The 144,179-nt window shown below is 43.6% G+C and overlaps 1 protein-coding gene and 1 long non-coding RNA gene across 2 annotated transcripts; one reads left to right on the top strand and one right to left on the bottom strand.

Annotated features, from left to right (window-relative positions):
* Nucleotides 1–27,901: 27,901 nt before the first annotated feature.
* Nucleotides 27,902–121,579, bottom strand: PLPPR5 (phospholipid phosphatase related 5). The gene is made up of 6 exons (XM_083511229.1): nucleotides 120,314–121,579; nucleotides 79,455–79,587; nucleotides 75,951–76,201; nucleotides 47,671–47,847; nucleotides 46,230–46,349; nucleotides 27,902–31,902 (listed from the first exon to the last, which is right to left on the bottom strand). Exons 1-6 carry the CDS (start codon nucleotides 120,581–120,583, stop codon nucleotides 31,870–31,872), a joined length of 984 nt encoding a protein of 327 aa, XP_083367355.1. The 5' UTR covers nucleotides 120,584–121,579; the 3' UTR covers nucleotides 27,902–31,869.
* Nucleotides 52,669–81,102, top strand: LOC310710392. Its single transcript, XR_014528029.1, has 3 exons — nucleotides 52,669–53,111; nucleotides 64,546–64,604; nucleotides 80,573–81,102. It is a non-coding gene; the product is annotated as an uncharacterized lncRNA (long non-coding RNA).
* Nucleotides 121,580–144,179: the final 22,600 nt, after the last annotated feature.

The following is a 144,179-nucleotide window of genomic DNA, read 5'->3' as shown; positions in this document are numbered from 1 at the left end:
TCAATAAAACCAGCGCATTATTGTGTGCACATCTGAACTAGATCTCTTGTAGCTTGATTTTAGCACACTGCAGGGATGGAAATTTTTAGTTTTGTATTATAGGTAGAATACAAAACTAATAGCAGCCTAGCATTTCCTATAACGTGGGTTAGGCTAAAAGCAGTGCCCCCCCAACTGTGCTGTTACCTCTGGATGGATTTGCATCTGACTGATTGTTCCATTAAGCTCCCAATCTGGTGGAAAGTAACACCAGCAATTTGCACCCGCATAAAAGAATTAGAAGTAATTTGGCTCTCATTTGTCCATGTGCAGTGGTGCCCAAGAAACCTGGCAGGACTGCTAGGAAGTCATGGGGGTGCGTGGCAAATGAGAGGTCATTGTTTGTAGCCAGTTGTTTTGCTTTTCTCCCCATCCTTCTTCCATGCAAAGAAACTGAAGACACCAAAGCGTTGCAGTTTCACAAATACTTATCCCCCAACCGAAAAGCATATCCCTATGGTTCAGAAGGGCTCCCTGCCCTCACACTGGCTTCTCTGCTAGGAGAAAAATTGTGTGGCCTTCATTTGTTCAGAGTTCACTCAGGGGTTTCATGTAGATGCTGAACAGCATGGGGGATAAATCTGAACCCTGAGGAACCCCACATTGAAGGCTCCAGGGCCGAAGAGCACTCTACAAGCATCATCTTCTGGAAGCGAACACCCAAGTAGGACTGGAAGCACCGCAAAGCAGTTCCACTCACCTCTAAGTCGGACAGCTGCTCCAGGAGGTTATAATGGTTGATGGTATCAAAAGCCGCTGGGAGGTCAAGTAGAGTTAACAAAGAAACATTCCTCCTGTCTCTCCCCCAACAGAGGTCATCATACAGGGCAACCAATGCTACTGACCCTTACTTTTGGCTCTTAACTGGATGAAGCCTAAATGCTGACTGAAATGGATCTAGAAAATCAGCTCCCCCCAAGAGCGCCTGCTCAAGAACCTTCTCCAAGAATCCAGTGGCTCCAACTGGCTTGAACGTTGGCCCAATGACAAAATTCCTAATGCTTAGTAGCTTGGGCATGAGAGGTTCTCACACACCTCCTTTGGATGAGGGAGCCTTTATTGGGGAATGATATAATTTTCTGTCCAGATCCCTACCCCCACCCCGCTTCTCTGCTTTTTGCAGTAGCTGTTCATCAAGCAGTATTGAAATCCCAAACTTTAGGCGGTGTCTCTGCATTCAGCCCACTCAAGCTCTAGGGATCAGCAACATCTCAGCCTTTTCAGCTTCATTTCACTACTGGCACTCTTCTCTTGAGCTTCTCTTGGTTCCACCAAGTCTCTCGTATCTCTCGCATTCACCTTCACCTTCACATTCATCTCCCCATCCTGTAGTTTCACCTGATCAGCCCAGATACATGCAGAAGAGGCAGAAATGCTGGTGCCTGTTTTTAGTGCAGAACACCTGCATAGACTACTCTCTTTCTGTGGTTTAGCATCAATAATTGCAGGTAGCGCTGGCTAATCAGTTTTGGTTTCTCTCCATTTCTCATTTTTCCAATTTTAAGTTATTCACATTTCCATGTTAGTTTGAAAATTTTGTTTGAACATGCATTTTAGTCTGCATTTCAGCTGATACACCCACTTGTGTGCAGTTTTGCTTGATATGGATGTTATAGCAAACAAGTTCCTCTAATATTTATTGGTTTGTGGATTTATAAATTGCCTTTTGCACATATGTCTCCAGGCAATTTAGTCATGCATTTTTTGTATGTAGTTTTCTACTAATATATGAATTATTTGCACACTTCCCCCTAACTAACAGATGCATTTTCCCCTACATTCACGGGTGGGTGGTTTTTTTTACCATATCACAAAATTCAGAGGAGGGCAGATTTGAAAGGATAGCATCTTTAATTCCATCCAACATGCAAACAGGCAGACCTAGAAGAAAAAGAGTCTGGTGGGGGTATACAATGACAATAGTACCTTGGGTTATTTACTTGGCTTACTGAGGCTATTCAAGGGTCATGAATCCTACTTGCTCCTTTCCAAGAGCACACCTTACAATTTCATGATATTTACGAAACTTTTCCAGCATTCATGAGACATGAAATCTCCCACAAGCCTCAAGTACAGCGCTTGTACTCCCTTGCCAAATGTTAGCTTATTTAACCCAACACATCACTGAGAATTTGACGGGTTCTGGGTTGTTGGCGTAAACTTATAAATCATTGTGTTTAAAATGCTGTCATGTATAATCCTTTTCAAGTTACAGTGACCTTTGGAAGAAGTCAATGGCTAAAGTCCCATCAACATCATCTTGCAACAGCATTACATCCTTTATGCTTTCAACAGTGACACCACAAATCAACAACTTTAGTCAATTCCTTGTCTTATCTGCCTTACAATGGATTAAATAAATTGGCATCTTACAGAACTCTCAATGCCAGTGTTTTTCTGAAACATTGAGGGAAATTGGAGTTTGTTTACTTATTTACTTATGAATTTATAATTTGCACTTTCATAAAAATATAGCAAGGCTGAATGGAACATGTACAAATAAATTCAACAAAGATAACCATTAAAAATGTCTGGAAAGCATCAATAAATACTGACTGGATTAAATTTCTGTTGTAAAGGCCTGTCACCCTTCATCAGGTCGGTCCAAGTACATTGCTATATGATATATGACATGCTGCTAATGACTCATATAATACAATCCTATATGCAAAATGCCACCTAATATAATCCAAAATATTACACTTACATATACAGGCAACTTAATGCTCAACTATTAGGTCAGTTCCTGCCTTGTGAGGGCACTCAGCTCCTGATGAAATGCTGACAACCATATGTCATGAGTGCTCTGATGGTGTTTCCTGCTTGGCAGGGGGTTGGACTCGATGGCCCTTGTGGTCTCTTCCAACTCTATGATTCTATGATTCTATGATTCTATGACCTGGTGAAGGGTGATGAAACAGAGATTTTACCTGGATGTCTCATTGTCAGAGTCCTCCTTGTACACCGTTTTTCAACTACAAGATTTAATACAGAGAATCTGTACTCTGGACTTCAGTACAATATAGTTGAACTTTTGGACGTGGAGGCATTGAAAGTCATTTGTAGAATTGTATATATCACTTCAAGACTGACCAGAGACAATATATACGGTATTGTTTAAGCTCATGCCGATCAGAGTATTAGTATGTGATATTTCGTGTACAATTACACGAAGGCAGAAGGCCTTTTCAATAGTGGTGCCCACCCTGTGGAACGCCCTCCCATCAGATGTCAAGGAGATAAAGGACTACATAACTTTTAGAAGACATCTGAAGGCAGCCCTGTATCAGGAAGTTTTTTTATGTTTGATATTTTACTATGTTTTGTATATGCTGTAAGCCACCCAGAGTGGCTGGGGAAACCCAGCCAGATGGGTAGAGTATTATCATCATTATCATCATCATCATCACCTCCTCCTCCTCCTCTTTCCTCCTCCTCCTCCTCTTCTTCTTCTTCTTCTTCTTCTTCTTCTTCTTCTTCTTCTTCTTCTTCTTCTTCTTCTTCTTCTTCTACAAACCCAGACTGTTAAAAGGGCAGGAGTGGGGAATCTCTGGTTCAGGAATCAAATGTAGCCCTCTAGCTGGCCCTTGAGACTCTTTCCACCCTCTTTCTAGGCCAGTGGTTCCCAACCCTTTTTTGGGGCCATGCCCCACCTAAGTATCTCTAAAATCCTGATGCCCGCCACCTGCGACATATAATTCTTATTATTCAAAAGGTTAACTCCTATTCACGTAGAAGAAGCCTAAAAGGCCATTCACTGTTAATAAGTCATTTTCGAATTGCCCCCCTTCAAAATCAAATTGTCCCCCTGTGGGGCATGTGCCCCAAGTTGGGAACCACGGCTCTAGGCCATGCCCCACAGCAGCTTAGTAGAAGAGATACAGGAAGTTAGCTTCAGACATGTTTCTGAGTCTGGGAGCTATTGAGAGGTACATCTTACCCCCATGGCCACATCATAAAGAAAGAGAGGAAAGGAAGATAAGAAAAAATCACTTCCTCCCCCACTGGGGTGGGGGTGGAGCTTAACCAACTGAACCAACTCTAGCAACTAGAACTCTGTGATCCTTAACTCCTTCATATACTAACTAACAAAATATGCATCTAAAGCTCTCCCACAGGATTGTGGCCATCAACCTGAAAAAAGGTTCCACATGCCTATGTTAGGTTCAAATGGCGGGTGCATTTTTAAGAGCATCATTTATTAAATCACACAGTACTTTTGCATGACCCGTTCACTGTTTCCTGCTATTAAATCTTATTTTGATCATTAGTCATGGATAGCCCCAAACAGCATGTGATTCCTGAAAAAGCACCACGAATGAACTGCAATGTTTGTCAGTAAGCAGGTGGGTGTCTTTTGATATAGCATTTCTTGTTACTGCTACAAATTAATCAAAGTTTATGTTCAGAAACCTCTGTAATTGGAAGTCAGTAAAATCCGGGGGGGGGGGATATCAATGATTCTGCAGCATAAATGAAGACATAAGAAAAAGCAGACAAGATTAAACCTTAGAAAAAGCTATGTATATAACTTTAGCAATTTACCTGACATTGAGGAAAAAATAGCTGTCACAGTTCGTGTCGTAAAGGCAGCTGGAATGGAAGTCGGGCATAAGCCTGCGTTTTGAGATGCACGCGATAATTAGGAAAATGAGTTGTACAGCAATCAAATATGCTTCTAAACATTTCAGGCAGGAGGAGATTTCACAACCAAAATTCATTCTCCAGCACTAATCATGGATTGTTTAGGCTGTAATTAACATAATAGGAAACATTATCTTCCAAAATCTGTCAGCTTGGCCATAAAGTGCAGTCTGACATGCTATACAATTAAGTCTCCTATGATGCTATTATGGTTAAGAATTTTTAAGCTGAAAGCCGATCTGTTTAATCAGATGATTCCCTGCCCATGCAGGCACCTTCAAAGCAATTTCTCACATGGCAACATGCCAATAAACATGATGCAAACTGTGGCCGGGGCTTGGGTGTATTGTCGTTGCGCAATCCTGCCAGCACAAGTTAAGACTTTGTTAATGGGTGGGATAGTTGGGTTTCTGAGAAACAATGGGCTTAACTCTCTGGCTGGAATGGGATGTCGCAAGAGCATGTATGGCTTCCACCAAGAACAGAAGCATCACTGCATCCTGAGCTGGATAACAGCCATTGCATAGAGCAAATTCTCTTTTCGGGGGACATCATGGCACTTAAAAGCCACCCAGCTCTGCTGCTGCTGGCTGGAGCCAGACTCAAAATTGCCAAACATTGGGAGTCTGCATCTGATCCCTATAGGGATGGATGATTTGAGAGCATGTGCCTTGTCTGAACCAAACACAGAAGGGATCAAGGAGCAGTTATGAAGTGAGACCATTGTGATGATGTATGGACACCGTTTACATGCTTTACAAATAAAAATAACACACTGCAGAGCGCCCTGCCCCCAGTGCCGGATTTACGTATAAGCTAAAGAAGCTATAGTTTAGGGCCCCACTCTCTTGTGGCCCCCTCAAAAAAATTTAAAGGCAAAAAAACCCCCTTGATGTACATTTCCAAAATACATAGGCGCCGACTCCATGGGGCTTGAGGGAGCTCGAGCCCCCTCAAAAATTTTTTGGGGGGGCTCAGCCCCCCCAATAATCTCGGGCGCCCTTCCAACAGAGCGCCGCCGCCGTCCCCCGCCTCCTCCCCACCTGCTCCTTCGCCAGCCAGCCAGCCAGCCGCGCGCCCTAATGGCGGGGGCTCCTGCCTCGCTGCACCACCGCCACTGCCAAGGCACTGCCGGAAATCCCGCGAGAACAGGGGAATCCCGACTGGCCACACCTCCCAGCCAGCCAATCGGCTGGCTGGGGGGGCGTGGCTTGCTCTATTTAGGGCCGGAGCCACTTTATTTGCATATTCATGAGCTTATTTATTATTCATGAGCTTTCCCGGGCCCCCCCAATATTTTTTACAAGTCCGCGTCCCTGCCAAAATATAAGATAAAAAACAAATAAAATAAAACCTACATACAGCAACAGTGTTTTGTTATGTGCAAATATTTTGTTAACATATTTTGTTATGTGCAAATGGCTTTAGGTACCTATTAGGTCCATAAATTACCATATAGCATATATTCAACACAAAAAACAGTGACAATTTGTTGTTGACAAAGGACAGCTGGACATATAAAGGCCCCCATTACCTTCAGTAGCTGAGGGCCTCATCAAAACTAAACCCGGCCCTGCCTGCCCCTCAATGCCACATGCTTGTACAGTGGTACCTTGGGTTACAGACGCTTCAGGTTACAGACTCTGCTCACCCAGAAATGGTACCTTGGGCCAAGAACTTTGCTTCAGGATGAGAACAGAAATCTCACAGCAGCAGGATGCCCCATTAGCTAAAGTGGTACCTCAGGTTAAGAACAGTTTCAGGTTAAGAACGGGCCTCCAGAACGAATTAAGTTCTTAACCCGAGGTACCGCTGGTTATAGCAAGGCTACCTTATCAATACCTCATTGATGATGCTTGGATAGCTCACCTGGAAAAGCACGAGACAATTAATTTCAGGGTCCTCCATTCGAGCCCCACATTGGGCACCAAAATTCCTTCATTGCAGGGGGTTGGACTAGATGACCCTTGCGGTCCCTTCGAACTTGACATGTTCTATGAAAATGTCCATTTTTGGAATCAATTTTATTAGGATGTCTGCAAAAGTGTACTGAACCTTCTGTTTATTTTCTTCCAACTGCAGTCATGTGCGCCACACAGTCATTGCTCCCTTTATTATTATTACAGATAGGTAGCCGTGTTGGTCTGCCATAGTCAAAATAAAAAAATTCCTTCCAGTAGCACCTTAAAGACCAACTAAGTTAGTTCTTGGTATGAGCTTTCGTGTGCATGCACACTTCTTCAGATACATTGAAACAGAAGTTGCCAGATCCTTCTATATAGTGAGAAGGTGGGGAGGGGTATTACTCAGAAGGGTGGTGGGAATGGGAGATTGGCAGATAGCTGAGATGAGCCTGTTGACGACTCTTAACGACTGCAATAGGTCTTACAGGAAAAGGCAAGGGGTGAGAAGGTGAGAAATGGATTAGTCATGTATAATGAGATAAGAATCCAATGTCTCTGTTCAGACCAGGTCTCTCCATGGTTTTAAGTTTGGTAATGAGTTGCAATTCAGCAGCTTCTCTTTCCAGTCTATTTCTGAAATTCCTTTGTAGTCTATTTCTGAAATTGCCAATCTGCCAATCTCCCATTCCCACCACCCTTCTGAGTAATACCCCTCCCCACCTTCTCTCTATATAGAAGGATCTGGCAACTTCTGTTTCAGTGTATCTGAAGAAGTGTGCATGCGCACGAAAGCTCATACCAAGAACTAACTTAGTTGGTCTTTAAGGTGCTACTGGAAGGAATTTTTTTTATTTTTATTATTATTGCTCGTCTTGTTTGTATATTGTAGTTTTTGAAAGCTCAGTAGAGGATATCCTTTTTTTTTCCATGCGCACACACGAAAAGGATACCATGGCACTCTTTCTAATATACACAGGAACTCATAATTGCATGGGTTTATTTGGCAGCTAATTAATTTATTTAATAACCATTCCACGCTTTCTCCAAACCTCAGGGCTCTGCAGTTCATCCTTCCTCCCTTTTACCCTCAAAACTACCTTGCAACAAGAAGTCATATTGTCATACTCAGGTGAAGACTAAGCTAGATCCCACTTCCATGGCATCCATTTCAGTTCTGAAATTTCTCCCACCTAGATTCAGAAATGGAGCCCAGACACCGGCCTACTACCTGAATTGTTGTATATGTGAAAAAGGCTAAGGTGTTCGACTATAAGACAATCATACCTTGTCTGTTCTGCTGTCCGGTGAAATATAGAGGTGGGAGATTTTCATTTCTTTCTTTTTTTAAAAAAAAAGCTTGTTATTGAAAACACCTTCTTCCAAACAACTCAATTTGTCAAGCCTGTTGCGACAGTCAAGGTAAGCACATAAGTGATTGATTCCAGCAAGGCTCAAGGGTGGCTTTGAAAAGAAGATGAAATGTTTGAAATTAAGAATTTCAAGAAGCAGAGAGTCACTTTACACCAAAATGCAGACTGAACCTTGGAGGAGGGATGCCTATGCAAATGAGCCCTGTGCTCATTTGTTTTATTTTTTTATGAAATGCCTTTGCCATGTATCTCAAGGCAATTTACAAACATGCCATAAATACAGCTAAGAACAGACTAAAACAAGGACAAAAAAACCCCAACAACTAAAGATGGACTTAAAGTGATACAAATGTTTTCTCTTCTCTGTCCCCAGTGCCTTCACACACTTCTCATTCAGCAGCAAACCATAGTTTTCTGTTCCATCCGAACTGCATTTTAAGACAATCATATCTTGATTGGCAAACCACAGCTTGAATTGGGCTTACATTCCTGGCCGGCTGGAAAACTGGTTTGCATCAACCACAGTTTGCTTGGTTCAGGGCCGTCTTTAGCATATGTGCCACTGGGGTGTAAAGATCCGCCCAGCGCCCCCAAATTTAGTTTGTTGTTGTTGTTGTTTAGTCGTTTAGTTGTGTCCGACTCTTCGTGACCCCGTGGACCAGAGCATGCCAGGCACCCCTGTCTTCCACTCCCTCCCGCAGTTTGGTCAAACTCATGCCGGTAGCTTCGAGAACACTATCCAACCATCTCGTCCTCTGTCGTCCCCTTCTCCTTGTGCCCTCCATCTTTCCCAACATCAGGTTCTTTTCCAGGGAGTCTTCTCTAGCCACCCACAAATTAACTTTTATTGAGCTTTTTTTGGAGAAAGGGGAAGCCAAAGTTGCTGACCTTTTTTAGGGGGGAAATCACTCACCTGTACAGTAGTACCCCAGGTTACATACACTTCAGGTTACAGACTCCGCTAACCCAGAAATAGTACCTTGGGTTAAGAACTTTGCTTCAGGATGAGAACAGAAATCATGCTCCGGTGGCGCGGCAGCAGCAGGAGGCCCCATTAGCTAAAGTGGTGCTTCAGGTTAAGAACAGTTTCAGGTTAAGAAAAGACCTCCTGAACAAATTAAGTACTTAACCAGAGGTACCACTGTTGTTAGGGTGTGAAACCTAAGACGCTGGCAAGTTTGCAATGTCATGTAACTTTAAGTAGTCAAGCTCGTTAAGTTGTTAAGTTGCTCAGTATATAAAGAGTGTTTGTTTTCTCTGTGTGTGGGGGGCGTGAAGCAAAAATGTCCGAAAGCTCCGGAGGTGTTTCTGTTATCTTTCTGCAATAAACCTGTCTTTGGAAAGACAGGCTTCCCTGTGTCGTTATTTCTTTGCTGCTGAGACTTTGAAGCTTGTACTGCAACAAGAATCTCTGCACTGGACTTAATTAATACTCTGCAAAGAGAGCTGTTGCTGGTGGCGCAGCGGAAGCGTTTACTGGACCAGTACACAAACTCTCTTAACTGTAACTGCTTTTGTTTCCTGACTCGACAGGAATATTTGATGCTATGGAGTAACAGAGCAACCGGGGGGGGGGGGGGAGGACTTTTACTCCGCTGCTTTTCACTGCTGCCAATCGAGTGGGACCAGTATACAGCAGGTATACGTTTGCTGCTGCCCCAGAATTCGGCGCTTGGATGCCCCGCACCCCTTGCACCCCCGGGTAAAGATGGCCCTGGCTTGATTCATATGTAAGACATAACTATGTATTGCTCCCAAATCAAAATCAAGTGTTAATCAGAGTGTGCGAGGGAAACAGGAGGGGCTACATGAGGACAAGACTTATTCACCTAGTATATGTCTATATGATTTGCTTTTCGCTGTTGCAATTTGTCTCACACCTTACAATGTAATATAATTCACTGTGTTGTCTTATCATAATCTTGTCCTTCTTCATCATCTTGCCCTGTCTTAAGCCAAGCTATTCCCAGAGTCCCTTGTACACATCTCCGCAAGCTTCTAATTTACAATGCAATTATGAGAGTAAAGGATGAACTCAAGAAAAACCTACAAATAAATAAAAACGCGTAAACTCACTCAATAAATTATTCATTTCAAATTAGATGCACTCAACTCTATTAAAATGCTACTCGATTGCATTATTGCTGATACAGAACTTCATTTCATCTCCTCAAAACAAAAGAGTTTATTTGTACTATTAATAAAGAATACTGCCATAGGGATTTCTGCGGCAGTCGTATATCTCTGTTTCTCTCAATTATTTCCTCCCCCCTTGCTGTATAAAGGTATACTTATTTTTTCAAGTAGAAACGTTCTTATCGCCAATCACTCGAAGTCACAGGTAGGCATCTTAATGAAAGCAATCTTTTTTAAAAATGGACTGGTTTGTTAAGGAACACTCATTTGTCAGTAGACAAGATGAGCCTCCAAAATGGAATCTCCCTGGCAGTGAGCGTGAGAGGAACCTCCAGCACAGACATAAAGTAAACCTGTAGAAGCAGAACTCATGATGATGATGATGATGATGATGATGATGATGATGATGATTTATATACTGCCCTTAATCACAAGATCTCAGGGCAGTTCACAAGATAAAAATACAAGGTGAAAACACAAGGAAATAGTTAAAAGAAAAACAACAAAGCAATTATACCCCCCTTCCACAAATGAAAGTGGAAAGGAGATTGTGAGCCACTTTGAGACTCCTTAGGGTAGTGATAAAGCGGAATATCAAATCCAAACTCCTCCTCCTCTTCTTCTTCTTCTTCTTCTTCTTCTTCTTCTTCTTCTTCTTCTTCATGGACCTGCTCCTGAAAATCACATCTCTATCTGAAATAGGCATCTGTTAGGAAGGGACTGTAAATTATTGGCGAGAAATGTACCACATGATATAAAAGGAAGCCTAATTGGTAATTCATAACATCCTCTGTCACTCCTGACCCACAAATGCAGAATATTTCAATTGACCACAATAATGACCCCTGTTGAGGGGTTCAATTCTCTTATGTGATTAGAACTGTTTGAGGGAGAGCAGGGACATGCTGGCTGGCCCTGGACCCTTCATCATGTCCCTCCTGTGGGATACCTCTTATAACCAAAATGCTTAACTCTAATTAATACAAGAAGGGGTTAAGATCATAGAGTAAGCTCTCCTGCCAGGCTTGGCTAGCTCACACCCCCTCACCTTGCGAGGGAAGGTTACCAAACACTTTGTTCTCTCACTTCCACTATGCAAACCTTACCAGTAAGGAGGTCTAAGCTGGATGCTCCAAGTTTAGACCGCATAGCTTAAGCAAGCCATATTTGTGTTTCAAGACAAATAGAAACATGTACTACTTTGGAAGTTTCGCTGCCTGCTTTTTCTTGCTGCTGTATGGAAAAGCACATGAATCGTGGCTCATACTCTTCCCTCTTGCAACATGGGAAGTAGCTGTAATTCAAGTAGCAAGAAAGGCACTTACTACAGACTTCATTATATAGTCTATGATGGCAGGAACACTCATTTTCCTGGGATTCACATATGAGCCGTATAAGCTCGCATTCTGCGGCGCAAACCTTCACATAGCTTACCAACATAATGCTTAATGCAGCCATATTCCTCCTAGCAATTAAGAAATTCAGAAGATGGGCTCTTTATGAGAGAGAAAAAAAGTCAGATCCAACCGTTATTTAATATCTCTGTGGAAAATGAAATGGTGAAATATATCCCCTGTGGTATAATAAACATGGCACTAAAACTCTTGGGAACTGGAACAATATTTTCAACTCCCAAGCTAGCAGCAATATAATAATGAGCGCTGAAATGCAAATCATGGGAGGAATGGTTTTAAAAATCAAAAGGCCTTAGCTGGGAATATGCCGTACAGCAAACGACAACCATGGGCTAAGTTCTGAACTCTGCAATTCCATCAAGGATTCAACTGAATCCTCCCCTTTATAATAAAATTCAACAGCATCAATCATTAGGAAGTTTAATAAGCTCGGCAGAGGCTGGGAGTTCATGCCATCCAAGTGCTATTGGCAACAACGATCGTCACTCCAAGTTCACAGAACTTGTCACTTTTGGATCCCGTCTCCTCTGACACCTCTCTACGGGATCATTCTTAGAAACAATTGAAACAGTGAAAATTCAAGAATGGCGACAGGCAGTGGCGTAGCGGGGGGGGGTGCGGGGGGGGGCCCGGCCGCACCGGGCGCAACATCTGGGGGTTAGGGTTAGGGGGCGCAAATCCACGGGTTAGGGGGCACAAATCCACGGGTTAGGGGGCTCAAATTACTTGCCTTGTCCCGGGTGCTGACAACCCACGCTATGCCACTGGCGACAGGGATCCTTTCCAAATAGTGGGAGCTTCCAGGCCAGAAATCGGGCTGTCATGGTAGCAAGCTGCCTTATGCTGAGTCAAACTAGGGGACTATCTAGCTCACTTTTGTCTATGGTGAGTAACAGTGCTACTTTAGGGTTCCAAGCAGGAATCTTTCGCAAGCCCTACCTGAACATGCCAGGGCAGAGGTGCCAAGTTCCACACGACATTGGCAGTGCTCGTTGCATGCTCGTGACATCACACGTGACACACATGATATCACACAGGTCAGAAGGAGGCTGCAAGGCTCAACAAGGCCCAACATCACAGTGGGGAGGCCCAGCGGGACCTTCCACCACTGAGGGGAGACCTCAAGGGGACATCACCACTGTGGGGAGCCCCAGCGAGGCTCTCTACCACCATGGGGAGGCCCGGTAGGACCCAGCCCCTCAAGATGGGGGGGGGAGAGAATCAGCCCTGTCCCCACATAGCGGGGGGGGGGCTGAGCTGTCCTCAGCCCAACAGAGTTGGTGCCTAGGTGCCAAGGCATGAACCTGGGACCTTCAGCATGAAAAGCAGTTGCCTTGCCATCGAGCTAACAGCCAGGCAGTGTCTGTTAAAATCTGTGAATTGATTTGAACACAAACTGGGAAATAAAATGAACACACTAGGAATAAATAACAGAGCTGTCGGGCAATTTTAAAAGAATTTCTAGGTGATTAATAGTCTGGCTTTAACTTAAAGGAATTGTTTTGCATCTTACAAAATCCCAGGATAGATGCTTGTTTTGACCTAATGAAGGGAATAAGAGGAAACTTTCAGTTGAAAAAAAAAAGCACATGCTCCAAAACAGCTGGGAGGAGGGGAACACACACACACACAAGCAGGTTTTCGGACTCCGCTACTAAGCTGGATGACGAACCACAGAGAGCCCAGTGCCATGTGCATAATTACTGTTGCCGATCAAACTTCTGAAGCCTTCTAGTTTACCTTGGTTTATAAATCTGCAATTGCACCTGTTAGCTGTTTGGGGATGCATCGGGTGGATTTAGTGCCCAGGAGTTGTATGCAAAGTAGAGCTAAGTAATGCACCCCCTTCAGTGCAAGGATTTCAACTTGTGCAACAGGGTTTTCCTCTCCTCCTCCTCCTCCTCCTCCTCCTCCTCCTCCTTCTGTGTGGCCCCTAAATCTGTTCTAGGGTTTCTCCCAACACTCTGGAGAAGATTTGAGGGCACAGGGTGTGAGGTAGGGTAGGAGACAGGGCTAAGTCTGATTGCACAAGCAGAAATCCTTGCTTTGATATATATTACTGCCCCAGGGGATTCAGGGATGCGGGTGGCGCTGTGGTCTAAACCACTGAGCCTAGGGCTTGCCGATCGGAACATCGGTGGTTTGAATCCCTGTGATGGTCCCAGCTCCTGCCGAACTTGCAGTTCGAAAGCACGTCAAAGTGCAAGTAGATAAATAGGTACCGCTCTGGCAGGAAGGTAAATAGTGTTTCTGTGCGCTGCTCTGGTTTTGCCAGAAGCGGTTTAGTCATGCTGGCCACAGGACCCAGAAAAACTGTCTGCAGACAAACGCTGGCTCCCTTGACCAGTAAAGCGAGATGAGCGCCGCAACCCCAGAGTCATTCATGACTGGACTTAAGTGTCAGGGGTCCTTTACCTTTACCTTACTTCCCCAGGGGATTCAGATTTAGCATCCACCAGGAATTGTAACCATGGGATAATCTTCCTTATTTGTGCTTTCCCTCACCATTCTTCAACATTGTTTCTAATACAGTGTTGTTGAATTGTTAGAAACAACATTGTTTCTAATACAGTGGTACCTCGGGTTACATACACTTCAGTTACAGACTCTGCTAATCCAGAAATAGTGCTTCAGGTTAAGAACTTTGCTTCAGGATGAGAACAGAAATTGTGCTCCGGCGGCGTGGCGGCAGCAGGAGGCCCCATTAACTAAAGTGGTGCCTTAGGTTAAGAACAGTTTCAGGTTAAGAACGGACCTCTGGAACGAACTAAGTACTTAACCCGAGGTACCACTGTATAAATCTGGAAAGTGAATGTTTAACTCCAAGAATCCTGTAACTACTGCACAATTAGAAACCTTATCCCTGTCATGGGGAAAATAAATTTTCTTTTTCAGCTGGTTTCTGAAACATATTTTTATTTTAAAACCTCATGTGCTTGTGTGACTTGCTAATAAGAAACTAAAAAAAAAAACAACCCAACCCGTTTTACTCCATTACTTGGCCTATGGATTTAAAGCTTCCAGTCTTTCAGCATACTTTACTAAATCATTCTGTTGCACTACCTCCTATTGACAAATACACACTTGGAGGGTTTATCGGAGAACTGAGGCAGCTCCAAATGCATAAAGGGCACTCATTTAAAAAAAAAATCAAAGCTAAAATCAATTAAAAACGATCAATAAATGCCCTCTTGGAAAGTTTGGTGCTGGTTAGTACTGTTTTGGGGGTTTATTTGCTTCTTCATGGTGAGCCAGTTTTGAAAATGTTATTTTAGTTTTAGTTTACTTATTTTCTAAGATTCTTATGCTGCTCAACAACAAAGGGTCGATGGGCACTTTATCTTGGATACAAAGTCATTACCATGAACTCTAAAACAGAATGAAACCAGGAAGAGAATAAAAACAGATCAAAAGCCAGCAATAGATTATAAACAGCAACAATTTTTTAAAACTCCCTGGTGTGTGTTTACTACTTTTTGAAAGAGGTTGTGGTGCATATAAAATTGAATGAGGGAGAAGGGAAGCCACAGCTCCCTGTTAGAAGGAAAGGTCATATTGAATATTTTCAGATGTGGAAAAGAATGGGCAGCTATATCTGTATGCTTGCGCTTTCACATTTATATAAATAGTGATGAAATTGGAGGGGGAAATTATTCGGGAATCCTATATCTTTGCATGCATATGGCTCTTGAAGTTAACACAACAGCTGCATGAAAGTGGAGGCTGTTCTGTGACCATCTCTCCAACTGAAAATGTCAAGCAGTGTGTTTTTTTTATTAAAAAAATCTCAAAATCTCAAAGCCACACATGCCTTCTGGTCCCGTTCCCCCCATATTGTATATTTTCTTGAACTTTTACTGTTACTGTCAATCTGCTGTTCTCTGGCCTCCTGTAAAGTTTCCAGTAATAACTGGAATTTTCTGGAAGACAGCCATTTCTGTGATTGCCTTAATAAAACCATTGGTTTAAATAAGTCATGCATTATTTGTTCATATATAATCAGCCATTTATTTATTTAATTTCCATACCGCTCTTCATCTGAGGATCACAAGGTGGTTTACAATACAGTGGTACGTTGGTTTTCAAATGCCTTGGTTCTCAAACACCGAAAACCCAGAAGTAAGTGTTCCAGTTTTCGAACGTTTTTTGGAAGTCAAACGTCCTATGTGGCTGTGGGCTATTGTTTCTGGGGTGCCTGCACCAATCAAAAGCTTTGCCTTGGTTTTTGAACATTTCGTAAGTCAAACGGACTTCCGGAACGGATTGTGTTTGATGCTTTTGTTTTTACTATTTATTTTGCATTTTTGTTTTTTCGGTTAATTTGTTTTTGTGACTGTGTGGAACCCAGTTCAGCTACTGATTGATTGATTGATTGATGGATTGTGTGACTGTGAAAATGGATAAAAGCCCCCCATCCAAACAATGACTATCATCAGTGCAGGTAAGAAAAGAATAATAATTTTAATTTTTTTCGTCTACAATACTGTCTTATTTATTTTATAGTACAGTACATTGATTATTGTTTTCATTTTATTGATCAATGGTCTTGTTAGATAGTAAAATTCATGTTAAATTGCTGTTTTAGGGGTTGTTTTTAAAAGTCTGGAATGGATTAATCCGTTTTGCATTACTTTCTATGGGAAAGCACGCCTTGGATTTGGAATGTTTTGGTTTTGGAACGGACTTCCGGAACGGATTAAGTCTGAGAACCAAGGTACCACTGTATAGCTCTTCCCCTCCTTTGGGGTGTACCTGGTTGTCCACTGCCAGGATCCAGGATCCAAATCATCACCCTCTGTGCTTTCCCTGGGGGGTTCTTGGTCAGGCAGTTTCCACCACTCCTCCTCATCCAGCCTGACAAGGTGTTAAACAACAAGGGGGATAAAACTGAAGCCTGAGGAACCCCACATTGAAGGCTCCATGGGGCTGGCCAAGCACCCCCCTCTAAAAATGACCATTCAAGTAGGACTGGGACCACCACAAAGGGGTTGCACGCACCCCTAACTCAGACATCTGTTCCAGAAGGATATTATTGTTGATAGCATCTAAAGCTGCTGAGAGGTCAAGGGGGATTCACAAGAACACATTACCCACCCCCCTCTCAACAGAGGGGCAACCAAAGCAACTGACTCTTACTTTCAGCTCTTGACTGGATGAAACACAACTCCAGTCCTGCAGGGGAAGAGCTGTAGGTCAGTGGCAAGGCACATGGGAGTAGCCAGGGGGCAGGGAGGGGCAGATCTGCCCCTAAATCAAGCAAATAAACAAAAATACTTAACTAACTGACCAACTGCATCACAGATAACTTGGTTCTGCCCACCCTAACATAAAGCTTGCCCTCCCTAAAATAAATCCTGGCTACGCCCATGGCAGGGCACATCCCAGAAGACAGAATGTCACTGGTTCAATTCCTGGTATTTGCATGTAGACCTGGGAAGACTCTTGCTTCATACCCCAGGGAGCTGCTTCCAGTCAGTTTAGACCAGTGGTCTTCAACTGGTGGTTCACAACAGGAATACTTGTTGTTTAGTCATGTCCAACTCTTCGTGACCCCATGGACCAGAGCACGCCAGGCACTCCTGTCTTCCACACAGGAATACTTGTTGTTGTTGTTGTTTAGTCGTTTAGTCGTGTCCGACTCTTCGTGACCCCATGGACCAGAGCACGCCAGGCACTTCTGTCCTCCACTGCCTCCCGCAGTTTGATCAAACTCATGCTGGTAGCTTCAAGAACACCATCCAACCATCTCATCCTCTGTCGTCCCCTTCTCTTTCCCAACATCAGGGTCTTTTCCAGGGAGTCTTCTCTTCTCATGAGGTGGCCAAAGTATTGGAGCCTCAGCTTCACGATCTGTCCTTCCAGTGAGCACTCAGGGCTGATTTCCTTAAGAGTGGATACGTTTGATCTTCTTGCAGTCCATGGGACTCTCAAGAGTCTCCTCCAGCACCATAATTCAAAAGCATCAATTCTTTGGCGATCAGCCTTCTTTATGGTCCAGCTCTCACTTCCATACATCACTACTGGGAAAACCATAGCTTTTACTATACGGACCTTTGTTGGCAAGGTGATGCCTCTACTCACAGGAATACTACCACCATGCAAATATATGGTGAACGGTTAAGAAATACAGTCACTCAACCATAGGCATGTTTGGGTCAAAAGTAGGTTCTGGGTCTGAATAGCCTGAAGATACCTGGTGTAGGCAATACTGGCCATTGGTCTGACTTGGTATAAGGCAGATCCTTCTGCTTCTAATGGCAAGATACCTAGAAACCTAGTGGCAAGATACCAAGATACCAGGTAGGACCAACTTTGGATTTCTCAGGAGTCATTCTCTTCTCTTGTTAGTGGTCCACAAGCCATCTCTCCATCTATCAGGGGTGGGGAATTAGTGGTCCTCCAGATGTTGTTGGACTCCAACTCCCATCAGCCCCAGTGAACACTGCTAGTGGTCAGCGGTGATGAGAGCTGTCATCTGGCAACATCCTGAGGGCCAACCCAGCGCTGCTTGTGGATTCTCCTTTTTCTCTTCACTCGGTGTAACCTTGTCCTTTCCACATCTCCCGTAGTTTGTCTTTTCCAGTCCCCAGACCCCCATGCATTTTTAATTTCTTCTTCTTCTTTTCTCCCGATAATTCAATTTTTTCCTCTCTACTTTATTAAAATCATCAAATATATTGGCAGAATGAAAAGCAGCATCGCTTTCAACAGAGTCTTAGAAGGTGGGATTTGGCAGCCTTCAGATATGCAAGTAATGCGCTGAATTATTAATGGTATTTGCAATGAGAGGTCCTTTCACTGGGGGCTGCTTTGTGCTTTTTGACGATGCCAAGGAATAATCGAGTCTATTCCTTCCCTCATGCTGATCTCAATTATTAACATTTCCCTTCATTAATTTCAGACATATAATATCAGCTGCTGTATGGAGTGACATTTTTTTTCTCTCTCTCTCTCTCCCTCCCCCCCCCCCCCGCACGCTTTCCCTCTTATCACTTTCTAGGTTTTGTTTATTTTGCTTTTCAGGGTCATATATTCTAATAGCAATCTCAGTTCTTCAAATGTTGGTTCCTGTGTGGCCAAGATGAAACCATCCGTGCATAGCAGAGAGTTTGCAGCAGGCTCAGAGAAGCCAGAAGTTTTTCAGAAGTACAAAAAATAATAATCTTTAGGGAGCAGGGAATACCCAAAACAATGAAGAACTGAGCATGCTCAGTCACTGTGGAATACTGAATGACTGTTGGTGGTGGGGGCACATAAGGATATAATGCAAGAGATGGGGTAAATTGATTTATTTAATACATTTGTAAAGCACTTTTCAGGAAAATATTCTCCCAAAAGTGATTTACAAGTCAGATACCGAACATACAGCTCAAAAATGTGACACACCAAGGGGAAAAAATTCTCAAAACAGTATTTCAAACTGTTGCTAAAAGCCAAGAGGACCAATGCTATGCTCCCACCTCTAGTGTAAGTCAGGCTTCATAGTGACCAATGCTGTTTCCAGGAAGTCAGACTACAATGGATCCAAATAGTCAGAATCGCCCAATACTGCCTAGAGTCGAGGCCAGTCCAAGTTGTTTTGCAGCCCAAGGCAAAGGACAAAATGGCATATACACACAAATAGTATTATATATCTAGTAGTGAATCCTACTTCAATACTAGCAATGGAGCACTGCCCTGCCTCTGAGGGAGATCAGCAAGTTAGTTATAAAGGTGGAGGGGAAGGCATGAGACACACGGCTTTCTTCTCCAACAGAAGGGTATGGTCAGGGAGCTCAGGAGAGAACCTTGAGGGGTACCAACACCTCCCAGGAATGAATTGCCTCACTCTCGAGTTGTCCAAACATTAGCTGCTCTACTACCTTTCTAAAGCACTCAATATTGGAGACCAGGTGACAGTTCCCTCATGCCAAATGAACTCAGGAGCTCCAAGTGTCCCTAGTTTCCAGGCACAGTCTTGGATTTACAGAAGCCATCCTGGTTTCTGATTTGATCCCAGAATGTCCTTAGGATGTCCCTATTTTCAAGGGGAAAATGTTGGAGGGTATGGTAGGACGTCCCTATTTTCATGGGAGAAATGTTGGAGGGTATGGAATAGGATGTCCCTCTTTTCATCAGAGGAACATTGGAGGGTATGTGAACTTAACTGGATTGTGTAACAGGGATCTGACCACTGCCTTCTTTAGGATAGCAGGGACTACCCTGCCCCTCAATACGGCATTCACCACTTCCAGGGTCCACAAGCCCAGCTCCCTCTGACAGATTTCAATAGCCAGGAAGAGAGATGCTGGGGATCTAACCTGGGACTTGCTGCACACAAAACAGATGTTCTACCACTGAGTTACAGCCATTCAGAAAGGACTTCCTTGCTAGATCAGACCATCAGTCATCTAGTCCAGCTTCCTGCTTGCAACAGAAACCTGCCATATTCTTCTGGGAGCTCACAAGCTTTGCTTGGGTTTATTTCATATGAGTTATATTTATTTATGTTTCCTGTTTATGACCCCACAACAACAGAAGAGCCCTCAGGGCACAACCATGAAAGACAAAATTAAGTTCTTAAAATAAAATTTAAAAGCCATCACTGGATACGAGGAATAGGCCAAGACTTGGGGTGGGGGATTGAGACCCAAAAAAAGATGATATGGGATGTCTGGCTGAACTCATATGGGTAGAATCTAGCAGAAATTTAGCCACTTCTCTACAATAACCGTGCAGAGATTGCCAAGGGATTTTTAAAATGATGACAAAAGGTCAGCTCCCTGACTTTATGTCCCACAGCAAACTAGGTTCAGTCATGAATGAGCACAGACAAGGTTACCATCTTAATAAACCTCTCGTTTCCTGGGAAGGCAGCCTTCTTCAATCATTTCCGCAAAGAATTGGAGAGGAGACTATGGAATAAATATCCCCGAAGCTTACTTGCTTTAGAGTGAAAGTAATACTTTTCTTTTATTGAATAGTAGGAGATAGATGAAGTCCAGTAATCCTGTTAGCCTGTAGGAACACAAATACATCCTGACACTTTAGAGGTTAAATGAAGATTAGGATTAATATAAATTCCCTTTGTAACTAATTGGTTTTGTTAACGGCTGCACTCTATGGAAGGGATTTTTAAACGGTGTTGTGGGGAACTCTGGGGATTACTGGAAGTCGGTTGTGAAGTTAAGAAAGAAAATAATAATGGAGAACCAACTTTCCAGAAGGGTCTTTTGCCCACCACTACTGTACTTCACAAGTAAGCCGAAGAGTCTTGGATATGTCCTGGAGTTTATTTAATTTTTATTACCGGTACATTTATGGGCCACATCTTTCTTCCAAGGAGTTCAAGGTGTATATGTGTTTCTCCTCCTCCCTGTTTCATCCACACAACCACCCTGTGAGGTAAATTGAGCTGAGAAATGGTGACTGGCCCAAAGTCACCCAGTGAGCTTTATGGCTCACCTTAAGGACCGCTTCTTTCCATATGAACCTACCCAGACCCTGAGATCATCTTCTGAGGCCCTCAAGATGTCCAGAGGATGGCAACACAAGAATGGGCCTCCTCTCCAGTGGCCCCCCGTCTGTGGAATTCTCTCTCCAGGGAAGTTCGCCTGACGCCTTCATTATACACCTTTAGGCACCAGGCAAAAACATTCTTTTTTAACCTTTGATTGATTTGATTTACATCCTATGCCTTTCTAAAATGTGTTTCAACGGTGGCTCCCTCGGCCTATAGAGCAAGATGAGCGCCGCAACCCCAGAGTCATCCGCGACTGGAGCTAATGGCCAGGGGTACCTTTACCTTTTTTATTGGGTTGTTGCTTTTATTTTTATGAGGTACTTGGTGGTTTTATATCTTGATTTTATTCTGTGAACCACCCTGAGGCCCCCGGGTGTAGGGCAGTATATAAATTCAATACAGTGGTACTTCGGGTTAAGAACTTAATTCATTCTGGAGGTCCGTTCTTAACCTGAAACTGTTCTTAACCGGAAGCACCACTTTAGCTAATGGGGCCTCCTGCTGCTGCCGCACCACCGGAGCACGATTTCTGTTCACATCCTGAAGCAAAGTTCTTAACCCGAGGTACTATTTCTGGGTTAGCGGAGTCTGTAACCTGAAGCGTATGTAACCTGAAGTGTCTGTAACCCAGGGTACCACTGTAAATAATAATGGCTGAGTGGCGGTTTGGACCCTTGTCTCCCAGGTCATAGTCCAACACTCTAACCATTACAACCACACAGCTGGGCTGCCACCACACTCCTCTGACCTGACATGATGTCAGGAAGCTGTTTGCAATGTTGGCACCCCCAATCTCCCCCCACAAGTTGACACGTATGCATGGAAGTAAAGCTCCATTTAACTCAGTGGGATTCACATCTCGGTAAATACTTGCCAATTCGCTACCCTTTAACAGCCCCCCTAAGTCATCTCTGCATGGAAATGCTTTCTGCATTCCATTGCAGTAGCAGTTTCAAGAGAAATGTGTTGTGTACACTGCTGTGATACTGAACAGTGATAAGAGGAAAGGGATCCCCAAATGTATTACGTTGAAAGATGAAATCTCATCACAGAAGAATAGCAGTAATAGAACTGGTAGATATTCTTTTATTGCCAGCACAGCTAATAAAAAAACCTCACTTGTAATCAGCATTTATAGTACTCAGTTTAATCAAATTCTTGCTGGTCTAGTTGTTTTTAGCCCAGAGGTGAAAGCTTTTTATATCTTGTCCATAATAAAAGAAGGCACTTATTTTCTGTCCAGGAATGAAAAAGCAGGAAAGAATTAATAAATGAGTGGTAGCTACACATGCCAATTTATTCTTCTTTATAATTTGATAAACTAGAAAATGTTACATCATTACATTTTGCCCTATTTTCAGCCCCCCCCCATATAGATACTCACACCTCATTATATATACACACACACACACATTCTCTTTGTGTGTACATATGTGTGATGTACCGTATTTTTTGCTCCATAAGACGCACAAGACCACAAGACGCACCTAATTTTTGGAGGAGGAAAACAAGAAAAAAATATATTCTGAATCTCAGAAGCCAGAACAGCAAGCAGGATCGCTGCGCAGTGAAAGCAGCAATCCCTCTTGCTGTTCTGGCTTCTGTGATAGCTGCACAGCCTGCATTCACTCCATAAGACACACACACATTTCCCCTTACTTTTTAGGAGGGGAAAAGTGAGTTTTATAGAGCAAAAAAATACGGTATATTGTTATGAGTATGGGACAGGGCAGATTCCCCTAAATTCATGGGTCTAATAAAAGTTAGAATGAAGCTATTGCTTGGCGGGTTAAACTGAAAGTTAGACTTTAAATAGCTGGATTCAGATTTGCTTGCCCAGGAAACTGCCTGGCAAAGGTGCCATCAAGAGGAATGCTCAAGAGGTAATCATCAGAATGGCCGAGTCATTGACCTAAGAAAAGACAGAAAAAGAAGCCATCAGCAAGTCTAAGACTATGTGACCCACCCCATGCTCTGGGCAATTAACAGAAGGTGATGCCAGGATGGAGTGAGGGGGGAGATCCAGGTTTGCAGTGGGTGCTGGTGTAAGAGAACATGGGAAAATGTGTCAGTTTTGCAAGCCTGAGGCGGGGCTGTCTGTTTTGTGCTGCACAGAGGGCCAGACACAACGTCTGGGGTCTCTTGGAATCTGAGGCTGCAGCAATGGAAGGAACAGGACCCTCTTGGCATGTGAATGCTCTGCACTCTCTCCATCCAGGCTCAGGTTGTATATATGTGCAAATAAACCATATATCATAAAGACACCACAGTCTCTGCTGTGCCTCACTGTCCGAAAGGAAGCACAGACTCCGGTAAGTGTGCCTGATACCTCTGCTTGGAGATTGGGGTGGTATGTAACAAGGTGGGGGGAGTTAAGAAAAACTTTAGATAAAGGAAAATGTGTGAAATTATTTCAGATGGCTGAGGTCAATATAATTTTTTTTGGAAGGGACCTATAGATTTTTAAATTGTAGCTACAGTCAATATTGCCTTAGACTTGCTTGGTGGCCTTTCTGTTTAAAATCCTGCGTTCTCCTCAGAGTATTTTGTCTGTTATCCCCTGTGAGCGAAATTATCGTGAAAACAGGAACAATCCGACTTTCAGATCATGCATTGCCTCTCTTTACTGACTGGTGTCTTTACTGCTTACAGGCACACCAACTGTGTCTCGGTGCTAGCTGAATATTGAGTTCTGATCCAAATGGTTATGATTATGATGTTTATAATACAATTTTAGAGCACCATTTCAGTTTCCAGGAGGGAGGGACACAAAGAGAGATTCACAGCAAGGCTCAAAAGGCTATTCTTCCCTGTTTTCTGCGTTCTATTGAAAACAATAATGACAAAGCATTTTATAAAAAATTACATTTGTTGCATTTACAATTACATACAATTACATTTGTTATTGCTTGCCATTTAACTGTAGCTGGGAGCTGTAAGGTCAGAAAAGCAGGCTTCAGTGTATGCTTCATTGTATGAACGGGGAATCACATGAACCAATGGGGGTTGTGCAAACAATTTTTCAGCCTGCTCAGGAGCTCAGCCTGTTGAAGGAAAAGGTGAAATCCAACCAATCAGCTGTTAACAGAGCAAGAGGAAAGGCTGAATTTGGACTCCAGTTCCCCTCAGCTGATTGGTAGGGTGGCCATTTATGTATCGTTCCCCACTCCCAAAATGTCAGGTTTTCATAAAAATTGCATATGTCAATGAATATGTATAAATACAAAATTAGAAATTATTATGTTATTAATATTTAAATGGAAATGCAATACAGTCGTACCTTGGCTCCCGGGCACCTCGGGAGTCGAACGTTTTGGCTCCCAAACGTTCGAAAACCGGAAGTGAGTGTTTTGGTTTTTGAATGTTCTTTCCGAAGCTGAACGTTGGACGGAGCTTCCGGGGCTTCTGATTGGCTGCAGGAGCTTCCTGCAGCCAATCAGAAGCCGTGTTCTGGAAGTTGAATGGACTTCTGGAACAGATTCTGTCTGACTTCTGAGATACGACTGTACATTTCATCATAGTAAATTTATATGTATATTTTTATAGTTTTTTATTTTGACAAAGTAATCATAATTAATAAGAATAAAAATGTGCACCCCACCCGCAAGACCATTCCATTGTAACTATCCAACTTTCAAAATTGCAACACCTCTTGCAATGGTGTGACCCTTTTCCATTTTAAGAGTACAAATTCTACAAACACCTTCCATATCGCCTCAAAATCATTTCTCCTGCATATTCCCCGTCTTATCTTAATAGCACATGTTAATTTATCATTAATGGCTATATCCCACACCTCTTTATACCATTCTTCCATTTTATATTCACCTTTCCCCTTCCACTTCCTAGCTATAGCAACTCGCACAGCTGTCAATAAATTTGTGAGCAAGACCTTCGTAGCCTGCGAAACTTCCACCCCATCATAAATTGAAAATAATGCTATCAATGTATATGTACAGATGAAAATTTAGAAATAATTACTATAATTTAAATAGAAACACATTTCATCTTGTGGGTGGGGAGACTGAAATCATGAGATCTGTGTGCCAGCACAGTCTGTTATGTAGATGCTAATTGTTGGTGGGCAACTCCCTTCTTACAGTTCTTTATTTTGAAACTAGACAGCCCTTTATATATGTTATATACGTTAAGTATAGTTTGAAGTGGACACCTACCTCACTAAAGGCAGCCCCTCCAGGTATGGAAGAGAGGTAAAGAAAATTGGATGCCAGGTTTCTCCCCATTCATATTACTGTTATTTCAAAATACTTTGCAGCCCAAGCAATCTGTAGTGTGCAATAAGATGAAATACAGATTCTAAAAATAATAAAACCATTTCTAAAATTAGACCACCAATACAGTGGTACCTCAGGTTAAGTACTTAATTTGTTCCGGAGGTCCGTACTTAACCTGAAACTGTTCTTAACCTGAAGCACCACTTTAGCTAATGGGGCCTCCCGCTGCTGGAGCACGATTTCTGTTCTCATCCTGAAGCAAAGTTATTAATCTGAAGCACTATTTCTGGGTTAGCGGAGTCTGTAACCTGAAGCGTATGTAACCCAAGGTACCACTGTATTCTTTATATGATGGAGGTCACACTTCAGGGAGAAGCTTCTTAAACAAAAAATGTCTTCAACAGTCCTGCCTCGCAACATGATGATGCTAAGCAACTTTCTAATTTCAGCTGTAAATTGATTTCAAAGGGCTGCAGCTGCAACACTAAAAGCCCGGCTTCTAGAATGAGATTAGTGTATCTCCAAGGCCTGCAGGACAAAATGAGAAGAAGCCAATCCTCAAGACAACAGTTACTTTCAAAGTGTGTGCCTATAACCTGTGTGTGTGCCTACGTAGTTTCCAGAATTGTTGTCACTGGTCCCTGAAAGGATTAGAACACCAAGTACATTATGACAACAGTGCACCAATATCTGTTATGGCTGCCAGTGTGGCTCTGGCTAGGAGCCTGGAAATCTCCTCAAATATTAATGCATGGCAAGGTCTCAGCAAGCTCACATGCCTCAGTTTTTTGAGGGAAAAGAACTAGTCATTCAAATAAGGTAACAACTCCCAGTTGGCACCACCATCCACAGACCAGTGTCAAGAGCTGACACATCCTGCCATTTTGCAGTCGAACAGGACTAGATGCCTGGCTGTGGGCCTCCTGAGAGTATCTTAAACACTTGATATCTTCTCTAATTCGTCTTCTGAACTTGCTGCAAACTGCTCTGCACAGTATTACAAGAAAGAGATGGCAGCCATATTTGCTAGGGTTCCCATATTTCAGGAGGTAAGAATCCAGACACAATTGCTGAGCCTTTTTTCGGAGATCAGCAGCTGCTGGCAGCAGGGTGGTGAGCAGCCTTCCGAAATTGCCATCTGGGAGGCAACAAGGAAACAACCTCTCCACAGCGCTTGTGCTTCCACCGGGGAACAGACAAAATCCCAGACATTTCATCTTAAATTTAAAATCCCCTTCAGGCAGCCATGTTAGCCTCTGGCCCCTGGACACTACCAGAATTTTCCAGTATATGTGGCAACTGTAGATACACCAATCTGCAAAGCAACACTGTTGTGACTTTGTGCCACTTGGAGAAATTAATGTAAATTTCCGCATCTCTACTCTGCAGCTTTGGATTTTTATCTCCCTTTTCTTTCTCGCTTTGCCTTTTCCTTCACGCCAGATGCCCAATCATCTTTCGCCCCTTTTCCCCCTGAATATATTACGCTAACACAGGAGAGCACTTATAGTCACACCTGCATTCAGCACAGTATATAGGAGGATTTGGTGGTGAAGGAGGAGGGAATATACAGACACATATGCATAATACTGTTAAGTAATTTGCAAAGCTCCCTGTCGTTACAAATGCAGGAAATGATTTGAAAATGGCCATGAACTGATTCTCTGTAAAGCACATTAGAGTGAGAATGAAACTGCAAATAGCCATGAAATTTGCAGTCAGGGGTGGGGGTGGGGAGTGACATTATCCCCACCTTTTTTAATATATATTTCTAGAAGGAACTTTTGTAAAAGCTGGAGAGAGTTGCAAGCCCAGCTGCTGCCTCCATATGCCTTCTGCATTTCATAATTGCAGAAATGCCAGAAAATACATCTACGGACATCAGTATGGATGTGCACCCAGCTGGTATCCCCATATGCCTTGTCACAAATTCACATTTCAAATGCTGTGCATGGAAGAACTCAAAAAATTGCCCAGTAGCACCTTAGAGATCAACTAAGATGTATCTGAAGAAGTGTGCATGCACACGAAAGCTTACACCCAGAATGTTTGGCTCCTGAACAAACTTAGTTGGTCTCTAAGGTGCTACTGGGCAATTTTAAAATTAATCTATTTATTTATTTGTTTGTTTGTTTTGCATCAGACCAAGACGGCTACCTACCTGAATCTAGAATAATGGAAGAACTCATCAGAGGTGACTTCTGAGAGACTTATACATTTACTTATTCATACCACAGTTTCTCCATGGTTCCTCCAGAAAAATATGGCGACTTCTTTCTTACCACTGAAGCTCGTCCCCCCCCCCATTGTTTTTTCCCATTTTAAATGCCAGTACAGCGGTACCTCAGGTTAAGTACTTAATTTGTTCCAGAGGTCCATTCTTAACCTAAAACTGTTCTTAACCTGAAGCACCACTTAGCTAATGGGGCCTCCCGTGCCGCCGTGCTGCCAGAGCACAACTTCTGTTCTCATCCTGAAGCAAAGTTCTTAACCCGAGGTACTATTTCTGGGTTAGCAGAGTCTGTAATCTGAAGCATATGTAACCTGAGGTACCACTGCACCTCACTTATTCACCACATCTTACAAACACTCAGCCTGACAACTTTTCAAGTCCCTCAAGGGGACTTTCTCTAAGAAAGAAACTTGCAACGTATGCTTGAAAAAAATTACTTTATTTAAAAATACAGTACACAGCAGTGTGTCTCTTCCCCACCCTGTTACTGCTGATTCACAAAGATAACATGATCAATTTAACCCAAATACTAGGCTCTTATAAATCCTGAGAGACAGACTCAGTTACATGCTGATTTACATAAGACAATATGCTGAAAAAGAATAGTCTTTCTTTTAACATAAAAGAGTCTCTTCCTGAACTTAAGAATCAGATATAAAATCTGCAGAATTGCTGTACTGCACTGACCAGCCGAGGATTTCCCTGAAATCCTCGTTGTGAACAATTGTACATAAGGAGGGTCCTAAACAGCTAGACCAAGAAATGAAACAAGCAAGGGGAGCATATGGGATATGCTATGATTTATCAAACGTAAATTGATCCTTTAAGAAATGATGCTCATAACACACATTAGACTTATAGTTAAGGGCTCGATTCTTTGCTTCTAGTGACCACTTTACCCCCTTCTTTTTTAAAAGATCCACACAGTATCACATAACCTTTGGGAGACACTTGTATGCCAGCTGGCTCTGATCCAAAATCACACAACTGTATCCATCCCTAGAGAAGACATGTCCCCTCCTTAAGAATGCTTCTAGACCAAGAGCTGGAAATTGGCTATTGAAGTTACATGGTCATCACCATCCATCGTGCAGGCTGGATACAAGAGGGCATTTGATCTATCTCTGAAAGAAATATCGTGCACTTTGAGTCAAGCTACACAATTAGCAGAATCACATGGTACAAGCTCTTTCAGACTGCATCACTTCAGACTGCAAGGGGGAGATCACATAAGGAAACATTGACAACAATTAGCTTTCCTGCACACAGGAAGGTAACATGTTGAAGATTATGTTGCAACCTTTACGGCATGCTAGTCTGAGAAAGCTTCAGAGGGTTTTAACAAGAGGGTGTATTGACCCCCCTCCCCATAACCCTCAGTCTGAAGTAGCAAACTCTAGAAAAGGCCAAAGTCATGTAATTCTGATGATCGTAGAATTTGGATCTTCTGTTGATGAGAACAGAGTTTAATTTGCCATGCTGAATGAAGATAATAAAATGCCCATGAGAATAATTGTGGATGGCACGGAGCACCACATCATTTGATTAAAAATTTGGCAAGTGTACACGAGCCACATAGAATTTCATCTCCTGCTGCCAGACAGAGCAAAACATGAAGTATATGGGTGAAGCATGGCTCAAGGGACAATTTTCCTTGGACATTTGCCCTGTACAAATTTCACTTTAGCAGGAACAAAGAGCTGGGTTACCTTTTTACTAGGGAAGTCACAGCATGTTTGCTCAAAGCAATTAATGGAAAGGGAAGGGAGCTAATCAGGGCAAGGGGTAGCATTTTTTCCCTCCCTCTGATTTCAAATGGAGGAAATTAAGTGCATGCCTAACTTTCTCAGTGAAATCAAGGGAATATAAAGGTGCATAACTTGGATTGTGTGCCAAGTCTGTTGTAGAAAGGCCTAGCTCACTTTGACACACCGGGGAGGAAATGTGAAAATATGTGTGTAGGTTGCCAGGGTAAACTAGATCTCAAAATACAGATGTTTTGGATTTTATGTTCCTTTGTGATTTTGAAAAATAGGAACATGTGCAAAATTGTTCACTAGGCCTTCTCTTGTGTATTCTCACATACTTTCCTGGTGTAACTGAAAAAATTCCTGAGATATACAATAAATAATTGGAAGGATGATAGTACTTTGGTTAAACTTCTTACCATTTTCAAGACCATTTTTCACAAGTCCTTTCAAAGGAAAAAAAAGCAGCCATCCCCTACTGCCTCCCAGACTAAAGAAACTAAAACATGAAGCCTCCTGGCATAGCAAGGCTGTGATATAGCCCCATTTTACTTTGGTTGTTATGGTGTTTGAAAGGCAATGTGAAAAGACCCTTTATTTGGAAGCCTGAATCCCATTTTCAAGAGTGCCTTAAGCAGTAGGGAGCGGTACACTTCACACTGTGGGTTGTAGTCAACAAATCAACAAGGGGGTTGGCATTGGTGACTTAGAGATGGGACCCGAAGTGACCAAATCCAGATTTTATCCTTCAGTAAAAATGGGAGTTAGTGCTCCAGACCACCTACAACATGACTTAAGGTGAACCATAGCAGCAGTGCTTCCACTTTTGGGGGAAGAGAGGAGTCGGGAGAAAGTCGTAAGAGATGGTGAATCCAGGTCCAGGAGAAATAGCAGAGCACTGCGATAGAACATGGTTACATTAGGTATTGAAATGACTACAGAATCCTTACAAACCATTCACATTGATCTGGTACTGTTAGGGTGAACAGGGCTATATCATTAAGTTGTCAGTGATTTATTCTTGATCATACACCTAGCCATAGCTGCTGCAGAACAGAGGCATGTGCTGAAACTGATATCAGTGAAGCAGAGCTGGGCATCTTAAGTCCACGTACTTGTAAAAGGAATAGGGAAACCCATTGCTACAGCAATAATGTGCCAGTGGGAGGAACTCTGGCCCACTCTGTCGGCTACTCCATGTTGGCCAACCTTCTCCTTGTCCTATAAAGCTTCACTCTCTAGCATTGGAGGATCCATCATTCACCACTGCTTCACACAAAGGATGGGGACAGATCTCAGATCAGCAGAAGGCAACCTCTTGATGGTTCCACCACCCTCTAAGGTTTGGGGGCATGTCAGCCCAGGATAGGGTATTCTCTATGGCAGTGGATTCCCTCCCACAGAGGTGTGTCCAACACCTTCATTGTGTAGTTTCCACGAAACAATGAAGAAGCAACTCTTAACCCTAGCTTTTCACAGCTACAACATATATTTTAGGACCCATACTATTATTGTGACTGTAATTTGTTTTTAAAGTATTTTGTAATATAATATTTTAAATTGTTGCAACCCACCTTGGAACCTTGTGGTGAAGGGTAGGTGATAAATTAAAATAATAATAACAAAGATCATCGTCATCATCAGAACAAGGGAGAAAGATGTGAGGACCCCTCAGGCTGGGAGCCAAGCACATCTTATATATTGCTCCTTCTTCATGCCAGAATCAAAGGTTTTGAGATCACTTTTGGAAACAGGTTGCTAGCTATGTCACATTAACCTTCAAGTACTATCAACGAAAGCAATCATTTTACTTTTATGTTACAAATGGGGGTGGGGAGAATATGCTGGACCTCAGAACAGAGCCATTAACCTTCAGTATGAGATTGTTAATCGCTAAAATAATAGGATATCCCAATGCCTAAGTGTTCTCACTTCTAATCCTAACTACAGGGTACATTGTAGACATTCAAGAACTACAAAATCAACTATTCAACCACATGAAGTCAGGAAAATATCCAAATAAATAATTTGTTTTAAAATTATGATACAATATACTTATTACAGTAAAAATTGGCGGGTTGTTGTTGTTGTTTCTTCAAAAGCAGAAGCACCAGTCTTAACATATAAATGTGTATGTGAAACACGGCATAATACGAAGTGCAAACGGCATTTGAGTATGGGATTTTTAGAAAAGAAAAAAGAAAAGAAAAAGAAGTGTATGCACTGAAATCTGTTTGGATGGGAACAAGTGTCATGCTAAAATGTAAAAATAAGTAACAATGAAAAATCAGACATAATAATGTTCCATTGGATACTTACATAGCTAGGTGGGGGGGGGGGGAGCCAGAGATGGGAAATGATATATTTATGTGATGTGAACAGATTCATGCTTTCCCAATACCTCCCCTCCCCAAAACCCTCATCCCCTAAATGGTGCAATGCTTTTTGTTGGAAAATATTCCTAACTTTTGACATTTCTGGCATGTTCTTCATAGGCTGATGTAAATCTTAATGCTGCTAATCAGGTCATAAAACCAGACAAAAGTTTTATTTTTCTCCTCTGCTGGAAAACATGTCAGTTATTATGAGTGAACTGTGAAAAGGGATGACGTCCAGTGCAGCGAATAGACATCCGTCTCAACATCATGTGACTTCTGCAAAGGCCGTGATGTGGTTCTACAAAAATGTAAAAAAAGGAGTGGGGTTGGGGGAGATAGAGGGAGAGAAGAAAACAATTAAAAGTCTATACAGTAACTGACAAAGCAACAATGTGCATTTCCTACCCTACCAACTTTGGGAATGGTCGAGTGCTTTTGGAGTTTTGTTGCGCTGTGGTGGTGCAAATACACATTCCTGCAAGAAGTCCAAAATGTTTCACAAGACTCCACCCATTTTAGGGCATTGTCAACGCAATGTGAATGTGGGGAGGTGAAGGGGACATTTGAAGGAAGAATGAATATTCCAAAGGAGTGTGCGGTACTTAACCTGCTGCCGCCACAACATATATAACACACTTGCCAATTCTCTCTTGAAACTCCCAACCCTCCCCAGCTGATTTTCCTCTGTTCTGACTGACTGCCAGTTTTGCAGGACACTTGAGGTAAAAAACATGAAAAACAGCCTTTGCAGGGTGAATCAGCAGGTAGGAGAAGGGTTAAGCCAGGCATAGGCAAACTCGGCCCTCCACATGTTTTGGGACTACAACTCCCATCATCCCTAGCTAACTGGACCAGTGGTCAGGGATGATGGGAGTTGTAGTCCCAAAACATCTGGGGGGCCGAGTTTATCTATGCCTGGGTTAAATACTACTTTCCTACCCGACAGTTCTTGCTTGGAAATTGTCAGGGGCCCAGAGTCAGGCTTCTTTCTCTTCATTAGGTGATGGAGGCAAGGACTCAGAACCCGAGGGGCACATAGGGCCAGCCCCAGAAGTACTGCTATCAGATGAACCTGGGGGGCAGCAGAGCCCCCTCCCCCTGGCCCAAGGATGTGGCACTGCCAGGGCCGGCTGAAGACATTTTGGCGAACAACAAAATGGCTCCCCCACTTTCTGTCTGGGAAGAAGTGGAGAGTTAAATTCTACATCAGGAACAAGTAGGGGGGGGATAAAGAACTACATCAGGATCTGCTGCCCTGTGGATCCTGCCACCCAAGGCCATCACCTCACCTTGCCTCAGGGGTGGGCTGGCTCTGGGCACTGGCATCTTCTGACTCAGAGGACTCCACTGGAAGGCTCCCAGAGGGTCCTCTTCTCCAGAAAAGTAGGAGATTACAGGAGAAGGCTGAGGCCCTTTGGATCAAATAGCATCTTGTAGAGCAGGTGCTCCTTCCAGGCTGCACCGGCTATTACTACAATTATATAAGACTCAGTTTCAGCTTGTTCCTTGCTGGAACAACATCAGAGATCTTTGTTTTCCAATGTATTGTATCCACCTTGCACCCCAATTAGGTTTTGTCTTGCTGGACCACAGAGTAGGACAGACGTCCTCCACCTGTATTTTCATTACAAGGAAAATATGGGACTGAGGACCTAATGTTTCTCTTTTATAATAACATTTAGTTTCACCTTGTTTCTACATTTACTTTATTTGCCATTGCTTAGCAATGTGAGTATTGGGTAACTTAGGTGTAATTCTATAAGGATCTTATAATAATTAGGATTTAAATTCCAGGCAACAAATTAGACAGCGTCTGATTGCGGATCATATTGTGTTTCATTGTTAATACAATTTTAATGCTGCATTTCTTCCTTCCTTCATTTTCACTTTAAAAAAAGTATTAATTACTCCCAGAGAGACATATGGCACAGAATGAAGCAGCAAAATGTTAGAATGAAAATGACATTTGCTCATTGACAGTACACATTAACAGCACTTCTTCTTTTTCAATCAGTGAGATGCCCCCTTTATTTGATCTGCTCTACACTCTGCTTCTTTCAACAGGATGATTCTATTTCTCCATTGTTTGTGCACATTAGCAAACATTTAAAAATACACGTTTTTATATAAAACACAAACTGTGGTCTTCTGTAAACAGAAACTTAAGTCCAACTATACTGACAAATTATCTGAGGCCCACAGTCACAGATTTGCATGGCATTTTGCTTTTACAACCAAGTACTCAGTAGCAAATTGTGGCATTCAAAATAAGCCTGTCATTTAGTTTTTAACCAGAAAAGGTTGATGGCAAAAAAAAAGGATGTTCTAGATGGAAGATACAGGGCATACATTTGTCAAGGTGCTTAAGTCCCCTTGAAGTCAATATGGTAAGTTAATTGTGACCAATTGATGTCCCATTAATTTCAACAGGACTTTTGTATGACTTTCTCTGATTTTGGCTGGGTCTCCAGCACTTGAATTAAGTGTTAAGACCTACTTATTTATTTATTTCCTGCTCATCACCTGAACGTCCCAGGGCAGATTACAACATTTGGATGGGATGGCAGTGAGGTTGAGTGACAGGAGCAGCCCAACAGTTAATCACACCGAGCAAGCTGGAGTTAACTCTCTATTAGTAAAACAGGATCTGGACAGAAGTGTCAGGCCTAATGAGCACAGCAACTCAAGTCTTGACCCCATGAAGCAGTTGCCAAGACTAAAGGTCCATGCCTCCTGACAGCCGGCTATGATTCCTCCTCTCCAGGGTGTTTCCCAAGCAATCAGAGATTGTGCCTGTAGGCCATTCTATGCTCCTCCTACTTCATGCGTCTCCAAGTTCTGGGAGACCAGAGGGGAAGGGAGCTTCTTGCAAAAGAAAGAGGAGACACCCATGCCTCTTCACCAGCCAGACTCATCTCTGCCTCTTGGCCTCCCTCCTCTCCTCTCCTGCTTCAGCTTCTGATTCTGATTCTGGACTTCTCTCTGCCACAGACTCTCCCTGCTCACTAAACCCTGTTAACTTTTCAGCTTCCAACACCTCCTCCCTCCAGTCTTCTCCCTCTTTGTTGTCCCACCACTCATCCCCTCATCCCTCTGCGTCCAACAAGTCCATGACATTGAGGGAGCTTTGGGCTGGGCGAAGGTGTCCTGCAATTGTGTGCACTCCCTTCCTCTCTTGGCACACTTTGTCACCGGAAGGCTACTGCTGCCATCCTGCCACAACCCTTCACACACCGTTGCCGGTTGTTCAAATAATCATTCATACGATTATTCTTCAGGAACGCCTTTAGTCACCTGCAATAATGAGCTACGAGCCTTGCTCTTTAAAATGCGACTTTGTGAAATCTAAGCTTGAGGAGATGTATATTCTAATGCAGATATTTGATCATGTAAGGGGTCTTGTAATATGTCCGACCCCTAATTGGTGAACTCTGGAGTTTTCTAACCATGCAATCTTTAGCAAGTCCTTGAGGTGCAACTCCCACAGCACACACACACAGCAGACAAATTGAAATGTCGTGCGAGCAAGCAGCACACACACACAGGCTCCCAAACGAATGTTTGTTTCTACCCGTCAGTGCTCACAATTAGTTCGCATCAGCCTCCTCTTTGGCTTCCTACCAGAGCACTACACGAGTTTGTTTTGTTCTAATCGTCAGAGGCAGTAACTGGCAGCAGCAACAGAAAAGATTAGAAGCGCAGCATGCATTGTAATGATTATTTCCCACCAATGTATCACAGGAGGAAAACCAGAGAAAATGGCATAACACGAAAACCCAAAGGGATCAAACCAGTAAAATCACCCTCCCACTAGGAAAGCAGGATGCGAAGGCTGAACCTCAAGTGCAGGTTTTCGATCAAACATTTCAGCATATTTAGCACTATGCTAAATGTTTATTCTATCATTTTTATTTTTTAAAAAAGATATGAAAGAGTACAGTGGTGCCCCGCAAGACGAATGCCTCGCAAGACGGAAAACCCACTAGACTAAAGGTTTCGGAGGTGCTTCGCAAAACGAATTTCCTATGGGCTTGCTTCGCAAGACGAAAATGTCTTGTGAGTTCCTGCGGGTCCCCCCCCCCTTTTTCCCAAGCCGCTAAGCCGCTTAACAGCTGATCCGCTAAGCCGCTTATCAGCTGATCCGCTAAGCCGCTTATCAGCTGATCCGCTAAGCTGCTAAGCCGCTTATCAGCTGATCCGATAAGCCCGCTAAGCCGCTAATAGCGTTATCCGCTAAGCCGCTAATGGGCTTGCTTCGCAAGACGAAAAAACCGCAAGACGAAGAGACTCGCGGAACGGATTCTTTTCGTCTTGCGAGGCACCACTGTATCATAGTCATATAAAATATGTTTTGTGAAAAATAAGAAAGGGGCTGTATATAAAAGGGGAGATCTGTATATAAATTTTGACTACAGACTCCTTATTTATACTTTGTATTCTAGATCTGATTTCAGAGCATTAAAATGATCTTATGAAAGATGTCGGTGCTGAAGCACAAATTTTGCAAATGCACATCTCCTCAGCAAATGAATTCTTTTTGCCTCCCCGTTACAGCAAAGGCAAACCAAGTATAGAATACAAAAGAATACTTCACAAAAATTCTGTTTCTCAAAATGCCCTTCACCTGCACTGAAGGCTAACATGTCCGCCTTCGTGAGAACACACGTCAAGCACACCAGTGCGCTTCTATGCGCACATACGTTTATTGCCTTATATGAAGATGCTCAAACTGGTCCATTCCTACTATCCAGGAGAAAACCCTAAAGAGGCGTGCTTTAAAAGAGCTCTGCTGGAATGGCTCCTCTTGACCATTACCAATGCCTCGACTCTGCAAAATGTACAATAATTACACAGACAGAATCGAGTTAGACATATTTTCCACATTATGTACTGTCATCTAACCAGCACTTCAAGTGAAGCAAAAAAAATTAAATAAAATATGAAAGGCGAAGCACAAAGCATGAACAGAAATAACAGCAGTTTATAGGCAGCTCCTTGAAGGAAAATGCTGAGGAATGGGGAAAAATATGCGATGGGAAAAGAAATGTGGGTGTTCTTTGCAAATAATATCGTATATTGTGGAGTTCGTTGTAATACATTCCAGTTGTTCTAGATATACTGATATAGCTGCAACCAAGCAGACAAAAATAACCTCCTGCCTAATTCTGGGCCTGTGGAGCATTTTTTTAAACCTTTCAGTTGTGCCTGGATCCAAGCCCAGTTGAGAACGAACCCTCACACCATCCCAATCAGAATTCTGAACTGATTTAACAGGTACAGTCAAACCTCAGTTATCGAACATAATCAGTTCTGGATGACCATTCAACTTCTGAAATGTTCAACAACCGAGGTTGCAGTTGGTTGCAAGAGCTCATTACAGTCAAGCCATATCAGACATTCGGGTTCCAAAAAATGTTCGAAAACCAGAGCATTTACTTCCGGGTTTTCAGCGTTCGGGAGCCAAAACGTTTGAAAACGGAGCCATTCAGGAACCGAGGTTTGACTGTATGGTATTGGATTTTGGATTTGATATCCTGCTTTATCATTACCCTAAGGAGCCTCAAAGCAGCTAACAATCTCCTTTTCCCTTCCTCCCTCACAACAAACACTCTGTGAGGTGAGTGAGGCTGAGAGACTTCAGAGAAGTGTGACTAGCCCAAGGTCACCCAGCAGCTGCATGTGGAGGAGTGGGGACACGAACCCGGTTCCCCAGATTACGAGGCTACCGCTCTGAACTACTACACCACACTGGCTCTTGCTTGCTATGAGCTGCTTTCAGAATCAAGTTTAAGTGGAGTGGGAAGGATTATGAACTGTGGAAATGTATATGGTATATTTATAACACACCTACCCCTACACACACACACACACACACACACACATCATATGCCTATTGTCTGATTTTATTTCAGCCTTAAGGCAAGTGAACGTATATATATATTTAGGAGGAAAAGAAAGATGCATTGCATGTAAAGGCAACCAGTGCCACCTTGAGATTGTATAGATTTTTTAAAAAAATGTTTTAAAGATGCTTTTGTTGTTTTGCCACTTATTGCTTGCCACCCTCAACTGCTTTGGAAGGAAGGGCAGTATATAAATATAAATGTAATAAATAAATAAGGCAATATGAGAACAATTCCATGTGATCTTATCATGATGCAACAGCTATTTTGAAGTAAGGTCTTTTGCACCCCATCTGCAGCTTGAGACTTCAAATAACATCTTTTCCAGTTCTTTTGAGAATAACAGTTGCAACTCTAGACATGTTTACTCAGAAGTACATCCCACTGTATTCAATGGGACTTACCAACAGGTAAGTGGACATGGGATTGTGGCCTTGGTTTATGTGCATTATGTGCAAATGTTAATGTGCATTAACATCTAGTGACATCTGAAGAACAGTCAGCACTTCCCACGTGAAAATATATTTATTCATATTCTTGTGGGAAGTATATACATATATGACAGACAGGCAGACTATAAATAAACAAAGCAAAACAAAACAAAAGGCGATAACGGAAGTAAGTCTAACACCCAAGTTTGTGTGTCATCTCTTTCATTCAAATCCCTTTTCATGTCATGTCTTTAAGATTATAAACCGGAGGACAAGGATTGTCTCATAACTGATCTTTGTATGCTGCTCTGGAAGATTTTCTTGACTGAAGAACAGGAAAAATATGCTTTAAATCTCTCTCTCTCTCTCTCTCTCTCTCTCTCTCTCTCTCTCTCTCTCTAACAAAATGTATGAATGTCATTGTGTAGCCCCTATCAGAGGATTTGTAGTGCCTCATCAGAATCCTGGATTTATGTGAAATCAAGATGAGATAGGGGAGCAAATGTGAAGGCAGGTTGCACAACACCAGTGGCTATGGCATGGGAGTGAGAAGGGAGGGATACTGGGGGGACGGACGACGACGACACATGATGGTTTAAAATAATGGCAGAAGTTTAGGTAAAGAAGGGAATGGAAAAGGGAGACGTTTGAGTACAGTGAGAAGGAGAAGACACCAAAAGGGGGGGGGGGAATGTCTGCTTTAAAATATTTTGAGTGTGTGGGTGTCAGGAATGAGCCAGCTCCTAGTGAAGGTTTACAGCCAACTGCAGAAAGCAGCCAAGAACAGAGAGGCTTAGATGTTAGTCAGGCAGGGGAGAGCCGGCAGCTGCAGACTTTGGTTATTCCTGACCTTGAAGTGTAGGCTGATAAAGCAGTAGCGGAGAGCAGGCTAGAACACAGTCAAAGCTCGCAGGAAGCTCAAACAGGCACGAATAAACACAGAGATAGCATGTCAGAGCAGGAAGTGGTTGGAGCTAATCCAAGAAGTTGGCGAATGGGAGGGCTACTAGACAGGAAGGAAAACTATCTGTTTTTGCAATAAATACTCCTTTTTAATTACCTACGCTTACTGTGTTATCAAGCTGGGAACCTGGACTCCTAAAAGTGTGTGTGTGTGTGTGTGTGTGTGTGTGTGTGTGTGTGAGAGAGAGAGAGAGAGAGAGAGAGAGAACTCATTGGCCCTGCTCCTGCGTTGCTCCTGTTAGAGGGCAGTTGCCTATGTCCCCAGCCCAATTTCTTTGTTGAGGTCAGGATGCCCAACCAACTTACACCGGATATAATACCAGTGGCGCTTTCTACTTCCATGTAGCTTCAGGCACAGAGGCATATCTGTTCCATTCTATCATAGAATTGTAAAGTTGAAAGAGACCATGAGGGTCACCTAGTTCAACTCCCTGCAATTCAGGAATCTTTTTGTCCAATGGGGGCTCAAACCCACAACCCTGAGACCCACAACTGAATCTGTGCAAGGTCCTCCTTGGAAGATATTTCTCATTGCCTTTTCCATCTACTCCGGTTCTTTTTCCGTAGGATGTAGTGGATTCTCAATCTTTGGCCTGCAAACAAGACCCGGGTGCAGTGATCATAAGGAGGTAGAGAAGCTAGTGTTTTTCGTTTTGGAAGTATTTTCTTTCTTTCTTTGCAAAATGCAGAGCCTGGTTTGGGCAGCAATTAGAGAAAGAGAACATATTTGAGCTGAAGAGAAACCTGGAAGTGGCAAGAAAGAGTTTTGCACAGGGAGAATTGAACACGGGAAATATTTATTGCCTCCCATCCCTCATCTTACAATCCTAAGGATAAATATACTCATAGCTAGGGTTAAAAGCATGTTAATTAGCAATCCTTGGAGGTGAGGCATAGTTCCCCCAGCTTTTATGCTAAACACATAAAGCTTTTCTCTAGCTCCGTTAAACTTGATCACTTGACTGTCAATTACATAGAATGCGCATATAATTAATTGCTGGTCATTACCATTAGTCTGCATTCTCTGTGCTAGGTAACACTCTGAATTAAGTTCATTTTTTAAAGTTACAGTGGGAAAATGATTATCTTTTGTGCACAAAGTACAATCACAGCCTTTGGGCAACAGTTGAAAGTGTTGCATTTCTTAAAAATGGCACAACCCTAGGCATGTTTACATCCTCTCTGCTCAATGAGTAAGAATGACATTGTGGATCATTAGTCAAGCAGAGCATTGCTTTAAATCATTCTTGGTATTTTCTGTCTGTTTGGAATGCAAGTTCTCTCTTGAACAATGGGAAATCACAGATGAGCCTGGCCTAGTAAAAATTTCAGAAGCTTGACCTTTTGCCTTTGTCTGGGCAACAGAGCAGTAGCTTCTGCTTGCTTGCTTTTAAAAAAAAACCTCCTGATTTAGTTTGAGATTGCATCCAAGCACATCTTAAGGAGGGAGGGCACAAGGTGGCACAGATGGCAGTGTACAGGGGATAAAGAGAAAGGGGGGGCAAGGAATTTCTATTCTTTCAGTTTCTTGGGTTGCCAGTGGGAATGGGTGAATCTCTCAATTTTGGTTTCTCTCAGTTTCTCATTCTTCCAGTCTTAAATTCAGTTCTCGACATCAGATTGCAACTTAAAAAAAAAAAATAATTCCCATGCAAATTCATCAGCATTTTACCAAGATTTTCTTCTAATACAGAAGGCTTGTATGCAATTTCCCCTAATATACACATTTTTCTTTCCCCAGATATGACAAACTTTGCTTGTTATTTTTGCTAATATATGCATTTTTATGCATGATTTACTTAAACATGTGCATTTGTGTACACATATGGCTTAAGAAATACACTGCAAAATTCAGTAAAGGGCTAATTTGAATTGATAGCCGTTTCAGGTTGCATATTGTTTCAGGTAGTCTGAAATGGGTAAGTTCACCTTTAAATGAGACCTTTTCCCATTTCTGCCCAGTCCCTAGCTGCTGGTAATAGTTATCTTATGTTTGTGTGTGTGTTTGCTTTAGAAAATGCAAAGCAGGTAAATGTGTGCCTCTCAAGATAGAGGAATGGATCAGTTTTCCCTTATTGCTAACTTCTACTAGCCTGGGATCTAAAGATCCATACAAAGTTGTTCTACATGCTAAGTGTGGGAGTCAATTTTCTCTTCCACAAGCAGTCCCAGTGCACCATGGAATGCAACTTAGGAAGATATCCTAAGCCACAGTGACAGTACATGTGATAGTAAAAGGTATGGGTCATTATGGCAAATGAAAGAAATATAGTTTAGATTGCATGGATGGCTGGTTATATAGGATAGACAGAGAAAGGTACAGCAAGCATAGCTCTTGGTTTGCATCACACTCCAAACACCATGAATATTCATTTCAGCGTCAGAATATTTTAGAAGAGCAGCAAAACCATCTCGACAATTGTTTCCATTGTTTGTAGCATCATCACTATTGTCGTTATTATTCATTAAATTCCTATACCACCCTTCATCCGAGGACCACAGGTGTACAGATGCTTGGTGAATCAGAGAAGAAAGCTGGGCATAACAAGAATTTCCTGACCTTCCAACGCTTTGAATAGATCCAAGTATATATTTAAGCAGAGACAATGCAAATGTCACATTGAATTTTCAAGTTGAACATAAGGGATAAGGCAGGCCTGTGGGCAGCTGTGCCAAATCTAGACCTTCTAGCTCTGGTTTCCTGAGGTCAGTGGCTGGGCTGGGAGAGAGAAAAGATGAAGCCTGAAATGCAGTAAACAGAGGTTGTTGCTCTCTTGGCAAGCAAAGGCAAGAGGAGGCTTCCTAATATTCATACCAGGCTTTGATTCCCCACTGTAAAGAAACACATTGCATTTCAGCCAGACAGATGGGAAACGCCAAGCTGCCATTTCTTTCACTAATGATTCACAGTGCCATTCCTTATCCAGTTCCGTGTTTTCCTACTGTCTCAAAACATCTCTCCCTGTTTGTGTTCTATCAGGTTCACTGTGGGCCCCCACTGTCCTGGCCATCACCTGGAGAAGGAGGAGGAGCAAGCTGACACCTTGTGCAGTGTCCAAGAGCACAACACTAGTCTTCTAGCCAAAGCCAGGAAAGTGCCCTGAGTTCCCTCTGCTCTGCAATTGCCACAGCTAGGAAGGATAAGCTCCAGCCAGACAGCCAGTCATCCAGCCAGCCAGCCAGACAAGCAAGAGGAATCATCGCGGTTCAGGGACACTTTCTGATCAGGCTAATGCACCCAAGGAAGGCATGCAGCAGGGGAAATAATGGGTGGAGTCTGGGGGAAGAAGTGTGGCCTGCCTGGGGAGACTCTTGAGGACTGGATGGAGAGGCCTGGGAGGCCGCCTTTGTGCTCCAGGTCTGAGCTTTCATACACTTGCCCTGAAAGGAAAGATTTTCCTTCCCAACATATTCCCCTATTCTTTGGTTATTTAACAAGTTGATAGGGGAGAACACACACACACACACACAACCCTCACATGCTCCCCCCATCAGCTCCACCTCCGATAGGCTCACAGAGGTTTTATTTTTGCTTCAGACACTCTTCTGGAGTTCTTCCACATAAGAGGGAATCCCAGGCCAATCAGGATTCCCCCTCACAAGATGGCACTCTCCATTGAAACACACAGGTAGAGTCCTTTCACATGCTAGATTTGGAATAATCCATATGATTCCTCAAGGTGGTGTGATTTATGATGTGCCCAGATTCCCAGCCATGAATATTCTCCTCTATATCTGAGAAGGAACAGTCTGTACAAGAAATACAATATTCACTGAGTGGTGGTGGTGGGAGTGGGTCATTTAATTTCCCCATTCATTAACAAAGCAACAGGTGGGGACTGACTTTTTTAACATCAGAAAAAGTCCATGGGTGAGAGAATCTGAACTCTCCCCCACCTCATCTTCCCATGGAACTCCTTCCCTCCTCCTCCTTGATACTTTTCTCTCAGTCCAGCTCTGAGAGTGGAAGTGAGCTGGGCTCTCAGAAAATTGCCTAAAGTGATGGGGCACAAGATGACCCACTGAAGGACTTCTCTTCAACCCACACAACTCTTCCGATGGGAACTTTGGCTGCCCCTTCCACAGTTCCATAGCCTTTCCCAAGTATCTTGCTTCATTCTGACATCTAGCAAAGGCCTAACAGAATGGCTTGTGTAGAAGATGCACATTCATCAAGCAAATGCTGGCTCGAGCAAAGGAGATGGTGACCTCCTTATGACAAAGCGTCTCAGGCATCTTTGCGTTGAGTGGTGTGTCAAAGAATTCCAAGAAGAAATCTGTTTATTCTCCGATGGCATTGAAACACACAAAGGCTCTTACACTTGTGCCTGATCATCTGTAACTCCCACAAACTTCAGGGAAATTACAGGGTTATACCCCAAAGACAAGGATGCTGAGTGCCGTGGCAAAATAAACAAGCGAAACAATAGCAAGGAGCAACAACTCTTATCTCTTTCTTTAAGCCACTTCATGTATTGCCACTGCAACCCAGCAGCTTCCCTGGTGGTAAGCTGCTTCTCAGGCACACTGGCAATGCTGAAATACACCTCACCTACACTGTATTGATCTTCTGAACTGTCTCGTGCTGGCTGGGTGCCTCTTTTGATGGAAACCGGGAGTGTGTATCCACATTTGGGGCAAAAAAGTTGTTTTGTTTGACTAGTTGCCTGTGGGTCTATGAAAAGTGATTAGTATTCAATGAATCTGTACTCAGAGCAGAGCTGCTGAAATTAATGGACCTAATTTAGCCATCTTCGTTCATTCCAATAGAGACACTCTGAGTCAAACTTAGCTGAATGCCACTCACTGCCCACAACTCCCTGGTGAGTGTGCCTGGCAGAAACTCCAGGTGCACATTTAAATGTAGAATTTTACAGTATAATGAACAGTAATAAAACGACCTCTCGTGTTGACATGTAAAGGTAAAGGGACCCCTGACCGTTAGGTCCAGTCGTGACCGACTCTGGGGTTGCGGCACTCATCTCGCTTTATTGGCCAAGGGAGCCGGCATACAGCTTCCAGGTCATGTGGCCAGGACTAAGCTGCTTCTGGCAAACCAGAGCAGCACACAGAAATGCCGTTTACCTTCCCACCGGAGTGGTACCTATTTATCTACTTGCATTTTGACGTGCTTTTGAACTGCTAGGTTGGTAGGAGCAGGGACCGAGCAACAGCTGACCTTTTGATCAGCAAGTCCTAGGCTCTGTGGTTTAACCCACAGCGCCACCCATGTCCCTTGTGTTGACATGTAAGATGCTCTAAATGTTCTCTAGTTCTCTAGACTGTGTATAAGGTTAAAAAGTAAATAAATGATAGGAGCACTGACCACCACTAATGGGCTGGATATTACATGCTAGGTTAATGGATAATGACAGATTTGTGCAAATAAGGGGTAATCTAACTTTTAATAATATTAATATTTCTAAAATATTTTGTCCTGCCTCATTATCCATTTCAGTGGTTGCTTTTGTCACAAAAAGCCGTTCTGACACAATCTGACTTTCTATTATGTAACCATGTGGCATCTTTTCAGAACTAAAAATGTTCCTTACTGCCTAATATACCCATGTATTATTTATTCTGACTGACATCTCCTAGAATCACCTGTGATTGCTGCAGGCTTTCCAGCCCTTGCTTTGGCAAGGTAATAATAACTCCTCCTAACCATTCGCAGTTCTGCTGTCCTGATCAAAGGAAGTGCAGTGTGATGCCTGATTGCCTAATCCTACCAGAGACCAAAATTCTGCTCACTTCATTAGCAGTTCTGTGCCTAGGAAGTGGGGGCGGGGGAGACTGCTGGAAGACTTGTCTATCAACCTGAACCTTCTACTCTTATATGCAGATGTCTCTTGGCTGACTCACTTCCTGAGTTTCTTCCACTAGATGTTTCTTCTCAATCAACATATAAAGAATATGTTGGGGGGAGAGGAGCAATGAAGATGTTCTTTGGTACCCTCTACTGGATTTTGGTTTGAAGCTACCATGCCTGTGCTGCACATAATGGGAAACCACAAGTTCCACCTTGGCATGGTGAGAGGATTTTGAAAGCATCTATATGGGTTTTAAGGGACGCGGGTGGCGCTGTAGGTTAAACCACAGAGCCTAGGACTTGCCGATCAGAAGGTGGCGGTTCGAATCCCCATGATGGGGTGAGCTCCTGTTGCTCAGTCCCTGCTCCTGCCAACCTAGCAGTTCGAAAGCACATCAAAGTACAAGTAGATAAATAGGTACCACTCCGGCGGGAAGGTAAACGGCATTTCCATGTGCTGTTCTGGTTCACCAGAAGTGGCTTAGTCATGCTGGCCACATGACCCAGAAGCTGTACGCCAGTTCCCTCAGCCAGTAAAGCGAGATGAGCGCCGCAACCCCAGAGTCAGCCACGACTGGACCTAATGGTCAAGGGTCCCTTTACCTTTTTATATGTGTTTTAAAGCACCTATAATTCATGGTTGCATCTGAACTCAGGGGAATTCTAGATTGTTTTAGCAAGCCTTCCATGACCTGGTATCCTCCAGACCCCCATCAGCCCCAGCCACCATGGCCAATCATCTGGGATGGTGGAAATTGGAGTCGAAAACATCTGGAAGAGACCAGGTTGGAGGGAAGCTGGATCATACACAGTGGTGTGAAGTTGTCTTGTGTGAACAAACCTTTGTTTAAAATACTTGCAGCTCCCCTGAGTTCCAAAGACTTCTAGGCAATTTTAAATCACAACATGGTGCTTCTGGTTCCCCCCCTCAGGGTTTGCCAAAGGAGGAGAGAAAAGTGTGGAAACCCAAGACTTGATGCCACTCATGCACAAGTACGAAACCTGGGGAGATGGGTAACATTTTTCAATCCAAGGTCCACATTTCCTCAAGGGCAACCAGCTAGTGGGCAGGAACTGGAGACAAAAGTGGGAAAGCCAATGGATGTGACTCTTACTTTGTACACTAGGTTATTTTCCAACCATGCAGAAGTCTGAGGTTTCTACACACACACACTTCTCCATCTCCCATTAAGACGAGCAACAGGCATTATCAAAGTGAGGGTGTGGCCTGAAGAGAGTGGGTGTGGCCTGGGAAGGGGGTGTGGCCAGGGAAGACTCCCAAGGGCTAGACAGAAAGGGCTGGAGGGCCACATTCAGCCCATGTTCCCTAGGTTTTCCACCCCTGCACTAAATACCGGCTTGGCATTATATACAAAATTTGCCTTGCTATCCCAAGTCTGCAGTTGTCCTAGCATTCGGTGAATGGTAGCTTGTGGCTATGAATCAGAAAGTTCTCCTTTTGTGTAGCCAGAATTTAGAAAGGAAGTGACATTTCAAATTCAAGAAGAGCATCCATTACCTTTTCTAAAGGACTCTCTACTCGAGGGAGGCTGATCATAGGCATTTGAGCCAGATTGTCCATGTGAGAATGTTCATGTTCTGGTTGTCTACCTCTAAAATTATTTACCACACACACAACCTAGAAAGAGAAGGAAGAAATCAGATATTATGAGAGAGTTTAATAGATTGGATCCTGAACACCCACATCAACTGTACAATGTCCTCTGATAGAAATGCTAATTATTAAATCACTCTTCCATAATGAATGAGATTACAGCACAAGCACAACATTGTCAAAACACAGCTAGAATATGCTTAGGCTAATTATCGAGAAGATGCCAGTGTACATTGTCGTTCTTTGAATTTACCAACAATTGCTTGTAAATAGACATTTTAGATGCCTACCAACAATTGCTTGTAAATAGATATTTTTAGATGCCTCTGGAGAGTTTTTTCAACAGACATCAACATGCACTTATACGTCAACTTAACGCACTTATCAATATGCACTTATCCATCAACATGCACTCTTTGAACAGAATAGTCTAACCATCAAGAGCTCATAGATAAAATAAACAGTAGTGGCTGGTGTGGTATTGCTGACCTGGTTTCCCAATACTGCACATCACTGCCAGTTATCAAGAGGGAGGGAGAGACAAGGCGGTGGATAGCTCTTCACAGGTACAGCAGCGAAGCCAATCCAACACCCCCACTATTGCAACTGCACCACATCAAGCTTCCCACCAGCTCCCGCCTCCCTCTTAACAGCCAGCAGTGACATACTGTTTTGGGAAACCAGGTTAGCAATGCAGCTCTGCCTGCATTGCCCACTACTGTAAATAATGTGGCATATCTTCCAGCACATGGTGACCTTCTGTACTCAACTTGTGCAATGTGGATCCACATTGTCAGAAGGCTGCAACAAAAATGGCATTTTCTAAATGACTGTATAATACTTTGAACTTTTTTTAAAAAAAGGAAAGCCAGTTAGCACATTGCACTGACAATAATTTAGTGACATTGCTGACAAACATGAACTCACATTGGCCTCAGCCCCAATTTGTGCTGAAGTCTTCCAATACAGTGGACTCACTTGGAATTGATTGGTGAGGTTTGGATAATAACCTTTTTTTAAAAACTAACATATTATTTTAAACATGGGATCCAGTAGTTGCAGATGCACATGGCTCAGTGGAGGAGACACTTTCACTGCAGGCAAAGGGATGAACACATGTAGCAATTTAAGCTAGTGAGATCAGTGATCTCTCATATGAATGTGTTCCATGTGCATGCTGGAGCACATATTGAGCTCAGGATTAGCATTAACTGTGCATTTGTTTATATTTATGAATGATTGTTATTCAAGCATGCCGCCTGCATTCTGATGAATAAATCATGTGAGGAACCCATTCATAGTCAAACTCATAGTCATAGAAAGAGTCACGTGCAGCCGTACTTACCAGAAACGCTGCTATAGAAATGCCAACTAGAAATCCTGCTATCACGTCTGACCAATGATTTCGATATTCTGCTACTCTGTTGATACCAGTAAGAAATGCCATGCACATTAAACTCAAGCAAAGGACTGGTTTTGCCAGTCTTGTTCCTCTGGCCTTTATCGTGTTGGTGATATACATCTGAGGGTGAAAAGATGGGGGGAGGGGATGAAAGCAGCGTGAGTTTTCATTTTTAAGTGGGGAAAGTGTTGCTCAGATTTTTAAAAAGGCAAAACTTACTTTGTTGGTTGGTGGGGAATAGAACATAATGATTTTAAACAATGCAATGTAGTACATACAAATTTAAGCCTTGATTCATTTAATTGTTTATATACCCCTGCAATTTAGACAGAAGGGCTCAAAGCAGCTGAAACCATTTATCAAATGGATACACTAAAAGTAATGCACCTAAAACAAAACCGAACCAGCAGGAATACATGTCTGATGTTGTCCTCACCTTCCTCCCTTTCTTTCTGGTTCCTTCCCACTGGGCAGCTAGTGGTAAATGACCCTGTGTATGGTGGGGACAACAACAGTCTAGCTGCATTAGGACCAGGTGGATGTTGTCTTCACCCGCTTCCTTTGTTATCTACCAACTTCCACCAGGCCATTGGTGATAAGAGAGAGAGAGGGATGATAGATGATAGATAGATGATAGATAGATAGATGATAGATGATAGATGATAGATAGATAGATAGATAGATAGATGGTAGATAGATAGATAGATAGATAGATAGATAGATAGATAGATGATAGATAGATAGATAGATAGATAGATATAGATGATAGATATACATAGATGATAGATAGATGATAGATAGATAGATAGATAGATAGATAGATAGATAGATAGATGATAGATAGATAAATGATAGATAGATAGATAGATAGATAGATAGATAGATAGATGATAGATAGATAGATGATAGATAGATAGATAGATAGATAGATAGATAGATAGATAGATATAGATGATAGATAGATAGATAGATATACATAGATGATAGATAGATAGATGATAGATAGATAGATAGATAGATAGATAGATAGATGATAGATAGATAGATAGATAGATAGATGATGATAGATAGATAGATAGATAGATAGATAGATAGATAGATAGATGATAGATGATAGATGATAGATGATAGATGATAGATAGATAGATAGATAGATAGATAGATAGACATAGATGATAGATGATGATAGATAGATAGATAGATAGATAGATAGATAGAGATAGATAGATGATAGATAGATATATAGAGATAGATGATAGATAGATAGATGATTAGATAGAGAGAGATGATAGATGATAGATAGATAGATAGATAGAGATAGATATATAGATAGATAGATAGTTGATTACAGAGAGAGAGATGATAGATAGATGGCAGATGATAGATAGATGGTAGGAGAAGGAACCATCCAGCAGGAGGAGATTGATGTATTTACCTGCTCTTGAAGAGCAATTGTTGGTAAAATGCTATTGTCAGAAAGGGGAGTACAGCGTGAACAGGAGTAGGGAATCCATCTCTGCTTCCCTCACTTCCCTGTACCTTTCCACAGGGCAGTTGGTGGTAGATGGTCATGGGGGAGGAAGAGTGGAAAGCCCAGCAGAAACAAGTGCTTAGTGTTGTTTTGCCTGCTCCCACCCCTCTCCTTTGTGCACACAGTCGTAGCAGTGCCATGCACTCATCCAGTGTTCTGGGCTGAATAAGCTAACAATGGGCCCTGACAGCAGCAAGAAAAATTGTGCCCACCACTTTCAGTGTTATTGGAGAGCTAAGGCACTTCTGCTTCTTGCCTCTTCATGTTCACTAAGGGCAATTAATGCTAATCAACCTCATTGTGTGGAGAGGACATAAGCTGAAATGTCTCTATGGTTAATCAAGAAACATCTTTGCTCTTAACGTTTCCAGCAAGCTGCAGACTAGCAAGTAATCTTGCTGCAGTCTATGGCTGCCATCCAACACTGGCGCACTTTTAAGTAAAATCAATGGACTGGTTACACATAACTCTGCATTAAACTGTGACTTAACATCTTTCTTCGCTGCCCAGTAAAATGTGTTCAACAGACTCAGGAATGAAACACAAACAACAAAACACTACACTTTGAATTCCTGATGGCTCTCCACTGCTTCTAGTCACCGGATGCAAGAACCATTCAGCAACCATGTCTGAAACCTGTTATCAGTGTAAAAGGTAAAGGTAAAGGTACCCCTGCCCGTGCGGGCCAGTCGTGTCCAACTCTAGGGTTGTGAGCTCATCTCACTTAAGAGGCCAGGGGCCAGCGCTGTCCGGAGACACTTCCGGGTCACGTGGCCAGCGTGACGAAGCTGCTCTGGCGAGCCAGCACCAGCGCAGCACACGGAAACACCGTTTACCTTCCCCCTATAAAGCAGTACCTATTTATCTACTTGCACTTAAGGGTGCTTTCGAACTGCTAGGTGGGCAGGAGCTGGGACCGGAAGACGGGAGCTCACCCCGCTGCGGGGATTCGAACCGCCGACTATACGATCGGCAAGTCCTAGGCACTGAGGTTTTACCCACAGTGCCACCCGCGGGGTTATCAGTGTAGGTTACATCTAAGAGGCAATCACCCAATTCACCCTGAAGATTAATCCTATGAAGCAAATAATCTACACTGATTGGTAGCTTTACTGATCAAGGCTAGAGACGCTTTCTTTGGCATCTTGAAGGCAGTATGATAGCCACTCCTGGAAAACAGGGTTCTGCAGTTTTTGGGGGTTTCTGAAATGCCTGCAAAACCTATTTCACCAGAGATGGCAGTGGGACAAAGGAAAGGTGGGTGTGCACCAGGGGTAGCAAACATGCTGTGCTCCTGATCTTATGGACTACAACACCTATCATCCTTGGTAATGCTGGTTGAAGCTGATGGAAGTTGTAGCCCAAAACATCTAAAGGGTGCCATGCTTGTTTCTCCTGGTGTGCATCATCCTTCCCCATCACTGTAATCGCCATATGTTTTTGGACTACAACTCCCACCAAGCACTGCCAATAAAAAGGGATGGTGGGAGTTGCTGTCTAAAACATCTGGGGAGCACCAGATTAGGATAGGCTGATATACACCAAGGGAATCAATGACTTTATCATACTACAGTGAGGGGGGGGGTATTTGATCCCCTGCTAAATTTGCCCGTTTGCCTTCTGATGAAGAAATGACCAGTCCATAATTTTAATGGTAGGTTTATTGTAGCTGTAAGAGACAGAATAACAACAGGAAAACCCCCCAGAAACCCAGAAGACAAAAGTCAGAAATTGACGTGCATTATAATGAGTGAAATAAGTATTTGATCCCCTATCAACCAGCCAGATGTCAGGCTACCTGGTATCTTCGCTGTATGTAACGAGCTGAGATTAGAAGCACCTGCTGTAAGGGAGAGGTCTTACCTGTAATCCCAGCTCGTTACAGTACCTGTACAAAAAACACCTGTCAACAGAAGCAATCAAACCAGCATATTCCAAAGTAGCCACCACGACCAAGACCAAAGAGCTGTCCAAGGGTGTCTTGGACAAGACTGTAGGGACAAGACTGTAGACCTGCACAAGGCTGGGCTAGGCTACAAGACTATTGCCAAGCAGCTTGGTGAGAAGGTGACAACAGTTGGTGCAATAATTCGCAAACGGAAGAAACACAAAATAACTGTCAACCTACCAATAAAATTATGGACTGGTCATTTCTACGTCAGAGGGCAAATGGGCAAATTTAGCAGGGGATCAAATACTTTCCCCCCCTCACTGTACTTCCAATTCTCTCTTTTAAAAACTAAGGTTTTTCTTCCTCCTCAAAGGGTCATAGTCAAGGCTAAACTAGACACTGGAAATCCAGGTCCATGATGCACTACCTGAAATTGAATTTATATGCTGACTAAATTTGTAAGCATCTCATCAAGTCGAAACCCACACCACACACCAGGTTTCCCCCATGCTGTTGACAGATATTCTTGGTGGCAGTTTAAGAAGAAAGAGGTAGTATGGTTGGAACCATTCCTTATGGCAACTGCTTGCTACAAGGAGTAGCTCCAGTCCCTGCATGTAGACTATTTACTTTCATTGCCCGGCTAGTTTTTGCAAGGCTCACAGTCTGTATATGTGCACACATGTGTCTTTCCACAATACACACTGGGATCCTTTGTGAAGGCTAAACTTCCATTCCTTTGCAGAATATGACACTTTAGTCATTTTGCTTAACGTACATTTCCATAAGCAAAAAAGAAAAAATAGTAGCAAACATTACATTTTTTTTCTTGAGAGGAAAATGCTGAAGCTCATCATCTGCTTGTGAATGTGCTCCTTTATGAATGGCAAGCTAACAAAAACAATTCTGCCTAACATAGAGAATAAACAATGACTTTAAAAGGCTGCATCTCTAATACCACTTATCCTTTTTTCTCCCTGCAGTAGGGAATCAGTGTTGTTTTTGCAGCTCTCCTTTTATTTCTGTTCCCCAAATTGCAGTGAATTCTCTCTTCTGTAGTAAGACAAGTTGCTATATTAGCATATAATACTGATGAACCGAGAAAGAATTCAGTTTCTCTTGTCTTTCTCACAGCATCTGTCTTCAAATACCAATAAACACTCAGCTGCTTGGGGGGGGGGTGTATTCCCCAAGGTCTGCATTTAACACAGACCCAAACCTTATGTGGCCATCCTACTGGCCAAGATTCAATGGTTTCTCCTGCAGCAAACTCAAAAGCACAGATGTTTGTCCTTTAAAAAACCTGGTGCATATCCCTGGAAGCCCACGGCTTCCTGCCAAATGTTTTCAAATGTAGTATTATTATTATATAATTTATTATCCAGTGATTACCTATGTGTCAAGGTGATTTACAAACATACCATGAAAAGCTAAAAATGGGTTTTAGAGGCAATAGTAAAGACAGCGTTAAGAAGAATACAAAATGAATAAGCAGAGATTTTTACACGTAGCTGAAAAAACTTGTCAAAATAAAGATGTCTTCAATGATTTCTGGGAAGTACAAGTAGTGAGTGCCTTTTGTATGTCAGCAGGGATGCTGTCCCACAGAACAGAGGCAGCCACACCTAAAGCCCTGCTCTGAGTTACTGTATTTATGTGCCGCGGTTCACACATTATGCTGAACCAGCAGGGGGGACAAAACACTTGCCACATAAAGTGTGGACTTGACTCTCAGCACAGGGAAGGCATTTCTGAAGGAGTGCCCTATATAATCCCCACTCCAGGCCTCCTTGTGGCCTCTTCCAAGGCCCTGTTCCCATGGCAACCATCTAGGCCTAAGATTGGGCTGCAGGAAAACTTGGTGGAAATGCATCCTGATCAGGAAGAAGTAAGCGGAGAGCTATGGCTGGTAGAGACCATGTACAGCCTGGCCCTGCTGTGGTGGCTGCATCACATATGGAGGTGGGCCTGTAGGGCTGCTATGGCAATGGGGCCTTGGGAATGGACTCTTAGGCCTGGCAGGGAGATATTTGGGGATGGAGTGTTGGAATTCCATCCTGCAGGGCATACTTTCTTAACAAGCGCCTTTCCTGTGGGGAAGGCATTTGCGAAGAAGCACCCTGCACAGAATTGAACCCTCCTTCTCTTGGTCGGGGGTGAGGGAGGCGCATTTCTTCCAACCATACATTTAATGAGCATATTAGTTCAGCATTAGCCCCGCCCCTGAATTGATTTGGGGTTGGATCTGAAGCAGATGGTCTCCAGGAAGGGTCTTGGGTTGGGCAGGGCTGGGCATAGTTTTCTGCAAAACGAGGCAAGGGCCTTTTAACTAACCAGCCTGCTGTTCTAGGGGCAGCCAAGCCAACCATGTTACAGGTCTTGTCAGAAGGCTCTGGTTGACAGAAAGGTTTGCTTCTGTTTCATTCCTGGGTGAGCCAACATCTTCCCATAGCTATTTTAGTGGAAGGGGACTTCAGCTAGCAGGGCTCACTTGGAGCTATCCAAGGTCCTGTTTTTTGTTAAGCGAAATTTTGACCATACTTTCCCAGCCTGTCCGGCTTTCACTTTCTACACCAGCCTCCCTCAACCTTGAGTCCCCATATGTTATTAAACTACAACTCCCATAATCCCTGACAACTGCCTATGCTGGTGAGGAATAATGGGAGTTGTAGTCCAATAACACAGGAACCCAAGTTTGAGAAAGGCTAAACTACACCTTACCTAATGCAGTGTTTCCCAACCGGTGTTCCGCGGCACACTAGTGTGCCGTGAGACACCGGCTGGTGTGCCGTGGGAGGGAGGCGGGCGAGTCGGGCGGCGAGAGGCAGCGGCGGCGAGGATCCGCGTCGAGCCGGGGACGGCTCCGCGGTGCTGGTGCCGAGCGGCGGGGCAGCGCGCGCAAAAGGGAGGAGCGCGAGAGAGCGGAGGAGGAGGAGGCCGGCATGTCCGGGCAGCAGCAGCAACAGCAACAGCAGCAGCAGCAACTCCCGGCGACGGCTCCTCCACCGCCCGCTATCGCCGCCACCACCACAACAGCCGCCGCCGCCTCAGCTGCCGCCGTCCCTCAGTCCCTCGCTCTGCTGCCTCCTCCCACCCCGGCAAGGGGAAGGGAAAAAACTTTCACTTTTGTGCGTCCCTCCCGGCGTGACGCTGCGCGCTGACGTCACGGGGCGGGGCTTTAATGGTGGTGTGCCGCGAGATTTTTTTCCGGTAAACAGGTGTGCCGTTGCCCAAAAACGTTTGGGAAACACTGACCTAATGAACCTGACATGGCCTACTGTGACTCAACCTTGCTTATCTCAACTGGGCATTATCTTTTTTTACTTGACTTCACCACACGCTACCTACTTTCCTTGTGAGCCTCAATAGCACACACAACGGGATAATCACCACCACCACAACAAAAAATTATTCTAAATTAAACTGGTTTTTCACTTGCATACAAAATACCCTCAACCTTTACACATCATACTGAAAACAACCTAAAAGGTGCATTTTCCAAACTTATAAATCCTGTAAGATCAAGACCTCCAACCGTATCTAAAGACTACTACTACTACTAATAATAATAATAATAATAATAATAATAATAATAATAATAATAATATCAGTCTCATACCTATTGGTGATGGCAGTGAACAGTATCAAAATGTTCCATTATTCTTAATTGTCTTTATAGAATAGACTCATCTTATTAAAAAAACAACAACTCTGCAGGAATTTAACAAAACAGATTGGCATCTTTAAACACTACTCCTTTTAGTTACTGCAATCCGAGACAGACATTGACAAACTAGAAAGAATACAAAGGAGAATTGCAAAGATACTGAAGAACAATAGTTATGCAACTGTGTATAGTTGAAATCACACAAGTGAAATGTGTGTAAGACGCAATCACACAGTAGTTGTTCTTCAAGCTCTTTTGTCTCTTGTGTGTTGATTTTACTGTACATTGATTAAGATACATCTGTTAGAAGCAGTATATAAACAAATCAATAGCCAGCCATAGACTGAACATGTCTATGATTGATTGATTGATTGATTGACTGATTGGCAGCAATTAAAAATATGGAAAACTGGGGAAGTGGTATGGCAGGGGAACCAAAACTTTGCAGGATTATGCAATGGATTCCCCTGAAAGGTATTGTGGGTTCCTCTTATTGCTTTAAATTGGTTATTAGTTTTACACCATGAATTTATATATAGGAAGTCACCTTGGGAGGGGTTTAAATGTAAAAGGCAACCTACAAGCAAATAAATCTGTGACCGCATTCAGTCAAAACTGATACTGTATTCATTTCACAGACTGTGCTAACTCCTGCAGTACCATATTCTTGTTAAATCCTGCCCTCCAGTATTGTTGCCATTTTTAATCTTGGTCTTTCTTGAACTTGATTCTGATTGCGCAGTGCTACAGAGGTTTTGTGTGCTGGCAGGGAGAGAAATAGAAATGAGAGCTTGTGTATCTGTCAAGAGAAAACATTTACAGAATGTTCAGGAAAAACTACACAACGCTTTTAGTAATGGAATTCAAATTCAAGCTCCCTGGTAAATAGAGGCTTCATAAACTCAGCAAGGATTGCCTAAACTTTGTTTAAAGCTATGTTGTTGGTTTTTTGAAATGTGGGGGAAATCACTGCTGTCATTTTGAGATATTCACATAAAAAGCAAGACACATGGGGGGGGGGAATCTACTTTTGATTTTTTGAGCTATTTCAGGGGCAGGGAACTTTCAGTCTGAGGACCAAAGCCTAAGCCTAAGCCATTCAGCCCCTTGGGATTCTCCCCAGTCTTAACTCTTCACCAGCACTGCTCCATGTCTTTTCCCTGGGTGGAATTTGAAGTCGCTCAAATGAAAGATTGTCACTTATTTTCCTCCCCTTTCTCTTTCCCAATTCTTGTACCTGCAAGGGCATTTTTTATTTATTCTTAATGCTTTTCTCCTTCCCCCAACCCTCTTTGTTTGTCAATCTGAGTGAACATTTTTTATTTAAAAAAAATCAAAGCAACACTCACAACTTGGGATGACACTGTAAGTAAATGAGTGCGGGGCATGGAAAGGACAAGGGAAGGGTTGGTCCATTCATGGGAGGGGGGAACATGATGCAAATCATCCACTGACCACAGTGCAGCAGTTTGGGGTCATTTATTTCTCCCCTTATTGAATTATCCCCCAATTGGGAAAATCCAAATTCAGTGGAGAAAATGTGTGAAATTGCAGCTCTCCGCAGTGGGGGGTCATGCCGATGATGCTCATTTAATGGGAACACAAGCAAACTTTGAATCCACAACATACTCCAGTGTGAACAAACCCTTGGTCTCCAGGCCCTTCTCCCTTTTAGGCCTTCTCTTCTAGACACACTCTTGTTTGTCCACATCCATCCTAAATTACAGTGCACGGAAATGATACAACGTTCTTTAGAGATGAAATAATTATGTGAAACTGACTGTTTTTGCTTTGCAGGAATTCTCCTTTCCACAGTCTTACTATCGTTTCCCAACTTAGTATGCCACTGTTAGCGCCATGCTTGCAAACACTTTATTTGCATGGCCTCTAGAATTCCTGGATGAGTTCCTGCTTTTGATCCTCCGGATCCTTGAACTCTAGGTGATCCCAGGAGAAGTCTTGCTACAAAAAAATCAACCTGACTGACTCTGGATGCCTAGCCCTGCATTTTCTTTTCCCTCACTGTTGCTAACAGTAGAGTGTGTGCCATAAAGACTAGCTAAGATTGAAGGAAGTCTCTCCTTTTTACTTTATTTTTCAGTTTACCCTAATGCTACTGATCCTTGCACAGACAAAGCATAAGAAAGTCTCTCTCTCTCTCTCTCTCTCTCTCTCTCTCTCTCTCTCTCTCTCCAGCTTTCCTACTCCCACTACACCTCCTCCTTTCCCCTCCCTGAAGCAATCCACTGTACATTACAGCCTCCGTGGCTGACAGCCATATCACTTCTCATCCGCACCCCTCCTTCCCTTCTCTGGAACAGCCTTCACAGTCAATTATTATACGACCACTTTGTTCTTCTCTCCCAATAAATCTCACTTCTTGGGAAAGCTCTGATCTTGTCTCTGTTGCTCCCCACCACTGTACAAGGGCACTCTGCTTCTCAGATTTCGACCCAAAGTTAATGCAGCCTGTGATCCTGTGTATTTAATTAAATGTGCTTAAGTTTATGGGCCTATTCTATGGATAGACATGAACACCTCCTCTGGCAACAGAGCCAGGATTGCAGAATAGAACCCGGGACATTTCCCCTAGCACATTTGGTCTAATTCCCCCCAGTCCTTTCTATTCCAGAAGAGGCTAGTCTCTGAACACACAGAAGCGAACTGTGCATGCAATATACCTTTAAAGCACATTCAAAGCACATTATTTCCCTCAAAGTATTCTGGACACTGTAGTATACCCTTCATATAGATACAATTCCAGACCCTCCAAGTGTCCCTGTTTTCCAGGGATGTGTCTGATTTAGAGAAGCTCTCCTTGTTTCTGATTTGATCCTGGAATGTCCCTGCTTTCACTGGAGAAATGTTGGAGGTTATGGAGTTATTTGACTCCCGAGCCATCTGAAGGCAATCCTGTATAGGGAAGTTATTTTTAACGTTTAACGTTTCATTATGTTTTTATATATGTTGGAAGCTGCCCAGAGTGGCTGGGGCAACCTAGTAAGATGTGTGGGGTATAAATAGTGAAATTATCATTACAGAATGGGACGTCCTATTTTCATCAGAGAAATGTTGGAGGGTATGTAATTCCAAGTACAGTGGTACCTCGGTTTACAAACGTAATCTGTTCCGGAAGTCCATTCTTAAACCAAAACTGTTCTTAAAATGAGGCGCGCTTTCCCCAATGAGGCCTCCCGCCGCCGGTGCCCTTCCAACGTTCAGACTCCATTCTTAGACCAAGGTAGTGTCAAACCAAGACACTATTTCCGGTTTTGCAGAGTTTGTAAACCAAATGGTTCTTAAACCGGACTGTTCTTAAACTGAGGTACCACTGTACCTCTTAACAAACTACAGTGCCCAGAATTCTTTGAGGGAAACACTGTGCTTTGAATGTCCCTTAGGGCTTACCCAGCCTTAGTCTGCAGGTATGTACAGTGGCACATATACCAAACAAGCATACTAACAACACCATGACTATAATGCAGAAGTTCCAGAGGTGTTTCCTTAATTTTACTTCTCCACAAGCACACTTCTATACAAGTCTACTTGGAAGTAAACCTCACTAAATTCAGAGGGTATAAAGTAAACATCCTTACTGGGAACAAGCTCCATTCAATATGCCTAGGGTAAAGGACCCTTAGACGGTTAAGTCCAGTCAAAGGAGACTATGGGGTTGCGGTGCTCATCTCACCTTCAGGGAGCTGGCACTTGTCCACAGACAGCTTTCCAGGTCATGTGGCCAGCATCACTAAACCGCTTCTCGTGCAACGGAACACCGTGATGGTGACCAGAGCACACAGAAACACCGTTTAGCTTTTTGCTGCCTTGGTACCTATTTATCTACTTGCACTAGCGTACTTTCGAACTGGTAGGTTGGCAGGAGCTGGGACCAAGCAACGGGAGCTCACCCCATTGCAGGGATTTGAACCACCGACCTTCAGTGGTTTAGACCACAGCACCACCCACGTCCTACCTTACCTTACCTTTACCTTGATATGGCTAGCATGACAGGTACAGCCTAGAGTACATTATTGTACCAAGAACCAAGGAGAATCCTTCAGTGGACCTACAGAAGTCATCTGCTCAGAGAAGTCTACAATATGCTGCTCTGGAGTTGCTATGCAGCCATTATCTTTTTCTAACTGTTCACACTCTTCCACCTCAGGCAACAAAATGTTATGGGCCAGTCCTGTTGGCCAGAGGCAAAGGGAGGAAACAAAGGGAGGAACATGCTAAGCATGTTGCTGAAATTGCTTGGAAAATTATATGCACAAACATACAAACATACATTCATGAGGGGTTTTATTTTTTAAAAAAACACTAAATAAAATTCAAAATTCTTAAATAAGAAAAAACAAAGCACAAAAAACCAAATTTTATATAATTGGGTCAAATGGTCTGATTTAGCAAATATCAGAGAGAAGGAAATATTTTATTATAGCAGCCTCTTATGATGATAAATTCACAATAAATGATCATCTCCCTCCAGCCCATGGCATGGTAATAAATAAATTCATTCTTTCACCCTAGACATATTAAATCTTTTTTGTAAAGTTAGACAAAACAATTGGTTGTCATAATTATGTAATAACATGGTAATTTGTGGTAAACTCCACTAGAGGTCAGAAATAATCATCTTCATCGTTACACATATTGGAAGATGAAAGGTAAACGAATCTTGCTGAGAAAACGGCTTGTGGAAATCATAACTAGAAAAATGCATTTGAAACTTTGATATTACAGGTTCATAGTGCAGCAGGTCAATACAAATCAAGGCTATTTAAAGCAGCAACAAAGAAAAGAAAAGAAAGGCCAGAATAGTTGGCTGGGTTTCATTACGCAGCGTTTTGGGTTCTGGACTAGGCATGAGAGTCATTGGCTGACAATGGGTAACTATTTCTCAAATAGTTGGTGTGAGGGTAAAACAAAGAGGAAGAGCAAAGAGATCAAGGTGTGCTGCCTTGAGCAACTGGGAGGAAAACATGATACATGAATGGAAAGGAAGGAAGGCACGATACATATTTTGAGAACTAAGCAAATTGAACAGCTCAGGTAGCTATAAAAATAAAAGGGCACAAGCTCACTGGCATGGGTAGAATCCTCCTCCTAGTGACAATTAAGGAGGGCATCTCCTGGAACCAGGAACTAGAGATAGAGTCCTGTGCATGTGATGACATGTCCCTGACATGTCAAGTTCCACCAGCAATATGGTACAGTCATACCTCAGGATAAATACGCTTCAGGTTGAGCGCATTTGGGTTGCGCTCCGCGGCAACCCAGAAGTAACGGAGCACTTTACTTCCAGGTTTTGCCGCTCATGCATGCGCAGATGGTCAAAATGATGTCACACGCATGCGCTGAAGTGGCGAAACGCGACCCGCACACGCGCAGATGCACTGTCACGTTATGTTCAGGATGCGAACGGGGCTCCGGAACGGATCCTGTTCACATCCCGAGGTACCACTGTATATGACCTCAGCAGCCATATTTCCAATGCTTGCTTCCAGGAATGTATTGCCCGTGTTTCTTTGCACACACACCCCAAATCAGCTTTTGTCTAAGGGAGATGGGTTTAGTTCAAGGAAATAAAGTGCTTCTATAATTCAGGTTTAATTTTAACCAAACTGTGTTTGTTTGTTTTTTGAAAAAAGGAACTTTTACTTTAAATACTCCACAGTGGTACCTCTGCTTAAGAACTTAATTCGTTCTGGAGGTCCGATCTTAACCTGAAACTGTTCTTAACCTGAAGCACCACTTTAGCTAATGGGGCCTCCCGCTGCTGCCACACCGTCGGAGGACAATTTCTGTTCTCATCCTGAAGCAACGTTCTTAACCCGAGGTACTATTTCTGGGTTAGCAGAGTCTGTAACCTGAAGTGTCTATAACCTGAAGCGTCTGTAACCCGAGGTACCACTGCATTTAGTTCAATTATTATTAGTAGTAGTATTATTATTAAAAAATCTCTCGTATTATTTTATTTCTGAAAAACCACAAAGTTTTATCTTCCATGTTTGATATATGCTTCCATCTGCAGAACTGGCACTATAACAAGTTCCATATAATGTTCATTTCTGCAGTTGCGACAAATCAATCTTTTGGTGTGGCAGCACCTATTTTCTGGAACTGACATTACTGTACTGTGTTCGACACCTGTTAAAAGCTTCTATGTTTAGGCAAGCCTCCCCAGACACATGTTAAAAAAAATTATATTTGTGGTTTGTTTTTTAAAAAACTTGGTTTTCTATTGTGATGCTTTTCTTACATCTTTTCGCTTCTTAAAATCTGATGATTGTATCAGCAATTTCTTATGATTTTTTTCCTCTTATGTTATGTAAAATGCTTAGAGGGCTTTTTTCTAAAAAAAAGTGAGATATATATATATAGTTAAATATATGCTTTTATATTGTTAAATATATACTTTTATATTGCTAAATAAATGCTTTTTTCTGGGGAGACACAGGAGTACGCATACCCTCAAGCATTTTGTGAATCTAAGTTTAGCATCTTTGAGGGACAGTATTTCAATATGTGTAGGAAAATGAGAGTACCCCTAAACATTTTTTAGGGGGGGGAAAGCCCTGTCCAGGAGTAAAATGCACTGTGCTGGAAGCGGCTGGGGAGCTAATATATTGCCAGCTCAGAAATTCTGAAACCGTTGTTGCGATCTGAACTTCAAACCTATTTCAAACAATGCGCTGTTATATCGCCCTGCAATAGCAGCCACTTCAGAAAAAGGGTGTACCAAACATGCAAAGGGAATTCCACACTGATTTCAAAACTAGCAAGAATTCTGAAGCAGGCATTAGACTGGAGTTAGAAGTTATGGCAGATGTGGGCTGGGGGCTGCTGCTGAAAACAGAAACCCACTCCCTTCCTTTTCCGTAACACCTAGTGATACTCAAGGTTTAACACCCTCGTACTGTTACACTTAGGGACGCGGGTGGTGCTGTGGGTAAAAGCCTCAGTGCCTAGGACTTGCCAATCGAAAGGTCAGCGGTTCGAATCCCCGCAGCGGGGTGCGCTCCCGTCCTTCGGTCCCAGCGCCTGCCAACCTAGCAGTTTGAAAGCACCCCCGGGTGCAAGTAGATAAATAGGGACCGCTTACTAGCAGGAAGGTAAACGGCGTTTCCGTGTGCTGCTCTGGTGCCGGTTCGCCAGAGCAGCTTCGTCATGCTGGCCACGTGACCCGGAAGTGTCTGCAGACAGCACTGGCTCCCGGCCTCTAGAGTGAGATGAGTGCACAACCCTAGAGTCTGTCAAGACTGGCCCGTATGGGCAGGGGTACCTTTACCTTTACCTTACTGTTACACTTCCTTATCCACAAATGGTCACCAATGAAGCAGATCAGCAGCAAGGTAACTTTGCAGTATGAGGGCATCCCACCACATTCTGAGCATCTTGCCTTTGTGAGGGGAGGAGATATGGGGCTGCTGGTTTCAATCAAGAGCCATGTAACTGTAATATCTAGCCTTAATCTACAGCCTTCGTGTTTTATACAGACACATGCAACCACACACTTAAAATCTCTGTTTTAGCTGCTCTGAGGTTAAATCTACACACGTATAAAAAAAGCCCTGAAAATGCTTTTAAAAAAAAGTTTTGAAAGATATATTGAATTTGGCATAGCTCACTTTTGCCATCTAATGGCACAATTGTGTACTGCACTTTATAACACATTCAAAACATTTTATTTGCAGCTGTATAGCTGAGTCCTCATCAGTTTCATCAAAATTCACAAAGACCTTTGGGGCAGGCTGAGCACAATGTAAGGATGAACAACACCAGAACAACTTCCTTTCCTGAAAGCCCTTATATCCAGTTCCTGTCAACGAAAAAGATAATAAGTACAAGAGAAAAGGCAGGTCAAGAAAGTGGGTGTAAATAAACGTAGAAGGAGGAAGAGCTGAATTTCACAGGCTGAATTTCACTGAACAGCCAATTCTTGTGACTGCAGGCTTAGTTTTTCATTAAATAAAAATAAAAATCTTGGGCTCTTGATCAATATAGTAATCACTGTATTATTGTGACTCTACAGATACAACTTCAGGGTTGCAAGTAGGACAGCTAAGCTTGTTTTCTCCTCTCCTTCCTTTTACTCTAAACAAAAGCTGTAAGCTTCTGCACAGCCAAGCTGTTTAAATCCGACCGACTTCCACAGGATTTAAGCAGCCTAAAGGTTGGACTAGGCATCTGGTGGGAGATGAGAGAATACGAACTGGATATCCACCTAATACCTTGAAAAGTGGCAAAGGCAGGCATGATTTAGAAGGATGAAGGGGCAAGCTGGCACCTTCATTATACAACTTTCGGCGCCAGATGGAAGTGTTGCTCTTCAACCAAGCATTTAATAATAATAATAATTTTATTATTTGTACCCTCTCCATCTGACTCGGTTGCCCCAGCCACTCTGGGCAGCTTCCAGCATAAACAAAGGCATAATAAAACATTAAAAACCAGCCTCTACAGTGCTGCCTTCAGATGTCTTCTAAAGGTTGTATAGTTACTTATTTCCTTGACATCCGATGGGAGGGTGTTCCACAGGGCGGGTGCCACTACCGAGAAGGCCCTCTGTCTGCTTCTCTGTTACCTTACTTCTCACAGTGAGGGAACTGCCAGAAGGCCCTTAGAGCTGGACCTCATTGTCTGGGCTGATTAACATCTTCTACCCCTTTTAAATGTACTTTTTATTTTTTGCGGGGGGGGGGGGGTTGGTTTACTGGTTTGTGTTTTTTGTTCTTGCTTTTATCATGAATTTTGTCATTTTATATAATTTTTTAATGTTGTGATACACAAATTTAATAAAAAATAATTAATTGAAAAAATTAAGCAGAGGAAAGGTGTGTACTGCTTGACTCTACTAAGAATATGAGGTTCATGCTTGCTGTGGTTGAGAGAGAAATTGTTGGGGTATAAAGGGGAGAAGCATCATAGCTCAATGGTGTACCTGCTGAAGGCCCCAAATTCAATCCCAGATATGACGCCAGGTAGGGTTTGTAAAGACTCGTGCCTGGTACCCTGAGAGCTGCTCCCAGTCAATGTAAATAAAACTGAGATAGATGGTCTGACTCAGTATAAGGCAGCTTCCTATATTCCTCTCACCTTCCACTTCCCCCCTTCAAATTGTGCCCAACCTCTACTGGTTGGACTAGGACTACTAGCAGAGACTAGGAATGGGGGAGAGTTTTGGTTTGGTACCTATTTTAATGCAATCCTACATAATTTGCACTTCCTGAAACAATACACAAACCAAGATGCAGTTACTCTTCAGAATGTGCCCCCTTCCAAATCTTGCAATGCAATTCTCCAGCCAGATAATTGTATAAAAGACATATATTAGGGGGAAATGTGCACTGAACTGCATATCCTAGTGAAAATAAGCATACAAAAATGAATTATGGTTAGAGAGCTTGCTTGCAAAAATGCGTATAGTAGACAAAACTGCATGCAAAATAATTCGCACTAAAATGCTGCAGAATTTTCACGAGGACTTTTCATTTTAAGGCAATCTGATGCCGAAATGTGGAGAACCAAATTAAAGACTGGGGAAATGCAAAAATGAGAGAAACCAAAACTGTCAGATTTGCCTTAACCTTGAGGAAGACTGAAGTCTCAAATGCTGCATCAAGATTTACATCTTCCTAGTACCTTAAAGGATAAAACTTCACTGCAAGGCAAGTGATAAATCTCCCTGAAACTGACCCGGCCTAATTATATTTGTTTATTACACAGATTACCAGAAGACAACAATGAGCTGACCTTTTCTCATGCAACGCAGAGCCCACATCAAGGTAAGAAAACAAACACTACTAATGAATAATGAACGTCGCTTCGCTTTGTATCTCAAAAAAGTACCTGTATGCCAGAGGCTCAGGTGCTTCATTATCAATTTAGTTTTTCATTTAATGAAGTATTTATGAAATGCGCACAACTCAGATTTTAGATTTCTGACCACGCAAGCAGTATTACCGTAAGAAAAACAGTAAACGATAATGACTGTGTTTGCATGTAATGCTCAATCGAAGTTGAGCATTAAAAGGACAAGCGGCAATGTGGATTCCGCCAAGGTGGAGGTACTTCCCTCTTCCCCCTTTCGCTTCTATAGTCCATTAACCATGGTTGCTCACCACATAAAAACCTTACACAAAACTGTGGTTAATGTTAGTTATGATTTAGCACAGTGGCGCTGCTAGGAATGGATTTGGGGACCAAATTCTGCGACCTCTGGAGCTTCCACACTCAGAGAGAGGTGTCCAAAATTTCCTAGCTCTCATTTCTTCTTCTGGATTGAGCCAAGGTGGGGTGTCCAACTTTGCTGACAACCTCCCAAGTGAAACCATTGCTGTTTTTAAAACACCAGAAGGGAAATGCACTTTAAAATCCAAGTGACACTTTTATTGATAACTTGACAACAGATAACTTGGATGGTCAGCTGCTGTTTTGATAATAGAGCTACAAATAAGTGTTGGGATACTGCCAGGGAGATGGAGGCATCAGGCAGGCCCCCAAGGCTAATCCAGTTGCAGGCAGTTCCAAGGGTGGAACAGGTGATACGGGGTATACTGTGTGTATGACATCTGTATGGTTGTTGCAGTTACACTGATGACTGCAACACGGAACATGAATTGGGGGGGGATGTTAGAATTCCTGATCTATGATTGCAGCCATGGGATTTTTGTCTATCACATGACGGTATATGTTTTGACTCCACAGAGTGGGAAGTGACGGAGACAGGATGTTTGTGTTACTGTGTTCTGTGAAGTGGGACTATTGTCCTTTGTTCTTTTTCTCTTTGCTGTCTGATGCTAGAGAGAGGGGGAGCCATGTTGCAGTGCTCCATGTGTAAATAAAGTAGATTAGCCAAAATGCTGAGTTGCTGAGGTCTGTCACTCGCATGATGTGCAAACTCAGCAGATCCCTAAGTGTGCCGGTGTCGGTTGGCATCGGTCGCTGTGATGTTTGGGCTATAGAAAGCTTATGAAGCTCCCGAGCAATCGACCAGGAGGGAGGGAATATGCCAGTAGGGCATGTGTCTCTGCCAGGGTCCTACTGGAGTGTAAGCTGAACTCCTGACAATAAGTGGAAAGGGAACTATAGTATGCGACTACAGAGTGTAATTGCTTTCCCACTCCCTTCAGGCTCCATTTTTAAATCATCAACAGGCCTGGCCAGCTCTCCCAGCCCTGGAGGAGCGCATGGCTGCCAAACAAAGCAGGCAGTGTAGCATCAGGGGAGAAATCATGGTAACAGCTGGGGGTGACCTCTAAATCCAAGGATGTGCCTAGTTTAGGGAAACCAACAGACCTCAAATTGTGGTTAATGATTCTGGCTAGTTTTCCTAAACCATAGTTAACCCTAACCACAGTTGTCAAATAACCAGTAACTATGGTTAGTTGAAAATTGAAGACAAAGCTTTCAGGCTCCTTGCAGGCATGCAGGACAAGGGGAAGGGTAAACACATGAGCTTACGCTTAAAAGGCTAAACTGTGGTTTAGCATTACGTGTCCACCAGGCTATAGCCATAAGGAAACGAACCCTCAAAGGATAACCTCAAATTTCTTCCATTCCTTTCCCCCATCCAAAGCTTTATGTGGGTACAAAGATCTTCACTGAACAAAGCTGACATGGTTGTAGGGCAGGGTTGCACTGAGGTCTGAGATTCACATTTTGTGCAGCAGTACTATTTGGGTATTTTCTGAAGAATACAGGAAGAGCCGCCCCCGCTGGATTGGGTCAAAGGCCCATCTAGTCAAGCAAAGTGTTGTCACAATGACTAAGCATATGCCAATGGGAAGCTCGCAAGCAAGACCTGAGTGCAATAGCACTCTTCGCACTTGTGATCCCCAGCAACTGGTATTCTTAGAAGAACACTTTATTTGTGCAGATACAGTTTGCTGGTATGCAGCAAACATGGCTCCTGCGTATACAACTGATTGGCTTTGGGAAGTATGTCGTGGGATGAAGTATTGAGGCTCTATCTGAACTTGCTAGACATGGAGACAACCTGTAACCACAACACAGGAACATAGGACGTTGACTTATACCAAGTCAGATGACTGCGCTATCTTGCTCTGTATAGTCCACACTGACTGGCAGTGACTCTCTGGGGTTTCAGACAGGGTTGTTTTCCAACCAGACCTGGAGATTAGACCTGGTTCTTCTACATGCAAACCAGATGCTGTGTCACTGAGCTATAGCCCTTCCATAGAGTTTGGGGGGGGGGAATCTTTTAATTATCACTTGTTACCTGAAAAAAATGCAAGACCTTTTCAACTCCAGCTTGGCTTAACTGGAAACAGGTATGAATTTAGGCAGAGGGAAAACCAATTACAGTGGTACCTCGGGTTAAGTACTTAATTCGTTCCAGAGGTCCGTTCTTAACCTGAAACTGTTCTTAACCTGAAGTACCACTTTAACTAATGGGGCCTCCTGCTGCTGCCGTGCCGCCGAAGCATGATTTCTGTTCTCATCCTGAAGCAAAGTTCTTAACCCGAGGTACTATTTCTGGGTTAGCAGAGTCTGTAACCTGAAGCGTATGTAACCCGAGGTACCACTGTAAAGCAAGTAAAATGCCTATATCTATCATCTAATCATCTATCTATCTATCATCTATATCTGTCATCTATCTATATCATCTATCTATATCATCTATCTATCTATCTATCTATCTATCTATCATCTATCTATCTATCTATCATCTATATCTATCATCTATCTATATCATCTGTCTATCTATCTATCTATCTATCTATCTATCTATCTATCTATCTATCTATCTATATCATCTATCTATCTATCTATCTATCTATCTATCTATCTATCTATCTATCTATCTATCATCTATCTATCTATCTATCTATCTATCTATCTATATCATCTATCTATCTATCTATCTATCTATCTATCTATCTATCTATCTATCTATCATCTATCTATATCATCTACCATCTATCTATCTATATCTATCTATCTATCTATCATCTATCGTATCTATCTTTAATGTATAGCCCGACTTCCAAGCAGTCCCCACAATGGCATTTCCTCCAAATGTTTTCTACGGGACCACCTCCTCCTTGTTTGCATTGATATTCAGCCAGCAGCTATTCATCACCCAGCCTCAGAGCAAGCCGTTGGGAAGCAGAGAGGTGGGGGGGGGGGGTGAGCTGAAAGACTGTGCCATCTGGAAGCGAGGGAGAAAGCAGCGTCACCATCATACCGCTGAAACTGCAGCCTCCTGCAGTGCCCCCACACATATGTGAGATGAGGGGAAGTATGCAGAAGGACTTCATGCACAACTGGAATTGGAGGGCAGGAGATCAATCGCTCAGCGGTGTTAGCCAATTAGTGTCGCGCCTTCTGCTCTTGTCCAGAATCACAGCCTTGGCCATTTTTCATAGTCAAAAAAGCAGTTAATAGGTCAAGGAGTCTTGCTCCTTTATCAAAGAATGCGAGCAACAAGCAGAACTGGTAGGGAAGGGGGAAACAATGTGTGTGTCCATGTGTCCTGTTCCCTTTCATCGTGTTATTAAAACAGAGTCAAATTAGAAGTAGGAATCTCAGGTGTCAACCTGGACCTTCTTTCTGCTCCTTACAATGCTCTAACACACGGGTGTCAAACACAAGGCCCGCGGGCCAAATCCGGCTCGCCCAACCTCATCATGTGGCCCGTGTAGCCGCCACCGGCCGCCGGCCGCCAGCCGCCAGCCTTCACCTTTTATTCTCACTTTTTTTTTTTTTTTTTTGGACACAAGAAAGCCGCCTCTTCAGCACATGCGCGGCAGCCTACAAGCCAGAAAATGCCTGCCCTCTAGCAGCACCGGCCGTTCTACACAGGAAACCTCCACTTTACATGCATTCAGGAAACCTCCACTTGTTTTTATATTGAGCGCATGCCATCCTGTGATGTGACAAACTGCTGATGTAGCCCCCAATGAATTTGAGTTTGACACCCCTGCTCTAACAGGAAGAGGGTCTGCAGTTGTGGCTCCTTCCTTCTGCCGCCCTAAATTTAGGGATGGGGAACCAAGGGCCACATTCCCTTCTGGCCAACCTTCTGAGGGCCAAATGCCAATATGGTAGTACCTCAGGTTACAGACGCTTCAGGTTACAGATGCTTCAGGTTACAGACTCCGCTAACCCAGAAACAGTCCCTCAGGTTAAGAACTTTGTTTCAGGATGAGAACAGAAATCGTGCTCCAGCAGTGTGGCAGCAGCGGGAGGCCCCATTAGCTAAAGTGGTGCTTCAGGTTAAGAACATTCAGGTTAAGAACTGACCTCCAGAATGAATTAAGTTCTTAACCCGAGGTACCGCTGTAGTGGGTGGGACCAGAAAGAAAAGTAGGCGGGTAAAGGAATGTAAATTTTACCTTTGCACAGTAGTTTCTGCACACAGTCACACACCCCATCATCCATCCAGGGAAACAAGAAGCATTGTCAAGAGTTCAAGCACGCCTTCCAGCCAAGGCAAAAACATCTAAGGAAGCGGGGCTGAGGAAGGGCATGGCCTGAAGACAAGAGACTAGCTTGGAGAAATCGCAGCCTTAACAGTTCCTTCCCCTTCTCTCCCATCTCTCAACCTGTGTGAATGAGACGTGGGGGCCCAGGGGAGAAGGTGGCCTAAGTCATTGCAAATGATGCAGTGGGTGGATCCTTTCATCCTACCTGAGAGCTACCAAAAGGACCAGCACGATCACCAAAGTGAAAGCCAGCAGCCCTATTTGCAAGGAATGTGTCAAGGGCAAGCTTGCTACAACCTGTGGCCCACCAAACCCAAAATGGCCCTCTCGCCGACCTTTCCATGCTGGCCTGGTTGTTCCTTTATTTATTTTATTTTACCATATATCTACAAGATAACACATGAACATACAAACAATAACAGAACCAAACTGTTACGAAAATTGCAGGGGGGAGGGCACATCTTTAAAGTTGTTAACTGTTACAAATATTATGCCTGAATGTATCCTTTCGATTTGACAGCTCAGGGAATATACCTAGCTTTATGAATCATATAAAATCAACACCTTTGCCAAGTTCCTCCATTCCAACACCATTTTGCCCTTGGAAAAAGGACTCTTTCCCCTGCCACCTCCCCAAGCTTGAAGACATGTATACACTCCAGGAAATGCCCGGAGGTGGCAATTGCTGGGCTCATTGTTCTCCAAGGAAAGCCAAATCTCATCACTTAGCCACTGGGTGTTGGGCGTCTTAACCAACATACCAAGATTATCACTAGCCATAGTGAAGGGTTATGACTGTACTTGGCTTTTGGGTTTCTGTTGAAAATGAAGTATGAGACAAGTAGTGTTTACTGAAACAGATTTACAAGCTGATGCCAATTCCAACATCCCTAACAGAACAAATTGTATCACATTGGAAAGTAGCAAAAGTAGAGGGGATAAAACTCTTCATAAATGATGATATCCAATTTGATTTCCCCCCATAGTGTATTTATTTTGCTAGTGTGTCCAACTGTGCAAAATAAATTGATTTAGAGTGTTTTACACATGAGAGAAGGTAAGGAGGCAATTTCCTAAACTTCCACAACATTCCCATCTTTCCTGGGAGATTCTTGGTTAAAAAAACAACAAAAGTACAAAATAAATAACCACGAAGTTTTCCAAACAGGCAATATAAAAGCTGTTGGTAGAAGGCTGCATATCCAGCAGGAGAGAAAGTCCCAAGTTGTCATAGCAGCATCAACCCACACTAAACAGTGGCGAAAAAAGGGAGCCTATTGTTAATAAAACAGTATGCTAACATATTTAAAAGCTAGAAGATACCCTGGAGATAATTAACATGGGCATAATGGTGTGAGACATAACATTGGCTACTCCTCTCAGTTAAGAGTGCAGAATGCATAGAACTGAACGTGAGTAAAATTGGATATTTGTGTACTTTTCTGCCTCACCCATCCACCAAGGAGGTCAGGGCTGCTTTCCTGAGTTTTCACCATTTCATCTCCTCACAACCACCATGAGAAATGCTAAGGTGGAAGGTGGTGGCCCAAAACCTGCGTCCCTCTAAATGTTGTTTGTTATGCAGGTGAGGAACATCTGGAGGACTATGTGTTCTCCATCTGTCCTACAAGTTTCAGATGTCTGACCCTGACCTCCCAAGTCCATGTCCAAAACGCTACTCATTACAGTGGCTACCATTCTCCATTGTTCTCCATTGTTCAATCCCAGCCTCCAGCAGCCTAAAAGGCCATGCTTACACTGTTGTTGTTTAGGAGATCAGAGGCACCATATTCCCAACCCACAGTACCCATATGCAAGGTCACTTCATAAGGTCACTGTTGGATCCTAACACAGCATGCAATGTTTCTTCACTCAACAGTTATTGAACTTATGGAATTAGCCAATGTAAGCTGGTCACTAGCCTAAATGGTTTTTCCTGGTTTAGATGATTAAGGGGATGAAGCATCATTAAGATGCCTTAATGATTATCTGTATCTTAAAACCTAGACGCCCACTTAGGTAGTCAGTCCTATTGAACTCAGCAAGTACTCATGTGTTGGATCGTGGAAGGCGGGTTATTGGCTTGTTTTTGTTTTTATAATGTATTTATGTATTATGTATTTTGTTTTCGATTTTTATGTTGTGAACTACGTTGTGATCTTCAGATAAAGGGTGGCATTCAAATGTAACAAATAACTGTATTTTTCCGTCTATAAGATGCCCCCATGTATAAGACAACCCCTATTTTGGGGGACTCAGATTTAAGAAAATGGGGGAAGATGTATCCATGTACAAGACGCCCCCTAATTTTTGACATTTTTGGGGGGGACTAGTCTTATACACAGAAAAATACGGTAATAATAATGATAATGGGTTTCAAATTAATTTGACTCTATGCTGGTCTTCAAGTTCCATAGTCCTGCCCACCCACCCCCGCTGGATGTTTCTGGTGGGCTGGTGAAGTAGTCCTGGATGATACCCAAGTTATTTCCCTGCTCCCTATTCACGTATGCCAACTGGCATACCCAGCCGCAGCTGGTGGGGCACTGCTATTTACCTGGATGCCCCAGAGGGAATCAATGTGGTGAAGAAACTGCTGCAGAATCTGCAGTGCCAGGTCAGCACAGGAGCCCATTGGACACTCTTAACACAGCACCTGCATTGCACCAACCAGCCTAGTGCCTCTCTCCTCTCAGTTAATGGCAACAGCTGAGAAGCCAGGTGAGCCACGCCACCCCTACCCTCCTCTGCCAGCCTGGGGGCTGGGGGACAGGGGGCAGGCTGGTGTGGAGGACACCCTGGTCCTGAATGGGGTAACTGTGCCCCTGAAGGACCAGGTGCACAGCATGGGAGTCATTTTGGACTCACAGCTGTCCATGGAGGTGCAGGTCAATTCTGTGTCCAGGGCAGCTGTCTACCAGCTCCACCTGGTACACAGGCTGAGACCCTACCTGCCAGAATGGTGCATGCTCTGGTTATCTCCCGCTTGGACTACTGCAATGCGCTCTATGTGGGGCTACCTTTGAAGGTGACCCGGAAACTGCAATTAATCCAGAAAGCGGCAGCTAGACTGGTGACGGCCACCGAGACCACATAACACCAGCCTTGAAAGACCTACATTGGCTCCTAGTACGTTTCCGAGCACATTTCAAAGTGTTGGTGTTGACCTTTAAAGCCCTAAATGGCCTCGGCCCAGTATACCTGAAGAAGCATCTCCACCCCCATTGTTCTGCCTGGATGCTGAGGTCCAGCGCTGAGGGCCTTCTGGCAGTTCCCTCATTGCGAGAAGCAAAGATACAGGGAACCAGGCAGAGGGCCTTTTCGGTAGTGGCACCTGCTCTGTGGAACGTCCTCCCGTCAGATGTCAAAGAGATAAACAACTATCTGACATTTAGAAGACGTCTGAAGGCAGCCTTGTTCAGGAATGTTTTTAATGTATTTTTAATCTTTGTTGGAGAAACCCAGCCAAATGGGCGGGGTACAAATAATAAATTATTATTATTATTATTATTATTATTATTATTATTATTATTATTACCGGGTCCACCTGTTGCCCCGCTGCAACCATGGCAGTATCCCACTCCCTGTTCCAAATCTCCAAAGACAGGACATAATTCATTACCCAAATATGTAGCCTCCCATGTCTTGGTGACTACTGCGTGCTTGGCAGGAAGTAAAAAAACCAGGAAGTTCCTCAAGTCCATACTTTGTGACTACCTTTAGACTCGTGAACTGTAAGTTGTGCAGGCTGTTTGACCAAGGCTTTAGATGCTAACAGATTTGTTTTTTCTAAGTCACTTGTATGCACTTTGTTCTTTATATAATTTATACACCACTGAGTTTGCAACAGGGATTACAGAAGACATACCAATGGGATCCAACAGAAAAGCAGACTTCATTTTACTTAAAATTATTTTACATAAAAAAATCTTTATATTGTGAATTACCCTGTTAACTTCAGATGAAGGGCATTATGCAAATATAATTAATAATAAACTTCAATTGGGGGAGCAAGGGAGAGATGATTGATCTCAGCTGGGAGGGGAATTCACAGAATTGGACTCACCACACATGACTCCTGGTGGATATGAGGCAGGTTGTATTTCTAGTAAAGACAAAAATCTGAAACTTTACTGGCACTGAAATTGCAGCAAAAGTGCTGAAGTGCATGCCAGTAACTTTTTGAAAGCTGAAACTATTTTTAAGTAGCTTTTATATAAGTTTCAGTCTTTTTTTTATTAAAAAAAACAACAATTAGAGAATACACTATGGGAAATAACCAAAGAGTATTTCTCTTCCTTATGCTTTTGGTATTTCTCTCCCTCCCATCTTAATTCTTAATATTTCTAGTTGGCATACACCCAAGAATTTGTGAAAAGACTTTGGGCCACAAAAGAATGTGTGACACAGCCTGCTTTGTGTGAGATCTGACTCATTTCTTATTTGTACTTGATCTCAGGAAAAGGAAAATGTTTCCACCGTAGAATTATTCCTGAAATAATCAGCAGAGAAAGCTGTTGAGTGTAAGGGAAACAGTTTGACAAGATAAACGCGGTTGCAGCGGCACAGGTAGTCTTGTATAAAGGGCATTTTGAGAGCTAGACTATTTAGTTTTTGCTATGTTGTTTCTTGTTACACTTGATTTTAACTCATTTTAATGAGGCATTCGATATTGCTTCAGTTTCGCTCCCTACCCAGAACTGTGTCAGCATGCCTGGAATTTTTCTCCTTGCCTGCTTTCCATCATTTATTTCCTAATTGATTCAAATGTACAACTCGCAACCTACAAACCTAAATAAAGTACATATGAGAGTCCCTGACATGTGATCGTGCTCTTCTGGCTGCTGAAAAAGACCCAAAGATGTCAACATCAGTGTTGTCAAATTGCCCTCCCAAGGCCTATTTTTCACTCATGTGGAAGACTTAGATTGTGGCTGGGACTCCACATAAAACCAGGCCAGCAGAAACTAGGGAAAGCAGCATGAAATTAGCTTTCCCCCCAACCTTATTCTTTGCTACTCCAGTGCCAACATTAATGGGGAAGCTGGAGGAAAATTCCATTTGATAGGTTAAAACATGCCCTTGCTTAATCTGGGGACAAACGCAATCTGACAGTGGGTGCATTTCTCAGATCGGTCCTTGGGTATTTTGGTTAATTATTTTAGTCCATCTGAAGAACAAATGAACCTAGGTGGAATGCTAAGTGCGTCCAAAACGGTAAGAGTCTTGCATTTGCCTGGAACTATCCCAGACCCGCCCCACACTCTGAAACACTTCATTTTAATAATAATAATAATAATAATAATAATAATAATAATAATAATAATAATATATTTATGATTTTCAGTTATATACATTTCAATCGTACAGCCATTTTAACATTTTAACTCTGAAACACTTCTTGGAGCTGTTGCCATGGCTGGTGGGTCCCAGTTTGTCTGCAGACATGCTCTAGATGAGGGGTAGTCACTGCTGTGTCCACCAGGTATCATGGACTACAACTCCCATCGGCCCAGCCAGCTTGGCCAATGGTCAGGAATGATGGGAATTGTATTCCAAAACATATATAGAAGGCATCCCTCATCTAGAGCAGACCTGTACACAATCTGGGACCACAAGGTTCATTTACTCCAACCCTCTGCCATCATTTTGCTCAACACAGGGCTCAAACCCATGACGCTGAGATTAAGAGTCTCGTGCTCTACCAACTGAGCTATCCCAGCTTCTTGTGCCCATCCCTGGCCTAAACAGGTTGAACTCTACCCTTCTCACGGGCTGCAATGCCAAACAAAACACTCTAATGTGCCGATACAGGAGGGGTGAGGCAGGTCCCCATGATCTGTTCTCCCCATCCCCCTCCAAAATCCCTTGTTTCAAACACCTGCACATGGTAAAAAAAACCAGAGGCATTTCATACTTTTAAAGCTAAAGCTAAAGGGAACCCTGACCATTAGGTCCAGTCATGGCCGACTCTGGGGTTGTGGCGCTCATCTTGCTTTATTGGCCAAGGGAGCCAGTGTACAGCTTCCGGGTCATGTGGCCAGCATGACTAAGCCGCTTCTGGAGAACGGAAATGGCGTTTACCTTCCCGCTGGAGCGGTACCTATTTATCTACTTGCACTTTGATGTGCTTTCAAACTGCTAGGTAGGCAGGAGCTGGGACCAAGCAAAGGGAGCTCACCCCGTCGCGGGGATTCAAACCGCCAGCCTTCTGATTGGCAGGTCCTAGGCTCTGTGGTTTAACCCACAGCGCCACCCGCGTCTTCATACTTTTAAGAAATGCAAAACTGACCAGTGGCGTAGTGTTGGTTGCTGTGTCCTGGGGCGAGTGGGTGCATGTGCCAGGAGGGTAGCAGCCCAACCCTCACTGCCTGCCCCCATAAGAGCAAAATAGGGCTGCACTGAGCCAGCTGCCCACCCGAGCAATGGGCAGCCCAGCCAGCCAACTGAGAGAGGAGCATTGGTCCAGGCTGTGCTGGGGGGCGCTGTGTTCACGCCCCCCCAATTGTGCACCCAAGGCCACGGCTCCCCTGGCACCTCCCACAGTACACCCCTGACACTGACCCATGAGGCATGTGTGTTAAGGCATAGCAAGTTTAAATAAACTAGGAAGAACAAGATACAGTAGTTGCTCAAGAAGCAGCCGAGGCATCACAGAATGAGGCTGTCTACTTTACTTACGGCCAAATATGTCGCTGCATATATACTCAGAGCTGCCTCTTTGGAAGGAAATGTTTTTCTGGCTTTCATGATAAGATCTGGGTTTCCAGAGCAAGCCTCTGCACCACTGATGAACTGCGTAAATTGCTGGCATCCAAGAGCGGTGTAGTTGGGTTTGCAAAGTGCAATAAAATGTGGCGCAAGATTCCCAGTCACCACTTGTCCGGCATTTACAAAGATGTCCGTTGCAAAAAGTCCAAATGCATAAATGCCTGGAGAAAAGGAAGAGGAAAAGGAAGAGTTCATAATCTGGAATGCTGACCAAACGTTACTTCAAACAGCAATGGCAATTTCTCCATTAAAATACCATCCAGAATGCATGAGCAATAACGATGCTAATATATAGTTTGGGTATTTAGGATGGTTTGGAGGTCATCCTCTGAGCGTGTGAACACTACATTGTCATCAGCATACTGAAACTCTATGATGGAAGTTACAGTAACCTTACCTGAAACAAAATAAAAAAATTCCTTCCAGTAGCACCTTAGAGACCAACTAAGTTTGTTATTGGTATGAGCTTTCGTGTGCATGCACACTTCTTCTTCTTGCATGCACACGAAAGCTCATACCAAGAACAAACTTAGTTGGTCTCTAAGGTGCTACTGGAAGGAATTTTTTTATTTTGTTTCGACTATGGCAGACCAACACGGCTACCTACTTGTAACTGGTAACCTTACGCTTACTCAGCCTGCTCAGATTGAAGAGCTTTCCATATGTTCGATATATGATTTCTACTCCAGTGGGGAGTTTCCCTTCGACAAAGTGTAGGATCATGGCAATGAAAATAATGAATAGAGTTGGGGCAATAACACAACCCTGTTTAACACCTGATCCCACTGTGAATGGTTCACTTTGAGAGACATTGTTATCTGCGATGGTTGCTGTCATGTTATCATGGAGGAGCTGAATGATGTTTACAAATTTATCTGGGCAGCCAATTTTCAGAAGGACAATCCACAGGGCATTACGATTTACAATGTCGAAAGCCTTAGTCGGGTCAATAATCACTGACAACTGGGAAAAACTGGCCTGCGAGCACTCCAGTTGGAGAACAGCCTTTACCGAAGGTGTCATGGGCTTTGAAGATGCTCAAACTCAAGACGCAAAGGAGAAACGTGCTAAGAGGAAGGCACGCTTGGCAAATCCACACCATGATCAACTCCTGCCCGGAAACCAATGTCCCCACCGTGGAAGGACGTGTGGATCCAGAATTGGCCTCCACAGTCACTTACGGACTCATTGTTAAAACCGTGTTTATGGAAGACAATCTTGCTCGGTTACGAGTGATCGCCAAAGAAGAAAGAAGATCTATTTTGGGTATTGTTGGAAGTATTGTATATTTGCATTGTGCTAGCTAGTTAGAAGGGACGCGGGTGGCGCTGTGGGTTGAACCACAGAGCCTAGGACTTGCCAATCAGAAGGTCGTGGTTCGAATCCCCACGACAGGGTGAGCTCCCGTTGCTCGGTCCCTGCTCCTGCCAACCTAGCAGTTTGAAGGCATGTCAAAGTGCAAGTAGATAAATAGGTACCACTCCGGTGGGAAGGTAAACGGCGTTTCCGTGCGCTGCTCTGGTTTGCCAGAAAGCAGGTTAGTCCGGCTCCCTTGGCCAATAAAGCGAGATGAGTGCCGCAACCCCAGAGTTGGCCACGACTGGACCTAATGGTCAGGGGTCCCTTTACCTGAGAGAGAACTTTTTCTTTTTAGCATAGCTTACATAAAGTCCTAGAATCTCTGCAAGGCAAAGAAAGCTTGGGGAAATAGATGAAATGGGGGAAATGTTGGTAATCATTTCCCTTAGAGGAATCAGGTCCATCATTAGGTGTGTTTTTGTCCTTCCTCCCACCAAACGTTAGCAAAACTGAGGAATGTTTATTTTGAATCTTTTATTATCAAAGCTGCATGTATTAGGCCATGGGTCTTTATTGTTCATCAAGTACAGATGCATTCATCTCATTACTGAAAAGAAAAAGCAGATGCGTTATCATGTGACGAATTCTTTCAGGGGGGTTTCATCAAGTTCCTTAGAAATCTGTTTGGGAATACCAAGTTGAAAATCACTGCCTCTCTTTGAAAATATTCTGAAAAGGTTTTCAGGAACAACAACAAAAAACATTCTCTCAGATGCCTCAAAATTACACTTTTTGTAGGGATTCCTTTTCACTGTTGCATATTTTTATGTTTTGGGATTTGTAGGACTATGGTGTGCAACATCCTGTTTTTATTTATTTATTTGCTATTCAAGATGAATATTAACGTGAGGGGAAAGTATTACCATAGGTCATTCTTCACTAGGTTGTTGCTTTCCAGAGATTTTGGGTGACTGGTGGGAGTTGTAGTCCAAAACATCTGGTGAGTAACAGGTTGGCAAAAACCACCATTTAGGGAAAGTTTTGCCAAACCAGGGTATCCAGCTGTTTTTTGAACTACAGTTCCCATCATCCCTGACCACTGGTCCTGCTAGCTAGGGATGATGGGAGTTGTAGTCCAAAAACTGGAGGCCCAAGTTTGGAAAACCATGATCTAGGGTGAAGACTGGCATTGTCTTTGCTTTACATCACTCTAGTGGGCATCTCAAGAGAACAGGACAAATCTGCAAGTAAGGCTGACCATGTCTTTGCACATGGTGCTCACTAATAATAATGTAAAAAGGTAAAGAGACCCCTGACCATTAGGTCCAGTCATGACCAACTCTGGGGTTGCGGCACTCATCTCACTTTACTGGCCAAGGGAGCCGGCATACAGCTTCCGGGTCACGTGGCCAGCATGACTAAGCCGCTTCTGGCAAACCAGAGCAGTGCACGGAAACGCCGTTTACCTTCCCGCCGGAGTGGTACCTATTTATCTACTTGCACTTGATGTGCTTTCGAACTGCTAGGTTGACAGGAGCAGGGACCGAGCAACGGGAGCTCACCCCGTCACAGGGATTCGAAGTGCTGACCTTCTGATTGGCAAGTCCTAGGCTCAGTGGTTTAACCCACAGCGTCACCCACGTCCCATCAATAATAATGTAAGAGTTCTTAAATTCTAGGTTGTCTGATGTAACAAAGTAAGAAGTTTTTGAAGACTAATCTGGTGTAGACGATTTAGCAACAGAATTTCATCCTGAAAGGGCACAAAAACCTCAAAGGAAGCAGCAGAGAACCTCTGACCGGCAAGCCTAATTCATCCCACCAGGCCTCCTCATTTGGCCCACAAAATTGTTTTGGCGAAGCCAAACTCACCTGCCCTGCACTGGGCATCATATACATGTGAGGCAGGTGAAAAACCAACTGGACTAAATGGGTTTGCAGGCATCAGCTGCAAAACCCTATACACAGTACTTTGCAAGCGTTGAGAATCCACTGATCATCAGGGCTTTGCAAGTGCTGCGTCAGGGCGCATGCCTTTAAACAAAAATGGATGATTGACAGGTAGACAGCCTGTGTGACACATGAAGATCTGGAAAGAATGCATGATAGTCTTACCAAGAAATCTGACAGTCCTGCGCACCAGTGGGTTTATATAGCAACAGTCTCCGGTTAATATTGTTTTTTCTTGGTTTTCAAAATCCCGCGTGGCCATCTGTAAGCAAAACACTGCAGTTTCTCCAACGATGATCTTGAAGGGGGAGAACAAAGAAGAAAAGGACTTCAGTAAATATGCTTAAAAGTGTGTGCAAACAGTCCCTAAAGAAGCCAGTGTCTAACCGAGTGAGGTGCTGAGTATACTGGTGTTGGGGGAGGAGGGAGGCTGTAGATTGTCATCTGTTCCCTTATTACGCCAGAGCAGGGATAGTCAACCTGGCGCCCACCAGCCCTAACCACCATGGAACATAGGAAACTGCATTATACTAAGTGAAGATATTGTTCCCAGCTCAGTGACTGGCCAGGTATTAAAACCAATGACCTGCCCTTCTCTACAGGCAGACTTTATATGACCAAACAAACTCATGGTGGACACACTGCTACTAAATATGAGTTTATTTGGCAACACTCATGATTATTTGATATGATTTGTATAAATATGAACCTTGTATTCCACTATGGAATAAACTTTAGGCTACTCGTTTATTTAAAGCTTTCTATGATTATGTATTATAATTATTATGCTATCATGTTTTTTTAAAAAAATTCCTCTTTCTAGATTTTTATTGAGCATTTAAGACAAATATTTTCAGGTGCAACCTGTGAGGCAGAAACGGGGATCAGAAGAAATGATGGGTGATAGCTTGGAATTTTTTCACTGCAGGTTTTTTATATTCTTGTTAAAGAAGCCAGGCAGTTTTAGCATACAATTTTAGAAGTCTTGGAAGTAAATTAATTCTGGATTCTTATGGAACAAACAAACACACACCAGTCCTACAATCCTTATAAACAGGGCTTCGTCTCTCACATATCTATGATATCCTCTGCCTTCAATCCTTGAGTAAATATGAATTTCACCTTGAATGTGAATTAATCAGAACAATGACAACAACAAAGAGAGCTCTTTATATCCAATCCTAAAACAGCATTTTAAGAGTTGTTTACTCAAGTGTTGAGTGAAAGCCTTGACAGCATGTGTATTTCAGAGGTAATCTTGTTCTCCTTCCATCTTCCCACAGCAACTGTAAAGAACACAATGGATTTGGCACCGTATGTAGACACTTCATTTCCAGTGCAACTTTAACTGAGTCCAGAAGCAGATAAATGGCCAAGGCAGCGGGTGCAAGTTCAGAAGAATCTGCTCCAATTTGCTGTTCATGCCTGAGGAAATCTGACAGAAGTATTCTCTGGGCAAACTCCAGCCAGCTTTACCTCAGAACTCTCAAACTCTTGGGGAATGGGGCTCATTATTATTTTTTGACTTAATTATTTGCTCACTACAGAGCAACTTACAAAAATTAACAGCCAAAAGAATTTACATAGAAACAAAGAGAAGCCATTGCAGTAAAACCATTTACAGTGACCCATAAACTTGTCATGAGGGAAAAAACTGGAAAGTGCTAGAAGATTCTGGAAGATTCTAGAAGGTTCATTTCTGATGCAAATATTGTTTTGACTATCTCAAGGTCACACTGAGTCAGGAGAGATAAGTTCCTGTGCTCAGCAAGCTGCTCTCTCGCTCTCTCTTACTTTCGTTTGTACTTCATGTGTCTGATGTTTTTTCTGAAGTTTTTTTGTAACAAGCCTTTGCCTTTTAGTAAAAGTCCCCCCCTTTTGGACCTTTGACTCTGCATGGTGTTTGTTTGTTTGTTTGTTTGTTTGTTGATTGGTTGCAAGACGCTATCCATCAGGTTATGGACCCAACTATTTTTTGGAGTTTTTGAGCATTTTTTAGAGTATGGTTCCTGAGTAAAGGGCTGGCAGTGGCAAGGTGATGCCAAAGATTGCTAGGAGCCTGTACTGTGAGGCTTAGGGAGCTTGTGTGGTGAGGTCAACAGAGCTGGACTAGCCATGAAGGTGCTGGATTTACTGCCGGAAAGCTGGAGCCAGAGGAGGACAAGGAACATCTCCTGGAGCTGCTTAAACAACGGAACTTCAGCATCAGCAAGCAGTTATCAAGCAAAGAGGAGAACATTGATCATGATCTGTCAAACACCTGGGAGAAGAGATAGGATCTCAGCTGGTGCACAAAAGATGTCAGTGATGGAGTGGACCTTATTGGGGAGAGAATATTGGGTGTATTGGGGACACCCAGAGGAGAGCCTCAGATGAAGGGTCCAGGTAGGCTCATATCAGGAGAGGAACTCTGAAAGTTATTGGGATCCTGAGCCATACAGGGCTTTTAAGGTCAGTTAAGGCCTCTTGGTTGTTCTTGTCTGACTCTCCATTCTTCCCTGATTCCTAGAGCCCCGCTTGCCTCACCAGAGTTGTTTGCCTTACTGATAGAATTTGCTTTCCTGTATAACGGACCATCCTGGAAAGCTGGAATGGGCCTCATCTGATGATTGTCCTGGTTCTGGCTTGGCTGCCAAATCTTTAGACTGTTGATTATCTCATGGGTTCGGTCTCAGGAGATTATATCTGGCCTTGATCTGCAGTTCTGGACTTGAATCCCACCAACAAAATTTAGTTGTGAGGCACAACTAAACTTTATTATCAGTTTTCTGGATTCCTGCCATGCTGCTTTGCACACCAGATTCGAGGGCAGAGTACAAATTTAGGTTTCCGCAATCAAAGTGGATTAAAGTGCCTTGTCACCCTACTAGTGCAGGGATGAGGAACCTTTGGCCCTCCAGACAATGATGAACTAAAACTCCCATCAGTCCCAGCAAGCATGGCCAAGGATGATGGGAGCTGTATTTTAGCAACCAAAGGTCCCCTACACAAATCCTAGCACAACAGATGCCTTCTCAAAATGCTGGGGGCGTTTTTTTACACCTTGGATACAACGGTTGATTTAGGTCCATGCTTGGATAGAGATGTAGGCTTTTCTACTCTTTTGAAACTGTCATGCTTTTGGATTTACATCCAGTTCATTCAATACAAGTACATGGCCCACACTTTGAACTGTATTCCAGCATTAGCTGCTATTTATGATTCTGTTATCACTTCTCCCACTGGGAAGGTCAAGCAACGTTCCGTGTTCTATTCTAGAATCTCCTTTACTGCCAATTACAAGCTGTCTTGAAAATTTTATTTATGAACCTCGTAAAAGTAATTCGGTAGATTTCTGCCTACATTCTTCTCAATCGCTGTTAGACCAATGTTTAGATTCTCCCCTCCTTCTCCCCTCCCAGATTATTTCTAATTTTGAGGCACCTGCTGACACCTGCACCTAATGATCCAAATCTTGGCTGCATTATTTCTCATTAGCCTTCTCTTTCCCCATAAAATGAGCATTTAGTTTCAGTGCTCTCATGACAATCATTTGTTCAGTGATATCTGAATGAAGAAACTCATAGGATTGCGTCAAGTCTCTGATGCTTGTTTAAGCTGATGAAAGAAAATGCCAATCTGATGCAGTTTTCATTTTATAAATTTAATAAAATACTTTTAGAGAACTGGGCAAAAACAAACAAGATGAATTTTAACAGGGAGAAATGTAAAGTATTGCACTTGGGGGGGGAATGAGAGGCACAAATACAAGATGGGGGACACCTGGCTTGAGAGCAGTACATGTGAAAAGGATCTAGGAGTCTTGGTTGACCACAAACTTGACATGAGCCAACAGTGTGACGCGGCAGCTAAAAAAGCCAATGCAGTTCTGGGCTGCATCAATAGGAGTATAGCATCTAGATCAAGGGAAGTAATAGTGCCACTGTATTCTGCTCTGGTCAGACCTCACCTGGAGTACTGTGTCCAGTTCTGGGCACCACAATTCAAGAAGGACACTGACAAACTGGAACGTGTCCAGAGGAGGGCAACCAAAATGGTCAAAGGCCTGGAAACGATGCCTTATGAGGAACGGCTAAGGGAGCTGGGCATGTTTAGCCTGGAGAAGAGGAGGTTAAGGGGTGATATGATAGCCATGTTCAAATATAGAAAAGGATGTCACATAGAGGAGGGAGAAAGGTTGTTTTCTGCTGCTCCAGAGAAGCGGACACGGAGCAATGGATCCAAATTACAAGAAAGAAGATTCCACCTAAACATTAGGAAGAACTTCCTGACAGTAAGAGCTGTTCGACAGTGGAATTTGAGCCAAGGAATGTAGTGGAGTCTCCTTCTTTGGAGGTCTTTAAGCAGAGGCTTGACAACCATATGTCAGGAGTGCTCTGATGGTGTTTCCTGCTCGGCAGGGGGTTGGACTCAATGGCCCTTGTGGTCTCTTCCAACTCTATGATTCTATGATTCTATGATTCTATGACTTCCGGGGAGGCGCCCCCGGCAATGGCGGATTTCCTCTGATCTGGAGGAATCAGCTCAGTGGAAATCTGGGTCTGGCCACCATGGCGAAGGTGGAGACCCGTTAGAAATCACAGGCGGTAGAAGCCTGTGAACATGGATTCGGCGGGCACCTTTTGCGCCTCCCCCACTCGCAGGGAAACCTGGTTTCGGGGATCCGGAGCGATGTGGGGTGAGCGGCGCGGTGCTTCGAATCGTCTGCTTCTTCCACTGAGCGAAGCCGCATAGCTGTTGTCAGAGTGCGCTGACTTTTTCCTGTGGACAATTTGACTCTAAAGTAACTACCCATGAGTAGAGCTTAACCGGGAGAACTGAATTTTTAAAACGTCTAATTTGGCATCGAAACGGGGAAGGTTCAATACAGGAAGTCCGCCTTCCCCTTTTGTAAATAGACTGAAGCAATTGAGGCTGCAAGCTGAAGTCTTGGAAAGTCTTTTGTAAAAGTCTAAATTTCCATAAGTAAAGAATATAATCCCCCCCCCCTTGGAGGCAGGAGAAGGGGGGGGGAGTTGTGGACTGAGTTTGCCTGCGGAAGAGTCCAAAGAGAGGTAAAATACCGCCGCTCTGACCCTGGGAACGGGCTGCTAGTAGGACTGACGTTTGGTGGGACGTTTATTGACAGCGTTTGGATCGTTCATTGACAGCTAGTATAAGAGAAGATACATTGTTTCCACTGTCTCCAGCAGTGAAAGTAACTGAAAATTGAAATTAGTTTTGGGTCGATTGAACTGTGCCTATAAGAGGATATTATTTATCAATACAAATAGAAACTGTTTCCCTCTAGTGGAAGTTCTTGAAACTGGTGGCTATATAAGATTTGGGCTGGAAAATTTCCAGCTGTAAGATAAAAACCGTGAGACTGTGAGACTGACCTTGAATCTATTGAGTGTTATGGCAGATGGGAAAGACGGAATGTCGCCAGAAGAGGCTTTAGTGGTTGTACTAGTGAAAATAAACGACTCGCTCGAACAGCTTCATAAGAAGACGGATGCGATAAATATGAAAGTGGATGCTGCAAATAGTAAAATTGACTTAATGGTAGAAAGTTTAAATGACCTGGGACAAAAGGTGGATACCAATACAGAAACCACCCAGAAACTGATACAGGAACCTACCCTGATACGGCAAACTGCGGATGAAGTTAAGGAGAAAACCCTTGCTGCTGAAATTAAAGTAATTCAACTGGAGAGAGAGAGAGTCCCATCCATACAAGAACAACTTGATGAACACAAGCTGACACTTGTTATGACTGAACTTAAAGAGAAACAGATGAAATTAAGGATCAGAGCCCTACCTGAGGAAAAGGAAAGCTTGACAGAGTTTCAGGAGGAGATAGGACTAATATTGGTTGAGAAAGAGAGGTATTTGGGGGTTAGTATGACCGCCAGAAATGTGAATTTATTCAAGGACAACTGTGAAGGACGCTGGTTTGAAGAGAAGGGGGATTTGGAAATAGGGTTAAATTGGAAGTTGTTATTGTTGGGCCGAGTTGCTGTGGTGGGGATGAGGGTTGCTGTGATGTCGGGGATGCTGCTTTTGTTTCAAATATTGCAAGCTTTGGATGGGATGGATTGTTTCAGGAGGTGGCAGAGGGATGTCTCTAGATTTGTTTGGCAGGGCAGGAAGCCTCAAGTAAAATTTAAGATATTGACGGATGCTAAAGAAGGAGGTGGACTTGCCCTGCCAGACCCTTAAACTTTGTTGTGAATCATCTGCTTTTTGCTGGCTGAGAGAATTGGCAGAATCCGAGACCAGGGAGAAGAGCTGTTGGAAGAAGACTGGAAGTTTAAAGACTATTTATAGAAATATTGTAAAATTAATGAATGTTAAAACAAAGTTGGAATGAAGTTATATGGCTTTAGCAGAAATGTTATAAGGAATTAAGTATAAATAGATTAATAGAGCATTAAAGGGAACAAAATAAGGTTAGAATGTGTTAAGATAATTACAGGATAGAAAACAGAGGAAGATGGAAAGGAATTGCTGAAAGAATTAATAGATATGGAATACAAAAAGGGAGGTGTGAGGAAGTCGTGGAAATAAGCGAACGAAAGATATGATATTGAAATTGTTTAATGTGTCTTAAATGGTTTTTGCTTTGTTTTGTTTGTCTTTTGTGTTAGTGTTTTGTAGTGTTTTTGTATTGTATTGTGTTGCTTTTCGTTTGCTTTTGCTTTTTGCTTTTTTGTTTGTAGTGTTTAAATTCTTGGAAACTCAATAAATATTATAAAAACAACAACAACAAAGACTCTCAAAGTGGGTATTTTAAAGGGTTTTTTGCCTAACAAATTTAAAAGCATAAAGTATTCAGGTTGCAGCGCATTAATCAGGAAGTAAGCCCCACTGAAAACAATAGGGTTTATTTCAAAATAACAGAATGGCAGGAAACAGACTAAAATCAAAGGATCTTTCCAAACTGTTACTATTCTGAAGGCATCAAGCACACACCAGAAAATTCAAGTTGCCCAAGTAAAGTAGATTCAGAAAGTATGGAAGTTTCAATGGGCAGGCTTCATCTAACCAGTCCCATCAGTGGAAGCTTTGTACAAAGACAACTGCTTGTGTCCCCCTCCCCACTCTTTTCCTCTCTCACACACACACACAATTGGCTCGGGGGTGTGTGTCAGAAAAACTCCCAGAGCAGCATGCAGGGGGGGTGGGGGCATCATTCCATCTGGCAAGCTAGAATTATTGAACAGCACTACATTGAATTCCACCTAATGTGTTTACTAAGTACAAGTAAAATGCAATGTGCTAAATTAGATGGCTCTCTTTTGGCCCAAATTTACATTGTGGGTTGGCCGCTCTTTCAAGCATGTGCAAAACACACATACACAAAGACACACACGAGAGAGAGAGAGGACTGACACACAAAGTGGAATACAGCAGATGGGTTGACAGCTCCCTCTTTCTCCTCTTCTGCCTGCTATCTATCTTTCTTCCCTTCCCCATCCCATTCACTCTCATTCTGTGATCCACTCCAAGCTTCTTGGTGGAATGTATCCAACTTGCAGGTTAACCACCCCTCCTCTGGTTTCAGATGTGAACTATTAGCCTAATGGTACGCAGCAGTGCTATTTCCCTAGAAAAAACAGGTGTCGGAACTCAATGTGCACACCTCCCTCATTCTCTTAGAATGGCAATGACACCCACCGGAGAGGGGCTGAAACCCAGCATAGAGGTGCCAGAACTGAGTTCCTGTGAGTTCCCCCTGAAAAAAGGCCTGGTGCGCAGATTTGCATGAACTTCAGAAATAACTGCAAGCACACCAAAACAAAAAAGGCTACCTTTTAAGATGATTCATAATATTATTTTAAAAAATAATTACTGATTCATTATATCAAATCTAAATTAAAAGCCTTGGAAATTATTCATCATGATTTCATGCATTCATTCAGGAGGAGTTTCTATCCTCAAGCCAAACCAACACACAGGAAAAAATATATTATTTGTATTCAGCGGCGGAGCAAGCCGATTGGGTGCCTGGGGCCACATGCGTGTCCTGTACCCAGGAACACGCTGCAGGCCCCACGGTGAGTGCCGCCTGGCATTCTGTCACCCCCCTCAGTGCTGACACCCGGGACAAACCGCCCCCATCGCCCCCCATTCCTCCACTCCTGTTTGTTTTGCTGGATCATGCAATGTTAGTCTTGACAAGCTTTCCACTTCCAATAGCCAAAGACAAAAAGTATCCTGGCCTGCATATTTTTTATTCCTGATTCTATCACTACTCCATTTTTGGCTTTTGCCCTTGTAACCATGAGTCCTGTTTCTGTCACTGCATTCAGTCTTCTAACCCAGTCTTGACAATGGGTCTATCCTGCAACTTCTTTGTAGCTGCCTTGTGTACCAATGCGAAAAACCCTTATTTTGCCATGTTACAAGCAGACTGCTAAGTTAAACGAAGAAGTTTATGGTGTTAAAACAAGGCTAGTCACCTTCCACCACTCCTTAAGACTCTTGCCGTCCCTCACCAAGCTGTCTCGTGCCTTTGGGAGTTGGGTCCAACATCACCAAGAATAAATCACATTGTCTTATCCTTGCGCTCAAGCTACTGGAAGAGACCAAATGCACTGAATTTTAAAACTTGGAAATTGCAGGAGGAAGGTGAAATATCATATGGCCTCAAGGTATGACTGATGTTCTCATTAAATATCCAAGAATAGACCTAATATTCTTGTACTCAGGGCAATAAATTCTGAGGTCTAAAAGGACGCCACATCTGACATCTTTACGAGACAGGATTTCCTCCAATAATTGCCATGTGCTGCTGAGCAGATGATACATATTGAACATATATGGCTCAATATAGCTGGACTGCTTTATTTCACATTTAGCAAGTAGTTCGTTTTTAGAAAGGCAATTTATCATTCTTTGAAAATGGAGGGTATTGGGAAGTTTACAACTCTGCTCAGCAGTCTGCTCCAACCACTATTCTCTTACCACTTACCAAGGGGGTGGAATCCTACTCATGTGTTTGTGTGTATGCGCGCGTGTGTGCGTGTGTGTATTCTTTTGAAGGGATTTTGCACCTACTGTATTAACCCTGTGGCAGTTCTTAAAGTCAAGACACCCTATAGTCAAGACACCCATTAAAAACAAAACAATTCTACTTTGAGCATAGATTCCAGTGGCCAAATCATTAGATCCACATAATCTATGGATAGGATTTGCCAGCTTCATTACTGTTCCTGAGCTGCAGCTCTGTAGTACAGGATCTGCTGTGCATGCCGAAGGTTCGATCCCAGGTTCAGTCCCCAGGATCTCCAGCTAAGTCTGGGAAATACTCCTGCCTGAAACTTTGTAGAGCCACTTCCAGTCAGTGCAAACAACCAGTGGCGTAGCGTGGGTTGTCAGCACCCGGGGCAAGGCAAGTAATTTGCGCCCCCTAACCCGTGGATTTGTGCCCCCTAACCCTAACCCCCAGATGTTGCGCCCGGTGCGGCCGGCCCCCCCTGCACCCCCCACTGCAGACAACACTAAGCCAGTGGTTTGACTCAGTCTAAGGAAACTTCCTATATGCCTTTTACAACAGCAGCCTAGCAGCCAACCTAGCAGTTCGAAAGCATATCAAAGTGCAAGTAGATAAATAGGTACTGCTCCAGCGGGAAGGTAAACGGCGTTTCTGTACGCTGCTCTGGTTCGCCAGAAGCAGCTTAGTCATGCTGGCCACATGACCCGGAAGCTGTACGCCGGCTCCCTCCGCCAATAAAGCAAGATGAGCGCCGCAACCCCAGAGTCAGCCACGACTGGACCTAATGGTCAGGTGTCCCTTTACCTTTACCTTTAAGGAAACTTCCTATATGTCTTTTATAACAGCAGCCTAAGTAGACATGATCTGAGGTGCATTGCTGCCACCAATCAACCTTCCCACATCTTAGGTTTAAAAACCAACCAACCTGTGTCCTGTGTAGCATTATTGTGTCCAGTGTAACGTATTCAGGCAAGAGCCAATAAACTGGAGATCAGACCAGATAAACATTTACCCTCATTGCATGATGTTATTTGTTTCTTTTACTGGAAGTTAACTGGGGAAGAAAGACTTGGTGGAGGACTCATGTCAATGGCTACCCTGTGCCCTGAAGAATGCCACATAAGGTCTTAACACACCAAAATTAAATAGGGGAACCTCTCTCCCAAGTCAATTACATTTCACATCAGGAAAATCTTCACCTGCTTCTTCTTTACATTTGAGACTGCCTTTGAAGTTTCCACTGAACTATGCATAATATTGAAGGACAGTTCCTGTTTTGAATATTTAGTTGTGTCAAACCACTATTCTTTATTTTCAAAATTATTAATTTTTTAACCCATGTTTTAAACAGGCTAAGTAAAACCTAATCTGAGAGCTAAATGACACACCACAAAACAGTAGTGTATAAGGCATAAATCTCTAAGCTCTTTGTGGATTTATTAAATGTAAATCCAAGTACAGGCAGTGAAGGACAATTTGTGATTTTTTAATACTTTTTTCCTGCTAAGTATGCTTCTCAATATTCAAATCTGCAAATATGAATTTGACTTTCTTCTCTGCTAAAGGCTTGTGTGCTTTAGTTTAGAAATATCATATTCTGAGGCTCAAGAATATGGAGTAAACAATTCTTTGATCTTGCACAATAATTTTAGTAACAAAGCATTGAATGTTATTTCTCTCTAGGGTTCACATTCAGGGTTCTTGCAAATAGTTTTTATGAGTGATTGTCAAGCCACATGTTACAGCAAAAATAAATCCCCAAATGTCAATCAAAGATCTGTCAAGACTTAAATTCTGACTGTATATACAGTATAAATTATTAGGGGAGCCCACTGCTTATTTCACTCCATTGTAAAAAAAAATCTTTATTTCTACCCTCTTCTTAATATTATTTAACCAATGATCAATCCACAAGGTGGCTTGCCTTTTTATCCAACGACTGCTAAACTTTTTGTCAGAAGGTTTTGCTTCTAAGCTTATAATGTCTACCATTATTTTTGACATTCTTAAAGAACCGGTGAGGCCGGACTTTCATTTGCAGAAATCATGCTGACTCTTCCACATCAATACTTGTTTTTTTCTGCACGTTGAACAATTTAGCTTCAATAATGCTTTCCAACAACTTAGCAGTGTCAGAAGTCGGGCTTATGGGCCTATAATTTCTAAGTTTCATCTGAATACCTTTTTAAAAATTTATATTACCCTTGCTACCGTCCAATCCTCTGGTAAGGAGACCAATTTAGTGACAGGTTTCCTATTTTTGCTAGAGCAACAATTTCACACTCGAGTTCTTCAGAAGCTCTCAGATATATTCCATCCAAGCCTAGTGACTTGTTAATTTTTAATTTGTCAGTTAGTCTTGGCACTTCATCTCTTATCACCTCCATTTGACTTCGTTCTTCAAATGCCTTTCCTGAAAAAAACGTGTTTCGGGTGTGAGTACCTGTCTAACATCTTCTGCTGGTGGATGTAAAGAATTCATTTTTCTCTGCAATTTTGCTACCCTTCTTCAGTAATACTTTTACAACTCTGTCATCTTGCAACCTTCCTACCCCTGTGACTGTCTCTTCTATCTCGTGTATTTAAATAAATTATTATTGTTTTAGGAAATGATTTTATCAATATGCTTCTCAATGTTTATTTGCTTGCATTACTGAAAGGTCCAAAAGAATTTATGTTGTCTTCAAGTTTTACTTTGAACAAGATTTCAAAGTAGCTTCCCTGACTTTTCTAGCTTCTTTGACTCTGCTTGTTAAAAGTAAAAGGTAAAGGACCCCTGGACGGTTAAGTCCAGTCAAAGGGGTGCGGCACTCATCTCGCTTTTCAGGCCGAGGGAGCTAACATTTGTCCACAGACAGCTTTCCAGGTCATGTGGCCAGCATGAGTAAACCACTTTTGACACAATGCATCACTGTGATGAGTGTCATAGCGCACGGAAACGCCATTTACCTTCCCGCCACAGCTGTACCTATTTATCTACTCGTTCTGGTGTGCTTTCGAACTGGTAGGTTGGCAGGAGCTGGAACAGAAAGAACAATGGGAGCTCACGCTGTTGTGCAGACTCAAACTGCCAACCTTCTGATTGGCAAGCCCAAGAGACTCAGTGGTTTAGACCACAGTGCCACCCGTACCCCTTGTTAACCATACAGGTAACATCTTAGATTTCTTTGACCTTATGCTCTATGGCAGGGGTAGTCAACCTTTTTATACCTACCACCCACTAATGCATCTTTCTTGATGCAGCCCACCAGTGCTGCAGTAACACGTGCCATAGAACCTCATGGACAAGTGGGGATTTGAACCCTGGTCTCCCAGATTCCTGATCCAGCACTCTAACCCCTACAACACACATAAAAAGGTAAAGGGACCCCTGACCATTAGGTCCAGTCCTGGCCAACTCTGGGGTTGCAGCACTCACCTGGCTTTATTGGCCGAGGGAGCCAGCGTACAGCTTCTGGGTCATGTGGCCAGCATGACTAAGACACTTCTGGCAAACCAGAGCAGCGCACGGAAACGCCGTTTACCTTCCCACTGGAGCGGTACCTATTTATCTACTTGCACCTTGTGCTTTCGAACTGCTAGGTTGGCAGGAGGTGGGACCGAGCAACGGGAGCTCACCCCGTCGCGGGGATTCGAACCGCCAACCTTCTGATTGGCAAGTCCTAGGCTCTGTGGTTTAACCCACAGTACCACCCGCGTCCCCATACATAGCTGGTGCCTTAATCCCTATCCCTGTTAAACATCACAAATGAAAAGTCAATGCAAGCTTGTTGCTGTTGTGCAGATTCATAGCAGGTAGGTGTATCTTAAAGATCTGCCCTTGGACTCACCAAAAGTGACATTTGTGCATCCTTAGCAACTGTTGCCGCCTCGGGGAAATCTACTTTGCATGCTGGCAATTGCTCTAAAGAAAAATCCAACAGTGTAAACTGTGGTCCTTTGAGGTTTTGTAAATGAGAACTGCACTTTTCTGTAAACTGATATTGGCTTGTGAGGTGAGACCGCTGACAGGAAGAGCAGTAGCAAAAGAACTATCAGTAGCAATTTCTAGTTCATTATGCTGAGCCTTCCCTTGGGGCCATTTTTGTTGTATATCCTTGTTGCCATTGCTCCTTGTTTGTTTAATAGACACAGAATGCCCTGCTTAATTCCCTTATAAGCAGGATGCTGTTTTTTCTCCCCACTATTGGGAAAAATAACCAGCCATTTTGAAGGGAAAGGAAAACAATTTCCTTGTTAATTCAGCTGGATATCTTGCTGATTAGAATAAATAATGAGATTGACACTGGAACTGAACATTAAGAAACAAATTTGATGCCACATGTAAATTTAATGTTGCCTTTGCGATTGTGATCTTAAATTGTCGCCGCTTCTCTGCTTCAAATCATGTTAAATTGTTTAATTTCTTTTATCTGGACCATCTTTCCCTTTATGGACATTGTAAAGTAAATGGTAAAAATCAGGGCTGGTGTCACAGGGAGGGAGGAACTGCCAGGGACCCCCCTGGACATGCTGCAATGAGGAAGGTTGAGGGTTTTTTAAATGTGGTTTTAATATGTTATTCTTAACAGGCGATTCTGCTAATTATTGCAATTTGAAGACACTGACCATTCACCTGGCAATAAGCAAGGGTGATTTTGAAGTATTTGGTGAGCATAAGATCATTTTAAGTCATAGGAATGGAAGATATGTGGTCAATCTGTTCATTTTTAAAATTTATTTTTTAAGGAAACGTTTTAATTTTGGACACGTACAACATAGGAACTGGAGTAAGAATGCAGACTACTGAGGAAGGCTGACGAAGCTGAATGTATCTGGCATTCCAGGTATTCACACAACTCCGCTGAAGAATATTGAGGGCATTTAATGTACTCTCCTGTATTCCTTCTTACTCACATTACAGCGCGGGAAGGTCAGCGGTTCAAATCTGCTCAGCGGTGGTGAGCTCCTGTTGCTCTGCCCCAGCTCCTGCCAACCAAGCAGTTTGAAAGCACACCAGTGCAAATAGATAAATAAGTACTGCTGCAGCAGGAAGGTAAACAACTCTGGCACTCATCATGGTGTCCCATTGTGCCAGAAGTGGTTCAGTCATGCTGGCCACATGACCCGGAAAGCTGTCTGTGGACAAACGCTGGCTCCCTCGGCCTGAAAAGCAAGATGAGTGCTGCAACCCCATCATTGCCTTTGACTGGACTTAACCATCCAGGGGTCCTTTACCTATACTTATATACATGTTGAGGATACAATGTCATACAATTGTTCCACCTTGTTGTTGTTTTTTATAATAATATTTTTTATTGCTTTTTCCAGATACAAGTATATAATCAGATAAGCGACAAAAGCAACAGAGCAGAAAAAGAAAAAAGAAAAAAAAATCATCTTTCCAAAACATTTTTCATAACCGTCAGGACTTCCCCACATCTCCCTCACCCTGCATTCTTTACAATAAAAATATCAGCAAATTGTTACCTTGTTTCATGCGTTATTTGTACTTTCAAATAATTACTTTAAGACAATTGTTCCACCTTGGAAGCATTGCGGCTCATCTGGTGGAACTATCCCCCTCCTCTTCACACACTGCTCTAGGATTCTCCCATTCCCCTCTCCAGCCAATTTTGGGGCCTGGGGGTACATGGGGGAGGAGAGGGGGGAATGTCTTTAAGGGGCTGGTTCGGTAAATCCTGCCCTTCATTATTATATTCTTACAGTTCATGGATTTAACCAACTGAAGTTTCTGTATTGTACAAGTTTTGTTTTAGTGCATGGGCTTTTATTATTCTTATTATTATATCCTTGTTTTTCCTTTTTACATTCACGACAAGGCTCAACTTTCTTTTTTTGCTTTATTTATAATGGTTTGTTTTCCTTGACTTTTGTGCTTCATGTAATGGTAAACATGATTCATTTTACACAAATTCAGACTTTTAAGTAGCAACTGGAGGGGGTGATCATCTCATCTCTCCTCTACACAGCTTCTCCGTTCTTCTCTCACAGCTTGCAAGAAATCCATATTTTCTGCACTATCCCGGGAACCTGCATCAGCTGTTTAACAGATGGGAGTGGGGCAACATAACCAAGTGTGGGGTGATTTAACCTTGATCATTCCCTGTGCAAAACAACGGAGAATTCAGGGATTCTCTATATTTGGGAGTGCATAATATAGAACCCTTGATATTGGGAGTTCTTGTGACAACTCATCTCCAGTAGGTCTTGCGCCCATGAAGCAGTTGCTGAGACTGGAGGTCCCTGCCCCACCACAGCTGCCTAAGTCCCCTCATCTCCAGGGTTTTCTCCAAGCAACTGGAGATTGCATCTGAGTGCAGCCAACCTCTCCTCACCCTCTTCATGCCTCTCCTGATTCTGGGAGACCAGCGGGGATGGGAGCTTGTCACAGCAGGAGGGGGAGACACCCGTGACTCTTCACCAGCCTGACTAATCTCTGCCTGTTGGCCTCCCTACTCTCCTGAGAGAGCCGGTGTGGTGTAGTGGTTAAGAGCAGTGGACTTGTAATCTGGTGAACCGGGTTCGCTTCCCCGCTCTTCCACATGCAGCTGCTGGGTGACCTTGGGCCAGTCACACTTCTCTGAAGTCTCTCAGCCCCACTCACCTCACAGAGTGCTTGTTGTCGGGGAGGAAGGGAAAGGAGATTGTTAGCTGCTTTGAGACTCCTTAAGAGGAGTGAAAGGCAGGATATCAAGTCCAAACTCCTCCTCCTCTTCTTGCTTCAGCTTCTGTCTCTGATTCTGGACTCTGCCACAGTCCTGTTACCTCTTCAGCTTCCAGTAACTCCTCTTCCCAGTCTTCTCCCTCTTCATTGTCCCACCATCAATACCTCGTCTCTGAGCCTTCTTCCCTTGGGGGTTCCCCAGTGGATTCCTCCCACCATTCCTTTGTGCCCAACTAGTCCATGACATCAAGGCAGAAGGAGGCAGCCAACACAGATCACAGAAATTAAAAGTGTGTAGCAATTCACAATGCCAGCCCTGGATATAAACAATGAGGACAGCAGGAGATAGAGGCAGTCTTATGAGTTGACAAAAGGGAGTAACAGTGGAACCTGTCTCTATTCCAGTCCCCAGGGGGAAATTGCTACTTACCACAGGTAAGTAGGGAAGACTAAATTGCAGTTTGTAGCTGAAAGGATTATTTGGCAAAAGCCATAAATAAAGATTGACTGGCTGGCTGGAAAGAACATATTAATCAGATATTTTGAACTGGGAGTTTCAGGTGGAGATCTATATGAGAGCATTTCACACAACACCAAATGACAAGATCTATTATTCAGTCCCCCAGCCTTTTGAAAAACAATCTGCGGTATAGAGTGGCATGTTTTGTGACACAGCGGAGCTAAAAGCTTTTTTGTTCTAATATTTTATACATCGTCTGAGTATGCCCTTTCATTCCCCATGAAAGAGGTTTTCTCTTCAAGCCTAGATTGCCAATGCTGGGAATGCATGAGCGTTAAGAAATTGGAAGAAAAATTTGACGCATCACCACACACCATGGCCTCGATCCTATGAGTACAAGTAAAATGCAATGTGCTAAATTAGATGGCTCTCTTTTGGCCCAAATTTACATTGAGGGTTGGTCGCTCTTTCAAGCATGTGCAGACAAATATACACAAAGACACACACACGAGAGAGGGAGGACTGACACACCAAGTGGAATACAGCAGATGGGTTGACAGCTCCCTCTTTCTCCTCTTCTGCCTGCTCTCTATCTTTCCTCCCTTCCCCATCCCATTCACTCTCATTCTGTGGTCCACTCCAAGCCTCTTGGTGGAATGTATCCAACTTGCAGGTTAGCCACCCCTCCTCTGGTTTCAGATGTGAACTATTAGCCTAATGGTACACAGCAGTGCTATTTCCCTAGAAAAAACAGGTGCCGGAACTCACCATGAACACCTCCCTCATTCTCTTAGAATGGCAATGACACCCACCTGAGAGGGGCTGAAACCCAGCAGAGAGGTGCCAGAACTGAGTTCCTATGAGTTCCCCCTGAAAAAAGGCCTGGTATGCAGATTTGCGTGAACTTCAGAAATAACTGCAAGCACACCAAAACAAAAGAGGCTCCTTTTAAGATGATTCATAATATTATTATTATTTAAAAAAAATAAGTACTGATTCATGTTAACAAATCTAAATTAAAAGCCTTGGAAATTATTCATCATGATTTCATGCATTCATTCAGGAGGAGTTTCCATCTTCAAGCCAAACCAACACATGTAACACACTCTACAGAAGATATGAAATGTAAATTTGGGCCAAAAGAGAGCAATCTCATGAGATATCCCTGCTAGCAAAAGGAGCCGGTTTCCATCACTTCCTCTTATAGTCCTCTGTACCAGCCAAAAAAATTGATGCTCTGGGGGTTGGAGGATACTCCAGAAAAATGTGGGAGATGGCACTGGGGGCTTCAGGGAGAATTGGTGGAAATCTCCTTGCCTACCTTTCTACCACTATTAGCATCTACTGGATCAGAGTTCTTTCCATTCACAGAAGGGCAACTCAGGATCCAAGTCCATTTCTGGTGAACATGCTGCATGCTAAAGAGCATACTTCAGCACATCCCTACACTCACATGTCCCACTTCACATTAAAAAGGGGAAAGGATGTTAGAATTCCTGCTCCATGTTTGCAGTCATGGGATTTTTGTCTATCACATGACGGTATATGTTTTGACTCCACAGAGTGGGAAGTGATGGAGACAGGATGTTTGTGTTACTGTGTTCCGTGAAGTGGGACTATTGTCCTTTGTTCTTTTTCTCTTTGCTGTCTGATGCTAGAGAGAGAGAGGGAGCCATGTTGCAGTGCTCCATGTGTGTTTATATGTAAATAAAGTAGATTAGCCAAAATGCTGAGTTGCTGAGGTCTGTTATGCAAACTGCATAAACTCTGCGGATCCCTAAGTGTGCCGATGTCTGTTGGCATCGGTCGCTGTGATGTTCAGGCTGAAGAAAGCTTTTGAAGCTCCCGAACGATCAACCAGGAGGGCGAGAACATGCCAGTCGGGCATGTGTCTCTGACAGGGTCCTACTCGAGTGCAGGACGAGCTCCTGACAAAGAATAGAGTGCATGTTCAGAAGCTTGCATGTGCAACACACATACTGTGCTGTTACATATCCAGTCACACAGCACTTTTAAGTCAACCACACCACCTATGCCATGCCCCCAGCAGTTCATCTGCTTTAGCTCTGCTGGAATTGCTAAGAATGACTTCTCCAAATAAGGAGCAGAAGATATTGAACAAAAGCAAGCCATTGCAAAATGGGAACGGGTCCTGAGAAATAATTAAAAATGTTAAGAGGTAATTAAGTGAAAGCAATAATTATACTAAGGAAGGACATAGACTCAAAGCAAGCTCATAATGAATTCTATCAACTTCGTTCACAAGCTAGAATGGTTTAATATATGGAGGAAGAATGCTAGAGAATAAAACTAAGATTTAGTTTTTTGGTTCCAGCAGCAGAAGCCCACGCAAGTACTTCCACTAGAGCAATGGGGCTTTCCCTCTCTCCTCCTCCCATTTCCCCCATGTAGGTCAAGAGAATCCCAGAACAGCATGTGGGGAGAGGAGGGACAAATTGTTCCACCAGGAAAAGAGATATGGTTGTGCTGATGGAGCAATCTGCTTAACCCTACATTGACTTCCTCCCTACTGTTGGAGTGTAAAGGTTTATCTGAAGCTTAAGGGATGCTCAGTCTATCATTCAAGTTCACAATGGTACTTAAAGTTATGTTTTATCAATCAATGACCAATAAATTTGGGGTGAAGGACTGTTTGGACATGATAAGCGGAATATAGTGATGTCATAAGAACAGCCAAAAAATGCACTATTGTCAAACTTGTCAAAAATAAATTTAGAATTTGTCTTATTCAGAAGAATTATATGTGTTGTTGAGGAATTTTTAGGGTCAGTAATTTAATTAATAAACTCCCTTTGTATATGTTCAAGTTGTGGGAATGATAAGAAACAGTAAGGTAGTTTCAATTGTGACCCTAATTTATGCAGTAGTGACTTACTATCTTCACATGATAAGATTCTCAGAAACTGTATACACTCAGAAGTTTGAACATACCGGCCTGTTTTCATCACTTGAGTGGTGATATCTTACAAGAGCTGGAAACTTAGAAAAATGCTCTCCTATTTACAACTACTGAAATCTTAAGATCTAGATTTTGTAAGAAATGGTTAAGTGCCACTATCGCTTACCTTAGACTATATTTATGTGCTATTAGAAGAAGTGTTTGCTTGTTAATGCAATTACTGTTGTACGAAACTTGAATTGAATCCACAGCAATTCTAGGTGTCTACCTTGTTGAAGTGGATTAAACAGCTATTGGTAATCAACTGGCAGCCGAAATGCAAACTAGGACCGGAGGTTGTAGGAATTGCTGTGATACATAGCAAGCCTCTTCTTTCAGGTGACCATTGTTGAAAAGGATGCTCAGACTTTGCACTTGGGTACTTTTTAAAAGAACAAAGGGGTGGATTTTTTAGCCTTATATAAGCACCTTCTCAGATGAACAGCACCGAATGCTCATACCTGGCTCTGTGTCGTTTGCCCAGGTAAATTAATTTTATAATGAATGATTTTAGAGTGCTGTTGTGTTGTACTTTTGCACTGTTTTATTGTTGTTAGCCGCCCTGAGCCCGGCTTCGGCTGGGGAGGGCGGGGTATAAATAAAATTTATTATTATTATAAAGGCAAAACAAAATTATGTACTTCTGTGGAGGCCGTTTATGAATAAATATCTCACCTTTCCATTGATACATACACAAGAATGCCTTCACGCATCAAATGGCAAAAAAGAAGATGTGAACCTAGAACAACAACAATCTGTCCTTTCCTAAACTTCTGCCTCTTGTGCAAACAAGCAGCAATAAAGCACATTAAGATCTTCAGGCCATCCATGCGTGATTACATCGCTTAAGGTACAGCATCTCCAATATTCTCCCAGGACACTCTTGCTCCATGCTCCCTTCCCTACTCAGCCCTATGAATTTAAAGCCATCTTGTAGCAGTGGGCATGAAAACCCCTAATAGGTGAGTAAGAAATGAATTCAAGCATGATATTGCAGCAATCAGATGTGAAATTTTGGAGACTCAACAGCCTATGGTCAGGTGTTTGCACAATGCAGAATAGAACAAATATATGCCAGATGGATATTCAATACTAACTTCCTTTGAAATTCAAATCTAACAGCAATTTTAAAATGGTTGCTTCACGGCAACCATTATACCAACAGCTATAACTGGAAGCCACAAATGCTCCACTCTATTGGAAATTTAAAAAAAATAGGGAGTGTGGATGAATCTTAGTGAAACATCAACTATTAAAACATGATATCTGCATACACACATATATATATATATATATATATATATATATATAATGAAAGGATCAGATGTTTGGTTTATTGTTGATATTTCAGTAAAGCCTCTTGAACATCTCACATGGGCCATACAGTCAGTAAGTAGCTGTCATGGACTGGCTGGATTCAGAGGAAGCATCAACTGGGGAACCCCCAAGGGAGGAAGGCTCAGAGCCCAGAGATTGGTGGAGGAATGACGACATAGGCGCCGACTCCATGGGGCCTGAGGGGGCCCGAGCCCCCTCAAAAATTCGTTTGGGGGGGCTCCGCCCCCCAATAATCTCGGGCGCCCCTCCAGCAGAGCGCCACCGCCGCCCCTCCCCCAGCCCAAAATGCACAGGGTCGGGCTGCATGCCTCCTGCCCTCCCTCCCGAGCAAAAGCTCCACCCAATTTCCTTCGGAGCTGATTAATAGGCGCAGCACGCTCTCCCCTATTCGCTCACGAGGAGGCGGCGCCACTTTATCTGCATATTCATGAGCTTATTTATTATTCATGAGCTTTCGCGGGCTCCCCCAATATTTTTTATAAGTCGGCGCCCCTGAATGACGATGAGTGTTCAGAGGGAGAAGAGGGAGCAGACTGGGAGGAGGAGGTAGAGGAAGCTGAAGAGGCAACAGGGTTTAGCGAGCAGAAGGAGGCAGTGGCAGAGAGCAGTTCAGAATCAGTGGCAGAAGCAGAGGCTGGAGAGGAGTGGGACCAAGAGGCAGAGATGAAGCAGGTTGCTGAAGAAGCCAGGGAGTCTCCCCTTCCTGTTGCGACCAGCTCCCCTTCCCCCTGGTCTCCCAGAACATGGAGAGGAATGGGGGGGGGACAAAGAGAGACAAGACAAAGAAGCTGGGGAAGGAACTGGGGGAGGAGCCTCAAGAGAGCAGTGGAAGGCACCGACTTTCAGTCTTCACAACTGCCTCATTGGGGCAATACCTACAGGGAAGAGATGATGTGATCGCTAGGCCTGCACTGTTTGGGCATCTTTGAATAAAGAGTTAACATCACTGACACTGGGTGTTTTATTGCTGACCTCCTCCCAACAGTAGCCTTTGGCAAGCTGTTTGTTTCCCCCCTCAGTGTGGGAGATGATAATGCAGGGTTGCCTTACAATGTTGTTGTAATCTTTACAAATAGATAATGAATGTGGAGCGCTTTGAACACCTAAAAGCGCTATACAAATGTTTGGTCACTTTTTTTGAATAATGAGTGCGGGTAACTAGTGCCAACAGGATTACAGTGGTACCTCAGGTTAAGTACTTAATTCGTTCCAGAGGTCCGTTCTTAACCTGAAACTGTTTTTAACCTGAGGTACCACTTTAGCTAATGGAGCCTCCCACTGCTGCCGCACCGCCGGAGAACAATTTCTGTTCTCATCCTGAAGCAAAGTTCTTAACCCGAGATACTATTTCTGGGCTAGTGGAGTCTGTAACCTGAAGCATATGTAACACGAGATACCACTATATAGCCAAAACAGAGCCACTGAGAAACAAGACTGGAGTATCTGCATGCTTGGGGGAACCACTAAGTGTTCAGGAATACAAAACAAAAAAAAACTTTTGACAGAATATCCAAGGGAGCAAAAACTCCAAAAAAATAGCCCATTGAGGAAATAGTCGTGGAAATAGTTAGTGGTTGACATGGCAAAACTGCTCACCTGACCACCTATCAATGTTTGCCCTACGGCATACTGGGAGGGCAAGAAGGAGGGGCGAGGCAGCAGCAAGATGCAAATGTGATGGAGTCAATCCAGCTCTCCTGCCAATGCAATTGCACCACACCAACTTTGCCTCCTTCTCACCCTTCTGGTATGTCACAGCAACAACCGTGATGGGAGCACAGGTAAGCAAAGGGGCACCCTACCTTGCCAGCCACTGCTGCATGGGAGGATGGCTATCAGAAAAGCAAAACAGAGAAGTTTGGGTGTGGAATGGAAGGCTGGAGGAGAGCATGGCTGGCAGGCACCCTGAGCAATTAGGAGGTGAGAGCACCATTGCCAGCAACATTTTGTTGTAGGTTCCTCGTACATTATATAATAACCATCTTAGGTGACATCTACTCTGACACTTCTGACTGCTGCCTTTGATCATTTATCTCTTCCCGTGCTTCTATTTCATCGAACTGTCAACAGACTTGCCTCTAGATGGCCACCTAAACGTCAATGTGAATTATTTCCAAAAATGTCTCTGCAAAGTTTTTGCATAATATGCATGTAAACCTGCCTTTTGCAACTCATCTTTTCCTGCCAGTATCATCCTTCCAAATATGCCTTTTGAAAACAGGGAAGAGGGTGTTTCTTCCTTCCATGTGATTTAACAACCACGTTATTTTTAGTGTTTTTCTTTTGAACCAACACATAACAATGTGTAGAGTTAATGCTTAGTATAATAATGCTGACAGGCAAAAGTGCTTTATAGACAATGTTCGACAATGACAACAAAGGGCTTTATTTTAAAGTAAGTTCTTGTAGGTGTCATGCTACACACAAAACAGCACTATGCTTCCATTGCCGTAGTAGTTCAATTTTTGATTTTTTTCTTTCTTTCTTTCTCCATGAAGGAAGCTGATGGAACTATTAGGGTGGCATAAAATTCCTGGCTTCCTGGAAATGCATTGTGTGACATTTCCTTCAAGGCACCTTCTGCCTTTTTGAAGATACAATCAGGTTCTCCTTGGTCAATTGTTAGTTGATTTTTAATACAGCTTTGGCATCCATACAGATTTTGCAGATTACTTATTTGCTGCTTTTGAAATTTCAGTGCACTTAGTATAGGGTTGCCATATTTTAGTTTTGACCAAAGTTGTTAAGCTTCTTCTGCAAACGACACTGCCGACATGGCATACATACAGATTTTCCAAGACATTAAAGCAATTTCCGCCCGGACACTATTTCCGACGGCTGATTACCGGTTAGGTCCAAGAAATTCCAGACGTATGGTAACCCTAACTTAGTATTAACATCCCAGGCCTCATGTTACCAATCTGTTTGTTTTTTTAAAAAAGCAAACAAACAGTTAAACCATTTTGGGGTGGCACAGGGGTGCTGTAGGAGCAACTGTCCCCAAAGCCACTTCTGCCCTACAGAGGAGGTGGGGTTGCGGGCTTCACAGCCCCACCACGCATGTGGCGGCTGGAGCCCTGCCCCCGTGTGATTGGAGGGATTCCCAGCCATGTCACCCCCTGGCCAGCCAATCGGCTGGCTCTGGGGGCGTGACCTGCCCTATTTAAGGCAGAACACAGCTGGGGATCTCCCTGTTTGCCACCTGCCAGCTGTTCCGGTTTTCCCTACCCTCCTGCCCTATAAGGTTTTTGTTCCTTGATCTTGCCATGGACCTTGGTTGGTCACCGTTGAGGGGCCTGGTAGGAATTTTTCCACTTGGCAAATTGGCAGCAGCCACTTGGTTTTCGCCTACCTCGTAGCAAATTGTCACAACTTTCTTGGTATTGGCAATTAGGCATTGGTATTGTTCTGTAGATGGAAGAGGGTAGGTAGCGCCATCACCTGCCCCGCATATCGAAGGACAGTCCGATAAAGGATTCCAGGGGGCGTGGCTCTGTCCGAAGCCTGGGGAGGTGAGGGCCTAATGCAAACCCCTAATCGGTGACCCCGGGGGAGTTCCTAGTTGATGTTAACCCTTCCTGGACTTCAAGCGGACGGGCTAAAGTCATATATAGTCAGTTAGGACCAATGCCTAAGCCAATACCACTCATCCCCTGTAACCAATAAAGTTGTGGCCTTATTTGGCCCATTAACCTTAATAATTGTGTCATGTGTCATTATTTCCATGGGGGAGGGGGGTGGGAACTCGCCACGCAATTGCCGTATCCCTATTCCACTAGTAGGAACATCTCCTGAGCAGAGTTTGACTCAGAGGAACTTAGGACTCAAGCCAGCATTCTGAAGATGGCATTAAGAGAGTTATCATTGCCTTATTCAGCATTAGTATTGACATTGTTTGGTGGAATTAAACGCACAGGAGGAAGGCTGAAGATTTCAGCCTGTCTTCCTAGCGTAGGCAAAACCTAGCAAGAAAAGATCCCTATAAAGTGCATGTCTCTGTGAACGGAATGGAACATCTATCAGCTCCCCTTAAACAGGCAAAATTACCATTAAAATCCGCAAAGCTATATGCCAAGTGGAACAGATGGAAGCTCGTTACATTCTTTTTCCCTTGGCATTTGCTTACCCATCATTCTACTTCATAAAAATAATACACATGTGCTACTCCATTTCCAAGGAACATATCCCTTTATGTCTCCCCTCTTAAAAAGATATTTGACTGGGAAGAGCAAATGGCCCAATGAAAAACTCAACTGCTGAACAGACAGAGATTAAAATGAAGACAAGTTCTGGATTTCCAGTGAAAGGTTTCTGTCTTAGACTTTGTTGCATATTATCCTATATTCTCCTTAATACAATGGTCATAGAACTGTAAAGTTGGAAGAGACCCTAGACCAAAAACCTCCTACAGCGCAGGAATCTCAACTAAAGCATCCATGACAAATTGTACTAACTGTACAAAGGGTACCAACTGGAAACTGCCCCAACCCTGACAAGCTGAGAAACCTATCCTCTTCAGAGCTAAGTGCTACAAATCTCTGTTGCACAAGACTATACAGGATAGGAGTGCTATTTCTGCATTCCTGCATTCAGTGTTTCATTTAGAGAAGATGAGCGATCGCTTTTCTTAAAGAAATATACAGAATTTTATTTCCGAGTTTCCCAGGGACAATAGATTAGAGTGAATCACATCCTATTTAGTGCCATCATGACTCCAGCGAGCCTCAGAGATGTACTATGTAGAGGGGGAGAAAAGTTAAAAGAACTGTTAGTAATCTCATTTTTTCAGAACGCCAAGGCTGGCAGTGCCTCCTGAAACCAGCAGGGGGGAGAGGACAGATTGTTCCTTTGGACTCCAAACACAAACCCTATTACTCAATGGTTTAGAATGGAAGGAATGCTGAATCGCAGACCCCCAATAATCACTGCAGATCTGCAGATTCTCTCTGACTGGATATGACTCTCATCTATGAGAAACCCTCATTACAGGCACAGTTTTAGGGCCGTGTCACCCACAGCCACAGTATGAAGGCTGTATGTGCAACAGAACATTGGTCTTTTCACACCATGCGCAAAACCTTCCATGTCAACTGGGAATTGCAGAGATAAATGAGTGGGTCAGGAGGCCCTTCGGAGACAAACAGGTAGACAAATTGCTTGAGTTACTGAGCTTGTATCTTTTATATGAGGTACCGCAAAAAGAATAGCACATTGGCCTCTTGTGCGGGTGTGAGCACGTATCCAATCTGCTTCTTCAGCCTCGAAACTGCAGAGTATTTAAGACTGTTTTTAACAGGAGCCAAATCAGAAAGCACACACGGACACACGCACACACAAAATGATGCTCATACATGGTGTTGTTTTTTTCAAAAATAAGAATATTACTAAAAGCCTAGCAAAAGGCAAAAGGATTTGCCTGTAATATTCAGAATCAGGCAGCACTTCTATTTACAGTAAGCCTTAAAGTGCTATGGCACCTCAGAGAGTAGCTGGTTTATTGTGGCATAAACTTTCATATGCTGTTGCCTGAAAAAATTCATGCTACGATAAATCATTTAAGCTCAGAGCCAAAGGGCCATGAGTGGAAGAAAACATACCATCCACGCGGCCTCACAAGCCTGTACACAAAGTCATATGCACAACTGACTGTGCGAGGGGCTCTGGCATCAGAAGGAAATTCTCAAGATGCAACTTGATCTCCACCACACAAGTGTTCTGGCATAAGAAACAGAGCCAGCCAGTTCAGCAGTAGCTTGTTCTTGCACCTCTAAAGTGGATCTCAACCTTCCAGCCACAGAGCTGCTTGACATGTTCTGAAGTAGTGGGGGGAGAGGAATCCTTAGTGATTGGTGCTTCCTCTCCTGTTTCTTCTAGCTGAAGAGACAGGATGTGGGGGCAGAGAATGAATGTTCCCCAGAGGGCATTTTCATCTCCCTACAGGACGGAACTTGGAAGGCTGGGGAGATGAAGTATGGTTCACCAGTCCTGTTGGGCCTCTCTGTCACTTTTTCCATGAACCAAAAATGACCCCTAGACTCAGCTAACAGTCTCCTATGGCAGCACAGGAGAGAGCATCAGTCGTGGTGGGGAAGCAAATTTTAAGAGAAACTCACTCCCTATTATTTATCTGCCTATTGAGGAAACTCTGAGAAACCTCTAAGGAATACAGGATTCCCTGGGACACAGTTTGAAACCGCTGCTGTCTACAGTGTTACTGCATAAATCAGTCATCATGAGAGAGAAAGAGAAAACTATCACTGCTTGAATACGTTTTCTGCAAAGGCAAGCAAGGTCAACAGCAGATCAGAAAATCAAGTTTGAAAGACATGTCTCCCTTTGGCTATGCATGTCCTTTCCCTCCTCCCAACACCTACCTGACATGTGCTAGGGAACCACAGCCAATCTGGGGGTTTTGGCAGAGGCCTTAGCTACAGTAATTGCTGCAGACTGGCTGAAGAATTTCTATGTACTCTGAAACTGAGACAAGCTTTAATTATTTGTTTTGGCACCATCAGTTATGAATTGTTTTCCTACATTATTTTCTACTAGTTCAAGGTTTGAAAAGAAGGGCCTGCTGGATCAGGCCAAGGGCTCATCTATTGCAGCATGCTCTTCTGACCATAGCCACCCAAATGCCTATGGTAAGCCTGCAAGCAGGACACTAGCAGAATAGCACTTTTCTCTCCGGTGGTTTCCAGAAACTGGTATTCAGAAGCATATTTCAGAGAAGTGTCCCTTCTTTCATCATCCTTCTTTAGCACAAGTTTAGCAGGACTTTGGAAAACAAGATCAGCTCTTGCATATCCAGATGCAAACACACTTCCGTTTGTTTGTTTGTTTGTTTGTTTGTTTGTTTGTTTGTTTGTTTAGCAGTCTCTTACCCAGCACTGCTCCTTTACACCTTCAACATTAGGGGTACAAAGGAGAAGAGGGGAGGATAGTCAAGGGTTTGGTGAGCATCCCCACTTAGCTCCTTACAAAAGTGCTATTTGAAGCATCTGCGCCCCACCCCCTCTCCTTGAAACAGTGTCCCATTGAACTCACTGGGGTTTTAGTTCTGAGTATATTTCACAGCTGTTCATTATTATTTACTACACTACATTTGGAGACATTAAACGAAAGATACACACGTTGACTAAATCCTACTTCAGCTGGATGTTGGTCACTAAAGTTGTGTGACAAACAGCATCAGCTGAAACATGCAGAGTTAAAGGTTAGCCTGTTCCCAAGCCCAGGGAATTATATGAGCAAAATGTGTAGTTGGGGGGTTAAGAGACAAGACATGCAAAGGCCTGTCTGGTGACCTCAAAACCCTCATCGCTTCCTCAGTCAATCACAGGAATAATCCCAGTGTGAAACAGATGTTAAACCTAATTAACCTGAGAGCCCAAAACCCAATTAACATGTAAATTTCAAGCAAGCACACCTTCTGAACTCCATTTCCTTAAAAAAAGTAGATGACTGAGAGGAGTAAGGGGGAAGAGAGAAACAATGTGGATGGGCTAACCTTCCCACAAGGGGCTGGATATGACATAGCTCTATGCTCAAAAGACCAACAAGTTATGTTTATGGCACATCCCTCCCAAGTAAGGGACCTTAATAGCACACATTTCTCCAATGCAAGGACTTTTTGTAAGTCCTCATCTCTTGATCCACCTCTGCTTAATGGACAGCAAAACAGTTTTAGTCTAGCAGAAGAAAGAACTCACACCCTCTGAGTAGTATCTGATCTGCATTGTGATTTGGTCTATCATTGTATACAGTGAGGTTATAGGCAGTATTACGTACAATGCATACTGAGGACGTCAATACTTCCTCTTTCTAGAGCAGGGATGGCCAACGGCAGGTGCTGCCCCCCCCCAGCCTCTCTGTCTCACCCTCTTGACTCTCCCCAGCCCACACACTTCTCCCCAGGCTACATCCCTCACCCACCTCATTTTATTTTTACCTGGCTAGAATGTGTCTCCTTGGAGACTGATCAATTAAGGGGCTCATGTGCACTTTTAAAGTCCTAAGTGACATAGGCCCCAAATATCTGAAAGTCCACCTTCTTCACTACAGACAGTTTCATGTGTGAAAATCAGCAGAGGAAGCCCTCTTGTTAGTTCCACTGCCTTCAGAAGGTGACGGAGGTGATGGCATTCTCTGTGTTGGCCCCTAACTTGTGGGATTCCCTCCCCACAGAGGTGTGCCTGGCACCTTCACTAGACAGTTTTTACGACATGTTGAAGATACACCTCTTTACCCTGACCTTGATGGTTGGAATTGCACCAGTGGGTCAGAGACTCCTTAACCCTGGTCTAAGGAAATATTGTATTTGGCTACTGGTCTGTTGAAAGGCAGTGTGGGACACCTGCCACGGGCATAGATTGTGTATTTCTATATAAGGTAAAGGTAAAGGGACCCCTGACCATTAGGTCTAGTCATGACCGACTCTGGGGTTGCGGCGCTCATCTCGCTTTATTGGCTGAGGGAGCCGGTGTACAGCTTGCGGGTCATGTGGCCAGCATAACTAAGCCGCTTTTGGCAAACCAGAGCAGCGCACGGAAACGCCGTTTACCTTCCCGCCAGAGCAGTACCTATTTATCTACTTGCACTTTGACGTGCTTTCGAACTGCTAGGTTGGCAGGAGCTGGGACCGAGCAATGGGAGCTCACCCCGTCGCGGGGATTCAAACCACCGACCTTCTGATCGGCAAGTCCTAGGCTCTGTGGTTTAACCCACAGGGCCACCCGTGTCCCTCGTATTTCTACATAGCCTGTACTAATAGCTTTATCCTAAGCATTTGCAATGACATATGCACCCACAACATCAGTATGTCACCATCTAAGTTGCCTTAGAAATGGACTACAAAAAGGATCACGCTCGCTCTCCTTATCATCTATGGTGCCCTCATTTGACATAGATAATGATGACTGGCATCCTGATCTTAAACACATTAGTGATGATATTAAGTCCAAATGGAATCTGACATGTCTCAAAAACAGCAGGATTGCAACGCATGAAAATAATGGATGATTGACACACACCTCTACTGTACATCATTCAATAACGCACCCATCAAATCACAGCTGAAGGCATAAACTGCCTGCATCGCACAGGATTGGGTGATAAGGGAAAGCATGAAAGCTCAGTCTGGATGCTCTGTGATTACTGTTTCACCCATACAACTAATCATTGTTCATACACGGTGCATTTCCTTTACATTACATGAAACAGGCAACACACTATTGTGTGCTATTGAAACAATGGGACCTACTCTAGAGGTATGAAGATTCTCAGTCACTACCCTTGTAAATAAAGCTTTTCTAGCACAAAATGTGGCATTATATCTTATTGAAATATAATTTTTAAAAAGGATTCCATGCAACGTGTTCAGGATTGAGAAAGTTGACTAAAAGGGTAGATGTGCAGAATCCTCTCAACTTCAAGCAATGTGAAATGTATATCTGCATCAAAAGGCAACATTCATTGTTACTCATTTATGGTTGAAAGTGATTAGCCAAGAACCAGTGCATGTACAAAGCTGAAAGCCATGGTTTGCACACTTCACAGATTCCTCCCTTCCCTGGTTGCTATGATCCATGGTTTAGGGTTCATGTTCTCAACACTAACCATGGCTGATATCACTACTGCAATGTAGAGATTAAAAACATAGTTTAAAGAGTTTTTGCAGTCTGGGATTACAAGAAAACCAAATCACCACCTACACTGGTGGTGCATGTATGTACATCATAGTTATCGCTGAAAGGAAAAGGAAGCAAGAATTCACTCCAGAAAGAAGGACAGAAAGTGGGAAGGGAAAGAAACCCACAATATATTGTGCTTTGTAAGACACTGTGCATCTTTTCCAGCAGAGACAGGAAAGCTCTAGTTGCTGTTGGACACCAACTCCCATCAGCCCCAACCAACATAGCCAATGATGGGAGTTGCGGTCCACCATCTGGAGGGCTACAGGTTCCCCACCCCTACTTCACAGGGAGCAGGCATTGTATCTACACATCACCAGGATGTGCCCCCATCAGTCCTGAAATGCTACCAAGTACTAAAATTGACAGCTCAATAAACTTCAAAGAAGGCATCAAAAGGCTAAATCCAAAATGTGAGCCCCAAATCCAAATCTTAATGCTCACGATTCTGAGCTCAATTTTTAACAGATAGGTGGTGATTGCTTAAAGAGCACTGAATTGTTTGGGCAGAAAATTTATTTCCTTCCTTTCTGTTCAAATGATACAAAACGTGTTCACAGCGGTAGCCAGAAAATCATGTTCCACCAAGGACAGGACAAATGATAACAGTGCCAAGAAAGGTGATTTCTGACTGCTGTGCCTTGGGGAGAAAGTCTCGAGATGTGAGAAGTTGACATATTTCTCAAGTTTTCAGGTCTGTGCTACTGTCCTTGAAACAACCAAGTGCCCCATGGCACATTTGTAAGACTAACAAATTTATTATGGCACAAACTTTTTCTGGTCTCTACAGAACCTTATGCCCTAATAAATTTGTTAAGTCTTTAAAGTGCCACAAGACATGTTGTTTTTGCTGCCATCGACTAAAGCAGCAGCCCCACTCAAAGTTGTCCTTGAAAAGCCACATTTTAGCTGCAACAAGACATTTAGGAACCACAACAAAACACCCTATCTAATGAATTATGTGGATTTTTTTATTATTGACAAATAATAATAATATCACATTTATAAGTAAATCACATTTGATTGGATGGTGTTTCTGCTTATTAGTTGATATGCCATATAACCTTTATGTAATGAACAGTGTTCGAAATTAGCCAGCCACATTTCACATCTGACTATTGGCCACTTGCGACCAAGCAAAGATGCTTGGGTGCCAGACATCTGCACCATCTGGAACTGCATGCCTGGGCATCATTGGATCTTGGCTGTTTTCACACACTAATACCACACCCTGTAGAATTCTATCAGTTCTATTTTATCCGCACAGCCAGAATGAACTTCAGAAACCAAAATCCTTTTTCCATGCAGCCTGAGCAGGAGCAGCGAACAACATTACAGTTAATTGTTTTAGCCTATCCTCCCTTACACCCCGCCCGCAATGCCCTGCTCACAGTTGTGAAGAATATCCCTGTGTTATGAATGTCCACGTCACCATTAAGGAAAAGAGGTCAGACTAAGCCAATATATATATGTGGACTGTCCCTGGATCAAGTGACTTTTCTTCTTTAAGTTTTCAAAGCTCTTAACCTTAACTCAAAGTTGCATCTGAACTAGCCAGATGTTTAACTGATAATCACTCACAGTCAGTCCATCATTTCAAAAACAAGACTTTAGAGCTGTCTTGCCCCAAAATGACAACTAGACATGTCGTTTTGGTGACTGTAACCTTGGTTTAAGGATCCATTTGGTCCTAGCTTATAAATCTGAGTTTCTAACACTGGTAATGAGGAGTAGGGAGACCATTTCTGCTCCTACATGGCCCTTGGTCTCTCAAGCAGTGATATTGCCAAAGCTTGAATATGAATCTGGTTTGGTTTATGAACTTGTTCTGCTTATGATTCTCTGTTGCATTACAAGCCAATGTCTATCTAGAATGTTAAACTGCATTCTGTAGCTACAAGGTCAATGTTCAGCACTCCAGGCACCCAAAGTCAACTACTACTGTGCTTGCGCAAAAGGTTTTTTAAAAAATATTGATCCCTCCTTCTCAATGAAACTCTTGTTGAGCCCCGAGAACGTTGAAGCCCCTTTTGTTTGCTGAGTATCCGAGTCAGCTCTCTCAACTGTTTCTTGCAACTGTTGTGAGTGGTGTTGCAGCACCAGCACCAGCCAGCCACAATCCAAATAGAAAACCTTCTCTTGTTGAATGTGTTTATTTGGAGAGGGGGAAGAGATTCATTTTCCAAGCACCTCCCTCCCGTGGCAAGGGAAAGTGCATGCAGCTTGGGGAATTCAGAACAGCTGCTTAACACAACACCTTGCAAAGCACTTTGCAAAACCCATGTGGGCCAAAAAACCCCCAAAACTGTCAGAGGCTGGCTGAAAGCTGGGACTTATCAGGGGCTTGACATAACTGAGCCTTGCCTCTATGGAACCTCACAGCTGTGTGAGGGGTGCTTTTGCTCCTCTGCATACTATGAAGAGTGAGAGAAGGTGGGAAGGAGGCAGCCAGAGGAGCAGCATAGATTTGGAAGGAAGAGATAAACAGAGAAACACTGTCTCAGCCTCAGAGATGACAGGGAAATCCTTCTGGGTTGCAACCTGATGTAGAAACCCAGGAAGTAAATTCCTTACTGGAAGAGGCACTGAGGGAGGTGAGAAGGGAATTTGTCTGCTAACCTCAAGGAGAGTTTGACGATGAGAAGAGTCTCAACTCTCCTATGCTAGGAGCCAGGGACTTACCAAGATACCTCTGAAGGAAAGATGAGTTTGGGGGACTCTGAGAGCACCCCTAAGTTGGCCGCTCTTATCTGGATCAGAGTTCAGAGCAAGAAGGATGCTGAACTGTTGTCATGGTGATGTAATAGTGATTGACTGTTGGCGGGGCTACCCACATATCAAACTTGCCCTATGAGGAGATCAGGATCTGGTCTGCTAGCCAGATTCGGTTCCCCACCCCTGGCTCAGTACCTCTTAAAGGTCAGGAGAAGCAGAAAGACACACAGTTTGCATTTACCAGAACATCCAGGCAAATTACAAGGGTAAATTAAAAGCAACAAAACCATCACAACACTTCGCAAAAGTCATATGCCCAAATGGTTCTGTGGCATCGGGTGCCACAGAAGCTATCAAGCTATCAAGATATTCTTTTTGCATTTTAATAAAATGGTGATAAAGGGATAGAAGAAAACTTTGTTTGACACTGAAAGCAGAAGGGATAAAGCACAATAGAAAAAAGGAGTCATCAAATGAAAGGCTTTTCTAGTCCAGCATCCCCTTGCTCAGATGGGAAGCCTATGGGAAGTACACAAGCAGGACAGGAGGACTATAGCCCTCTCCTGCTATTGCTCCCCAGAAATTGGTATTCAAAGGCTTCTGATCCTGGAGATAGCATACAGCCATCATGCCTTGACCTCCATGAATGTATCTAACCACCTTTCAAAGACATATCTAAGTTGTTGGCCATTGGCACATCTTTTCATAGCACATCTGGTAGGTTAACTGCAGTCCTCCTGGAAAAGTAATATATACACATCATTTCAACTGTAGGTGAAAGATTAGGCTAACATGTATTTCCCAGCTTTCAAAGGCAAGAGTTCAAAAAAGGCAAGCAGTCCTACTAAAGAAACAGGAAGCATAGTAGGAAAGGTTGTAAGTAGAACTGAATAAAAAAATTCTGTATAACAATTCACATGTTTTTGACAAAGAAAAGCACACACAGTGGAGAATCAAGCGAGACAGTTCTCCTTTTCTTTCTTAAATAGATTTCAGGACATAACAGAAAAACTAAAAATATCTTGACATGACTATGACCTCTAGATATTAAATACTTCAATCAGTAAAGGAAAGAGAATACTCAGCTACTTATTCCGCAGTCCAAATTGGCTTCTGGTGGCCTTCGAGGCACAATTTGGGGTACAGATTTTGATCCACACAAAAAATGGTAGAATTGTTTGAAGCTCACATACTTAAGACTCTGCCTCTCTCTTCCATCCTGTCACCATGCCTAAAATTGGCTGAGAGCTCTGTCTTGATTATGCTACCCACGTACAAAAGTACAAGCAAGGAGGAATCTAACAGCCGTTCCCAGCAGTTACTCAACAAATATACAACTCTTTCTTTTGGTTTTCATTTATCTCTGCTCATGTGTCTCACACACACAAGATTTGGAAGATTGTCTAAACCAGGGGTAGCCCATGTGGGGCCCTCCAGATGTTGATGGATTACAACTCCCAACATTCTTGGCCACTGGCTATGCTGGCTGAGGCTGATGGGACTTCAGAAGCATCCAGAAGGCACCACATGGGTGCCTTATCTAAGCTATCGTTTGTAGCTTTAAGCAGCACATTCTTCCCCCTACCCTGTGCACCCCCAAAATCTATTATGAAGGTTCCCCAGCCCTGTGGAGCAGATTTGGAAGTGGCAGGGAGGGAAAAATTCCATTCTGCTAGCACATCTAGCTGAGTACTACTCTATGGTTACCTAGAGAAACTATAGTTAGATTATTAGGAAGGAGCCATAGCAAGCTTCAGACTTCCATTCTGCCCCTCCAGTTCCTTTTCACATGACAGAATGAAAGCTTCCACTTTCCGTTTTGACTAAACTGTAGTATTTCGTTACATATGACGATCTCAAGGAACTTTGGTTGTTTTAGTTAGCTGGATATCAAACCATAGTTTGATCCTGGTTTGTTTTAATGAACTAAAGTTCGAACAAACACTTCCCCAAGTTTGTATGTAGCAGAAAACTGGCTTCGTACTCAAATCTGAAGACACCTGAAGGCAGCCCTGTTTAGGGAAGCTTTTAACGTTTGATGTATTACTATATTTTAATATTTGGTTGGAAGCCACCCAGAGTGGCTGGGGAAGCCCAGCCAGATGGGCGGGGTATAAATAATATATTGTTGTTGTTGTTGTTGTTGTTGTTGTTGTTGTTGTTGTTGTTGTTACTATTACTATTACCTGAGGAAACTGGAGGTGGTTGTTTCTCAATTACTAGGGTCTCTGCAGTCATCCCACTGTAGTGGTGTACTCAGGCACAACTCTTTAGTTTCTCAGATAAAAGTGCCTTTCACCCCATGTGGAAAAGCTGTTTTTAAAGTGTTTCATTCAGTGTGAAACTTGGTTGAGTTTCAGTTGTTGTATGCCACTATGATGACTCAGGACACAAGGGCAGTTCGTAAACATTACTAATGCACATCTCTCTATACATTTCCACCCCCATCGTTCAACCCGGACACTAAGGTCCTCCTCCAAGGGTTGTCTGCTGGTTCCCTCACTGCGAGAAGTGAAGTTACAGGGAACCAGGCAGAGGGCCTTCTCAGTAGTGGTGCCCTCCCTGTGGAACGCCCTCCCTTCAGATGTCAAGGAGATAAAAGAATTACACAACTTTTAGAAGATATTTGAAGGCAGCCCTGTTTCGGGAGGTTTTTAATGCTTGATGTTTTTATTATGTTTTCAGATATGCTGTAAGCTGCCCAGAGTGGCTGGGGAAACCCAGCCAGATGGGTGGGGCAAAACAACAACAACAGCTGCTGCACTAGTCCATCATCACACTATTTGAATTAGCTGTTTTCCAAGGTTCTAAAGGCAGAGGGGGCAGAAGAAAAATGAAGGGACTCCTGCCTGTACTAAATGACTTGGGTATAAGGGAAGGCGCTGGTGGAGGGAAGGGGAGTTTCTCTGTGTAATAATAATAATAATTTAAATATATATATATTTATACCCCGCCCATCTGGCTGGGTTTCCCCAGCCACTCTGGGCAGCTTCCAACAAAGTATTAAAATACAGTGGTCTGTTAAACATTAGAAGCTTCCCTAAACAGGGCTGCCTTCAGATGTCTTCTAAAAGCCTGGTAGTTGTTCTTCTCTTTGACATCTGGTGGGAGGGCGTTCCACAGGGCGGGTGCCACTACCGAGAAGACCCTCTGCCTGGTTCCCTGTAACCTGGCTTCTTGCAATGAGGGAACTGCCAGAAGGCCCTTGGAGCTGGACCTCAGTGTCCAGGCACAATGATGGGGGTGGAGACGCTCCTTCAGGTATACTGGACTGAGGCCATTTAGGGCTTTAAAGGTCAGCACCAACACTTTGAATTGTGCTCAGAAGTGTACTGGGAACCAATGTAGATCTTTCCCGACTGGTGTTACATGGTCTCGGCGGCCGCTCCCAGTCACCAGTCTAGCTGCCGCATTCTGAATTAGTTGTAGTTTCTGGGTCACCTTCAAAGGTAGCCCCAAGTAAAGCGCATTGCAGTAATCCAAGCGAGAGATAACTAGTGTGTGTGCCAGTTTTAATCCCCCGCTGGCCCTAGGCAAATGCCAACGCACTGGGCAGGAGGCTTGGAGGGCAATTTTCGCCCTCCCTCGTCCCATGACTGCCAGAGCATCCCAGCAGGTACCTACATGTCCCAGCAGGCATGGCCTGATGGAGGGCAGGGTGTGGCATGTGTGCTGTCATGCATGCATAAAAGCCCCCCCCCCCCGATGAGGCCCGACCCGACACACCTGGGGATAGGTAGAGTAATCAGATAGATCCATTTCTCTGCTATATGTTTTACATAGCTGAGGAATACATAATGTCCATTCTCCATCAAATGGAGGGCGCTATTTGTGTGGCATCCCCGATCCAACGCGACTTCCAGCAAAGCAATCCTGGACTGCCTCCCCTAGTTGCAAACCTAGAGGTTTCTGCCTAACCTCAGCTCAATGAACCAATCACAGCTGGGGAGGCATAGCCAGGGGAATGGACCAGGTAAGGGAGTCCTCAGTCGGCTCCAGAGCTTCTCCTGCCCAGTGCATTGGCATTTGCCTAGAGCCAGCGGGGGATTAAAACTGGCACATACCCTCCCTTAGTTTAGGCCTTTTATTGCAGGTTAACATCTTATTTACAGGCATGCGGGTGCTGCTATGGTCTTAACAATGGTTGCTGTTAAAGGACCGGGAAGGAATTTCCCTGCATTTGCAGGTTTCGCCATCCCCATAGCAAAACGCCACAACTTTGGTGGTTTCAGGCCTTGGGAGGAATCCTTTGGCCTATCTTCACTGGGGGCGTGAAGCTGTGATACACGGCCCCCCTGTGGCGGCGATCCCAGGGTTCCCCGTTAAAGGGGTTGTGCTGAGGGGAGTCACTGGCCATACGCTGAAAAGTTGTCAATGCTTTCCCCTGTGTGGCAGCGAGATGGGGGGGGGGCCTCTCTGCTTAAACATACATCTTCCAGAGCCAGCCCAATCCCCAGATAGATAAATTGATTAACCCTGATGTGCCCCAGATCCCTGACTAGGAACTGGGAGGGATAAACACCCAATGCCAAAGCCAAGGTCTTCCTGCATCTGAAAGTTTAATAAAGTTGTGGGCAATTTTAATCCCATAACATGCGCCACAAGTCATTATTCTACCTGGGTGTCGCCTGGGGTCGGGGGGGGGGGTCCTCCGCCTGGCCACACAATGCTGTTTCCTGCTTGCAACAAGGCATTTGGAAAGATAAATAAGGAGGAGAAAATGTATCTAACGGCCACTTTTTAAACAGTCTTGCCAGATAGAAGTGTGTAATGAATATTTAACTGGACCACAAATCTCCTTAAAAATTAATATCTTGTATCTTGAGAAACAAGTCTGGCAGCCAATGTGCATTGGATGCAGTGACAGAGTCATGTGATGCAGCTAATTAAAAAGGAGGTTTATTCCCCCATGTGTCCTCTTTCTTTCATGCCATCTCTTTCGATATGAGATCCCTGTATCGGGAATGGCTGATCTGTGCAGAAAGCTCTAAAGGTGCCAAACTCAACTATAGAATCAATGGGACCAATCAATGACAGGGCACAGGCAGTGTTTCTCGGCTGTTTTGAACCCAGCATCCCCTTCTAAACTTGTGCCGCTCCAACCGATCAGCAATCGCCTCTTCCACAGGTGAATATGCAGAGATGCAGTCATGTAGGTACCGCTGACTCTGCTTGTGAAATTCTGTGGACTGGGGTAATAATCCAGAATCGCACAGCCACACAAAAGCAGCTGTGAACTTCCTTCTTTCGAAATCACGTTGGGATGATACAGACACAGCCACAAGTCCAGTGTGGATCACTGAGGATCCACGACAGAGTGTTTTAGATGTATGGAGGTCTTGACTGTGATTTATCATGATCCTCTCCATTCTTGGAACTTCATACACCTAGATTCCCCTGCCCACCTAATGAAGCCAAGCTAACAAAATAACATTCACGCTACATACCGCTGGGTCCATACTGCACTCACATGGATACAAAAATAATTATTTGGAGAGAAGAATAGGGTCCCTAATTGCTCCAATACATTTCATGCAAAGGCACTGTACATTCACAGAATCAGAGTATTGTAGGAAGGGACCACGAGGGTCATCTAGTCCAACCCCTTGCAATGCAAGAATCTTTTGCCCTCATGGACTTGCTAAAGGGTTCCTATAAGGGGCCAAATGTATTAAGAAAATGACACCTTCCGTATGCAATGCCTTTGAGGTTTTTTGCTGACACCGGCAACAGTGGTGTCTATCACATACCTGCTGTTAATTACATTTGAGGTATCTGATGGAAGTAGATTTCAGCTTACATTGCATTTTAAAAAATACCCCAGCGCCCTATGGGAATTATGGGCTAATATTCTCTCTCTCTTTTCCCCTGCCCTGCCACCTCCCTGCACCCCATGTAAGGAACTGACTTGCATCACAATCCAAAGCATGCTTACTCAAGCAAGTCCCACAGAGTTCAGTGTTGCTTGCTCCCAAGTAAATGTGCACAGGATTGCAACCTTAAGTCTCTTTTACTTCAGTGTCAGCAGGTGACATTTTTACAGTCAAATGCTTTCCCTTCTTTGACCCATCCTATAATGCAAGCAAATTTTAATATGTCACTCTCTGTTAAGAAGTGAAGACCCTTAGCTGCTAAAATCAACACAAAATTATAGTACAACCCTGCTTAATGTTCAGTTGTTATCATTTACTGTGTAGATGCGTGGAATGTTTTTTGGGTGTGGAGGTATATGGGGGTTGTTTGTTATATGTATATATATATGTATATATATAGAGAGAGAGAGAGAGAGAGAAACTGAATAGCAAAGAAGCTTTTAAAAAGAGGACAGGCAGTTGCATAGTTTAAAACATTAAGTTTTTGTGTGTGTTTTCTTGGAAGGGTACTCAAAAAGTTTTCCCATTTCCAGTTCTCCCTGGCCTGAGAAAAGCACAATATCATTCTATCCAATGCTCTGTCTTAACATTTGCAAGGTGGGAGGCAACCTGTGCCAGCCCTGGCTTCAATTATTTCTTGATTAGGGCATAAGTTGGCTCTCAGGTTTAAAATCACTCTGAAGACTCGCAGGGTTGCAAGTGTGATTGATTTATAATTAAAGAGACTCCTAAGCAAAGCCCTGCTGTGATGGAAAGGAAATTCTCTCTGAGTTTTAGTTTTCCATTCAGAATTTCCTAGGAGAGCATTGCTTTATTAAACTGCAAATTCCAAAATATTACCATTAATCTTTATGGCCTTAATATTTACTGCTACCAAGGGGGAAATCAGCAGATTCGAGAACAAGACTAATTCTATGCAGTATCTCTCTCTCTCTCTCTCTCTCTGTGTGTGTGTGTGTGTGTGTGTGTGTGTGTGTGTGTGTATGTACACGCACGCATGTGTGCGTTCATGTCTATATATAATCCAGCCCTAACAGCCACACACTCCCCTTTCTGTTCATCTGTTCAATATGGTCAAGGATTATTAAATGATGCTAATGCTTTTGTCAGCTGACATTACAACTTGTACACTGAGCCGTTTAAAGGCAGATGTTTTGTTGCTTTGCTGCTGATATTCTTCCCCAGCCCCCAGCTGAGAACCCAGCTGAACTGCATTACAACACAGCCACATATCTGTGCGTGTGTGTGTAATTACTTCTATTTTTTAAAAAAGATATGTACAGAAAACCACATATAAGTAGCAGGTTTTTAGGATTTCACTTGCACATCATGCCACGTGCCACACCGTATATCTCTTAAATGTACTAGGCAGAAATCAGAAGAAGCACCTGCTCCATTTTAAATAGCGATCTACTGTCAGAAATAACCAAGCTTGTCTTTTTTTTCCCCCCGTTGGCTGAAATATTAACATGTGGCTATTATCAGCAACTGGTCTCCTCCAGAATGCTACCCACCGGATCTGTGACTAACACATGCTTTGAATGGAGCCAAACAAAAATCATGTCAGGGTTGGGTTGGGTTTTTAAAGAAGGATGGGGGCAGGGGAGGCACTATTCCTTCTCCGAAACAGACTAGCACTGAATCTAGCTTTTCTGAAAACCCGAAGGCCCTCTCTCAACTAGCTGTCCTTAGAAAATGGCTGAGAAGAGTGGAGAGCCCCCTCCCCAAATGAGAGAGTCCAACTGGTGGCCCAATTGCTGAACCCATCTCAAAGGCACCAGGGAACAAATTTGGACTCAAGCAAAAAAAAAGGGGTTGCACTATCTGATCCCAATAAAGGAACAGAAGTGCAAGAATGTTGGATAATATTCCAGCACTCAAAATACTAACAAGGCATAGCATGAAGGAGGATTTCTTACCCCCAAACAACTGACCCACTGACAGTGGATTCCACCCCCCTCAATTTATTGCCCCCTCCTTGTGCCTTCCCATAGGTGCCAACTCCTAGGGGCTGAGGTCCCTTTGCCTTCCCGCCCCCCAATAAAATATTTGAGGGCCTCCCCAAAGTTGATAGGCATTGGCATTCCAATGGTGTGGGTGTGCCCCATCATGTGATCAATTATGTGGAATGGGGCTTACCTGCCTCCCCCACCCCAAATTTTATTCAAGTTGGCACCGCTGTGCCCTCCTGACACCTTGTCAACAAGTTGAGCAACTTAAAAGGCGAAAAGCCTATACTGTATATATTTCCCGGGGGTGGGGGTGTGCCAGAAAAAGGGGGACAGACCCAGAGGGTGGGAGAGGGAGAGGGGAGGGACCTCGCTTGCCGACAGCGACGCTTACCACCAGCACGGGCACCCCCGCCGCCAGCGAGTAGAGGAGCACGGGGGGCACCGCGCTGCTCTCCTCCGGGCCCGGGTAAGGCTTGCGATAGGCGCTCTCGTAGCAGAAGAAGCCCTGCACGTTGACCGAGAAGGTGTCGGTGTACTCGAAGTAATAAGCCAGCATCACAGTCCCTGCCATGATCACCATCTGGAAGTAAAGCATTCTGGTGAGAAGAGCAGCAGCAGCAGCAGGAGGTGGTGGAGGAGGAGCAGGAGAGGGCACTGGCATGTACTCCGGCGGCGGCAGCGGCAGCCCCCCTCCCCGGCTGCGCGCTCCGCCCGCTTCCCGGAGGCATCCACCGGGAGAAGGAGGAGGCGCCTTAGTCCCAGGCAGGAGCAGGAAGAAGAACAGGACCAAAGGCGTCCGGGCGCACGGCCGAGCGCATGGATGGCAAGGGGCGGAGGCGGCGCGGTCCTGGGCGCAGGGTCGCGCACGTGGGGCAAGGCCCCTCCGGGGGAGTGATGGAGGCAACGAGCACGGGCTTCCCCCGCGGCAGGCGGAGCCCCAGGCGCCGCTGGAGGGGCTGGGGAGGGGTCCTAAGCGCGCTCCGTCCGCGGCAGCTCTCCAAGGCGTTCCGAGCGAGGCAGGAGAGCGCAGCAACTGCGCGCCGGGGAAGCGGGTCGCGGCGCGCGCGCACACAGCCCTCCGCTGCGACCACTGGGGGGGGGATTTGGGGGGGGGTGTCGCCGGTCCTTTAATCCCGCAGCGTCCCGTATAGATCAGAGTGGGTAGTGGACCCAGCCCCCCGCAGGCGCACGGAAGTCTCCTCTTTGCAGATTTGCCTGCGGGCAAAAAATATATCAGTAAGTCGTTCCAAAAAAAAACACCCAGTTAAATAAATCCCTCAGACTGGAGACTTGGATCCAACAAGCCTTGGAGACGATCCGAGGGATCCTTTCCACTCCGGGAACGGATTCCTTGCCCCCGGCGCGCTCAAAGTTCCATCCTTCGCCGCGGGGATGCGGCCCCCCGGCGCCTCTCCGCTGGCTGCCCCCGCGGCTGCGAAAAGCTCGCCCTGCGCTTAATCCCTTGCCTTGCTTTGAACCGGTCCCTGCCCGAACGCAGCGGCGGAGGCAGCGCAAATGCCGTTTCCAAGGCTGCCGGAGAGCTGGAGGGGGTGGGGAGAGAGGTGGGTGGATTTTGAAAAGGCGCTTCCTTCTCGCTCGCGTCTTTCCTCCCCTATTAAGGATTTTTGGTTGTGTGTGGCTTTTTCCCCCCTTAAAGAAAAAAGCGGAAGCAGTAACTCCCCCGTGCTCGTCAATCGAAGCATCAGCTTCCCATGTGTGTAATATATTATATATACATAATATATATAGCTCCTTCTCTTCCTCCTCCTCCTGCTTTGAGAACTAGCTGCTTGCAAGCTCTGGCATTGCAGCTGGCTCTCAGCTCGTACTAGCTGCTTAGAAACACAAGAGACGCTTCTCAGAATCCAACCATCTTGAGAGGCTTCTTATGCAAACTGGTGCAAACGACAGAAGGGCTGCCCAACGGGAAAAGCCACAACTTGATTTATAGTATCGCTCTGGCTTCAGCAGTACTTTTGATCTGCGGTTAGATGATGTTCCATCAAAGCACCCACACTTTCTAGCGCAATCCCCTCCTCACTTTCCTTATCGCAAAAAGCCCGGTCTTTTGGAGAAGGGGATTTGCTGCACAAAACGTCCCAGTCAGCAGTCATTGTGCAACGTGGGCTTGCCAAAACATGATTCAATCCTACCTGAAAATAGTGACAATCCAGAAATCTCCTAGGTTTGGCCAGTACCTGGATGAGAAGCCACCCAGAATCTCATTGTGTGCCTCCTTGACTTTCATGATGGAAGAAGGATTGGGATACTGAATAAACAAAAGGCACCCCAAGAGTTCTCTTGCATACACAGTATGCTGTTAAAGCACATTTCTCCCCTCAAGGAATCATTGGGAACTGTAGTTTAAGGGTGCAGCTCTGTGTGAGGTAGACTACAATTCCCATCGTGCTTTGAGGTATGCGCTTTGAAGGTATAATGTGGATGCAGCCACTGCTACAGAGTCAATCCTCTTCCACTGGAAAACTGCATGCTACATTTGGGATTGCAGTTGCTTGAGTATTGCAGTGTTTGTATTTTTGTGTGTTTGTATGTGTGTAAGGTTTTCCTCTCTGTTCCATCCACACTAGTGGATGCAACAGTTGCATATGAGACAATGTAGTTGAGCCACTGATGCTGCTCAATGCTTTCTTTATCAGTGCGGCTGTTTTCATACAAGATAAATTTCCTGCGCTGACATCAATTCTGTGAGGCGGGGCTGCATATCTCCAGGATAAGGTTGTCACATAGTGTCACTGGTGAAATGGATCTAAATGTGTATCTATCACAAATAATAATAATAATAATAATAATAATAATAATAATAATAATAATAATAATAATAAATTTTATTTATACCCCGCCCTCCCTGGCCAGAGCCAGGCTCAGGGCAGCTAACACTAGTAAAATTACAGTAAAAACCCAATTTAAAATACAGGTTAAAATGCAATTTAAAATGCAGCCTCATAGATCAAAACCATATGCAATTTAAAATGCAGCTCATAGATCAAAACCACATGGGGAAGGAAGCATAAGGGTCAGACTGAGTCCGAACCAAAGGCCAGGTGGAACAGCTCTGTCTTGCAGGCCCTGCAGAAAGATGTCAAGTCCCGCAGGGCCCTAGTCCCTTGTGACAGAGCGTTCCACCAAGTCGGGGCCAGTACTGAAAAGGCTCTGGCCCTAGTTGAGACCAATCTAACCACCTTATGACCTAGGACCTCCCAAATGTTGTCATTTGTGGACCTTAAGGTCCTTCGTGGGGCATACCAGGAGAGACGGTCCCATAGGTCCGTGGGTCCTAGGCCGCATAGGATTTTAAAGGTTAAAAACAGCACCTTAAACCTCACCCTGTACTCCACCGGGAGCCAGTGCAGTGCAGTGAGAGTCATGCAGTTTTCTATGCACAAGTGACTTACAGGGGAAAAATCATGCAATGTATTCTATAGGACTGCAGGTTTGGAATAAAATATTCTCATAGGCACATCTATGGAATATTAACTACTGTGAAAATCTGGCCTTGATGGAACATTAATACTGGTTTTGTCCTGGAGCAATTATGTTTTTGCTATGCTTGGGTTTGTGGCTAATGTGGCAAACTTTCCTGGGAGTCAACAGTTAGCGTGCAAACAAACGCTGTCAATGGCATCTTTGGTGTATGTTTCTTAGGCGACTTACAATGTCAGTAGCTGTGTGGAATTTCTTTTCGAAATTCTTTTTATCGGACTGGAGAAAAGGCAGGTCCTTTATCAACCCTGTGAAAAGTACTTCCCAAATATTTAGCTATTGAATTAAAGAGAACATTAAAGAGAGCATGACCTGAGCTTTCTAATGTAGGTTGTACTGATTTCATACAAAGAGGGACAATTTCCCTCACTACATTTACTTTTCCCCTCACTACATGGACTCTTTGAATTTGCAGCTCTCCAGCTATCCCTCCCCCACTGCCACAATTGCTACCCTATATCAGAGTTTGCCAACGTGATGCCACAGGAGCAACTATGCCCACCAGTACTTCCTGTGACAGCTGTGGAACTTCCCCTCCAAAATCTGCAATGCTTGAGAGACAGTTTGCTCTTCCTAGTCACTTCCTATATGCACAGGATTGGGACATGGGTGCTACTGTGGTCTAAACCACTGAGCCTCTTGGGTTTGCCAATCAGAAGAATGGTGATTTGAAACCCAGCTCCTGCCAACCTAGCAGTTTGAAAGCATGCCAGTGCGAGTAGATAAATAGGTACCACTGTGGCAAGAATGTAAACGGCATTTCCATGCACTCTGGTTTCCGTCACGGTGTTCAGTTGCGCCAGAAGTGGTTTAGTCATGCTGGCCACATGACGCAGAAAGCTGTCTGTGGGCAAACACCAGCTCCCTCAGCCTGAAAGTGAGATGAGCGCTGCAACCCCATAGTCACCTTTGACTGGACTTAACAGTCCAGGGGTCCTGTGTGTGTGTGTGTGTGTGTGTGTGTGTGTGTGTATGCACAGCCTCAGAGAGGTGGGGGAACAGCCAAAGGATTGAATGATTGCTATGGAAGAATGAAGTGAAACATTTTCCCAATTCAAATAAATCTATCATCGTTATCGTTATCGTTATCGTTATCGTTATCGTTATCATTATTTTATTTATACCCTGCCCATCTGACTGGGTAGCCCCTGCTACTCTGGGTGGCTTCCAACAAATATAAAAGCATACTCAAACATCAAACATTAAAAACTTCCCTATACAGGGCTGCCTTCTTGATATTATCAAGAGGAAAAATTTTAGTGCATTTTTTAAAAAGTCAAATGCTGGCTACTAAAAATCAGATGTTTTATTAAACAGTTGCTTAAATGGTAGTAAAACACAAAATATGGAAGTGGAAAGTGTTTGCAGAATTGCAATAAAAATTCAAAACTGCCTGCCTCTTGGATTTCTGAAATACCTAGTTTTCCATGGTATTTCTTTATGTCCCCATCTAGCCCGGTTAGTTGAATAACGTAATGCAAGAAAGCACTCCTGTTTATCTATTTAAAGGGAGAGGCATTATATCCCCCCAGGCCATTCACATAAGCAGCGTTGTGCTGTGCCATGCATAAGCTAGGTAAGCTTGCTTCCTAATGAGCTGAATTAATCATTGGGATGTGTCTCGCAAGTTGAAGTAGAATATTCACAGCAGCCACAACAAGAACTGCAGGATCTTGCCAAGTTTCCCGAGTCACTAAGGCTGCAATCCTAACTGCACTAACCTGGGTGTGAGACCTACTGAATTCAGTAGGACTTACTTCCAAGTAGACCTGGTTACAATTGCGCTGCTCAAGCTTTGACAGGGCAAGACAAGTTGAGCGAAGCTCCCCTTCCCGTCTCCAAGCACAGTTTCTGAATACGAAAGGGCAAACCTAAATTTATGCAGGTCACCTATTCCAACATTCAGTTGCACTTAACCGTAGCTCAGAAGAACCAGATGCTGACAAGCAGCTGTTGTGCACCTTACTTAAGGAAGACAGTGTGCTGAAAAAGCAATAAAGTTTTCATTGATGAAAAAATGCAAGTAGACAGGTGCAGCAAACATTTCCGAACATATAACTGTCCTCGGCTCACCTGTATGTTCTTACAGAGAAAGTTGTTCTTCCAGAATAGGAAATCTGCATTCTTTAAGGGAGGGGGAGAGACTGCTTAAATAAACTTCACCAGAACTCGTAGTCAAAAAACATTCCAGCCACTTTACCTATGAGCACACAGATCACCATTCCCCAACCTAGTGCCCTCCTGATTTTTGTTGGACTACAGCTCCCATCCTCCCCCACCATTGGCTGATGGAAATTGGAGTCAATGACATCTAGAGGGCACTAGTTTGAAAAAGCCCAGTGTATAGATGACCAGTGGCTCAGGGCCAGACTCCCATGCATTCAGCAACACAGGATGGCACAGTTGAAGAGGTGTGCCCAACATGTCTGAAGCAATGAAAGAGTCTGGCTTTCTGCATGACTTTTTCATGCTTGCCTCCTAGCATAAATGGACTAGAATCCTCAGGTAGGAAACTATTTGGTCTGTTCTATATGCAATGGTGCAGCTAAGGCTGGACTGTGGAGATCTCTAATGGTAAAGCTTATAATTCACAGCTATTCCCTTAATACAGAGGTTTTGAACCTTTTTGTGTCCACGGCTTCCTTGACGAACTCCATTCTTTCTGCGGCACCCCTGTGGGGCTCAGGAGCCCAGTTATGCCACCCTTTGCCTGCAGAGCCAGTAGCCTCTCAGCCTTTTTCAAACACCCTCCCTTGTGGAGTGTTCCCTCAGCCTCCTCTCCTCTCCCATCTCCTTGGGAGTCCTCCGGGCAATTACTGCTGCCACCCCTGGTCTCTGAGGTGCCCTCCCTGCCCCAAAGAGAGGTGTCTCCCCCCCCACTGCCCCACAAGGGCCTAGGAAGCAGCCCCTGGCCAGCCCCAGAGGCACTATTTGTCTGGGGAGCTTGTAGCCAGGGCTGCTGCAACAAAAAGCTGTGCAAGCCTTTGGGAGGCAGAGACGTGAGAGGGCATCAGAGGAGGGAGGGAAGGGAAGAGGGACAGAGGCCAGTGTTGCCTGCGTCACCCCTGACCATCATTCAAGGCACCCCAGGGTGCCACGGCACACTGGTGGAAAACCATTGTTCTTAGTACTAAGAAGTTGGTAAGTTGAGGACTTGCCCTAAGTTCACATAACCCCAGGTATTTCAAAAAAAGACCTATAGGTTGATCTTAGAACAATAAAGGTGTTTCAAGTCATTCATCATTCCTCTAGCCCAGAGGTGGGGAAAATGTGACCTCCCCAAATGGTAATAGCATATAGCAAAGTGATGTTGTATGGGTCACTTGGTTCCCATGTGTGGTCTCCATTAATAAATACAGGGTGATATTAACATTGTCTGAGTTGACTATTTTGTGATGATGTTTTCCATTATTGTTGTTTAATTTTGAGTCCTGCATGCATCTATCTTATTCGGTAACTGCTGTAACTAATTTCAACTTGAGGGTAAATAAGAAATTTCTTTGTAAATGGAGTCCCCACTGTGCTTGTATGCAGAAATTCTGGTGCACTACTGTAGATATGGAATTATGAATCTGATGGAATATAGTTCTGTGTATTATTGTTGTCTCCAACTTTGAGCTTTCTTGTACTCTGGCCTGGATGTTTCCTTTCAAAGAGCTTGAATTTCAGAACCTTCCGATAGCACCAAGAAACGTCAAATTAAAAAAAGAAACACTGTTTTCAGTTGCAGAGCAGCCATTCACCCAGAATCCAGGGTATGAACTTATTTACTTCCCTCTTTAATGGCATTTAGCTTGCAGGCATGTTGTGCTGCTTCTTCAATGCCATTTGTGCAATTTCTAAAGTGCGATGAGAAGTGGCAGGTCTTAGGATGTTTGGAACTGATCATCAGTTAATTGAGATCTGAAGTGACATTTACTAAGGTCTAGTAGTGAAAACATTGGCTTACAAGCATACATACCAGCAAAGAAAAAGGGGGGGAAAGCTTAATTGTCTGTTGTACCAGTTCCTATGTTTGAATTCAAATCATGTTGTTCCCTAAGGGATCCCCGCCCCCCCCCCCAAATCATAAAGGTTAGAAACAGAATTTTAAAACAAACTGAACATGTCAAGATCCACAACAGAGCAGCCACAGAGTCTCAGCCATGTTGATATCAACCCAGTCGTCTTTGTCTGCCTGGAAACCAAATCTTACAACTGGAAGAGGAGAACAAAATCTACTCATAGTATGGAAGCTGAAAGATAAGACAAGAATGACTTGACCCATATAAAACTAGCAAAGATTCTATCACAAGAGTGACAACTTATGTTGCAAATGTAAAGAAAAAGAAGGTACCTTTTACCATATGTGGTGGACGTGTCCCAAGGTGAAAGACTTCTGGGAAAAGATTTATACAGTGGTACCTCGCAAGACGAATGCCTCGCAAGACAAAAAACTCGCTAGATGAAAGGGTTTTTGGTTTTTTGAGTTGCTTCGCAAGACGATTTTCCCTATGGGCTTGCTTCACAAGACGGAAACGTCTTGCAAGTTTGTTTCCTTTTTCTTAACACCGTTAATACAGTTGCGACTTGACTTCGAGGAGCAACTCATAGAACGCGGTGTGGTAGCCTTTTTTGAGGTTTTTTAAAGACTTTGGTGATTTTTGATGCTTTTCCAAAACTTTCCCGACACCGTGCTTCGCAAGATGAAAAAAATCGCAAGACGGCAAAACTCGCGGAACGAATTAATTTCGTCTTGCGAGGCACCACTGTAATGAATTGAAAAAAAATGTTGAAATATACATTTATTAAGAAACCAGAAGCCTTTCAACTTGGAATAACAGGTTTGGAATTGCCCAAGAAAGATGTCAGATTGTTTTTGTGTGCCACAACTGCAGCTAGAATTTTGTTGGCCAAAAATTGGAAATTACAAGAAGTACCAACAGTGGAGGAATGGCAGATGAAGATGATGGACTTTTGGTACCTAGCCAACCTGACCGGAAGAGTCTGTGACCAGAAGGAGGAGGAGTACCAAGAGGAATGGAAGAAATTCAAAGACTACTTAGCTAAATATGTTAAGATATCTTAAATAGAATTACTTGTGAGTATCAGATAGGCCTAGGATTTAAATATGTGATGCTGTAGAATACTATGTTAAAAGTTAAAATGGAAAGAAAGAAATATGTTAATTGATTAAGTAAATCTTAGTGAAAATAATTTTGGAAAACTGCTACAATGATTTATATGGAAACTCATTCAGGGGGATTCAAGGAAGTCACCCAACAATGTTAACAAAAGTGGAACTATTACAGCTGGGATAAATGTTTGTTTGTTGCTTGTTTGTTTTTTGATGTTCTTTTTTTTATTCGTTTGTTATAAATTTGGAAAACTAATGTAAAAAATTGGGGGGGGGGGGAGAAAGATAAGACAAGAATGGGGCAGTAGACCAAGACAGGAAAACTTTCTCAGACTTAGGGCCATATCCCCTTCAGGACAAATTTCTGGAGACCACATGCCAGTGGTGGGTGGGGCCAGAGGCAAAAGTGGGAGGGTCAATGAATGTAAATTTTACCTTTGTACAGTAAGCTTGTTTCTACTCACACACTCACCCCATTGCCCTCAGTGAGTTAGGGACTTCCCCTGCATGTGAAGACAGGCTCCAGTGGATTAAGTGGACGAGACCAAGAGCTAGTCCAACAGTCAAGAAGGTGGCTTCTGCGTGTGCTGAAGGGGCAGGTGGGGCTCATCAACCTGGGAAGGTCTGGAAACCAAGCCTTATGAGCAGCAGTTGAAGGAGCTGGTTATGTTTAGCCTGGAGAAAAGGAGACTGAGAGGAGACATGGCAGCCATCTTCAAATACCTCAAGGGCCGTCATTTAGAAGAGGGAACAAACTTGTTTTCTCCTACTCTTGAGGACAGGACTTGAACCAATGGCTTCAATTTACAGTGGTACCTCGGGTTAAGAACTTAATTTGTTCTAGAGGTCCGTTCTTAACCTGAAACTATTCTTAACCTGAAGCACTACTTTAGCTAATGGGGCCTCCTGCTGCTGCCATGCTGCCGCCATGTGATTTCTGTTCTCATCCTGAAGCAAAGTTCTTAACCCGAGGTACTATTTCTGGGTTAGCGGAGTCTGTAACCTGAAGGGTCTGTAACCTGAAGTGTCTGTAACCCGAGGTACCACTGTACAAGAAAGGAGATTCTGACTAAACATCAGGTATAACTTTCTGACAATAAGAGCTGTTTGACAGTGGAATGGTCTCCCTCTGAGGTTGGGTGACCATCTGCCATGGATGCTTTAGCTGAGATTCCTGCATTTCATGGGGTTGGACTAGATGACCCTTGGTGTCCTTTCCAACTCTACAATGCTACGGTTCTATGAACTGAAGCAGGACTCTGATTGCAATACCTGCTGTTGGTGGGAATGAAATGGGACTGAACTTCCAGTGCACCCATCAGAGGAAATCCTTTTTTGCAGCTTCTACCTCCAATATTTTTCCACTGCAAATCCTTCCTCCCTCGTCTCCCAAGAGCTTAGGAAGCTTGTACAGAGCCTGAGCAGAGGATGAGGAACAGCAGAGAAATCGGAAAAGACGGGGGCGGGAGGACACGAGGTGGCAGTGAACTCAATTGTGATTGGTATATTGAGTCACAATCTCAGCCCATCGGCTGTTTAGCACTTGATTAAATGACTAAAGTAATTAATGCTTTCAAAGCTCTCGGAGCGACTCTGATGAACAAGAAGCAAAGAGTGGTGCTGTGTATGAATGCTCAACGGGGAAAAAGACACACATAGATTGTGCAAAATTAGTGATGGCACAAAGGAGTTGAAATTGTCACTCTTTTGTTCCTTAAAAAAGAAAGAAAGCAGGGATTGAAATGTTTCCTAGGGGGAACAAAGGAATCCTGCACACTGCTGCAAATGTGTAAGAGCGAATACAAATGACCCTTTGCCACATGTTAACTTACCATGCTGCTCAAGGAATCAGTTATTTGGTAAAACAATCGCCTGTTTTGGCAAGGAAGGACTGGAGCTAAGTGGTTGAGCACATGCTTTTAATGCAAAATGTCCTAGCTTCGATCCTGGTATCTCCAGGTAAGGCTGAGGAAAGACTCCTGTCTGAAATGCTGGAGTTAGATGGACCAGCATTTGACTTGGCATAAGGCAGCTTCTTATGGGTTGCATTCAACTGAATAGAAAGGCTACTCCAAGGATGAGTGCTAGCACAATGGAGTTTCCCATCCCCACCTGCAGGCACCCCTACTGTCTACACACAGAGGAAAATCTCTTCCCGTTAGGGAAGGACCAAAGCTCAGTGGCAGAGCACATGTTTTGAAGGCCGTATGGAGGAGGAGGAGTTTGGATTTGATATCCCACTTTATCACTACCCTAAGGAATCTCAAAGCGGCTAACAAGCTCCTTTCCCTTCCTCCCCCACAACAAACACTCTGTGAGGTGAGTGGGCCTGAGAGACTTCAAAGAAGTGTGACTAGCCCAAGGTCACCCAGCAGATGCATGTGGAGGAGCGGGGATGCGAACCCGGTTCACCAGATTACTAGTCCACTGCTCTTAACCATTACACCACGCTGGCACCACGTATGCTGCAGGTTCAATCTTTGGCATTTCTCAGGTGGGACCTAGGAAGGACTAGGTAGGACTATCTGAAGCACTCAGTGCTCCATGTGCAGATAGTACTGATCTAGATGAGTGTTTCTCAAACTTGGGTCTCCAGCTGGTTTCAGACTACAATTCCCATCATCCCTGGCCACTGACCATGCTAGCTAGAGAGGATGGGAGTTGTAGTCCAACAACGGAGACCCAAGGTTGAGAAACACTAGTCTGGATGAACCAATTGGGATTGGGAAGGAATCAACTCACATTTAAAGACAAACCTACCTAATTTTCAAACCGAAACAGCCGTCCTTTGAGAGTCATAGTTCTCTGAATTTTGCAACACAGTTCTCCAGCCAGCTAATGTGCATATAAATGCATATACTGAGGTAAAGTGTGCATTAAAATAGCATGCAGAAACTTGTTATATTAGGAATAATGGATTTACCAAATTGTATATATTAGGAGAAATTTGCACCAAAGCGCTGATGAGAATTTCAAGAGAACTTAAGAGAAAAGATTCACAAACTGATGTGGAGATGCGGAGAACTGAATTTAAGTGGGAAAATGAGAAGCTGACATAAACCGAAATTGACAGATTAGCCTATCCCTGCCTGTGGTCTGGCTTGGTATAAAGGCAACTTCACATGTTCCTAAGAACTCATCCCAACAGAGGCTGTGAGAGGGAAAGAGCCTATGCTTAGATGTTGCTGGATTGCAAGTCCCATCATCCTTGACGATTGCGCATTCTGGCTAGGGCTCATGGAGGTTGGGAATCCAGCATCATCTAGAGGGCCACAGGTTTCCCACGCTTGCGATATGCAAATCATAGCATCTAGCCCGCAGTGAACAATCCATCACAAGCAGGCCATGACTCTACCGCTGTCTCTCTTCTGCTGACCCTGATTTTAAGCAGTCAGAATTTTGCCTGGTGTAAGAAATATAAATTAGGAAATGAATTAGAAAATTATTACAACCGTCACCCATTTATTGCCAAGGTGGGTGAATATAATATTGAATCACGCTCACAAATTGGCACCGGACTGAAAACTGTAAATTGCATCGCATTTGTCAAAGTCTGGTGCACTTTTTGGCACCACTGGTTGGGTAGAAATTGAATTTTCAGTTGGTATAATTAAGAACAGATGACCCAGTCTCATCAGCTTTCGATAAACGTGTAAGTAATTTCGTTGGAATAATTCCCCCCCGGGGATACAAGAAATAGCCTGGGGACTATAGTATTATCCAGGGCTGATGAGACAGCACACTGGTGAATAAGCCGACATATGCAGAACTCTTCTTGCCTTATTCAATAGCAAAATGGGCAGCTGAAAAAGCATTTGGACCTATCTTCTTCCTACACCACAGGGCCATTTCATATGTATCGGTTTTTATCAGCTGCTAGCAGTGCCTCTGCCATTTAAAAGCTTCTTAGCACGACCGGTTCAACAGAGACAGGAGACAACAGTTCCAACTTAATTCAAAGACGGTAAGAACAGATGACCATTCATTCATCAAAAGGTCACTTGCTATCATGTGCATGTAACCACTATGTACAACTGCCTCCATATCTTCTAAGTGTTTGTTGCTCTTGCCTGCCTTCTTTAATACTGCGGCACCAGGGGCGTAGCCAGGGGGGAGCAGGGGGAGCTGCCCCCCAAAATCAAGTAAATGAATAATAATACTTAACGAAAAGAGACAGAGGATGGTGGCAGGTAGGTGTCCTATCCCCACTTCAACATAAATCCTGGCTACGCCCATGTGCTGCACCTATTTCACTGGGCAGGACCAACTGTCCAATCGTTTAGCACAGTGGTTTTCAACCAGTGTGCCATGGCACCCTGGGGTGCCTTGAAGGATAGTCAGGGGTGCCACAGGCAACGCTGGCCTCTGGCCCTCTTTCTTTCTTTCTTTCTTTCTTTCTTTCTTTCTTTCTTTCTTTCTTCCCCTCCTTCCTCTGATGCCCTCTTGCGTATCTGCCTCCCAAAGGCTTGTGCAACTGTTTGTTCCAGCAGCCCTGGCTACAAGCTCCCCAGGCGAATGGTGTCTCTGGGGCTGGCCAGAGCAGCTACAGAAAGAATGTAGTTGGTCAAGGAAGCCATGGGCTCAGAAAGGTTGAGAACCTCTGGTTTAGCAGGTTGGAAGTTCCATTTCAGCACACACCCTTGTCTGGTAGTATCCCCAGACCAGCTGCACAGCTACTGAAGACTGGTAATTTTCAGAACTTTGCAAAGTATAGACATGCTTGTTTTCAGCACACCAGCATTTCCAAAGACCACCATGGACCTGGCTCTGTTTTTAATTTTTATTTATTTAACGATTTATAAACCACGCTTTCAAATAAAATGTAGAATTTCACAATACAGACCGGATTCATATAGAATTCTTATAGAATATAGGCAGTGCACATCAATTCATATAGAACGTTACAATTCACACTAAAAACACAGTATTAGAATGTAACAACAACCACCACCACCATCACCACCATCTCTCAAGATTAACATGGCGGATTTGGTGTACATCACTCAGTTTGACCTTTGGACATTTGTGAAGGAAACAAGTGCTATGCCCACACACAGGCAGAACTTAACGCAACCAATTGTTTAATCAACTTGTATAGGTATAATAATGATGAACATAAAGGGGCTGCCCCTGCCATTCTATCATGGTTACAAAAAAATTGCTTTATCAGCTTCCAAAATTCCTGAAGCTTCAAACCAAGGAAGACTGTGTCCCTCCCCCAGTCACCTTTATGTGTGGAGATTTATGTTCTCTCTCAATATTTAGCTGTCCGTGGGCACACATTAACTTTCAATTCCCGACACTTCTGTAGAGGCCTTAAGCCCTTTGCTTGAAAATTGATACCTATGCCCAGCCAATTATGAGAAAAATGAAGACAAATGTCTGAGTCCAAGCTAACTGTAACTGAGGAGACTGGCTTCATTATTTTTGGGAAGATGTGTGAAGGCCATTTTTCCATGACTTCACAAAAACCTTTCTAGTTCCTATTTCCTATAGGACTGTGAGTCCTTCTCCCCATACTGACTTCATCTACTCTCAATGGTAGTGTTTGAACTCTTTCTTTCACACACACTTACAAAGGCAGGCAGGCAGGAAACAGAAGGCCTAGAACTCTTGCCACCACTCTTATTAGGCTCCTGGTTGCCTCATTTTCATTTTTATTTTTTTTTAAAAAAAAAGAAAGATCAGCTGTATTTTAAAATTCTCATTTTATCCATCATCACTGAAAAAACCTACTAAAAAACTCATGGGATTACATCATAGAAATTCAGAAAACACTTCATAAACAGCATTTTAGCTATATGGCCAGTGTGGGGTAATGGTTAAGATCAGCAGACTCATAATCTGGCGAGCCAGGTTCGCATCTCCGCTCCTCCACATGCAGCTGCTGGGTGACCTTGGGCCAGTCATACTTCTTTGAAGTCTCTCAGCCCCACTCACCTCACAGAGTGTTTGTTGTGGGGGAGGAAGGGAAAGGAGATTGTTAGCCGCTTTGAGACTCCTTCGGGTAGTGATAAAGCGGGATATCAAATCCAAACCCTTCTTCTTCTTCTCTCCTATGGCTTTAAAAAAAAAAATCTGTGACTTCTAGGCTTATCATGTGATGTTCAGGGTTTGGGTTAAGGCCCCTAGCTTACAGCCACCATCCTTGATGGCTTTGAGGATTAGACAAATTTATGCAGTGCTATTTTTCTAGAAAAAGGGGTTCCAGAACTCACGATGAGCACCTCCCTTATTCTCTTAGAATGGCAATAGTGCCCACCTGAGAGGTGCCAGAACTGAGTTCCAGATAGTTCCAGATAAAAAAAGCCCTGAATTTATGGAGGATGAGCTTATCAATGGCTGCTAGTCATGATGGTAATATGCCACCTCTAGGATCAGGAATAGCATGCTTCTGAATACCAATAGGAAATGCCCTCATGCATCTGGTTTGCCACTGGGACACAGTTTGCTGGATTAGACGGACCTTTGGTCTAATTCAGCCCTTCTGTTCTTGTGGTGTTATTTTTGTTTTGTTTTTAACTTACTCCAGAATGTATACCCACATCAAGTCATTTCTATATACCAGGGATGGGGAACCTGTGACTCTCCAGGTGTTGTTGAGCTACAACTTCCATCATTCCAAAATATTGGTCATGTTGGCTGGGGCTTATGGGAGTTGGAAGCCAATAACATCTGAAGGACCATTAGCTTTCCATTCCTCTTATGCACTAATGGGGGCATATCTGTGGGGATCATAGATCATATCATAGAGCCAGTGTACAACACCCAAGAAAAGAGGACTAGGCCTTATTCATCTCCAAAGCCACAGTAGGCAGCGCCCTTGATGCTGCCTTTGGATTGTCTACCTGCGTACAGTAGTACCTTGGGTTAAATACTTAATTCGTTCCAGAGTTCCGTTCTTAACCTGAAACTGTTCTTAACCTGAAGCACCACTTTAACTAATGGGGCCTGCTGCTGCTGCCGCGCCACCGGAGCACAATTTCTGTTCTCATCCTGAAGCAAAGTTCTTAACCTGACGCACTATTTCTGGGTTAGCGGAGTCTGTAACCTGAAGTGTATGTAACCTGAAGTATATGTAACCTGAGGTACCACTGTACTTGTTTTCCACTCAATCAAAATATTGGTAAAGAAAAATGTGTTTCAAAAACCAGCACAAGTCTCCAGTATTTTCAGGACTGAACCGAGGCATTTTGTTGCCTGAAGTAAGAAGCAAGATGGCGCCTTCTCCTGCAGTTCCATCACATGTTTCTAACTTCAGCACAGCGGCTGCATCCACCTGTCAAGGTTCAAGGAATCCTTCCCCTCCCCTGGTGGCAGCAAAACAAAGCAGGTAACAAGAAGAGTCCTTACCACGTAATTTATTCTGGATTTACACACAGAGAGAAAGGAATGTAGTCCCTATTAATCAATTGCATAACCTAGCAATTCTAAAATATAGACATGCTTTTACTCTTGCAAGATGGATTATATTGCCCTCAGCTGTACTTGAGGGACGATTCCAACAGATTCCACACAAAAAACGCTTATGTCCCTGTGGAGATGGCAGTACCAAATTGATGGTGCCTGCCCTTCTGGCTTGCACTCTTTATAAAGGCTTGAGGAACGAGATTATCACCCCTCTTTTATTGTCCATTCTGGGTCGCCCAACCACTGCCACAGTGTCCTTTCTCTTGGCAGATCAAGATGAACAGGTGACAGCAAAGGTTGCAAGGTTTTTAGCTGGGGCAATCAGAATAAGATCCACTATTTGACTATTGATTCAAAACCCTAAAATGTATTTTATTTAATGACTTTTTTATTTCTGTTCTTTGTATATCATATTGTTGTTTTATTGCTATGGCTGATGACAGACACAAATAAAGATTCATTCATTCATGGCATTTCTCCAAGTAATCTTCTCCCCCCTTTTACTCTCCATCGCCTGTGGCATCACCCTTTATATAGTGGCTGTGTAAGACCCTTTGTCTGTTTGCTTTCTGCACTTCCACTTTAACAGCCCTCCTGGTTCTATGAGTAGGGGCGTCAGGAATGCTTTCTAATGATAACGTGTCTGCCAGCTGTTTTGGCTCTGCTGCTTCTTTCCCCTCCCCTTCCATTATCTCCCAGCTCTGTCCTTCTATCTCAGAGTCATGACCTTCTGCAAACCACTGCTGTAAATCTATACTGTCTTCCTCTTCTCAGGAAGGTTCAGGAAGGGGGGGGCGGCCTCCACCATTCCTGCTCAGTCCAGTCCCTAACATCACCACACCTGCAGGCAGCAGGGCCACTTTATGGGGAACAGTTGCACACCCAGTTCAGTCCTCCACCATCTTAGTCTTCCACCATCTTGCTGCTGCTGTTTGTCAAAGGAGACTGCCTAACATTGCCTAATGACAGGGCCAGCCCTGATTTTCTCATTGTACGGAAACTTGGAAAAGGGGAGGGGGCTAATCCTGACAGTTTCTGCTGCTTCAGGTACTTTCTAAGGATCAGAAAATGATATGCACCAGAGGTACCAAGAGATTCTGCACACTTTTGTGGTTAGGATATAACAGGGCTGACACAGCTCATCTGTTTTGACCAGAACCTAGCACTTTTCCAAGTTTAGTTTCTGCTGAATAAGTTTAAACTTGTATGAAACTTGCACAAGTTTCCCTCCCTCTGCATTGGACCTTGAAACCCGACCCTTACATTCCACTATTCATTACTAACTGTTTTAAGCGAAGACAGGAGACATTAAGACAGATTAGGTCCAGTGCATTTTTGTTTCACGTAGCATTCCTTTAAAAAAAAGATTGATATAGGGTGGCCTATAAATACTGTACATACAACGTAATCAATCAATGAATGCAAATAAATAAAAGTGCTATCCCAGTTTGCATCTGTGTTGGATTTAAATTGTTTTGACATATGTTATAATTGTTTTCATATATCAAACTGTTTGGGGGTTTTTATCGCTGGTGTTTTTATTGTGAAATTGCTTTGAGATATTCTTTGGGAAATGATTCTTAAATGGAATTAATTATGTCAATAAATGAATACTGTGCAACAGACAATCAAGCTGGGTCCATTTTGTACATAACTGAGGTAAAAGGGGACCCTGAGGCAAAAAGTCAGCAATATTGTATACTACAATTATAAGCAACAGAACTCTATTTCTTAGCAATATTTCACTGGCTATAAAATATACATCTGACAACAGCTTTATGCTTAATCTTTGGTGACAGTACAGTACACATTTGCAATCTGATATACTGATGCCCTTAAGAAACATGCGAAGTGATTAATTTTATCTTCATTCAACAAACTACTCAGGGTTTTTTATGTGGGCTGGTTGACAATATTATAATTTTCTCTGTAAATTGCAAAATGAGGCTCTCCGTTGGTTCGCCAGAAAGATGCCTACAAGGCCACCACAAAATGAATACCAACAGTCCCAGTACTGCATTTTCTGCCTACCTCTATTACCTCAAATAACTTTTTTCAAACACTCAGGCTACCACCATAGAAACAGTTACCGTATCAAACTGTCATCTTACTTCAAATGAAATATCAGCCCCTACCTACTACAGTGGTCTCAAGGACCACGTGAAGCAACCCGTAGGCTCTTGAAGACACAATTCTTCTGTACTAGGAGGAATAAAAAGGTAAAGGGACCCCTGACCATTAGGTCCAGTCGTGACCGACTCTGGGGTTGCGACGCTCATCTGGCTTTATTGGCCGAGGGAGCCAGCGTACAGCTTCCGGGTCATGTGGCCAGCATGACTAAGCCGCTTCTGGCGAACCAGAGCAGCACACGGAAACGCTGTTTACCTTCCCACTGGAGCGGTACCTATTTATCTACTTGCACTTTGTGCTTTCGAACTGCTAGGTTGGCAGGAGCTGGGACCGAGCAACGGGAGCTCACCCCGTTGCGGGGATTCGAACCGCCAACCTTCTGATCGGCAAGTCCTAGGCTCTGTTGTTTAACCCACAGCGCCATCTGCATTCCTACTAGGAGGAATGCCCATTTGCAAAAGCTGAACAGAAGAATCAATGAATAGCACCTTCTCAGAATGAATCTTATGCCTTCTGGAGACTTACAACAACAATGGTTAGATCCAGGAATGCTGTAGTTTTGCCTGGAAACTTTGTTGTTCAGGTACACAGCAAGGCTGATGGGGCAGAGTCTCACAATGAGCCACATTGACATTGACAAACAGTACACCCCACACTGGGCAAAAGATTCCTGCATTGCAGGAGGCTGGACTAGATCAGAGTTTCCCAAACTTGGGTCTCCAGTTGTTTTTGAACTACAACTCCCATCATCCCTAGCTAGCAGGACCAGTGGTTAGGGATGACCGGAATTTTTTAGAATAGAAACAGCTGGAGACTCAAGTTTTAGAAACCGTGGACTTGATGATCCTTGGCTTCCCTTCCAACTCTGCAATTCTATGATTCTATGGTGCTGGAGGAGACTCTTGAGAGTCCCATGGACTGCAAGAAGATCAAACCTACCCATTATTAAGGAAATTAGCCCTGAGTGCTCACTGGAAGGACAGATCCTGAAGCTGAGGCTCCAATACTTTGGCTGCCTCATGAGAAGACAAGACTCCCTGGAAAAGACCCTGATGTTGGGAAAGATGGAGGGCACAAGGAGAAGGGGACGACAGAGGACGAGATGGTTGGACAGTGTTCTTGAAGCTACCAGCATGAGTTTGACCAAACTGCAGGAGGTAGTGGAAGACAGGAGTGCCTGGCTCCATGGGGTCACGAAGAGTCGGACATGACTAAACGACTAAACAACATCAACATGACTCCAACTCAGGAAAGAAAAAGACCTTTCCACAACCCTTCATCTGAATTCTTCAACTGCTTTGCAGCAGCACTGCATTGAGACATCATTCATTTATTTAGTTCATAAAATTTAGACACTGCTTGATTGTAGGAAAAACCTCAAAGCAGTTTATAAGCACACTATTTACTGCATCAATGACATGTTGCAGGATACACCTGCAAAAAAATCCCAAACCCTACAATTCTGAAAGAGTATCCTTTTTATTTTTCCCATACGATGTAAACTCAGAGCCACAACTATCAGCGTTACAATGAAAATGCCACTGGATTCCTCTTTTCTGCTCTGAGAGTGATTTTAAGCCCTTGAATCAAGCCTGCATGCCTCTCTGGCAAATGACCTAACACCACATCCACACAGAACCTGCCAGCACTTTTACTGCTTAGATTGTCATTAGTGCAAGGGGCCCCTTTGTCAGCAGAAAGACGCATTTCAGACTGTTTCCCATTGATTTTGCAGTTTATATATATTGCCCAAATCAATCAAAGCTTCAGGAAGGAGTTCTGAACTTTCCATCTCACTCTTCTAATGAGTCGTTATATTCTAGGGCAACTGAGCAGCAAAGCTCCTACCAACGTAAGTCTACCCTGATTTTTAGGCCGCCTACAGACAGTCGCTATTTTGCAGGAGGAATTCAAAGCGCATACTGCAAATTTAGGTTTGTTCAGTTAAAGCGGATTTAAGCCTCCCATCACCCTAGCGCAACAAATGTATTTTTTGTAATGAGGGTATTGGTTTTACTTTGAAGATTCTGGGCATCACATGGCAGGGCAATGTTTCAAAGAAAGGTGAACTTTCCCCAAGTCCACATTCCCAGCATGTTCAAAGTCCTGGCTCAGCGACATCTATGCTGACTCGGCCATGTCCACGGAATGGAAGATGTCAGGATCCCAAACTGTCAGGGATGTCAGGGAACTGACTTCAGGCAACAGGTCTGTCGCCAGACCAAGTCTGCATTACAAAGATGTCTGCAAAAATGGCATGAAGGCTGGAGACATTAACCACACCATGTAGTAATCCTTTGTAGACGGCCGCAGTACTAGGTCGCATACAATATCCACAGCAGTGATCAGGGGCAGAATGACCACTGGGAGGTCCATAGAAAGAAGAAACACCATAGTACACCGACATTAGCACAACCGGGCACTTCCATCTAACCCACCTGCAATAAAACATGTCTCTCCTGTATCGGCCTTTGCAGCCACAGCAGGTGCTGTAACTCTCCTTGCAAGAGGAAGCAGGGACTCTTGATGCCTTTGTAATGCTTTATTTAGGAATGTACAGGCTTAGCAGAGAAGAAGAAGAAGAAGAAGAAGAAGAAGAAGAAGAAGAAGAAGAAGAAGAAGAAGAAGAGTAGTAGTAGTAGTAGTAGTAGTAGTAGTTTGGATTTGATATCCTGCTTTATCACTACCCGAAGGAGTCTCAAAGCAGCTAACATTCTCCTTCCCATTCCTCCTCCACAACAAACACTCTGTGAGGTGAGTGAGGCTGAGAGACTTCAAAGAAGTGTGCCTAGCCCAAGGTCACCCAGCAGCTGCATGTGGAGGAGCGGGGACACGAACCCGGTTCACCAGATTACGAGACTACCACTCTTAACCACTACACCACACTGGCTCTACTACAGGATTGCTCCGGGAACCTGGACCATCAGCTGGTTCCGAAGCAACATCAGCTCTTCCTTAGCCTAGCCTCAATGGAGAAAGATCTAAAATGTTTCTTCCAAATTTTTCTCATTAGCTGCTAAATTAGACCCAGGGCCAACACTACTGTTAGGGAGAGTGAGGGGATCGCCTTAGGGGACAGATGCCCAGGGGCAGCAATAGCCCTTCATTGTTCCTCCTGAGCCCTCCACCATCCCCTTCTGTTGCCGCATCCCCTTCTCCCGGGCTCTGCTGTCTCAGATGTGGAGGATCACCAGTGTTGAAGCTGGTCCAGATGGTTTCTGGCAGTGGAGTGCCATCTTGTCTGGATCAGCTCCTTACCATCATATTGTTGTTGTCCAAGCATATTTGAAGCAGCTGGTCATCCAAGCATGCTGAGATGATCCTATTGCAGCCATTTACTTGAGCTTTGTTGTTGTTGTTTAGTCGTTTAGTCGTGTCCAACTCATTGTGACCCCATGGACCAGAGCATGCCAGGCACTCCTGTCTTCCACTCCCTCCTGTAGTTTGGTCAAACTCATGCTGGTAGCTTTGAGAACACTATCCAACCATCTCATCCTCTGTCGTCCCCTTCTCCTTGTGCCCACCATCTTTCCCAATATCAGGGTCTTTCCCAGGGAGTCTTCTCTTCTCATGAGGTGGCCAAAGTATTGGAGTCTCAGGTTCAGAATCTGTCCTTCCAGTGAGCACTCAGGGCTGATTTCCTTCAGAATGGAGATCTTCTTGCAGTCCATGGGACTCTCAAGAGTCTCCTCCAGCACCATAATTCAAAAGCATCAATTCTTCGGCGATCAGCCTTCTTTATGGTCCAGCTCTCACTTCCATACATCACTCCTGGGAAAACCATAGCTTTAACTATACGGACCTTTGTTGGCAAGGTGATGTCTCTGCTTTTTAAGATGCTGTCTAGGTTTGTCATTGCTTTTCTTACTTGATCTAATTCCCCTCAAATGTCAGGCTCCACCTTGTTCAACACAGTTCACAGGTAGGGCTGGGAACCTGGGGCCATCTCCAATCTTGCTGGACATTCTATAATGTCTGAGCACTGGCAACACTGGCTGAGGTTATACGGAGTTGGATTCCAGCAACATCAGGAGGAATTCAGATGGCAATGTATTATGGTTCTCAGTTTTGAAAATAAGGCTCATCTACCTCTGGTCTTACTGGCTGGAACTTAAATAAAAACTTATGAGGGAAATTCATCTTTTGTAATCCTCACTCATTTCCCCCACAGCCTTCATAGCTCTGCTCTCAGTAAACACTCAGTACGGATACCTTCCTCTGAAATATTCATTGCCACATTATGTGACCTCAAAGCTTAATTTCTCAGTTCATTTCCAATAACAATTTGCTGCCATTCTTAAAAGTTAAAATATCAGGCAGAGTCAGATATAGCTTCACGTTTCCTAATAATGTCTTGCTCTGTCCAACAATGGCAAACAAGAATAGCTGCTGCCGTATATAAAATTTACAATGTAAAGTGCATTAAAATGAATGTGAAATCAGAAATGACTCAACCGGAAGATTCCTCTCCCCTCCCCCTTCCTTAAGTTCATCCAGCCGTAAGTTCAAATAACACAGCCCACTAGGCAGTCTAGATAATTAGTGCAACATCAGCACATGGCTGTACTGTACAAAAAGGCCTGGGGTCTTGACAAAAGCGAGAGAGAGACAACCACAGAGAGGGCAGAAGGGGGTATGATTTATCAAAACAGAGCCTTCTCTGAGATCTCCTTTATGAAATATACATAGAATTACTATTGGTGAGTTCTATCTCTCTTTTGAATCTGCTTTTAAGATCTCCCTCATTATCAAGTGACTCAGTCTGCCAAATCCATTAATTGCTGGCAGAGATTAGTGCTGACATACTTGTCCGCAAGAATGAGAGGTGCAAAATATTAGTTTACATTCAGAGCCTTTGTCCAGTACAGTGGATGGAGCCTCCAGTTTGTAGGCCTGGATTTGGTAGGATCTCAGTACAGGCGATGAGTGAGCTCTCCAAGTTTATCTGGAAATTATTGATTCTGAATTTATTGAATTTATTATGACAATGTCAAGGCCTTTCTTCAGAATCAGTTTGGATGCAGATTAAGTGCACATTAATTAGCTGCTGTTTACTCATGGTCTAAACATCTTCCTTCAAAGTCACACTCTTATTTCAGGAAAAATGTATTTTCTGGGCAACCCATGCATTATATTTTGCTTTGAAGAAAATGCAATGCATCTCTGCAGATAGGACAGCAGTTATACTAGAATCACCATGTGGCACACAAACACATATATATGTATTTCCAAATATTCTGGGTGCCTATTTAATGTTTAAGATTAACAGTTTTGAGCACGAAGTAATTTTGTGAATGTCTGCTTGTGTTTTTATTATTATTATTATTATTATTATTATTATTATTATTATTATTATTACCAAAAGACATAATTTAATCTGTGGTAGTGTATTTCTCTCTTCTGCAGGCCCAGTGGTCAAGTTCTGGGCACAGTATGTTCTGTTCTCACCACTTTGCAAATGACCATTGCCATAGAAACAGAGACATGTTTGCCTTGAAGAAAACTCTAAAATATTTCTTGGGTAAATCCAATTTCATTAGAAAATAGCTCAGTCTTTTGTGACAAGAGTCCCACTAAGGCTGTGTACACACATTTTACTTTTAACGCCCATTCAAAACACACTCCCCCCCCCTCAAAGAATTCTGGGCACTGGAGTTTACCCCTTGTGGAGTTACAATTGCCAGCAACTCTTAACAAACTACAATGCCCAGAATTCTTTGAGAGGTGAAATGTGGTACTTTGAATGTACTTTAAAAGTAAAATGTGCATGCAGTTCGAAACCAATGAAAGATGTTGACCATAGCTAATTTAAATATCATGTTTAACATGGGACTTTGGGTGAATCCCATGGACACTTATTGGACAGTTCATTTCCTTCTGAGTAAGCACTCACAGGATCAGGCCATGAGGACATGAACTGTAGACCCTTTTAGCTATATGATGGCGACCAGTACACTACATTTTGTAGCAGCATAGCTCCCCCGATGCTCCCTCAGTAGCAAAGTTAAAGACACAATAGAAAAAAGAACTCTGGATGAATGGACTCCTATGAATGTGCATTTCGTTGTATGTCAGCCATTTTGCAATCTCGCACCAGCCT

Source organism: Podarcis liolepis (assembly GCF_965112155.1).
Source record: "Podarcis liolepis genome assembly, chromosome: 6".
Lineage (NCBI taxonomy): Eukaryota > Metazoa > Chordata > Lepidosauria > Squamata > Lacertidae > Podarcis > Podarcis liolepis.
Note: the sequence above shows the minus strand (reverse complement) of the source record. Positions and strands in the feature narration are given on the sequence as shown.

What these genes read in the sequence shown, in the direction of transcription:
- PLPPR5 (XM_083511229.1), bottom strand. Translation starts at nt 120,583, where the DNA reads ATGCCAGTGCCCTCTCCTGCTCCTCCTCCACCACCTCCTGCTGCTGCT. An exon ending in ATGCAGCGACATATTTGGCC is followed by an intron (nt 47,848 to 75,950) that starts GTAAGTAAAGTA and finishes TTTCACCCTCAG; the next exon opens with ATGTATATCACCAACACGAT. An exon ending in TTTCTATAGCAGCGTTTCTG is followed by an intron (nt 46,350 to 47,670) that starts GTAAGTACGGCT and finishes TTCTCTTTCTAG; the next exon opens with GTTGTGTGTGTGGTAAATAA.